A 144,179-nucleotide genomic window follows, 5' to 3' on the forward strand; every position below is an offset into this window, starting at 1 on the left:
CCAACCACCCAACACTCCCCCCAACCAGAGCAGACTATCTCCCTCAGCCACCCAACTACCTTACCAACCACCTGACTTCCCTACTAACCACTTGACTAATCCCTGACCTGACTACCCACTCACCTACCTCTGCCACCTACTTGTCTCATCCACCTTCCCACCTCACCCACCTTATCCACCTACCCACTCACCCTCCTTACCAATTCATTCATTTACTCACCCACCCATTCACTCACTCACTCATTAATCCACTCACCCATTCACCCACTCATCCATTCACTCACACACTGAAAAGTTTTAAGACCTTTAAAAACTTACATGAATATGGCAGTTGATGGCTTGAAATGGGGGCATGTTCTCTGCGCTGATCCTCTTTGCTGGTCTCTATATGGATTCCTGTGCTGAGGCATTTCTTCTGCACTGGGACTTTGGCCAGAAAAAATGTATCCCAAGTGGGCAGTTTTCTGTCTGATCAGCATCACGTGCAGCGGTTTCATGCTGATTAGAAGATTTATGCCATCCTCTTTGGTTATTTTGCTATTCCCCTTAAATCAGTGACTGCCAATGGGAACAATTTCTCCCTTATTCAGTCTAGACCCCTCATGATTTTGAACACCTCTATCAAATCTGCTCTCAATCTTTTCTTCTCTAATATTATGGTCCTGTTAGGATCTGTTAATAGTTAAAAAAGAAATCCGAACACCCGGCAATTAACTGAGCAAACTTGCCACAAGACATTTTAATGAAAACAAACTTTATTGCATATATAAAGGGAAATTAAACAAAGCAAGCAACACTGACTTAACACGATAGCTTATAATCTCCATTCTATTTTTACTCCCCACCCCACCCCGCCACCAAGAGTTCTCTTATGTTACAAAATCATGAAGGTTCATGCACTTTTCCTGTGACCAGACCAAAGATATGCCACAGCCCTCTGGAATTCATTTTAATTCTCAGTGTTCTAGCTATTCTCTGAGGTAAGATTCTATGGAAATCCTCCCACTAGTTTTTTGGCTACGCAACCCTCCATCTTTTCTTTTCGGGCCTCATGAAAGTGGGTGCCTCAGCTCCTTGTTTGGGTTGTGGGCAGATACTCAACTTCCATCCCACAGCTTTCCAAGCTAACTCTGCTGACTGCTTTCTGCCACAAGTCTCTGTGAGGACCACTGTAGATTTCTTCCACAAGCTGCAAGCTAGACCAAATCTTCAAGCTGCTTTTTCCTTACTAAACCCAAACTGAACTGCTTGCTTCTGTCAGAAAATACACACAGATAAATTTTAAAAAGAGCCTTCTAACCAAGGCGCCACCTGAATCACTATCTCTATGGCCATATAGAATGCTTTGGGATAGAAATACAAAAAAGTTTTTTCCTTCAACACACCTCTTTGAATAATTTATATTGCTAATGGAGTTCTATGACCCTTTCTCTAGACTCCCTAGTTCCATGACAAACTTAGAGATGGATCATTTATTGTTCAAGTTTTTTCATTATCAACTCTGACCTTGGAAGATAAACATAGATTATTTTTCAAGTGTAATAAATTCAGGCTTCCTTGAATTGCATTTACTTCTGAGTTATTTTTAGCTTCTCAATCAGATGGCCTCTTATCTTACATTTAACACTTTAACCTCCAACCTTAAAGTTATATTCCTGAAATTAGAAGTTATATCCTAAAACATATAAACCACAAACTAGATTTTTGCAACACTAAGGAGAGCAATTTCTAATTGAAATCCCTCATCCCTGGAACCATTCTCATAAATGCTTTCTTCATCCTCTCGAATGCCTTCATATCTTTTCTAAAGTGCAACACCCAGATTTTGATACAACACTCCTGTTGAGGATGAACCAATGTTTTATAAAGGTTCACTATAATTTCCTTGCTTTTGTACTTCCTGTCTCTATTTATAAAACTCAGGATCCCATATGCCTTATGAATCACTTTCTCAAACTGTCCTGCCAACTTCAACAATTTGTGCCCATATACCTCCAAATCTCTCTGCTCCTGCACCCTTTTTAGAATTATACCCTTTATTTTATATTGCCTCTCTCATTCTTTCTATAAAATGTATTACTTCACACTTCTCTGCATTAAATTTTATCTCCCATATGTCCACCTATTCCACCAGCCTGTCTATGTCCTCTTGAAATCTATCACTAACCTCCTCACTGTTCACAATACTTTCAACTATATCTGGCAGCAGCAACTTTTGAAGTGTACTCATCGTTGTATCTGCGAAATGCGAGACAATTTTGCACAGCAGATCTCACAAACAACAATGTGATAATGGCCTGAGTATCTGTTTTACTGAAGTTGATTGAGGTAAAATTATCAGCCAGGACACTCTGCTACTCTTCAAAATAGCAGCATGGTACCTGTTATAAGCTTCTGAGAAAGCAGGTGGGCCTTGGTTTAACACCTCAGCAAAGTCAGAACTCCGACTCTGCAGCACTTCCTGAGTACCTCAATGAAGCGTTAGCCTGGATTCTCGGTCCAATGCTGTGGTGTTGGAATTGAGACCACTGTATTTGTACTCAGAAGTGACAATGCTACCCCTGAGCCACAGCTGCCCACTGTTAATGGAACATCCAGTCTCTCTCTAGAATTTCAGCTTGGAGGGTGTTAGGTGGTCTCATGTTGATGAAGTCTGTGAAATCTGTGCTTGAATATCAAAATGTAATTATCCCTGCTTATTATCACTTTAAATTATGCATTGATTCAATTTTTTTTATTCTGCCAGCTTCTTGCAGTTTTCAATTGAACATTTTACCCAATTGTTTGACAAGTTAAACATTCAGGAAATCCAGCATGTTAATGTGCATCTCCATAGCGAAGTGCATCTTCCAACAACATGGTAGAATTCGATTCAAAGAAGTTCCATCAGTGGGGATTGACTTAGGCCAGGATTTTTCCCTTGTCAGGCGGGCTCAGCGGGGGAAGGTGGGAAGCCAACCGCTATCCACGATCAGGGCCGGACCACAGTTTCATGCTGGCGGGCCAATTAAGGCCTGTCCAGCGTGAAATGTGTGTGGCAGCGTTGTGTTGCCTGTGTGGGGAGGGGGAGGAGGGCAAGAGCGCAAGTTCGCGCTTGCGTGCTGGAAAAGCTCCCTGAGGCACAGAGCTGCCTCAGAGAGATGACGTGTTTAGAACATTAAAAAGAAAGATTTTTAAAATGTTATAAAACATGTCCCCGCTCATGTGACTCTGTCAGGGATACATTCTTAATGAAATGTTAAATTTTTTTATTTCATTTGTTATTGCTGTTGGAAACCTCATCCCCTCTGTAAGGTTGGACGGCAGCGAAAAATGACATTTAATTAAATCTTTAATGGCCTTAATAGCTACTGACTCCCGTGCGGGCTCGCTGACCAAAATATCGCACGAATGCGCGATGACATCTGGACGCTTGCCCAACGTCATTGTGCGTTATTTTACGCTCAGTCAGGTCAGATGTGCATCCGCCTGATGAGCACTATATTCTGGCCTTAAGTATATCAAATCCAATAATGTCCCTCTATTTGTTGGTAATTTTAAGGGTTATTGAATAGGAACTATTACCACTGTTATAAATTTGGAATTCTTTGCCACAGGAGGAGTAGAAAAGTTTTTTCTATAGTGAAGGATGCAGTTTTGTACTGTGAAGGCACTTATCACAATGATCCTTTAGCCAGGATCAGTTTCAACTTGTAGATACTTTAACAGATGTGACAATCTTGTTCATGGTTCAGAACTAGTAACCCAGAGGCTGTGAATTCAAATCCCACCATGGCGATTTGTGAAATTGATTTCAATGAATTAGGTAAATTCTGTGATGGCATCACAAGCTGCTACATTCTCATACAAACCATTACTGGCCACTTATGCCCTTCATGGAAGGAAACTTTCCACCCCTACCTTTTCTGGTCTAATATGACTCACTCCCACCTTATGTGTTGACTCTTAAGGTAGAAAGATTTAGAAATACAATTCTATAGTTTGAGTCTATGTCATCTGAAAGCGGGACTGACAACTGTGTGGAAAATGTATAGGAGCTGGAATCACTGTACTGGAGAGGAGGGAAGTGTTGTAGCAATATAGAAAGGTTACAGAGATGGGGAGGGGTGAGGCCATGAAGTGATATAAATGGAGAATGTGAATTTTAAATTTCAGGTGTTGAAGGACTGAAAGCCAACAAAGGTTATTGAGCACAGGGCTGATGGGCGTGCCAGATAACGTGTAGAATAGGACAGCAGAGTTTTGGATGAATTAAAGTTTACGGATAATGGAGGATGAGAGACCAGTTATTTATGAGCATTGGAATGTAAAGTGATCCATTGAATGAAGAAATTAAGGTATTAATTAAATTAATAGAAGTTGAGAAAATAAAATACACTGTGCTGCAAATGAACTAGTGTCAAGAAGCTAGTGAAAAATATTACACAGAAGCATGGGAACTCATAAGAACCCTGGATGCCTTACTGTTGGAAAACAGCTAAACACCTGTGACAGAAATTAGACGGTAAAAACAAAATGACCCTCAAAGGTTCACATAATGTCAGCTTAAATAAGACTTATTTTAAAAATTCTTTTTGTGGTCTACAATGGGCAATGCCAGCCTGTTTCAATGAGCCACAGAGACAAAATCCATGGCCTGAATTTTTCATAAGTCATGCGCACACGATCAGCGGGGCCAGAAGCGGAGACATTAAGCAATTGCAAGCCGGACACAAATTTCACGCTGGCTGGCCAATTAAGGGCCGGCCATTGTGAACCGCGGCCGGACATAGGCTCTGCGCTGCCAGCAGGGGTGGGAGCGTGTTGGATGCTGGGTCCAATGGGGACACGGAGGGGTCTTTAAGCGGAGCAGAAGACTCTGACGGCTGCCAGCGGGTGCAAAGAACCCTGAAAGAGCTGCCCAGGAAAGACCTGAAGACTTTGGTGTCACGACCTCAGCACCCGCTGGGCATGTCAGGCAGGAGGGAAATACCAGTGGGCACCCTGCCCCCGCATCTCAGTCGAGTGCCTGGGCATACTAGTGGAGGCAGTAAGTGTCAGGTGTGACATAGTCATGCCGCAGGAAGGCATGAGGAGGCCACCACACCAGATGAAGAAGGCATGGATGGAGGTGGCAGCCCGGGATGAGCAAGCGTGATGTTGTGTGGCGCACATGGATCCAGTGCTGCAAAAGGTTCAATGATCTTCTGCACTCTGCAAGGATTAGTACCAACTTGACATGGAACTATGTATGGATGTCTTGGAGCATGGCTGTTCACCGTGGCACTCAGGGGTGTAAGATTTAAAGTGCTAAATGGCACAGATACCTGTGCCAGCCAAGGCTGGGAAATCTGCCCACTAGCATTGGGTGCACAGAAGGGTGAGTTGTGACAATGTGATGGGCATCTCAAACTAGTTCTCTGGAGGGTAATGGGGGGGTGCAGGCTGATATGGTGTTGCATGTAGAGGGTGGGCTAATGAATGTAATTTTGTCCGTACAGGAGAAGAGAAGCCATAATGCTGAATGGATTGTGGGGTGGCCAACCTGCTCATACTCAGCAAGTTCAAGATGGATGCCCTGGAGTTGGAATGCGAGTGTGCAGCAAGGTCCACAGGTTACGGAGAGGCAGGGGTCTCGGAGGAAAGTAAGAGACTGGGGGAGAGTACACAAGAATTGTACATTCATTTCATCTGCAATGAGATGTTCAAACCAAGAGTCCCCATTGCTCATCCAATCACAATGCCTCAGTGAGGCAGTTGTCCCTGGTGCCAACAAACCACCTTGCATGCATAGTCACTTTGTGATGATGATACCTACTGACATATTGTCTTCCTCTCTCAGATGCGCCATACTCAAGATGCAGCAGAGGCCCTGAGGGTCCTCCATTGACACCCGAAGAGGAGCCATGGACAGGGGAACCCACGTCACATCTTCTCTCAGAACCCAGCACCGGCGCAGATACATGCATGTCAGCGGGCAATAGCGTGTCGGCTCCATTGCTAGTGCACATCAGTGAGGGCACTACACACTCGCTTGAGGAGTTGGCAGAGGCAGCAAGTGCCGAAAGCGCCAGCAGTCGGAGGACTGCTAGAGACCTGAACAATGCTGAGTCAGAGGCAGATTTTGAGCCTATGGAGTCATCCATCAGGTGGCAGATGCTCGATGCCCAGCGGGATGCATGGGAAGATCTGGCTTCTGGGAGATCCCTGAGGGTCTGCATGTCATTGACTTTGTCGTGGAGGAGTCCATGTGGAGCATGAGTTCTGCGTTGACCCTAAGTACCGAGCGCACTGCCTCCTCCATTGTGGGAGTGGCGACTCCCATGGAGAGGCAGCTCCAGGAATATTATCAGGGGTTTTGGGGACATCAGCAGGTCACTGCCAGTATGAGAGATGGGTGAGGCACCTAGTCACTCTGCTAGGTGCCAGTCCACCGGTGGTGAGCAGGGAGGTTCAAACCAACCTCATGCTGGCGGACAAGCTGCATGTCACATCTGAAGACTCCTCTCAGGGTGCTCCAGAGGAAGACAGCTCCTCCACCATTCTGCCAGTGGCTGTTGCATCTGATGAGGCCACAATGACTGAGAAGTGCCCAGCCCTGGCACTGGATGCTTCCTCCCAGGTGGTGCCTGCACAGGCTCCACCAGCCAGAGGACATCCGCCAAGGTCACCAGGGCCATCAGGGCATCACGGTCACCAGGCTGCCTCTAATGCTGCTGCCAATGAGGGGGGGGTGTGGGGGAGTGGAGTGTGGGCAGGTGGGGCACCAAGATGCAGCACTCGCAAGCAGAAGTTTACGGCACTGTAAACACAAGAGGGGTTGTGATATAAATTATGTTGATACGCATTCTATGTTCATATTGTGTAAGCACGACCTCCATTTAAAGATGTTGTGATGTGCCATGGTCTGAATGTGCTTTATGATTCTCTTATGTGTTGGGCATGGAAGTGACTTGTGACAGACAGGAAGGACTGCAAACTTCATTTCAGAGGTAGTTAGTAGACATAAGGGTGACAGGATGGCCTCATCAGGAACGTTCAGTAAGGTAGCGTCACCCTTGTCCTCACTTTCAAGCCATGCTTTGGATGCCTAGCTGAATGAACGGGAGAATCAAGGCCTCCCTGGTCTCCCTGCCTTCCACAAGGTTCATCACTTCTGCAACCATGTCCTTACCCTGGGCCTCCTCCGGCTCCTCCTCGGACCCATCAGTTGAGTCATCCTCTGTGGCCTGGGGAGCTGCCTCGCTGTCTTCATCCTCTAATAGGGTCTCCCTTGACAGAGCCTAATTGTGCAGAGCACAGCACACAATGACAATAAGTGAGATGTGCTCTGGAGGATATTGCAGTGCTCCCCCTGATCAGTCCAGGCAGTGGAACCTCATCTTATGCAGACCAAAGGTCCTCTCAATAACCACCCTTGTAGAGCCATGACTTCGATTGTACCTCTTCTCCACTTCAGTCCTTGGATGTCGGAGCAGTGTCATGAGCCACCTTTTTCATCATGGGAGCTGCCCGGATACCTGGCGCAGACCTGCAATGTCTGTGTCCTGTGGTCACAAACAATCTGGACGTTGATAGAATGGAAGCCCTTTCTGTTGATGAAGGCAGCCGGCTCATATGGGATATGGAGATCACAGTGTCCCTGGAGAGGCTGAGCTTCCTTCGGCACTGGACCTCCAACATGTCCAAGTAGCTGGAGTGCTGCCTGTAGACTCTTCCTGCAAGATAACGGCTTCTTCTGCTGGCCCTTCTGCCTTGGACTTGCTGCTGGCCCTGCACCCCATGTGGCTGTGCCTCTCCACAGGTTGCTCTCCGGGACGCTGCCTAGGGACACCCACCCACCTCCCCCTCCTGCCCCTTTCCTCCTCAGAGGAGGAGGTCCCTCCAGCAGAGTGGACAATCCCCATTTTCTGGAATACAGATGACACAGGATAGTGCCCTGTAGGGGGCTCTCGGCAGAAAGCCTCTAAGAAATCGTGTAAGTCAAAGAGACCTCTAGAAAACACAGGAAATGCAATGAACTGTCAGAACATACGAACATACGAAATAGGAGCAGAAGTAAGCCTTCAGCCCCTCGAGCATGCTCCGCCATTCAATAAGATCATGGTTGATCTGTTTGTGTTTCAAGTTCTACGTTCCCATCTACCACCTTTGATTCCATTGCCTAACAAGAATCTATATACCTCTGCCTTAAAAATATAATGTGACCCCGCTTTCACTGCCTTCAGAGGCAGAGAGTTCCAAGTTCGCACAACCCTCAGATAGAAAACATTTCCCCTCATCTCTGTCCTATAAGGGCGACCCTTAATTATAAAACAGTGCCCTCTAGTTCTGGACTCACTCACAAGAGGAAACATCCTCTCCACGTCCACCCACTTGAGACCATTTAGGATCTTATATACTTCAATCAAGTCACCCCTCACTCTGCTAAACACCAGTGTAAACAAGCCCAGCCTGTCCAACCTTTCCTCATAAGACAACCCGCTCATTCCAGGTATCAATCTAGTAAACCTCCTCTGAACCGCCTCCAATGCATTCACATCCTTCCTTAAATAAGGAGGCCAAAACTGCACTCTGTATTCGTGATGCAACTACAACCAACTATCACCTAAACTCCTGCCTCCTCACATTGCCTCAGCTCTGCTGCACTTTTATCCCGCCCTGGATTGAGTTTGCCTTAAAAACAGGATGGCTGCCTGCCCGTGTGCTCCATGTGCTGACGGCAAAATCACACAGGCCATGCAAAATTCGGGACCATTGCATGTTTAATGGGCTTAACGACCCTTTTAATTGTCAGTGGGCGCACTTCTGGTTCCCGCGCATACCTGCCAACGGTAATATTGCACGACGGCACCATGAGGTTGGGTCATGTGCCTGATGTTTTCTCATGCAAGCCTGGGTCAGCCGTGTGCCCGATCTGGCAGTGTAAAATTCTGGGCCACATCTTAGAAAGCCAACACACAAAACAGAGACATAGGTCAGCCACCTTTAGGACACAAAAGGGTTGAGTTTACCACCAACTCCCCTTAACGGTTGAGACAAAAGACACCCTAAAGAAATTATGCTGGATCGTGAATATGATCTTCTTCAAATCAATAACTGTTTGAATATTCAGCTATAATTGAGGTGGATTTAGATATTTTATTTAAATTTTAAATATAACAGTCATGTTATAAGCATCTTTGATTGACTATAGAAAACACATTATTAAGGAAATACAGCATTGAATATTTAGTTCTCTTAGAATAATCACTATAAGTGAAGTGATTGTCTTTTAGTATCTTATATTCTATGATATAGTATTCATTACTATAATGTAATCTATAATTGATTCTTATAATAAATATTCATAAGCAAGTATAAAAGAGTTGTAGTTTCATATTTAAATCCTCATAAGCCCACATATAGGTAACAATATCCTAGAATTTTTAAGTTAGAATTCTAAGTGCTGATATTGGTAAACTTAAAAAGAGTTATTTCTGCTATAATATACCTGTAGATATATTCTACCTCGAGATAATTTTTCTAGTTTGAAACCCCTAGGCGGGAGAACAATTCATTGTAGGACCCAGTCTATAACTGGTAAAGTTGACTAAATTCTTTTAATGATCTGAAATATCTCTTTGTAGAGGTTTTAAGTAAATAAGAAATTGGACCGTAGGTTTACCTCGCTGTGAGGTAAAGGTAGTGGAACCATTAACAGGAATAGTTGGACAAAATCTTCTCAAGCCATTGGAGGTGGGTTCGAAGATGAGCTGAGTAGAAAAGCCTTGGAAAATGATGTTGGGTTAGGATCCTGGTGTGATTCCTCCTTTTCCTGCTTTTTCTGGGTGGCATTGAAGACAAGTAAGGAATCTCTTTGGATCTTTTGGACATGTAATCAAGAGCTTGTTGAAGCTGCTATGGATTCAATTATGTAGTCCTTTAGACATGAATTCTGGATTTCCCAACCATGGAATCTGTCTCCTGTCCTGTCATCACCTTGCCAGGGTCACTGAGGTGAGTGCACAGTGACAGGAGCTTCTTCAGTCAAACTGACAGGCTGGGAAGGCTTTGATCAGTAAAACTGAAGAGCTCCAACCAAGGTGAGGGGCTGGTCAAAACACTTCTTCTCTCAGGGAGTATTACCACTGCTTGACAGGGGATTGTGAACTTCTTGGAAGACACCTCACTTTTGTAGCACTTCAATCACCTTCAGAAGAACTTCCCTGATGCCAGCCTTAAACATGGCGTGGGAGCAACTTATCCAGTCCCACCATCCACCTCTACTGAGGTCAAGAACAGAGGCTACACCACAGCAGCAGTAAAAGCAACACCAACAGCAGCACCAGCTGCTTTGTCCTCAGTTACATGGCCCTCCTCAGGGCAGATGGGATGGATGCTGAGATCCAGCTGGAAGGGGGTGAGACTCTTAACACAGGATCTGCAGACACAGGAGCAGCTCCATTGAAATGCCTGAGTAGGAGTGCTTCAGGAGGCTTAGGATCTCTTGGCAGGTCACTGCTGACATTTGCAGCCATCTGGAACAAGGCTTTCTTCCTAGCATACATTTGCAAATTGCTGCCAGGGTGCCTGTCATTGGAGGGTCCTATCCTCACCCTAACCTGGGTCTCTGCCTCCCATCAAATTGGCTGCTCTCTTCGGCAAAGTGAAAAAGCAGAGAGATGTGTGGATAAGAGGAAAGGACTCCATTTGTGAAGGGTAACTGTGAGGCACAGGTATGAGAGGGCAATTGGATGAGAATGAGTGAAAGTGTTGGCACTTCAGATGGGGATTGACACGATAGATTAATTGAAAAAATTGGAAAGGCGATCAAGAACCTGGTTGAATAAGTGCATTTTGAGAATAATTTTAAAGGCATTTTAAGAGATGGGAATTGAGATAAAGGGAAGCAAGTCCAAGACATTGCCAGGAGGAGGGTAGAGGTATAAGAAGCTAAAGTTAGAAATAACATAGGACTCGAGGATGGACTTTGTTGAATAGGTCACACAGGTATGGTGAAGCAAAGTCTTTGAGGGATTTGAAGATGTGAATTAAACTAGGAAAATAATGACCTTCCCCTCTCCGATGCTGAACGTTCAGTGCTCAGCAAAGGACTTAGTTTCATACCCTTATGTCCTCATCTCAATGAATTTCGGGCTCGGCACGATGCTGAACTCTTCTTCCGCCGTCTTCGTCTCCGTGCTCACTTCTTTGGACAGGAGTCCTCTCCCCGTTCAACGGATCCTTTTACCCACCTCCAATATTCTCCCTCCACCTGGACCCCTCCCTCTGGATTCTTACCTTCTCTTGATCTTTTCATTGAGAACTGTCGGCGTGACATTAGCCGTCTCAATTTCTCTGCTCCTCTCACCCATTCTAATCTGTCTCTCTGTGAACTTACTGCACTCCGTTCTCTCAGGTCCAACCCCAACATTGTCATCAAACCCGCTGACAAGGGTGGTGCTGTTGTTGTCTGGCGCACTGACCTCTCGCGGAGGCTGAGCGTCAACTCGCAGACACTTCCTCCTACCTCTCCCTGGACCATGACACCACCACTGAACATCAAGCCATTGTTTCCAGGACTGTCACTGACCTCATCTCCTCTGGAGATCTTCCTCCCACAGCTTCCAACCTGATAGTCGCCCAACCTCGGACGGCCCGCTTCTACCTCCTATCCAAAATCCACAAATAGAACTGTCCCGGCAGACCAATCGTGTCAGCCTGTTCCTGCCCCACGGAACTCATTTCTCATTATCTTGACTCCCTTCTCTCTCCTCTTGTCCAGTCCCTTCCCACCTACATCCGTGATTCCTCTGACACCTTACGTCACATCAACAATTTCCAGTTCCCTGGCCCCATCCGCTTCCTCTACACCTCCATCCCCCACCAGGATGGTCTGAGGGCCCTTAGCTTCTACCTTGAACAGAGGCCCGAACAATCCCCATCCACCACTACTCTCCTCTATCTGGCTGAACTTGTTCTCACACTGAACAATTTCTCCTTTAACTCCTCTCATTTCCTCCAAATAAAAGGTGTGGCTATGGGTACCCGCATGTGCCCCAGCTATGCCTGTCTCTTTATGGGGTATGTGGAACATTCCTTGTTCCAGTCCTACTCCAGCCCCCTCCCACAACTCTTTCTCCGGTACATCGATGATTACTTCGGTGCTGCTTCATGCTCTCGTCTGGACATGGAAAAATTTATTAATTTTGCTTCCAATCTCTACCCCTCCATCATTTTCACATGGTCCATCTCTGACACTTCCCTTCCCTTCCTTGACCTCTCTGTCTCAATTTCTGATGATAGACTGTCCACCAATATCCATTACAAGCCTACCGAATCCCACAGCTACCCCGACTACAGCTCACACCCCGCTTCCTGTAAGAACTCCATCCCATTCTCTCAGTTCCTTCGCCTCCGTTGCATCTGTTCTGATGACGCAACCTTCAAAAACAGTTCCTCTGACATGTCCTCCTTCTTCCTTAACCGAGGTTTTCCACCCACGGGTCGTTGACAGGGCCCTCAACCGTGTCCGGCCCATCTCCCGCGCATCCGCCCTCACGCCTTCTCCTCCCTCCCAGAAACATGATAGGGTCCCCCTTGTCCTCACTTATCACCTCATCAGCCTCCGCATTCAAAGGATCATCCTCCGCCATTTCCGCCAACTCCAGCATGATGCCACCACCAAACACATCTTCCCTTCACCCGCCCCTGCGGCATTCCGTAGGGATCGTTCCCTCCGGGACACCCTGGTCCACTCCCCCTACTCCTCAACCCCCACCTATGGCACCTCCCCATGCCCACGCAGAAGATGCAACACCTGCCCCTTCACTTCCTCTCTCCTCACTGTCCAAGGGCCCAAACACTCCTTTCAAGTGAAGCAGCATTTCACTTGCATTTCCCCTAACTTAGTCTACTGCATTCGTTGCTCCCAATGCGGTCTCCTCTACATTGGAGAGACCAAACGCAAACTGGGCGACCGCTTTGCAGAACACCTGCGGTCTGTCCGCAAGAAAGACCCAAACCTCCCTGTCGCTTGCCATTTTAACACTCCACCCTGCTCTCTTGCCCACATGTCTGTCCTTGGCTTGCTGCATTGTTCCAGTGAAGCGCAACGCAAACTGGAGGAACAGCACCTCATCTTCCGACTAGGCACTTTACAGCCTTCCGGGCTGAATATTGAATTCAACAACTTTAGATCTTAAACTCCCTCCCCCCATCCCCACCCCGTTTCTTCCCCCACCCTTTTGTTTTTTTCAATAATTTATATAGATTTTTCTTTTCCCACCTATTTCCATTATTTTTAAATCTACAACTGTAATACCTTGTCAGTCTTTCCACCCCACCCCCACTAGAGCTGTACCTTGAGTGTCCTGCCATCCATTCTTAATTAGCACATTTTCTTAGATAATATCACCACCTTCAACATCTCTTTGTTCCTTTTGTCTGTGACATCTTTTGATTATCTGTTCCTATCACTGCTTGCTTGTCCCTACAACCACCACCCCCCCCAACTTCTTTCCCCCACCCCGCCTTAAACCAGCTTATATTTCACCCCTCTCCTAACTATACTCAGTTCTGCTGAAGGGTCATGAGGACTCGAAACGTCAACTCTTTTCTTCTCCGCCGATGCTGCCAGACCTGCTGAGTTTTTCCAGGTAATTCTGTTTTTGTTTAGGAAAATAATATATGGGCTAACAAGGAAATTGGTAAGCAAGTGAGACAGGGATCAAGGCAATTTTGGTTGAGGATTAATTTACAGAGTGTAGATCTTGGCAGACAGTTGAGAAGGTAATCAGGAAATTGACTGACATTTTCTCATCCAGTGCTTTACCAAAGACTTTTTTTCTTCGTTTCAGGTGTCAGGTGTCAAGCTTCAGCAAATCACAGATCCCAATATCATTCTGGATTCTTTTGTCCCTTCACTTTCTTCTCACCCCATTTCTGCTTCAAATTTCAACTTTGCTGTGTTTTTTATTCTCCCCTTTACTTTCACCTTTCTAAGCTCTAAATGACTGCTTCTTAGCAAAGGCCTCAGCTTCATTCCATTACATCCCCACCTCAATGAATTTTGAGCTTGTCACTTCTTCCATCATCTTTGTCTGCATGCCTACTCCTTTGGCCAGAAGTCTTGCCCCACACTGTGGACACTCTCTCCCATCTTCAGGATTCTCCTTCCATGGGAATCCATCCCTCCTGCCTCTTACTCTTCCTGGTCTTTTCATTTTAGAGCTGTTTGCATGACACCGGCCATTTCAATTTCTCAACTTCCCTCATTCTGAACTTGCAGCACACCATTCTCTGAGGTGCAACCGTGACATTGGGCGGAATCGTCCCAGATTTGCACTAAGTGCGGTAGCATGCAGATAAAGGAAGGTTTTACCGGCTGGACACAATGGCGGCTTCTCACGCTGTATCGTCCCAAACCCGCCGCATTAATTACACATTCCTGGGAAACATGTCATTTCTACAGTGGGCGGGATTTCATTCGCCCACCATTACCTCGCCTCTTCATCATGCCGGGCGCCAAATTTAAAGTGCAGCTGCACGCACACCTCTCAGCGCTCCTAATCCAGGACTGCTATACGGATGACAGGATGGCCCCTAAAGGCAAAAAGACTGCAGCCCCCCACTTCAGTGACGTGCCCCTCGAGCGCCTTTTGAGCGCCATGAAGGTTCGCTGTGGTATCCTCTACCCCTGCTCTGGCCACAGGATGGGCAGCTGCATCACCAATCCAGCATGGGAGGCAGTGGCAGTGGTAGTCGGTGCCAATGCATAACAAAAGAGAACAGCCATCCAGCACTGCTACAGGATAAATGGTCTCATCTGTTCTGCCAGGGTAAGTCACTCTTCTGATCACTCATCTCACACACTCACAAACCCATCACACATCTGCGGGGATCTCACGCCTCAAGGGACAACACCACTAACTCTCACACACACCCTCACATCTCCATCAGGCTCATACCCTCTTGAACTTGTGTACTTATCCTTTCCATGGCTCCATTCACCACACAAACATTCCATGCAGAGTCATGTGTCCTGCTCACACTCTCCATCTGTTTTCATGCAGGAGAAGCTGGCTCACATCAGCAGGGAGAGGTCCCAGACCAGGCGTTAGGCCCCACACTCACTTTGAGGAGTGTGCCATCATGCTGACTGGTGAGGACTTGGACCATGCCTGCAGTGACGGTGAGGTCAGTGGCGAACACCCTTGTGAGGATTCTGCACCACATCATCTCTCTCTCAATGCAACTGAGTGCTTTCTCTCCTGCTTTTGACTGCGCTGCCATGCACTACTTATCTCTATTTTGATTCACAGGGAGCTCTGCCAAGCGACCGACACCTTCAGCCAGCCAGTCCCTCAGCTCCATCCAAGAGGCCACCTCCTCCATTGAAGAGCTGGAAATAAGCAGCCTGGAAGACCTGTCACAACGTGTACCCACACCCTGCACCAGCGTGAGATCTAGATCTAGAGCAGGTTCGGGTTCACAACGTGGTGGTCACCGCAAGGACATGTGACACAGCAAGGGGAGGCAAGTTCAGCCGAGCTCCCCGGCACTTGGAGGACTGCTGGGAAAGAGACACCTGTGAGGTCTAAGTCAGATGATGAATCTCTGGATTTGCCCTTCCAACTCATTGTCGAGAGTCAGCAGAAAGCGTGGGAACATCATGCAGAGTTGTTGGGAGCCCTCAACAGACTGGCACATGAGTCGGAGGAGTGTGTCTGCCTGTTCTCTGATGAAGTGGTGCTCACATGTGCATATGGAAGTCTCTACGGGGACAATGTTGGACGCCATGGTGTCCCCAGTCCAGCAGAATGCGGAGGTGTGTGCAGACCTGTAGTCTATCATGGGAGCCATGAGTGAGTTCCTGCAGTGGTAACACGAGAGGGAACTGGGGCACCTCGATGCTCCTCCAGGTGTTTCTTCTGACTTACATCTGTGGCCCCTCCAGAGCCTTCTATCACAGTTTCCTGTCCTTAACCTATGAATATCCAAGCCCTCTACATATCCAACCACGATTAAGACAGCATTAAGGGCATCAATTTCTCCCTTGAATGAGGCCCAACCTGTTCCCATCCACCAACACCCTCCTTCACCTTATTGAATTTATTTTAATGTCGAACAACATTTCCTTTGACTGCACTCAATTCCAGCAAATAAAATGGAGCTTTTATGTGGAATATTCTTTATCCAGTACTACTCGGTTTCTCTCCTTCATCTCTTTCTCTGGCCACTGATGCCTGTATTCGTGCCACATCCTGCTCTCACACCAAAATGGAAAATTTCATCAATTTTGTTTCCAATTTCAAAACTTCCCTTGCCTTCACAGGGTTCATCTCTGGCTCTTCCTTTCCTTGGCTGCTGTCTGTTTCTGGGGGATAGGCTGTCAAATAATATGTACTATCATTCCACTGACTTTCAGTTACTTTTGACTACCCTGCCATCCATCCAGCTTCCTGCATCTATTCTGACTATGCCACCTCACATAGCACCGTTTCTGATGTCTTCCTTTTTTCCCGCCCAAATCGAGGATTCCCCTCCAATGTGGTTAACAAGACCCTCAACCATTTCCATCCCATTTGCCACACTTCTGCTCACACTTCTCACTACTTCCAGCTTGATGTGATCATCAAACGCTGTGACTACTCCCTTTCACAATTCCAAAGAGACCACCCCTCAGCAAAACCCTGGTCCACTCTTCAATCACCCCCAACACTCACTCCCCTTTATGGCACCTCCCCATGCAAGAAGCAGATGCTGCAACGCCTACCCTTTCACCTTATCCCTTTCTACAATCTAGGGCCCCAACACTCCTTCCAGGTGAAGTACTTGTACTTCTTTTAATTATATTGTATTCGCTGCTCATGATGTAGGTCTCCTCTATGTGAAGATGGCCAAATTCAGATTGAATGATCACTCTGCTGAACACCATTTGGTGTAGCTTGAGGACAGTCAGGGAGGGAGATAGTGTTGATGCAAGGGGAGAATTTTTGGTTGGGGCCAAACACAATACCTTAGTTGTTCAATTGGAGAAAATTCTGGTTCAACACCATCATCAGGTTGCAAAGCTGGCAGAACAGAATTTAAAGAAGATAAAGGAGATTGAGGATAGAACTCTGGACTATACGGCGATATCCTGGAGGTAACTGTGTGGAGATGGGAGAAGCCAGCCTTATATATGTATTCTGATGAAGGTTTATTGACCCGAAATGTTAACTTAGTTTCTCTCCACAGACGCTGCCTAACCTGTTGAGCATTTCCAGCATTTTATGTTTTTATAATCGAGGTGTGATGGTTGCATTGATATAGATAGTAATGGCAACATTAAAATTCAGTCCTCTGATGGGGAACCATGGAAGAGTGTTGGAGGATGATGACCTGATTGACCATAACAAACTCTACAGTGTTATTGTTCTACAGGTGCAGTTAAGGATTTTTTTTTTTTGGGAGTCTACAGTTCTCAGATATGAAAGCCCAGAATACAGGAACTGTACCCAATGAAACATAAAGACAGCTTGATGGCTGAGGGCTCGGATGGCACAATCAAAACGTGTGGAGGTCATTGGTAGCAGTGTAGTCATCAGGGTGAAACCCATATGATTTGCAAGTTAACGCTTACTTATGAGACAGCTGAAGAAATATTGTTTTCCTGGGGATGGAGGGTAGGGGTAGTGGAGTGGAAGTAGACAACAAAATTTGAATGTTGAGGGAGCCATGGCTATGCCAGTAATTAGGATCTTGAAGATGTTGAGGTTATGCACTCAGTGTTACTTTGTCTCATTACTTTCCCACACAACTGCTGGCTTACAAAAATGCAAATTGGTTCTATACACAATATATTGTGGATTTGGCAGTCAGTGGCAAAGGAAGTGTTGACTCGCTGACAACTGACAGTGAGGAGACATGCTGCCTTTGTAAATCTGATCTGATCCAGTGTATCACCCTTTACTCAGATCTGTGGTGTCTGAGAGTCGGGCCAGGAACTATGAGGCTCTTCACCTGGGAGGCTGGGGGGTGGGGGGGGTGGGGAGAAATTTCTCAACTATGTTCAAAGGAGTTTTCTTGATCAATACATTTCCTGCCCAACATGGAAAGACACATTTCTGGATTTCAGCCTGTGAAATGAAATGGGTCAAGTGGAGAATTTCACAGCTGACAGCATCTTGGAAATAATGTTCATAGCATTAGCTTGAGATGAGTTATGGACAGGATAAGAAGCAATCTAGAATAAAAATATTTAACAGGAGGAGAGCTAAGTTCAGCGAATTAAGAAGCATTTACCCCGGGTAAATTGGAGTCAGAGACTAGCAGGCAGAAATGTAATGGAATAATGGATGGCCTTTAAAAAGATGGTTTGGGTACATTCCTACAAGGGGTAAAGGTTGGTGGGGGGATGCAGCCAAAGTCCATGAATAATGAAAGAGATAGAGAGAAGAATGAAGCAGAGAAAAGGTGCATATGGCAGATTTCAGCTTGATAATACAATTGAGAATCAGGCTGAATATAGAAAGTTCAGAAAAGTGAAAAAGGAAATAAAGAGGGGCAAAAACAGTACAAGAACAGATTGGTGGTCAACATAAAATGGAATCCAAACGTCTTCTATAGAAATATTAACAGTAAAAAAAAGTTAAGGGTAACTGGGACTGACTACAGACCAAATGGAGACTTAATGGTGGAGACAGAAGGCATGGTTGAGGTACTAAATATACAGAAAGATAAAGGGGAGGTGCTAGGAAGGCTGGAAGAATTTAAAAGTAGATATGTCACCCAGTCTGGCTGGGATGCACCCTAGGTTGCTGAGAGAAGTTATGAGAAAAAGTATGAGCCAGATGAGGCAAAACTATTTTTAACATAATGAGTGGTTAGGATTTGGAATGCACTACCTGATAAAAGTGATGAATATAGATTCAAAAGGAGCCTTCCAAAGGGAATTGGATAACTTCTTGAAGGAGGAAAAGTTGCAGGGATATTAGGAAAGAGTAACAGTGGGACAACCTGAATTGCTCTTTCTAAGAGCTGGTGCAGACTCCATGGGCTGAATCATCTCTTCCTGTGCTGTGCTTTTCTATAATTGTATGTGGGGACACTGGTTGCTGTTCCACTTACTTCAAAATAATGGTGAAAGCACTTAGCCTCACCATTATCATCATCAATGCAAAATCTGGGCCATTAAAATAAACTTCAGATTAAATCTCATTTTGTAACTTTTTATTGACAAACAATACGAGTAATAGTGTTGTAAATGTTTCTACAAAATTCTGTGCTACACAATGCTTGCACGAAAAAGGTTACATTCATAAAAAAATCAGATATGCCCCACATGCCTTGCACTGTGCATAAACAATTTGCAGTATTTTAGGGCCCCAAAATGGCTGAGTTACATAAGAAATGGATTAGAAAAATAAGAGGAATATTTCAAATGGTTAGTAAGAAAACTCACATCGAATTTATTAAACACAAACCTACAATTAAAACAGTTAAATTGTCTTTCTGAACAACCCTACCCAAAAGTATAACCAAAAAATAAGTAAAAAGCTATGCAAATGGTAAGAGAAAATAAAGCAACTGGTTAACTGCAAAACATCTTAACTGCAAGAAATTTGGTGGACACAGATGCCAACATTCAATTTGTTTGAAAAGTATATGGCACGTTATTGTATTTGCGAAGAAAACAAACCATTCTCTTACACCTCACAATTACAAAAGGTCAGAGGTCATGTCTGGCAGCCCTTGGAATATTGCAGAACCCATAAACCAAGGGGAAGAAAGAAAAATAAAATAGGAGTAACCTATTGCAAAAAAAGCTACCTACTTCACCAGGTTTACCACATACCTCTATATTCCTCAATGTTTCTTACTGCGAAATTTGCATTTAGTTTCTACCCCTATACATACCATATTCAAATTATGGCTGTAGAGGTCAAAGCAAGGAAACAGCTCAAATGCAGAGAGGACTTGTTTTTGCATTATTATTGCAATCAGTATTGAACCCTGCATTTTGGGAGTTTTGGCAGTTATCAAAAGGGGTGCAGCAGAGAGTATATAGATAATTGCCAACCTTTATTTTTGATGGCAATACACCAGCTTTTGGCAGCATGTAATTGAGGGTATATTGAAAATAACCACTTAATTTTTGGAAGCTAAACAATGAATGAGGATCAAAATTTTTACTCTAGTTCCTAAATAACACATCGCCTACAAACAGAAAAATCTTATTTTCATTATACCTGATCCTCTATATTGTTGCTTAATCATCCTTCACCTATACTCCCCAGAACCAAATCTGAAAATTTGCACTCTCAGAACAAAGCTTCGCATATATGGAACACTTATGGGAATTCAGGCCCAAAGGATCATCAGTTCATTCATTTTTATGGATAGAAGATTTTCCAAAACTTCCTGATCCCAGGGTGTGAATTCCTGATAAGTGCTTTTGGTGTGTAAAGCTCCATGGTGGGAAGATGCATTGTAAAACTGACACTCGTTCTCAGGATGGAATACTGCCATTTATACAGCATTGTGCAAGTCTGATCACAAATCTACTTATAATATTGAACATCAGTTTTGAAGTGCTGCACCTCAAAGAAAGGTGAATAATTGCATGAAAAGGATAGAAATGAAAAATTCCTTCTCAACTATGGAAATTCCAAGTTGTGAACCTGAATGTACCATCTTTTCCCTCGTGAGATTCATAGATGCATATCAAATGAAAAGACTGAGATGGCAAACCACACAGATTAAGGTGATATTGGTCTTATGAAGATCGTAAGCATTGGTCATCGCTCCTACAATGTGAAACCATTTTTTATACTATGCATTTTATATTACCAGTGATCCATTTTGAAAATAAAGCCTAGAGATTGGCGGTTATTAAACAGTGCTTAATGTGTTTATATGACATTCCTTTACCATTATTTTAATGGAAGTAGTAAGACATTGTCTTAAAGCCTGCATTAAAATAACAGACAAGAATAACACAAAAAAATAGTATGGTCGGTCAAAAAAATCAGTGCATTCTCTTATTAAATACATGGCCTTAATGATTCATTTTAGTTTGGTTTGAGCTTGGTGAGGTATAGTTCTCTTACATAAATCTACACGTATCAAAGTGTTTACATACATATATGCTCCAACATATTAGTAAATGCACTCAATAAAGTGCCAAAAATCAAAATTGAGGGGTGGGTGGTGGAGTCCCCAGTTCTCTTAGAATAAATCCTGTACATGATGCACATTGTACCCAAATCTAGAGTTCTCACTAAACTACTGCTGATCATGAAGATAAATGAGATCTTCTATTTTCATTATTTCAAACAATTTGGGACAGGGGTAGAACTTAATCTGAATGCTATTATCACTTCTTGAAGTGAAATTCAGACGCCAAGCAGCACACCTGAAAGCAAAGTAACATTTTTTAAAATGCAAGAGTTAGCCATCTACCCCAGTATTTCCCAAAATACATCGATCACTTTCTTAATCAGAGCTACCTTACTGAGTGTTAAGTTGGAAACATTTGAGAAAAACAGAATCTTAAAAAGCTGCTGACAATTTTTCAAATCACCATAATCCATTTTTAAGTCACCTGAGGTATACAAGTTTCCTATAGCTCACCTTGTTTCGTTTCTTTGTATTTATCACAAATGTAATTGTATCGTTGGAAAACACGTCTGCTTCCATTTCCCCCTTTCCATTCATCAACCAGTTAAGAATCGTTTTGGTATTTAGGTTTCTTAATGAGTCTTCTATAAAACAAGTTACTCATCATCATGCTTGGAGAATGCAGCAGCTCTTAGTATTTCCATACAGTTCACCAAAATAAGTACCCCTGCTAGATGTCTCCAATGTCTTGTAATTGGATTTTTCATTTTATCCAGTGCATTTTGCAATTCTTGCAGTACATCCCGGTAACCATCTCCAAACTTGATGCTCCATGTGTAAAGAAAATCATATGCTGGCTTCCACATGATCTATAAAAAGACAATTAAAATGTGAATGAAAAGAGTTCAAGAAACATGAAGAAAATGTTGAACAGCTGCACAATATACACTGTTGCACTGTCAAAGCAACATCCCACCTCTTGACTAATTTCACCACTTTTAGTTCTGTGAGGTGCTTCATATGCATCTATTTGATGCTTTGAGAGTTTGGATAGTTTATCCCCCAGCTCTCTCCAACGGGCACCGAGCTCCACAGCTGTTGAGAGCATAACAACATCTTGAACAAGACGAGCCACTGTTCCTTGGCAATCAAGTTTTAAGAGTCCCTACAAAACAAGAGTATCATTAAGAAAATGTTTTACAGGTTAGCATAACAAAGGTTCAGCCTATTATTTAGCGATCCCTTTAAGAGTTTACAATCAAGAATATTGTTGACTGCCACAACCAACCATAGTTGATTCACTACCCACGAGTAGACAAAAAAAAGACAGGTTTTCTTGGGAGAAAAACATCACAGTAATTAAGACTAGATTTTCACATCAATAAACTGAAATGGCTTTTGGTGAAGTACACAGTGGAATTGAAAGAGCTTGAAGAAACAAAGAAATTCTTTACTGGGTACTATTCAGTTATGTGCATATGAGTCATACTGTCTTTTTTCAATATACTACATAATTATAAAAGACATCCCCGTTAACGTTTTTTGTTTTGAGCTCATCAGGACAGATGCAAGAACGCAAAACTTCAAAGGGAGCAACAATTTATACTGAATGAGAAAAGGGGTGCTGATTGGTTGGCAACGACTCTAATTGGTCAAGGCTTTGCCGTGGAGAGTGCATCAGAGAACTATTATTCCCCATGCTTTTGTTTAATTCAATAAAGGCACAATGTATGAAATATGTAGCTCCTAGCAAGTGTAGGTGAGCCACATTGCGATTCCAACTGATAAATTGGTTTTTAGCCCACTCGGGATTGTTCAGTAAGTGTTATCCAATTGTGGAATCACATCTAACCTGCTTCCAGGAAGTAGGTCACTCAGTTAAATATCTTAATGAGGCTGTGTCTAAAATTTCTCTCTCTTTTCCAGTTCTAATGCTGGTCAACCTGGTTTTCAGCTCAGGAGCCTGGAAGCTAAAAGGGAGGTAGAAACTACTGCATGGAAGGGCTAAGCTCCTTTATAACATTGCTTGCGGGCCGAGAGGACCAGGAGTGCTTCCCCCAGGTTTCCCAAGCAAACCTGTTTTCCACTCCATGGTTGGACCCAGACCACTCCACCACAATCTTTCTTTGACCCCAGCACAATCAATTCTGACCCCATGCGCCATGTTGCATCCAACCATCGATGTGACCTCTACTCTAAGCAGGTGAACTACCTGCTCCTGGACTGTGGCCTCTTTGGCAGCATTTCCTACCTGACAGGGAGCTACACCCATCATTCATTTTGGTTGGATCCTGGCAGGAAGCTGTTATTTTAAACAAAAGCATTTGGGGTATGACCAGAACTCCCCCCCCCCCCCCTCCCCGCCATCAGTCACTTGGAAATCCCGCCACGGCAAACATTGGGGTCATTAACTCTTGTTTCTCTTTCCCCAAATACTGCATGACCTAGAGCATTTCTAGCATTTTAAATCTAAACGTTAATTAAAAAGAGAAATCATATATACAGAAGCTGCAAGTACATTTAAAAGACAATGTTAGACTGTACATTCAAGTCTTAAGTGTAGCATTTTCATTCACTGATGCAACATAGCAGGAATTCTATATACATTTTTGTGTACTGTGTTACCATAATAGTAATCGCAAATCTTGTGCTATGCAACAAATTGCAGTTACACTGCACTGTTAACATAGAAAAACATCCTAAGGCACATCACAGAAATGTCATCAAAAAATCTAAGTGAGTTATGTCCAGATTATAAGGGACACGTTCATCTAGGGATGGTCTAGTACTACCATGAAAAGCAAAATGGCGCCTTAAAAATGCTGAAATTTAAGAGCAAGCATTTATTTGAGGCTCAAGTTTGTCTTAAAGTATTAACATAGAATAGCTTCAGATTATACTCAAGCAAATAGTTTAATAAATTATTTTCATTTACAGAACATTTGGCATTTTTCTTGACTTTTGCTATTTTCTTAAATCAGTGCTTTCATACGAGTTTAGTTAGCATTACCTGTTTCGGTGACTGTATTTGTGGTTGTCAATGTAAGAACATCAGTGCTGGCAAACTAAGCACTTTCGGCACCCACGAGCATTATCAAGATCAGCTGGAATATGCCTGTTTGCTGTGTAAAGCTCAAAGTTATTTGGCTAAACAGGAAGCTGTAACAAACAATGATGAAGAGCATCCTGTGCAGCATATTTTGTCCGTCATGCATGAGTGCAAATTTCTGAGTTATTAAAAATGCAGCTAGGGGGCAATGAAACACTGTGGTGAAGTGATGGAAAGGGATGGCAGGCTGCTTACTCAATTTATAAATGAATTCCTCGTTGGTCAATCACAGTCTAGAGCACCCTGACTGAAGATGGCTGGTATTAATCAGCTACAGCGAAGAAAGATACATCACTTTCTACATGCATCAAAATTTCTCCTTTTCAATCAGGTACATATCTTCCAGAAGAATTAGTGGCCTTTGTCACACAGAATTTCACAAATGAGTCATCCTTTCTGAAGAATGATATTTCCAAACTTCACTAATTCTTTGTGACAACTCTAAATTTGTGTCCATCAATATATTTTGCTGACCAATGAAAATAATCTACTATTTAGCCCAATCTTAGAAAAAAAATCATTAAGGAGCGCAATGCTTCATTGACACAAGGTAAAAAAAAATTCACGAGCTCCCAAAGTTTCAGCTGGTGAGAAATAAAAATATGCATTTATAGATAAATAAAGAGATAGTTCTAAAAGTTCCTTGTTGAATACCTGTCATGATTGGTCCTATTATACATAAATAGCCACCAGGGCAAGGTACTATAGATATGTGCCCCAACCAGAGTCAGAAACTATAGGAAATGAAGGACAGTCTACCCTGTATGAGTCAAAATATACACAATTAATGCAAAATCTTCATTTCTCAGTTAGAAGTTTTTAACCAAACACCTCCCTGCCACCTGCACCTTTTCAGTACAAGATAGATTTCAAATATAAAGCCAGCTGTGAGAAATAGAACATAAATATTCATAATTCCAGTGTTATCTATTAAAAACAAGCTTGTCCAACCCACAGCCTGCAGGCTGCATTGTGGCCCACAAAGCCCTCCATGTGGCCCCAGCAGAATGATTGTTGAAATTGCCAGTAAGACGGCTCAGTTTGAAGATTTCTTCAGGGGCCTGCTCCGTCAATCACAGCCTGTTTTTCTCCTGTGTGTGCTGCTCATGGGCTCACTATTGAGCATATCAGCAAACAAAGGAGAGAAACAGGCTGTGATTAGAGGAGCAGCGGACACAGGCAACTGAGAGTATTTGAAGACAGAGAGAGAGAGAGAGAGAGAGAGACTTGAAGTGCAAGTTCACCATGCTTTGGCATGGCTGCCGGTGCTCTAGCCCAGCTACCCCTGCGTTTCCCCCAGCATCCAGCCATCCCCTCGCGGGCACCCACTTTTGGGCACCAGGCCTCTGGCCTCGCTCCAGGTCACACTGCACCTACCACCGCTCCTAAACCGATGGCTTGAGGGCGTGCGAGTGGGAGGACAAAGGTGCACACACGGGCAGGCCAGGCCAAGCCAGAGGCCAAGCAAGCAGGCAGGCCACAGAGAGCCAGAGGCCAAGCACGCAGGCAGGCCAGAGAGAGCCAGAGGCCAAGCACGCAGGCAGGCCAGAGAGAGCATAAGCACGTGCGCATGCACGCATCAGCTGATAGCCTATTTTATGCCCAGTTGATCCTGCAGATTTCAAAGGCCAAAAGGCTGTACCCAACTTTTAGCTCGATTAGAGCTTTCAGATACTCTAACCAACCTTGTCATTGAAGGCTAACTTTCTTTACTGGCCGTATTTAAATCATGAACTTTTTTATTAAACCAATTGATTTAAGGGTTGCAGTTGACATGTTGGTACTTTTTTGGATTTGTACTGAGGGGGAGAGCATGTGTCAAGCTCACTCCCAGTCACAGGGTTCTCATTCAAGCTTACCCCAACAGGGAGGGATGGAACGAGGAGAGAGTAAGCATGAGTGAGCACCCTGAGACTCGGGGTTAGCTGGATGCACACACTCCACCCTTTCACACTCGAATGGTTGGCTTTATTCATTACACATTTTTTAATTATTAATTTATTGTCGTGTTTTTTTTGCTCAGCAACTTTTTCCAATCATATGTCAATTTTTAAAAAAATAATTGCGTTTAAGGCTGCGCCAAACATTATCTTTCTGAAATTTGCTCATCAGTCCCAAGTGAAAGCAAAATTGGAATGTGGCCCCGCCACGGGAAAAGGTTGGTCAAGCCTGATTTAAAAAGATAAGCATCTTATTTAAAAAAAAACACATTTTTTTCTTGAGTTCTAATATTTTAACATTTCTCATCTATATTCACTTCAGGGAGATCGACCTTTCCAGTTCCACATAGTGTTAACAAGGTCATTGCTGAGGAATATAAGTAACTGTGCTCTCTCAGGGAATGTAAAGAGAAAATCTTGGATTTTGGTTTATTTATTTTGGTTGCTTCTTCTGACCATGCCCCTTATGGGACAAGGCTTAAAGATGCATATTTGCATAAGATATGTAGAAAGCTGCAAATAGAAAACTACATTTTTGAACTTGCATGTTTTCTTCTTTTTGCCATGACAAGGTGGATAACTATATGCAAAGAATGCACAATTTCTGAATATATTAGAATGCAGTCAGCTTCACCAATTCACACCAACCAGAAGTTATAGCCTTCCAGTCAAAGCTCAGTTGCAGCATTCAGCTTTTCCCAACTCAACAAGCAGGAAATGAGCTGTTTGGCCCCACATCAGAAATCCATTCGATAATGCATATATGCATGTTAGGAAATTTGCAATCTGTGTCTGAAAAAAATAAACAAGGAGCATTTCACAGGTATAGAAAACTGGAGGTCTTTGGTATAGCGAGTATGGCCCTCAATACACAATCCAAAAATGAGCCAGCATGCCAGCTGTAGCCCTCAAATCAATTGCCTGGGGTAATAAAAAGGTTCATGATTTAAAGGCGGCCAGTAAAGAGAGTTTGCCTTCAATGACAAGGCTGGGTAGAGTATCTGAAAACTCTAAATTGGGCCAAACGCTGTGCATAACTTTTTGGTCTTCAAAACCTGCAGGATCAACTGGGTATAAAATTGGCTATCAGCTGATGAACCCAGTAAATATATTCCCTATATTGGGTTACCCGTGACATTTTAAAGCACTTGAACTTCATCTAGAACAATTTTAAAAAAAACCAAGATTGCCTGCTTTACATGAAACACCAGTTTTTAAACCACCTGGACATAGAATGTTACAGCACAGAAATGAGCCACTTTGACCAATATATCTGGGGTTTATTTTTCTCTGAATTGAAATCTTTCTCATGCTCACTTCCTATACATGTCAACATTTCTCTTTTTCAATCAGGTACTTATCTTTCAGAAGAATTAGTGGACTTTGTGACACGGAGTATTACAAATGAGTCATTCTTTCTGAAGCATGATATTTCTAAACTTCACTAATTCTTTGAGATAGCCCTAAATTTATGTCCATCAATATCATTTTGCTGACCAATGAAAATAATCTTCTATTTATCTCAATCTTGAAGACCAGGTAATCTTTAATATTCTCAACTCTAGCAAAAAAAAAGAACAGTCTAATTTACTGTAGATATGCTGCACCTTCTCATTGCTTTTATGTGCTTCTTGGAACAGAGTATGCAAAACTGTATGCAATACTCCAACTGCAGCCCATGGTCTTATTGAAGGTACTTCCTTACTTTTATATCCAATGCATCTAGATACAAATACAGGGATTTTTTGCTTATTTTAAATGGGGGGCGGTTGCGTGGGGGTGGTTGGGTTTTAGAGGCTGTGGGTAGGGTCAAAGAGAGGTACAAAATTGACAGGGAGGGGTGCCTTCAATGGGCACAGAGGGTCCTGAAAAGGATGTACCCCATTCCTCCTAAAGCAGCCGAGCAGCCTGCATTGCCTCCATAATTGGCCACTTAAGGGCCTCAAGGATAGGCCCAAGGATGGAAGGGCTGCCTGACACCTTCCCTGCCTGCCACAGAATGGGAGACAGGTCAGGGAGGGTAGGAAGGCAGTGTGAAGACGTCCCATTTTATTTTACGAACTCTCCTGCCAGGCTATGAGACATGAGTTGGCCAAGATAAATTGGGGAATTACATGAAAAGACATGGTGGCAGGCAAGTAATGGCTAACATTTCAAGAATTAAATAATTTGCAACAAATACACATTCCTTTAAAGCGCAAAAGCCCCACAAAAAAGTGGTCTAGCCATGGCCAACAAGAGTTAAAGATAGTATCAGATAAAAGGAAGAAGCTTATAATATGGCAAGAGTAGTAAGCCTGAAGATTGGGAGAATTTTAGAATACCAAAGGATGACCAAGAAATTGATAAGGAAAGAGAAAAGACAATATGAGAATAGGCTAGCAAGAGTCATAAAAATAGATTGTAGACATTTCTATGAGTACGTAAATAGGGAGAAATTAGAGGAAGTAAACATGGGCCCATTAGGCACAAAGAGAGGTGAAATCATAATGGGGAATAAAGGAATAGCAGAGATATTTTTTAAAAAGCACTTTGTATCTGCCTTCATGGTAGAAGACAGAAAAACATTTTGAAATTGATGGGGAACCAAGGGTCGAGTGAGAATGAGGAACTTAAAAGAAATCAGTTTAATAAATAAATAGCATTGGAGAAATTAACAGAACCAAGTGGTGATAAACTCTGATCTGATGACCTACATCCTACATTTTTAAAAGAGGTAGCTGCAGAGATGGTGGATGCATTGGGTTTTGATCTTCCAAAATTCTTTAAGATTCTAGAAAGGTTCCCAAGGTAGCAAACATAGCCCAGCTATTTAAAAGAGAGGAGTGAAATAGGGAATGCTAGGCCCTTTAAGCCTTACATCAGTAGTAGGCAAAATGTTAGAATCTATTATTAAGGGCATGGTAACAGGGCATTTAGTAAATCATAATATGATTAAGCCAGGGTCAATATGGATTTATGAAACAGAAATCATGTTTGACAAATGTTAATTTTTTTGAGGATATAACTAATCGCATGGATAGGGGGGAAAACAGTGGATATAGTATATTTGGATTTTCAAAAAGCATTCCAAAAGATGCCACACAAGAGGTTATTACACAAGATTGGGAGTAATATATTAGCATGGATAGACGATTGGTTAATGGGCAGAAAACAATGGGAACAAAATAGGACATTTTCAGGTTGGCAGGCTATAATTAGCAAAGTGCTTCAAGGACTAATACTTAGGCCTCAGATATTCGTAATCTATATTAATGACTTATGTGAGGGAACTGAGTGAAAAGCATCTAAGTTTGCTGACAAGACAAAGTTAGGTGGGAAAATAAGCCGTGAAGAAGATGCTAAGAGGCTGCAGAGGGATATAATAGACAAGTTGGGTGAGTAGGCAGGAACACGTGGAATGCAATGTGGTGAAGCGTGAAGTTATCCATTTTGGCAGGAAAAATTAAAAAGCACCATATTTTTTGAATGGAGACTGAGAAATGTTTGCATTTGGAGGGACCTAGGTGTCCTTGTACATGAATTACAGAAAGTTAACAGGCAGGTAACAGCAAAAAATTAGGAAGGCAAATAGTATTTAGCCTTTGTTACAAAGTGATTGGAATACAAGAATAATGAAGCCTTACTACAATTATGCAGGGGATTGACGAGGCCACACTTGGAGTGCTGTGCATCATTTTATCTCCTTACCCAAGGAAACACATACTTGCCCTAAAGGGAGTGCAACAAAGATTCCTGGTTCCTGGGATGAGGGGAATGTATTATGAGGGGAGACTAAATAGACAAGGCCTGTGTTTCCTGGAGTTTGTATGAATGAGAGACGATCTAGTTGAAATATATAAAATTCTTAAGGGGCTTGGGAGGGTAGATGCTGAGAAAATGTTTCCCAACCGGAGAGTCGAGAACATGGGATCACAGTCTCAGAATAAAAGTGGCCAGAGATGAGGATAAATTTCTTCATTGATTGTTGCGAATCTTTGGAATTCTCTATGCCAGAGAGCTGTGGACACAGAGTATATTCAAGAGAGTACTCAAAAATCTATGAAGTTAAGGGAATTAAGAGATATGGGGATGGGTGGAGTTGATGTGGAAGACATAGTCTTATTGAATGGTGAAGCAGACTAGAGGGCCAAATGGCCTTCTCCAGCTCCTGTTCTTATGCTCTTTTGCAAAGGTATATGAGGCCCTAGACCCAAAAATGAAGGAGAGATAGAAATGGAAATGAGTCTCTCAAACCACCTCAAGCTCAGATTTCTGCATCTCTCCAATTCTGGCCTCATGCACCCACAATTTCCTTCGCTTCACTGTTTGGTGGTTATACCTTCAACTGCCTAGATCCCAAAGCTCTGGAATTTCCTCCCTAAGCCCCTCTGTCTCTTATGTCATTCCCGAATATTTACTCCTGAACAAGCTTTTGGCCACTTGTCCTAATCTCTGAGTTAATGTCTAATTTATCTGATAACGGGACATTTTACTGGTTAAAGGTGCCACACATAAATGCCAGTTGTTGTAGAAAGACATTTATAGTGAGTTGCTAGAACAGCAAAAAGATCTCCAGAGTGTTTACATCATTTACCGTATGATGGACAAGAGGTGGGTAAACATCGAGGGGCATCACTAAAATTAATACTCACTTCTCTGGCAATATATAATGTGCTAGACCAAGAAGCAATCATATTACAATACTCTGTGGAGGGAATATCAGTTAACAGGCATTTCAATGATTAAATGACAAAGCGCACATTGCTTGAAAATGCTGCACTTCTAAAGGATGCTTGCAGTCAGGACAGTTTAAACAGAAATTATAGTAAAGTATGAGGCAAGATTTCTTATATCTTAGGGATGGATTGTGATCTGTCCTAAGGCAGATGCTGACGACAGGGACATCATATGGATGGCCCAAATGCCTGGTGTTAGAACAGCCATGTCCCTATTATGAGTTTGGCCATTTATCACTTGAAGTATAACTCAAAGATGGAGTCTTCCATGCAAACACTTTGAGATAAACACACTAATATACATTAATTAGAGATTGTTGCTGATCCTCCAACATCCATTCAGGCCAGGACTCACTAATAGCACACGTACCAGAATAGCAACCAAGAGGGCACTCTACAACACAGCCACATGGTCACAGGATGAAAAACAATGCAAAGCTTTCAAGGAAGACTATAAACTACAAGTAGACACAGTTGGCACACAATAAATGTTCAAAAAATTTACATTGCCATCATCATGTGAAATTTTAACTTTTCCCTGTGTTTAGTGCATAAAAAACATAACTGTAGTCAATAAATAAGAGTAACTTTTTTGACAGCGCAACATTAACATGACTGGCAGATATGTACACTCTTTAGTCAGGCTTGACAAAGGAGAAACCATTACTGAAATAAGTATTACTCATATATTTCTTAATTTCCTATTTATCCTGCTCTTCCTTTAAAATGATGTTGATAGAAAACAGACAAAATACCATTTCTTACCACATTAGTGGGTTGGCTCAATTATTTGGTCTTGTTACACCAGTTTTAAGCTTGACTTGCAAATGGCTCCCCACCCCCCCACCTCCTCCGCCACTCCTGCAGCTTTGCATCTGGAGTCCTCCTTGGTTCCCCTCCTATTTCCTGTTTACTTGCTGCAACTCGGTGACATCATCTGAAAACAGTGTCAGGTTCCACATGTACACTGGAAACACCCAACTCTACCTTACCACCATCTTTCTGGATCCCTGCATTATCTGTGTGTGATGAATTGAAATTTACTCCAATTAACCATCAGGAAGACTGAAGCAATTGTCTTCTACCCTTGCCATGAACTTTGTTTCCTAGCCACTGATTTTATCCCTCACACTGGCCACAGTTTCAGGCTGAGTGTTGGTGATATTGGCATTCTAGTTGAATTGGACTTGATACCATACGCCTTCCATCACCATGACCCCCTAGTTAAAACTCTAATCTCACCTGTTTCCACTAAACCTTCATCCATGTTTATCTTATGCCCACCCCGCTTTCTGCCCAGTCTTGACTGCTTCAACGCTTTCCTGGCCGGCCATTCATCATCCACTTCCATTAACTTAAGCTCATTTGCTGTCCACATAATAACGCACACCAAGTCCCATTCTCTCACCATTCCCGTGTTCACTGACCTACAATAGTTCACAATCCACCAGTGCCTTGATTTTAAAATTTTCAGCCATGTGTTCAAATCTCTCCATGGCCTTCCTCCCCCCTATTGCTAATCTCTTCCAGTGCTCAGGGACCTCTGTGTTCCTCCAATTCTGGCCTCTTATGCATTCCCCACTTCCTTTGACCCACAATGGGAAATTGTGTTTCTGGGCCTTAAGATCTGGAATTTCCTCCTTAACCTTCTCCAAATCACTCTCTTCCTTTAATATTCTCCTTAAAACCTATCTTTTTGAACAAGCTATTGGTCACCTGACCTAAATGTGTCTATTGGCTCAGTATCGATGTTTGCCCAATTCTGCCCCTGTGAGGTGCTTAGGGATATTTTACTGCATTAAGGGCTTACATAAATGCAAGTTGCTGTTGTCATAATTGCCTGTGTACAAACAAATTCAGTATTTGGAAACAGCAATATGACTACGATCAGTCAGACCCACGGTCCATTAATTGCCTCCATTGCTGTATTTGAAATACTTTCCAAGGAATCATCTCCCCCATTGTAAATCCATGTTAAAAACTGAACCATCATCCAGAAAACAAGCTTTGTTGTTGCACATGTCATGTTGCTGTTCATGGACACTGCTGGAATCCTAACACTTGGAAACTCCGTGGTAACAAGTGCTACATTTACAGACGTGCAGTTTTAAAATTTGGCTTCTACACTCCAGTTTCTGTACTTATACAAAAATCTATCACCAGTTTTTCTAAGGAAATCCTGAAGGTATTGTGTTCTTGATTAATACCTGCAAGAGTTAGAATATTGACCACCTGCAATTTTTTCTATCCTGCATAAAACACTAATGCAATTTGAGGATTGTGTGAATAATAAATTAAATCACATTATTCCCTGGGACCTGAACTTGAATTGAGTCTAAACTGGTCAGATGATAAGATTGCCACTGAAGTTAAAGCCCTCAGCACAAAACGGTCCCTAATTTATTAATTGGCAATTTCATCTCAACAGTTACAAGATAGTGTTTCAAATGAAAAGGGTACACCTGTGCAACAGAAAGACCATCAAGTTTGGGGCAAAAGGCTTGCCTTGAGCCATAAGGCACCATTTCCCCATCCTGATCCTAACACTGGGAATCCAAGTATGAAAGTGCCCAATTCCCAACTCTAACATCTCTCACCTTAAAACACAAAACTTTACCATAAAAAAAAAGCTTCCACTAATAATTTACATGTTTTTCTTCAAGCAAGCTGAAGTAATGATTAGTGTCTCAGTATGTTGACAGAGAACTAAATAAATCTATAATGCTAGAGAAGAGTAATTCGAGGAGCTTTGTTGTTAAAACATTGAGGAACTAGTATCTTGTAAAATTCTGGAGGTTTGGCAAACACCATTGATATTTAACCCAGAGGCTGCACTCTCAAGAGTAATTTTCTGCATAGTCGATCTAATTGGAAGCATTGAATAGAAAGAAAAAAGTCTAAGTACAGAGAACAATGAACATTGGAGAACTGCCTGAAATAGTAATTATATATAAGAACATTGTTGTCATGATTTATAACATCCTCAAAACTCTTGATTACTGTTTTATTATTACCGTAATGGTTATTAAAATATATTTGATTTCTAAAACCCACTCCCCCACTCAGTTTTCAGGCCAGCAGTAGCTGCCATTTGACGTCAGGGCACTTCTATTAGAAAACTAAGTAACTGATGCAGGTACTTTGAAGGTTTAGTAGAAAATAATCTGCAACTGAATAGCAGTAAAACTTATGCTCAGTATGTATTATAAGCAACCTTATGACAAATGCTTTACAAAGTCAATATACTAAAAACAAAATCAATCACCAATTCTCCTTAGGAAAGTGGCAGTGAGCCACTTCTTGGAACCATTGCAACCCACGTGGTGTAGGCATACTCACAATGCTGTCAAGGAGAAAGTTCCAGGATCAACAGTGAAGGAATGGTAACATGGTTCCAAATCAGGATGATGAGAGATTTGGAAGGGGATTTGCAGGTGGTGTTTATATAAGAACATAAGAATCAGGAGTAGGTTCCCTTAAGACTGTTCCACTATTCAATAAGATCATGGTTGTTGTTATTTTGGCTTCAACTCCACTTTCCTGCCTAATCTCCATAGCTGTAGACTCCCCTATAATTCAAAAAACGGATTATACTTAAAGGTAGAGATTGACAATGACTCAGCCTCCTTTAGCAGAGAATTCCAAAAGATTCATGACCTGAGAGAGAAGAAATTTGTCCCCATTTCCATCTGAATTGGGTGACTACTTATTTGGGAACTAAGGGGCATAGTTTCAGCTACCCACTGAGGAAAACCATCCTCTCAGTATCTGCCCTGCCAAACTCTCTCAAGAGGATCAACTCAGTCTTGTAAACTGCAATGAGTATAGGCCCCCATCTGCTTAACTTTTCCTCAAATCAACCCCTTCATCTCAGGAACTGAACCTAGTGAATCTTCTTTCAACTGCCTCCAATGCAAGTACGTCTAAATAAGAACAACAAACACTACGCAGTCAAGCGTCTGCTGCCCTTGTCCTTCTAGTTGCTATAGGTCACTGGTATGGAAGGTATTGTTGAAGGAGCTTTAGCGAGTTGCAGAAGTGCTTACTGTAGATGGTACATTGTGCACCAGCAGTGGAGGAAGTGAATGTTTAAGGTAGTGGATGTGCTGGTGAGCAAGCAGGCTGCTTTTTCCTGATTGGTGTTGGCTTGTGTTGTTGAAGTCAACTCAAAGGCAAGTGGAGAGCATTCTATCAAACTCCTCCCTTGTGCATTGTAGATGGTGGACAGACTTTGGGGAGTCAGATGGTGAGCTACCCAGGCTCTGATCTGCACTTGTAGCCACAGAATTTATGTGGCTGGTCCAGTTAAGTTTCTGGTCAATGGTAACCCCCCAGGATGTTGATAGTGGGGGATTCAGCAATGGTAATTCTATTGGGCGTCAAAGGAATTGATTAAATTCTCTCTTGGAGATGGTCATTACCAGGAACTTAAGTGGCAAGTAATATTAGTGCCACATCTCAGTCCAAACCTGAATGTTCTTCAAGGTTGTTGCATTAAGGCACAGACTGCTTCAGCATCTGAGGAGTTGAGAGTGATACTGAACACTGCAGTTATAAGCAAGCATCCCCACTTCCCACCTTATGATGGAGGGAAGATCATTCATGAAGCAGCTGAAGGTTGTTGGCCTAGGACACTACACTGAGGAACTCCTGCAGCAGAGTCCTGGAGCCAAAATGATTGGCCCCCACCAACCACAACCATCTTCCTTTGCGCTCGGTATGACTCCAAAGGATTTCCCCCTCCCCCACAATTCCCCTGACTTAAATTTTGCTAGAGCTCCTTGATGCCATATTCAATCAAATGCTGCCTTGATGTCAAGGCTGGGGGAATTAGCTCAAATGGTAGAGCATTCGCTTAGCATGCGAGAGGAGAGGTATCGATGCCCACGTTCTCCACTTTGAGGATAAAAAAGTGCGAGGAGAGCAAAGACACAGGATAAAAGAGTGCGAGGAGAACGGTGGATTCACAGGATAAAAGAGTGCGAAGATATACCTTGTAGTTAAGAAGCATATAACCTTATTTGTCAGTGGTACTAGCATTCAATAGACACAGTAAATTGTAGCGTACATAGGAAGAAAGTAATAAAGTAAATTAAATAACATCAGTTAGAATGGTGGGACAGGTATTATGTTGCAGCTGTGAGATGTGGGAGCTTTTGGACGCTAAGGCGATCCATGACAAACACGCCTGCATGAAGTGTAAGCAGCTTGAGGAATTCTGGATCAGGATTATTGATCAGGAAACCAAAATGCAGACACTGCGCAACATAAAGGGGGGGTGAGAAATACCTGGATACTTTGTTCCAGAAGAGTCACACCTATTAGAATAGGGTCATCTGCTTTGGTCAGCAGTGAGGGACAGGAGGATGTGGCAGTTAGTGAGGCAGGTAATGGGACTGAACAGACAGTAGTGGAGGAGCCTCAGACTTTGCAACTGTCAAACAGGTTTGAGGTGCTCACAAACTGTGTGGATGAAAGCAAAATGTGCAAGGTGGATGAGCTGCCTGGCCATGGCACTGTGGTACAGGAAGCCATTCAAGTTGGGGGAGCAAAAAGGAATATAGTGGTAGTAGGGGATAGTAGAGTGAGCGGGATTGACATTGTTCTCTGAAGCAAGGAGCGAGAGTCTAGACTGCTATGTTGCCTGCCTGGTGCCAGGGCATCTGCTCAGGGCTGGAGAGGAGCTTGCAGTGGGAGGGGGAAGATCTAGTTGCCGTGGTCCATTTAGGTACCAATGACATAGGTAGGACTAGGAAAGAGGTTCTGCAAAGTCAGTATGAGGAGCTAGGTACCAAATTGAGAAGCAGAACCTGAAAGGTAATAATCTCTGGGTTATTACCTGAGCCACATGCAAATTGGCATAGGGCAAATAAGATTAGAGAGACAAATGCATGACTCAGAGGCTGGTGTGAGAGAAGTGGGTTCCGGTTTGTGGGGCACTGGCAACAGTACTGGGGAAAGTGGGGGCTGTATTGTTGGGACAGTTTACACCTGAACCATGCTGGGACGAGTGTCCTCGCAAACCGCATAACTAGGGAAGTAGTGAGGGCTTTAAACTAAACAAGGAGTGGTGAGGGATCAACTTTGGGTAGAAGTAGCAATTCAAGATGTAGAGCCAAGACAGGAGAGCAAAATAGTAAAATGAGAACTAAGGGTCGGAGAATGGCAGGAAGGGACAGAGAAAAAAAACCTAAGAATGCATCAACAGTCAAGACTAGATGTTACAAAGGTAACAAAAAGACAAAACTGAAGGCTCTCTATCTGAATGCATGTAGCATTCATAAAGTAAATGAATTGATGGTCCACATTGAAGTAAATAAATATGATCTGTTAGCAATTACGGAGATGTGGCTGTAGGAAAACAAAGATTGGATCCTTAATATTGAAGGGTAAATGACATCAAGAAGAATAGGAAGCTAGGTAAAGGTGGAGGAGTAGCACTGTTAATCAAAGAGGGCATTGGTGCAATAGTTAGAGATGACCTTGGTTCAGGAAATCTAGATGTAAAATCAATTTGGGTGGGGATGTGGAACAGTCAGGAGAAAAAGTCATTAGTGCGAGTAGTCTACAGTAGCCAGAGTGTAGGACAAAGTATTCAAGAGAAAATATTATGTGCTTGTGATAAAAGGGACAGCAATAATCATGGGTGATCTTAATCTACGCAAACTGGAAAAATCAGGCTGGCAATAGTAGCCTGGATGAGGGGTTCTTAGAATGCTTTTGAGATAGTTTCTTAGAGCAGCATGTTGTAGAACCAACCAGAGAGTAGGTTATATTAGACTTGGTATTGTGTAACATGACAGGATTAATTAATGACCTCAGGTCATTAGGTAGCAGTGATCACAATATGATCAAATTTTACATCCAGTTTGAAATGGAGAAGAGTGGGTCTAAGACTAGTATCTTAAACTTAAATAAGGGCAACTATGTGGGGATGAAAGCTGAGCTAGCTGAAGTGAACTGGGAAACTAGGCTAGAGGATAGATCAATAGAGAAGCAGTGGTAGACATTTAAGGGGATATTTCAGAGTATTCAGAATAAGTACATTCCTATTATAAAGAAAGATTCTGAGGGAGGACCCACCATCTGTGGTTAACTAAAGATGTTAAGGAAAGCATCAACCTTAAGGAAAAAGCATACGCACCCGCAAAGATGAGCGGCCATACAGATGATTGGACAGAGTATAAAGAATGGCAGAGAATGACTAAAAGGTTAATCAGGAGAAAGAGATTAGAGTATGAGAGGAAGTTAGCTAGAAACTAGGAAAGCAAGAGTTTCTACAGGTATTTAAAAAGGAAAAGAGTAAGTAAAGTGAGTGTTGGTCCTCTAGGGAGTGACAGTGAACAGTTAATATGGAAATGACGGAAGAAATGAGCAAATATTTTGCTTTTGTGTTCGCTATAGGGGATACAAAAAGCATTCCAGTAATAGCTGCAATTAGGTGAATGGGAAAAAGGAACTTAGTGAAATTGGAATCACTAGGGAAACGGTACTGAGCAAATTGATGGAGCTGCAGGCTGGCAAACCTCCGGGTCCCAATGGACTACATTCTAGGGTCTTAAAAGACATGGCTGAGATAATTAATGCGCTGGTGCTAATTTTCAAAAAGTCGCTAGATTTTGGAAAGGTTCCATCAGATTGGGAAGTAGCTATTCAAGAAGGGAGGGAGGCAGAAAACAGGAAACTATAGGTGAGTTAGCTTGACGTCTGTCATGGGGAAGTTATTAGAATTGATCATTAAGGAGGTTATAGCTGGGCACTTAGAAAAGCTCAAGGCAATACGGAAGAGTCAGCATGGTTTTGTGAAAGGAAAATCATGTTTAACCAATTTATTGGAGTTTTCTGAAGGAGGAACATGCACAGTGGATAAAGGGGGGCCTATAGACGTACTGTACTTGGATTTCCAGAAGGCATTTGATAAGGTGCCACATCAAAGATTATTACAGAAAATAAAAGCGCATAATTAGTGGGTAACATATTAGCATGAATAGAAGGTTGACTGGCCGGCAGAAAGCAGAGAGTATGCATAAATGGGTCTTTTTCTGATTGGCAGCATGTGATGAGTGGAGCCCCACAGGGGTCTGTACTGGGGCCCCAACTTTTTACGATTAACATCAATGACTTAGATGAGGGGAGTGACAACATGGTAGCTAAATTTGCACATGACACAAAGATAGGTTGGAAAGTATATTGTGAAGAGGACATGAGGAGGTTGCAGATGGATATAGATAGGTTGAGTGAGCGGGCAAAGATCTGGCAAATGGAGTTTAATGTGGAAAAATGTGAAGTTGTTCACTTTGGCAGGAAGAACAAACTGCAGAGTATTACTTAAATAGAGAACGGCTAGATAATTCTGAGGTGCAGCGGGATCTAGGTGTTCAGTACGAGTCACAAAAAGTTAGTATGCAGGTGCAGCAAATAATTAAGGCGGCTAATGGAATACTATGTTTTATTACGAGGGGGTCTGAACATAAAAGTAAGGATGTTATGTTTGAGTTATACACGGCAATGGTGAGACCACGCCTTGAATACCGTGTGCAGTTTTGGTCTCCTTATTTAAGGAGGGATGTAAATGCATTAGAGGCGGTTCAATGGAAGTTTATTAGATTGATACCTGGAATGAGCGGGTTGTCTTACGAGGAAAGGTTGGACAGACCGAGCTTGTTTCCAATGGAGTTTAAAAGAGTGAGGGGTGATTTGATTAAAGTATACAAGATCCTGAATGGCCTTGACAAGGTGGATGTGGAAAGGATGTTTCCTCTTGTGGGTGAGTCCAGAACTAGGGGGCACTGTTTTAAAATTAGGGGCCGCCCTTTTGGGACAGGGATGAGGAGAATTTTTTCTCTGAGGGTTGTGCAACTTTGGAATTCTCTGCCTCAGAAGGTGGTGGAGGCAGGGTCATTGAATATTTTTAAGGCAGAGGTAGATAGATTCTTGTAAGGCAAGGGAATGAGAGATTATCGGGGTTAGATGGGAATGTAGAAATTGAAACACAAGATGATCAGCCATGATCTTATAGAATGGCAGAGCAAGTTTGAGGGGCCGAATGGTCTACTACTGTTACTATTTCTTATGTTCTTATCTTCTAAGGCAATTCATACTCACTTCACCTCTGGAATTCAGCTATTTTGTCTATGTTTGGACCAAGGCTGTAATAAGGTCTGGAGTGGCCCTGGTGGAACCCAAATTCAGCATTGGTGAGCAGATTGCTGCTATGTAACTGCCACTTCCATAGCACTGTCAGTGACAACTTCCATCTTTTTGCTGATGACAGAGTAGACTAATGAGGCAGTAAGTGGCAAGATTGGATTTATCCTACTTTTTATTGGCAATACATACCTGGGAAATTTTGCACTTTGTTGTGTAGATGGTGTTGTAGCTGTAGAGGGGGCAGCTTGGCTGGGAGTGTGACTAGCTCTGCAGCACAAGTCTTAGGTACTACAGCCAGACTGTTGTCAGGGCCCATAACTTTTGCTGTATCCAGTACTTTCAGCTGTTATTTGGTATCACGTGGAGTGAATAGAATTGGTTGAAGACTGGAATCAGTGATGCTGGTGACCCCAGAGGAGGCAGGGATCATCCACTCAGCACGTCTGGCTGAAGATGGTTGTAAATGTTTCAGCCTTGACTTTTGCACTGATGGGCATGGTTCCCCCATCATTTGAGGATGGGAATGTTTGTGGAACCTCCTGCTCCTCCAGTTAGTTGTCAAATTGTCACCATCATTCATGACTGGAAGTGCCAGAATTACAGAGTTTTGATCTGATCCATTGGTTGTGGGATCATTTAGTTCCATCTATCACATGCTGCTTCCATTATTTAGCATGCATATAGTCCTATGATGTGACTTCACCAGGTTTGCACCCCATTTTAAGGTATGCTTGGTATTGTTCATGGCATGCTCTCCTACATTCCTCATCGAAACAGAGTTGATCCCCTGGCTGAATGGTAATGGAGTGAGGAATGTGCTGGTCCCATGAGGTTATATTGTGCTTGAATGCAATTCTGCTGATGGCCCACAGTGCCTCATGGATGCCCAGTCAGAGCTGCAAGATTTGTTTCGAATCTATTCCACTTCACAGGAATATACATAAAACTGGAAAAACATTTAAGTTCAATAGTGTACATCTCACCAACTTGCTCATGTCACAGGGCAGGGTTTTTTGGATGGCTGGGTTTCAAGGCTGCAAGAAGGATTAATTGGCCGGAGGCTTTACTTCCACACCAGAGTGCAGCCGGCCAATCAGATTAGCTGGCAGCTCTGTAGTCCAAGCAGTGGCCAGGACTAGAACTAAAGGAGTCCCCAAATTCTAAGTGCTGAAGTCCAGGAACTGGCTAGTGCAGGGTGTTTCACAATGAGGAGGGAAGTTGAGATCTGGGATATGGGCATTTTGATGAAGGGAGGCAAGGAGGGGGCAGAAGGAAATACCCGTAGTGGGGCAGGTCTTGGGGAGTGGTGGGTGCCCAGCGTGGAGAAGGGGCCATTGAGGGAAGCGTCCGCACCACACCCCCCAACCTTTCTGCCCGAAGCCTGAGCAGGGTTACCTGCTGAGCTTCCCTCATTCTGGCCGTGAACTCCGCCCACCAGCCTCAAAGTTGAAGCCGGGTGGGAAGCAGCCCTTAAGTGGTCAGGAATTAGCGACCTAAGGGTCTCAATTGGGTCGAGGGCGGGCCTAGGCCTCTCTTGCCCCATGTAAAATTTTGGACAAATGGGGGGGGCACATAAGCCTCCCAGGGAATCTTACAGGCCCCCTGCCTGCAGACAGGGGAACATAAAATTTTGCCCATAATTATTTCCTTTCTATCAAAAAGGCAAACTAGCATTGACGAGTACTCTCTCAGAAACATCACAATGCACTTAATATTGTTATGTCCAGTAAATGCATATCATATTATGAACTTTGTCAATATTTTAAAAATTGGACACAAACAAACTTTTAAGATGGCTGCTGCAAATTACGTGACTTTTTGGCACTTGGACTACAGACAGTATCAAGTCTCCAGTGAAAACCTAATTAAAAATGGACATAGTTGAGGTTACCTCACAGCCATTTGTAGAATTCACATATCCTGTTGTTTAAGGATGGGTCAGCAACTAAAGATTATGGAGTTTCCAGACTGCCTGTCTCCATGTTTCCTACTGGACAAAAGGGAAGATTGAAACTCAATAGCAACCATCAACCTCCCGTTGTATCATGATGACCTCCAATATCCAAACTAGACTGGATAGGCCTCAAAAATGTTAAACTAGAAGCTGTGCAATTGAAGCTGTTTACAGGGACTGCACCTTTATTGCCCCAGGACCCAGAAGATTGATCAGAACCATCAGTCATCAGCCAGTCTGAGAACCAGGCTCTGAAACTAGCTGCAAGTCATCAAGCAGCCAAAGTACTTATCCTGTTCCAGTTTCAAAGTTCACCTGTGAACCAACCTCGCTATATTTGATTACAAGAAACCTCACAACCTTCTGTGAACCCTTCGTTTTACAGGGCCCTCACTTTGATTTTAAATGATCAAATTCATTCAAGAAACCACGGGAGAGACCAGAAATTGTAAATCAGGGACTGAATTAACTAATCTGTAAAAGTGCACTATCCTTATCTGTATCCAAGCTTTGTGTGTGTGTGACAAAGTGTATGATGTAGCATTATTTCGGGGTAAGTGTGCGAGAATAAATAATCTCCTTTATTTTAAACTCATGAAAACTTGCTGCTGAATTGTTTTGTTGGAATGAACACTAAGGGTAAGAAAAGTCACCTCTTTCCAGACAAAACTTACTAATTACAGGCAGTAAGAGAGCACCTACATTCTATCCGAATGCAACAAAATATTTTAAGCAGGCACGGTTGCGTGGGTGAACGTAACTATAATTTTCCACTCTGAAGTCCCACAAGCCATAATGAGATACATGACCGGATAATGTGTTTTTGGCAAATTTGCTTTGGGAATAATTAAGACATTAGAAATTCTATGACAGGGAATTTTCCCAATGTAACCTGAACCAATGAACAGAAAGACGAATCTCAGTTTGAAATTACATCTAAAGAACGGCAGCCTTGGTCATGCAATATGCCACTATCATGCTGCATTGAAATGACAGCCTTATTAGGACTACTTACCAGAACAACTTCATAAAGAAACTTTTTTTTCATCTTATTGTCACCAGTGTGGCAGTCTTCTTTCAGCTTCTCTAATGTACATGCAACTCGTTCTGATTCACTTTCAACAGGTCTTCTGCAAATTTCATCCAGTGAGAGATTAGTGTATCCAAGCACTTCAGCAAATGCCTTCCAACTGGAAATATTCTCAGTGATGAGTGTACGGATAGACGAATACATATAAGTCAATTTCTTCAGAGGAATCGTCATTTGATTGATCAGTATCTTGGTTGTAACCGTTACATCTGAAAAGTCCATGACCTGTTCCTTAGAAATCACCTTCACATTTTTGCAGTGTACAAGGCCAATCTTTCCTCGTAAGAAACCAACATACCATTCTTTGATCCTTGTTTGACCAATTACTTTAACTTTGTCCATCCCAAGAAGTGCAATAGTGTCACCTTTGAAATATTCCAGTAAGTATTCAATCTTTGGTTGCCTCAGCACAGGCTTCATTGCCACTCCATATTTAAGAATATTTACTGGCCTCTCTCGGAATATAGGATATTTAACTGGTGATGTTTCACACGAAGGGGCAGCTGTTAGTGGTTCTTTCCATCTCTGAAAGCGCTTTTTCACATTTGATTTAGGTGTTGGGCTGGGTGTCAGGACACTGAATTGTGTTAGTACATCCTGATAGGCTCCTATAACTTGAATCCCAAGTTGAAATGAATTAATTTCGCCAGATTTGCACATAGACAAAGAAAATTGCTGTCGAATGGTTCTACCTAATTTTAGCAAGCTTCCTTCAATTTTTTCATTCTGATCGGCTTCTTGTACTTCATACCTCGAGTCAGTGGGAAAAATTGAAATTTCAAAATCTTGTGGCTGATCTAACTGAAACTGATGCTTTCCCCAAAGTTGAAGAACAACTGGTGGCAAATTTTTATTATTTTTCTTAACATTCGTAAATTTTTGTGGAACTTGATTGTGGCCAAAGATTATGCAAACTGCAGTAAAAACTGGATGAATATGTTTGGGGCCATAAACTCCAATGGTAATCATTTTGTTAAGATAGTCCCATACTGTCAATGCAGGAGGCTGAATGGTTTTAGCTTGAACTGCTGACACAATGTACATACAAGGACTCAAATTTTTCAGCTTTACTTGCATAACATCTTTGTATGTATATATGTCGTGCACCTTCTCAAAAGGGCCCTTTTCACTATCACTGCAGAGGCACACAATTTCAGTCATAACTTGACTCATAGGATCAGATTTCACTTCAGCTGTCATCTTCATTTCCAAAGAAATAAAACCTTTTGTATTGAAATTGCTCAGTTTTAGCTCTAGTAATGGACCAATAGTTGTACAAAGATCATTATTTAGTACCTGAGGTGGGTCAAGCAAGGACTTTATTGCCACTTCTTGAATTTCACCTGGTAGAACATGACCTTCAGGTATATGGACGCTTATGTCTGATTCAGGCAACTGAAGTGATCCCCCTTTATGGTCTATCTTACAAACAATGTGGGTTTCAATAGCCTGTGTCTGCCCCCAGCCAGGGTTTTGGCTTATCATATCCAAATCAAGACAGGATCTAGTCAGTTGCCTATGGCTCAACCATGCCATTTTGTAGGCTTCTCTGTCATTTTGAAGTGATTCCAAATTTGGAACCATAAATTGGCTCACTGGGCGATTATTCTGTGGAACCACTTCTTTGTTTGAAAAATCCAAAATATCAGAAGCACTTTTCCACCTTCCATGTTGCTTTGCAAATGGTTTTCCAATATAGATTAGGTGATCAATATCCAAATCATCAGTTGAAGAAGCAACAGATTCTGCAACTCTTGGGTTTTCAAACAGCAGCAGCGGGTCCTCCTTTAACGCAGATGCTGGGTTTGATAGCTCGTCACTCTTTTTGCTAATCTCATCTAAAAATGGGTTTGATCCTGACAAACCATTCCAAAATGGATTTGTGTTCTGAGAAACCACATGGCTAGGAGGATCAAGTAACAATTCATTCCAGTCTTTTAGTAAATCTGTCTCTTGCCCACGTGAAATTTCTCGACAGCTGCTGTTATCTGTTAGGAGATGAAAAAATTTTTTTAAAAAGTAGGTTAAAAATTCTGAAAGAATAAATCAGAAAACAAAAAAAACTTACAAGCCAGTGAATCAAAATAAGAAGAGGCTTCTCTCAATAATGGTCATTGCATATTTTGTACGTCAAGGTATAGAAGCTGCATAGTGCCGACCTGCCAGTTGGATCTGGTCTTAAAGAATGATCGCTGCATCAGAATAGATAGGCATGAGGGCTGATCAAAATTGGGCCTCATTTAAATTAGGTTTGTAGGTACCTACTACAAATCCCCATGTGGCTCGCCAGTGAAGCGAACACAAATTTTGGGCTGCTGCGGCACTAGCACTTACACTTGGATAGGTCATGGGGTGGGGATGGGGTGGCAGTGTTGAATGGGGGTGGAAGACAATCAGATGCAGGCTGTCCCACTGCTAATCTGGAATGCTTTGTGGCTGAAACACAAACACATGATATATTTTATTGCTAAATATTTAGTCAACCGCAAATTAACCTATCCACTAACAAAGTACGAATAGCCAGAAATAAGCCAGAACTGGAGCAATAATTTATTATATGAATATGAATTTTCAATACCTTTTAAAAATACATTATTTGTTGATGGGTTTTCATCCAGGTCAATCAATGTTCCTTCTGACCTGCTGCGGGCACGACGAGGAGTGTGCGTTCTAACAGCCATTTTGTTCTAGTTCTGTCAACAATAAAGACATATCACAAACACTATGATTTTATTATTAGATGATAATGGATATCAACTGCCTTAAAATCACTTCCGAATATTTATTTATTAGTGGGAGCAATTTGATTTTCTGTGCTAACATGTTTGCTGTATGGTTACATTCAAGCAAACAGCCAGATTCCAAACAATACTTATGCACTGGTTTCAAGAACTGTCAGCTTGAGATCACTTAAGTCACTCCACTTTTGTACTGCAATTCATCCCAATGCTCATTATCAATATGGTATTGATGTATATATGCAAGGTCGACAACTGGAACCAGGTGGTGTACCTACAGCGCATCCAGTTCAGATATTTTTACTCACAGATAACAAGAGGCCCAGGTCCACTCCACCTAGTTGTGCAACAGGACTGTAAGTGGTGGTGGATAGCTTGAATTAATGAGTTGGCAGTATTGGGGCAGCCGATCACCTTCTCACCCTTACACTCAGGAGTGTCAGACTAGAGTCACAACTTGAGCACAAACTGTCATTTAACGCATGGGTCCTGTTTGCTTAATATTTCAAATGACCAAAGGTACATCAGTCATGTGGGAATTCTTAAGAAAACATCCTAGCTTATTTTCATTTCTTTAAATTTACACATGTGCATCCTCAATATTTAAGATTCCATAACACAGACAGTTTCTGCTTCAGATTCAAATCATTCCCTTGTAAACACCCCATAAGATTAATAAAGTTATGTACTGAGTAACTCAACACAAGTGGTGAACCTCTGACTTGTAAGCAAGACACAAAAGGCTGGGGGTGGTTGGCAGTGCATCAAGAGCCTGGAAGTTTGAGCAACAGATTTCCCAGTGGTTTTTTAATGGAGTTATGACATTAGCATCCCACATCTGGGTTTCCTGAAAAATACCCTTTATATATTATATTTGTTCTCAGCAGATGGAGAAAAAAACCTGCCTCAGAGGACAAGCAGGCATGGCTGGAAATGGCAGAGGTGGTGAGCAGGAATATGGTCCCTCACTCCTGGATACAGTAGTGCAAGAGATTCAAATACATCATCAGGGAAGGAAAATTGAGTGGTAACACAATGTTCAATTACAAACCCCTCATTGACTTTTTTAGCCTTCTCCTGCACAACACTCCTCAGACAAACGCCTACCCGTTTCTATCATTTCAGGAACCTCCTCATACTCCCATCTGAACAGCCACCACTGCCAGTCCCCCTCTTTTTATTACCATAACACACCCACTCCTCATGAGTGACCCCTCACAAACGTATCCTTCAATCCTCTCAGCACATTCCATTTTTCACACTCTTAACCCTTCTTTCTTTCCTCACAGAAGTGACCACAGAATACAGGGTGAGGCAGAGAATTGGGAATAGCCCTCCAGTCATCATAACCCTGACCGCTGCACTGGAGATGTGCGGAGTCTAGACATTCATAGTCTTTGGCGATGGAGAGATGGAGATCACCCAGCAACCTGATGACAGTATTGGATATAAAGCCACATGACATGCATCACTCACTTATATTTACTCATCACTCAACCACAAAAATATTATGAAATGCACAAATGGCAACTTTGAGCCCTTTCAGTTCTAATTCATATCTTTCACTCCCCAAAGGTCCTGCAAGCATCCCTCAGGAATTTGTGTTGGAGGAATAGGACTCCTCAGATGAGATCGTGAACTCTGAGGAATCACCATCACATGATTCATACGCATCCCACCAGCTCAGATAGGCCACATGGGGGGGTACATATCACAAATGAGTAGGGCCAGATGGTGGAGGCAGCAAAGGAGAGTCCTGTCAGAGTGTGCAAGACCCTCCAAGTTCTGCTCAGCTGGAATCGGATGCTGAACTTCAGGGGTCATCGATAAAGTGGACTATTCTGAAGCAGCAGAGGAGGAGTGTTAGTTCTGACGACATTTCCAGAGGCACTGTGCACAAATGGAGAGGTATCTCTACCATGATGCCTCAGGTCTTAGCGCTGATGTTCACCTCCATCAAAAGAAGCATCAGATATGGCAGGCAATCGAGTGCATGTTTATTGTCACCAATGGCCCAAACATTCAGTCTGTCAGTATAAACAGGATGGACGAAAGTCTTGCCTTGGCTGTACAAAATGTTCTCCAGTTCTTGGCTAGTGGGGAAGTATGGGTGGGCCATGAGAGGAAAGGGTCAAAGTTCTGGAACTCCCTCCCTACCAGCACTCTGGGTGCACCCACACCACATGGTCTGCAGTGGGTCAAGAAGGCAGCTCACCACCACCTTCTCAAGGGCAATTAGGTATGGGCAATAAATGGTGGCCTAGCCAGCAATGCCCACATCCCATGAATGAATAAAAATGAAGAAAGGGGGCATTGAAGTGGGGACTGTGCTCAGAATGTTCCCATCCTCCACCTTTGTCCCCCACTCAGTCAGAGGCCCACATGCTGACTTCTGTTTCACCGGCCGAGTGTGCTCCTGGACAGGCGGGATAGCCTTTGGCAGGGTTCTCTCCAGGACTCCAAAACATAAAAGGACATCAGCCACAAGTAACTGAGCAGGGAACGAGCAGCCTGCCTCTAGCTCTCCTGAAGCCACAGGTGTAGTACCACATAGGAGTAATAAGAAGAGAAAGACTTTGCAGTTGCACAAGGATAATCACTTGGCTGTTTAATAATGTATTTAACAGGCACTTTAAATGTTCAATGTTTATGCACCATAAAAGGTTACTTCAAAGCTCCATTGTCCAGCCAATCCCATTGTTGCCTGTTATCTGTCAAGTACCTGACAGCCTTGAAGAAAAAGGTATGTCAAAAGTAGAAGATGAGCAATGGGTATCAGTGGGAGGAATGGATTGATGACTTTGGGGATACTTTGTGCTGGGGACTGGGGGTGGTGTTAGGAGAGGTTCAACATTGGCTGCAGTGCCTCAGATTAACTGAAGCATGCCTGAATGAGTTTGTCTTGGCATCCCTGGAAGCTAAGTGAATGGCTGCAGGTGCCTTCGCCACTTCAGGCTCCTCCTCTCTTGCCCCTTTTCTTCCTCTAGACTCGCACAATGATCATTATCTTCCTCCTCCTGTCGTGCCAATCCGCTGCTGTGCAAGGTGCAGCATGCCACTATCATTCTGGACACACTTGCTGGTGCACACTGAAGGGCACCCCAGATTGGTGTTCTTGTGTATTCAAGCATTTCCTATTAGGGGTTACTGGTAGCTGTCATCAGCAGGTTCAGGCTGATTCTTTCCTTCATAGCCCAGGACCACTGATCTCATTGAAGTCATAAGTGCAATCAGCTGTCATGCCAGTTGAGAGCAGCTAACTTGGCAAAGGCAAAAAGGCCGAATTTCAGGGAAAGTCTTTTGGGCAGAAGTGCATTATCATTGTCAGCTGTCCCTCAATTCAAGGAGGACGTCTGCTCAGGGTCACGAGATTCAGCCATGTGTCTTCATCTGACTGAACAGGCGGAACCTCGACCCACACATCTTTGGGCGCATGGGGCAGGATATCCCACAAGGTAGTGGGATCCAGAATACAGGATTTGCTTTTTCTTTCCTTCTCCACTGCTGCTCTGCCTCATCATTAAGGCATTAGGACTCAAAGCATGATGCAGCTTGATGAACAATTGGTATCAAACTCCTCCCGTTCATTAAGATCAATGCTGCTGAATTTCAAGGAGAGTTCCAGTGTCTTTGAAGCATTTCCTTTGTCCTCTGCTGGAATGTTGGCCTTTGAGTTGAGAAAACAGGACCCGGGGGATGGTTTTTAGCCATCCGGAAACAGAGTCCAGACCATTGAAGTTGATTTTGCAGGAGTTGTGCCTGAATGCTTGCGGAGCTGGCTTCAAGAAGTGTTTGTTCGATGTGAGAATCAAGCAGATTTCAAAATCTTTCAAGTATAAAGAGCTGAGGAAAGTATACATGTCATGTAATGGGTGTGATGGGGGCAGCAGGGGTTGAATTCACAGAGGTTGAGAAAAATGGGAATTTGGAATATTAATATAAACACTGAAAATAATTACGGCACTTTGTGCGGGAAAAGAATTTTAAAAAGTGAATAGAATGCTACGATATATAACATTTCCAGCATGTGAATGAATTTCAGTAAATAATTAACTGTGCAAAGTATATTTGAGGTGTTTTGCTATGATAACTTTGTTTAACAAATCCAAATCTATTAATCAATGGTAGCCAAAATAGTAGGCTGAGATGTACAATTGGTGACCTCTGAGCCTGGCAATCTAGATCAAAGTTAAGTAAGTCCTAATTTGCTCATTACTACTGACAAACTGACAAAAGGTCATTTACCTGAAATGTTAACTGTTTCACTTGCCACAGCTTCTGCCTGATCTACCATTTGAGCATTTTTGGTTTTGTTTCAGATTTTTTGCATCCACAGTATCTTGTTTTTGCACCTGCTTGCCTTGTTTGAACTTAGTGGGCCTGGCAGTTTGGAAAGGGATGTTCTCAGATTTGGCACCTCACTTGTGAATAAATCTGAAATCAGAACACTAGGTATCAATAACAGCATAGATTGTAACTTTATGTTCACTTTTTAAAAAATATTTCACAGGATGCAGGTGTTGCTGGCTAGGCCAGCATTTGCTGCCCATCCCCAATTATCCTTGGGAAGGTGGTGGTGAACCACCCTCTTGAATCACTGCAGTCCATGTGATGTAGTTACACCCACAGTGTTGTTAGGAAGAGAGTTCCAGCATTTTGACGCAGTGAAGGAACGACGATATAGTTCCAAGTCAGGAAGGGGTGTGGTTTGGAGGTGAACTTGCAGGTGGCGGTATTCCCAGGCACCACCTGCCCTTACCCTTCTAGATGGTAGTGGTCACAGGCTAGGCTCCATGGAATACACTATGCAACCTCCAAAAACAAATATATTGAGACCCGCAACACAGTACAGATCTGCAGGGGTTTTACAATGCATTGGTCATATTGCACTTGAATACAGTGCTCGTTTCTGGTCAGGTCACTACAACATATACAAGCACTGGAGTTGGTACAGAGAAGAGGAACAAGGCTGATCCTTACTGTAAAGTGGGAAGGGACAGTATTAGCAAAGCTCTGCAGTTCAGAAAGGAAGCAGTTAAGGGAGGATCTTACCAAGATACGTATAAGTATTAATTGGTATGGAGAAATTAAATGCAGAATATTTCAAATTAGATCATGGCACTAAGACCCAGGGACATTAAATTAAATTAGTGCAAAGTAAATTTTAAAGTGTACATTAGGAAGAACTTTTTCATACAGTGAGAATGTTTTTACTGGAGCAGAAAAGTCTCGAAGCTAGCCTCTATAAAGGAATAGTTAATAGAGGGTTGATTCCTGCTCTCAGTATTTCTTATGTTATTACTGTAAAGTGGAATGGACTGAACTATATGACATTTTTGAAAAATAACTGGAAAGCAAGTATTCAATTCTGAATTAGTCCAATAACAAGGTGGGCAGTTCATACATAGAAATCTTGCAAATAGAATAAGGGTGCAAAGTCCTTTCAATTTCAGCCCATGCCATTATCTGTCTCCACCTTTGTCTTTAACTGAATCACTGCAATTCTCTGCCTTTCATTTATGTGGTCTGTCGGTTTCTGGCTCTCAGATACCCCTCTTTAAAAAAATTCTAGATTAATCATTGAAAAATAATGACAGTGTACTTCATTGCTAGAATACAACTGACAGAATATTGCGTATAGCTACTACATTCATGTCCTACTGCACTTCCATTACAATGAACTTTCATATCTGATTCAAGAGTCCAACGGAAATGTGGAATCAAACCACTAAGCAGTAATAAAAATCCTGATGACTAAGGTAATGAAGGGGAATTTAACTTACTCAGTCTTGCGGAAGTTGTCTTAATATTAGACTTTTAATAACGGGCTGTTGTGCAGTTGCATGATTTTTTTGAAGCATCATTTTTTTTGGAACTCTCAGCTAATTTAAAATCTAGCATTATCACATTGGAGGCAGAGACTCACAATCACTAAGGTTTTATCCTTTAAATTTTTTTCAGTGCTGATTCACCACAATTTTAATTTCATTGTCTCCTTTTGCTTTTTTACACAACCTCATATTTTAATGTTGTATATTCATCTTCTGCCATTTACCCCATGGTCCTTCTGTTATAGCTTCTGAACATTAAATAAACCATCTCCAACAAAATACCCATGAAAGATATTGTAACTGTGGAAAGTGAATTGCAACTGAGCTATAGTGAACAATAAAACTGCTTCTGTAACAAATTTTGTTGCATGTGAGCTACACTATGTGCTATACAACCAATTTTTAAAAAAAAATTGATGATCAGTATTTCTCCCCGAGATTGAGGAAACAATTGTCAAAAGAAAAGTTATAACATCATATTACTCTTTAGGGTTGTCACTGTGTTCCTGCAATTAATCATTCTGGAAGTAAAGTTGGAAGTTAAAATCCACGCAAAAGTAATCAACAAATAGTTGTAATAAGCAGCTTTATAGTGTTTTCAGACTCAGGCGTTTACAGCACAGGAGGCAGCCATTCGGCCCATCGTATCTGCACCGGTCAGCAAAGATCTGACTACACTAATCCCATTTTCCAGCACTTGGCCCATAGCCCTGGAGGCTATGGCAACACAAGTGAATATCTAAGTAATTCTTAAATGTCATGAGAGTTTCTGACTCAACCACCCTTTCAGGCAGAGAGTTCCAGACTCCCACCAGCCTCTGGGTGAAAAAATTTCTCCTCAACTCCCCTCTTAGCCTTCTAGCTCTTACCTTAAATCTATGCCCCCTGGTTATTGACAAATCTATTAATGGAGAAAGCGCCTTCCTATCCAAAACAAAAACAGAATTACCTGGAAAAACTTAGCAGGCCTGGCAGCATTGGCAGAGAAGAAAAGAGTCGATGTTTCGAGTCTTCATGACCCTTCAGCAGAACTGAGTATAGTTAGGAGAGGGGTGAAATATAAGCTGGTTTAAGGTGGGGGGGGTGGGGGGGGAGAAGAGAAGTTGAGGTGGGGGGTGGTAGTAGGGACAAGCAAGCAGTGATAGGAGCAGATAATCAAAAGATGTCACAGACAAAAGGATCAAAGAGGTATTGAAGGTGGTGATATTATCTAAGAAAATGTGCTAATTAAGAATGGATGGCAGGACACTCAAGGTACAGCTCTAGTGGGGGTGGGGTGGAAAGACTGACAAGGTATTAGTTGTAGATTTTAAATTAATGGAAATAGGTGGGAAAAGAAAAATCTATATAAATTATTGAAAAAAACAAAAGGGAGGGGGAAGAAACGGGGTGGGGATGGGGGGGAGGGAGTTTAAGATCTAAAGTTGTTGAAGTCAATATTCAGCCCGGAAGGCTGTAAAGTGCCTAGTCGGAAGATGAGGTGCTGTTCCTCCAGTTTGCGTTGGGCTTCACTGGAGCAATGCAGAAAGCCAAGGACAGACATGTGGGCAAGAGAGCAGGGTGGAGTGTTAAAATGGCAAACGACAGGGAGGTTTGGGTCTCTCTTGCGGACAGACCGCAGGTGTTCTGCAAAGCGGTCGCCCAGTTTGCGTTTGGTCTCTCCAATGTAGAGGAGACCGCATTGGGAGCAACGAATGCAGTAGACTAAGTTAGGGGAAATGCAAGTGAAATGCTGCTTCACTTGAAAGGAGTGTTTAGGCCCTTGGACGGTGAGGAGAGAGGAAGTGAAGGGGCAGGTGTTGCATCTTCTGCGTGGGCATGGGCATACCTTCCTATCCACCCTATCTGTGCCCCTCAATCTTATACACCTCTATCAGGTCCCCTCTCAACCTTCGCTGCTCCAAGGAAAACAACTCCAGCCTATCCAATCTTTCCCCATAGCTCAGACCCTCCAAACCAGGCAGCATCCTGGTAAATCTCCTCTGCAACCTCTCCAGCGCAATCACATCCTCCCTATAATGTGGTGACCAGAACTGCACACAGTGCTCCAGTTGTGGCATAACCAGCATTTTATACAGTTCCAGCATAACCTCCCTGCTCTTGCCTTTATTAGCTGAGGCATAGGATACAAGGATCCCATATGCCTTCTTAACCATCTTATCTACCTGCCTTGCTACCTTCAGGGATCTGTAGGTATGCATACCAAGGTCCCTCTGACCTTCAGTACTTTCCAGGTTTCTACCATTCACAGTGTAATCCCTTGCCTTGTTAGCCCTCCCAAAGAGCATTACCTCACATTTTTCCGGGTTGAATTCCATTTGCCGCTGCACTGCCCACCTGACCAGTCCATTGATATCCTCCTGCAGTTTACAGCCATCTTCCTCACCACTTACCACCCTACCAATTTTCGTGTCATCTGTGAGCTTCTTGATCACACCCCCGATATTTAAGTCCAAATCATTTATAAACACCACAAACAGTAAGGGCCCCAGCCCTACAGAACCCCACTGGAAACAGGCTTCCAGTCACAGAAACATCCCTCTACCATCACCTTTTGCTTCCTACCTCTCAGTCAATTTTGGATCCAACTTGCCACTTTGCCTTGGATCCCATGGGCTCTTACTTCTTTGACCAGTCTGCCATGAGGGACCATATCAAAAGCCTTGCTAAAGTCCAAGTAGACCACATCAAATGCATTACTTTCATCAACACTCCTGGTTACCTTCTCGAGGTATTTGATCAAATTTGTCAAACATGACCTTCCCTTAACAAATCCTTGCTGACTATCCCTGATTAATCCGTGTCTCTTCAAGTGCAGATGTATTCTGTCCCTCAGAATTCTTTCTAGTAAGCTCCCCACCACCAAGGTTAGACTGATTGGCCTGTAATTTCCTGGTCTATCCCTTCCTCCCTTTTTCAATAATGGGACAATGTTAGCAGTCCTCCAGTCCTCTGGCGCCTCACCTGTGGCCAGGGAGGATTTGAAAATTACTGCAGGGCCCCTGATATCTCTTCCCTTACCTCCCTCAACAGCCTGGGATACATCGCATCCAGCCCTGTGGATTTATCCACTTTTAAGGCCGCTAAAACCGCTAGTACCTCCTCTCTCTGTGTTAATTTCCTTTAATATTTCACAGTCCTGCACAGATGTCTATACCTGCGTCATCCTTTTCCATTGTGAAGACCAACGCAAAGGGGTCACTGAGGAAGGTATCAAAGTCTTATAGGTCCATGCACAGGTTACCTCTATGGTCCTTAATTGGCCCTACTCTCTTCCTCGTTATTCTCTTGTTCTTCATATATTTAAAAAAACCCAATGGGCTTTCCTTTATTCTACCCACCAATGCTTTGTCATGCACTCTCTTAGCTTTCCTAATTTCCTTTTTAAAGTTCCCCTCTGCACTTTTTATACTCCTCTAGGGACTCTGCCATATTGAACCCTCGGTATCTGCCATAAACTTCTCTTTTTCTCTTAATCCTAACCTTTGTGTCCCTTGACATCCAGCATTTTCTGGACTTGGTCCCCCCCACCTTTGTCTTTATGGGAACATATTTGCCCTGTACTCTCACTATTTCTCCTTGAATGCCTCCCATTGCTCTGACACAGTTTTATCTGCAAGTAGCTGCTTCCATTCCACTTGGGCCAAATCACATCTCATCTTAGTAAAATTAGCCTTTCCCAAGTTTGGAACTTTTATTCCCAGCCCAACCTTATCCTTTTCCATAACTATCCTAAATCTAACTAACTGAGTATGGTCACTATCTCCAAAATGCTCCCCTATTGATATGCCTTCCACCTGCCTGGGCTCATTTCTGAATATTAGGTCCAGAACTGTCCCCTCCCTTGTTGCGCTTTCTACATACTGGGTAAGAAAGTTCTCCTGGATGCAACTTAAGAATTTTGCTCCCTCTCTACCTTGCACACTAAAACTATCCCAGTTAATATTTAGGTATTTAAAATCCCCTGCTATTACTGCCTTATTATTCTTACACTTCTCTGAAATTTAATTACATATTTGATCCTGTATCTCTCCCTAGCTGTTTGGGGGCCTATTGTACACACCCAACACCATGTTTGCCCCTTTTGTGTTTTTTACTTCTGCCCATACGGCCTCATTTGATGATTCTTCCAAGATATCATCTCTCCTCACTGCTATAATTGATTCCTTGATCAATATTACGACCCCCTCCTCCTCTTCTATCCCCCTCTCTATCTCGTCTGAATACCCTATAACCAGAAATGTTGAGCTGTCAGTCCCTCCCTTCTTTTAGCCCAATCTCGGTCATAGCCATGATATCATACTCCCACATGCCTGTGCCCTCAGCTCGTCTGTCTTATTCCTGAGGCTCCTTGATTAAAATATATTCCATTTAACCTTGCTAAACTCACTTCTTTCTTATCTAGCCTATGTTTCCTCTGCCTTCAAGACTCACTTACTAGCATTTTAACTTCTAATTCCATCTCAGCTTCTCTCTCCTCCGAGCTACTTTTCACGATCCCATCCCCCTCCCAGCTTCATGAAAAAGTTACAAAAACAATACCTCTCATGGTGTCCAAATTTTGCAAGCTCACTTGTGCAACCAATGAGTTAACTAAGCTTGAGGTCAGAAGATTGCTAACAGAAATCCCAGCTTTTGTAATATACAAATAAACTAATATTAATTTGCATTTTGCAACAAGCACTGTAAAGGGTTAACATCAAAAGCATACATGATGCGGATGTAATAACAATGTCAGTTTGCATGACTGCAAGACAGAGATATGGATGGAGAAGTTCTAACCTCAGAGGTCTTTTTATTTACAGCTATGCACATATTGAGTAATGTTTTAACAAACTATAGTCTAGAGCAGCTTACTTTGGGAGAATAGACAAGCCCCTCAGGACCCAATCTAGACATCTCAACAAAAAAACACAACTTTACTGATTTCATCATTGTCCATCCCTGCCAATAATTGCCCCACAATGTATTGTGCATTCATCTGTAAAATCCACTGAAACATCACGCATACAGAGAAAAATGTGCTGTGGGGCTGCTTTTAGAGACCGCAGAAAGATAACCAGGGCAGCATTGTGACAGTAGCATGAACAGAAAACCAAAATATTGATCATTGTTCAGAAAACAATGGCTAATATATTCTGAACACTATTCTAACTGTGCCAATACTATGCACTCGCAGCAATTGATAAGATATTTGATGCTATGTCACAAACATTGGCAAACTATTATTGTTCTGGATATCCATTAAAGTTCACAAAATGCACAGAGTTAATTGGGTATACACAACAAATGAAACCCAAAATTTGTCTGACAGTTTAAGAATTTCAGGTTACTTTTAAGTCATATTTACACTAAACATTTGCACAGGCCACATAATGACAATGTTGCTACAGAAGCAACATTTAATTTTGCAGTGGTTTATGTTAACAAACTTCACAGTATTTCTGATCTTAGCTATATTTAACTGGTTTCAATCTAATCATAAATGAAAAATGAGGCTTATCAACAATTATCATCCTTGCCTACATTTTTGCAGACTATTTGTTCATTCATGAAAACTTCCCTTGCCATCCACAACCTTATTATGCTAAATGCTCCCATTAGCTATAATTTCCACCACCTGTTCCATCTAAAACACAGTGCAATTCTCATCACGAAATCACACCTTGGTTGCTCCCTTACTCCTTTGATACCTTCACCTTTGAGAAACTTCTTCCAGCCTTGCCCCGCCTTTTAAAATTGCTCCCAACTACCGACCCCAACCCCAGCTTGAGTTTCTCCGAGGGATATGCTCCCTCCTTTCCTTATCTGCTGCATTGATGATTTCTATTTCAACTTACCTTATCCATCCTATTCTGAATTCACTACCCTCGTACATCCACCTCTGTACAAACTATCCTCCTCACATTCACTCCTACCCATTGTATCTTGTCTTCTCATGCAGTTCTTTTATTTCTGTGGTATCAATCACAGATGAGGACCACTTCTTGTATTCTTCACCATCCACAACTTCCTAGCTTCTTTCAACACCACTTTCTTTGGTGTTAACCTGGGGGAAAAATCTCAACTGCACTTGCTTGCTATCAACTGCTTAGGCTTTGGTCATGCATTTTCCCCAATTCTTCTGCAGCTGTTGACTATTTTAACTACTCCTTCACCTTCAATGTCAGTTTCCCCAGTAAAATCCTTATACTCTCCCATCCCGATAATGCCCCCTAGTATGCTCTCTCCCATCTTTGCACCAAAGGGTGAAAACTGGCACACAATTGAGTTAGCCAACCAAGATTTGGCTGGATCACATTAAGTGCTATTGGATCAAAATCACTCACGACACTTAATGTCAACACAACGAGCAAAGGTAACCCCAGCTTCTATTTTCAACTATCATCTGCTATGCTCCTTTCTCCTGATCCCTCCACTTAACCAAGAACAGGGAGCTCATGAACTTCACTTTCATTAAAATGAGGCCATTTGTTCTGCTGCACCTACTGCTTCCTCCTGTTCCCCACTAAGATGAATCTCCTCGGTTTCACCTCATAAGTAGCCCTGAACCAACACATTTTCTAGTTTCTCTCCAAACTCCCCAAGTTCATTCCTACCAAGTTACTGACCTTTCTGCTTCGCTTCTTGGCCTCCATGTTAGTTGACATTATAATTGGTGTTCGCTACTTAAAGGTTTTCTCGCTCCTACTCCAGCTGACATCAAATTGTGGATAATCTAGAACCTTCTCCAACTGAAGATCGAAAAATCGAAGCCATCTTATCCAACTCCAGCCAAAACACCAGACCTTTGGCTCAGGCTCCAATGTCACTCACTCAGGTTGAAACAGGTAGCACTTGCAACTTGGCTGTCCAGAGCCAGGCTTCAACTAACAATAACAACTGGTATTTATATAGCGACTTTAATATAATAAAACACCTCAAGGAACTTGATAGAGGCATTACAAATCAAAATGTGATACCGAGCCAAATAACGAAATATCAGCACGGCTGATCAATAGCTTGGTCAGAAAGGTATGCTTTAGGGGGTATCTTAAAAGGGGAAAGCAAGAGAAGCAGGAAGATTAGGGAGGGAATTACAGAACTTAAGACCTAGGCACAGCCCGGTTAAAGTTGGGAGGTGCTTGAGGGGCCAGAATTAGAGGACCGCAGATATCTTAACATTGTAGGGCTGGGGGAGATTACAGAGATAGAGAGGGGTGAGGACATGGAGCCATTTGAAAACAAGGATGAGAATGTTAAGATCATGGTGCTGTTTAAACAGGAGCCAATGTTGGTCAGTGAGTACAGGGGTGATAGGTGAATGGGTCTGGAGCGAGTTAGAATATGGGCAGAGATAACCTTGAGTTTATGGAGAGTAGAATATGCGAGACCAGTCAGAAGTGCATTTGAATAGTCAAGTCTGCAGGTAACAAAAGCATGGATGAGGGTTTCAGCAGATGAGTTGAGGTGCAACAGTTTCAGCCAAAGTGTGGCAATGGAAACAGGTCATCTTAGTGATGGAGCGGGTGTGGTTGCAAACTCACCTCAGGGTCCAATATGACACCAGGTTGCCAGGGAGAGGGATGGTGTAGGTGACAAGGGTGCGATGTTTGTAGCAGGGACCAAAGGCAATGGCTTCAGTCTTCCTCATATTTAAATGGGAGGAAATTTTGCTCATCCAGTACTGGATGATGTACAAGCAGTCTGATATTTTAGAGAAAGTTGAGGGGTCGAAAGAGGTGAGGGGAGATAAAGCTGGATGTTGTCAGCATACATGGGGAAACTGATATTGTGTTTTCAGATGATAGCACCAAGGATCAACATGTAGATGAGAACTAGGAGGGGAGCAAGAATAGTTCCTTGTGCAGTAGAGATAACTAAATGGGAAGAGAAACTATGATTCTCTGGCTACAATTAGATAGGCAAGAACAGAACCAGGTGAGAGTAATTCCACCCAACTGGACAATGGTGGAGAGGCATTCGACGGGATGGTGTGATCACCTGTGTCAAAAGTTGCAGTCAGGTTGAGAAGGACAAGGAAGCATAGCTTATCTTTTTCACTGTCACAGAGTCACAAATGAGATCCTATCTGATGGACACAGGGGACCTCAAAAGAGGTCCCCCTTTCTTGCCTGACACTGGCTTGCCTGGTAAAAGCTACCTGGCTACCCATCTGGCGTAGGTCTCCCCCTGCCTTAGGTAAAATAGCAGCAGGGTGGGATGAGGCATTTAAATGGCCATTAATTCACCACTTAAGGGCCTAAATAGTCCCAAGGGCGGGCTGGCTGCTCAACACCTCCACCACACCAACACACCAACCCACCAGCCCTCCCGCCCCCCTGTAAAATGGAACACAGTTCAGGGTGAGCAGGTAGAAAGTGGGAAGGCCACACATTGCATTTTACAAGTTCCCTTGCCTTCAAGTCCACTGGTGGGGTCTATAAAGATGCACCATTTGATACGATCCATTTCAGCACTGTGGCAGGAAAGTGATTAGACTGAATTCAAGAATGGAGTTTCAGGAAAGATGGGCATGGCTTTGGGAGGAGACAACATTGTGTCAAACGACTTTGGAGAGGGAAGGAAAGTTGGAGATGGAGAGATAGTTTGCAAGGACTGAGGGGTCAACTGTTGTTTTCTTTTTGAGGAGAGGGGTGATAATAGATTTGAAGGAAAGAGCAACAGAACCTGGAGGGGAGAGACCTGCTAACAATGTCAGCGAACATGTCTCACAATTCATTCATTCTTAAGACAGCACACTTCCATATGCATAACACTGCCTACCTTCATCCCACCTTGTACTCTAATTCCGCAGATGTCTGTGTCTACATCTTATTACCGAGACTCAAATCCTCAAACGCACTCCACCTTTCACAAACTAAACTTGTCAAGTACTCTGCCACTTTGCTGCTCGTTTTAATGCATCCATCACCCCATCCTTTTCGATCTCTAACTTTGTCTCTTAGCATTCTAAATTCAAAATGTTTGCCTTTATTGAAATACCACCATGGTCTCTACATCTCACTTTCTCAACCCCTCCTACATAGTCTGCTCATTCAGTTACCCTATGCATCCATCTAAATTGTAATTTAGACATGTTTTTACTGCAATGATCGATTACTGGGCTCTGTCCTGCGAAGTTAAATTGATCAGCATCGTGCAAGTTTTGAGATGCATTTCAGTACTTTTCTGTTGGAAACAATGCACTTATACATCCAAAACTGAAAAAAAAAACTGCTCGAGATCTGCAATGTAATGACCTAGAGTGATTTAAAAGTCCAGAGCCCTTTTAAATTGAAAGAAACTTTTATCATCTTACACTTAGAGAAAAAAATCCCCACCTTCTCCTGGACTGCTTTAATTGACATAATATCTGCAGTAGCTTAGCCTCTTTTTTACTATCTGGTTTTCAAGTTTCAAAAGATTTCCTTGTTTACATTATTATTACAGATCTGCCCATTATGAATGCTTGGCTGAGTTCCAGAAGCTCAAAATCACATCTCAGCAAGGGACTGTGTTCATGTTTTGATTGACAGTTTTAAGAGGTTATTTACAGATTATCTAACTTTGATCTGGTTAGTGAAATAGATGTGTTTGTTTTTACAACTGATTGACCACTTGAGGGAATTTACATTTTGTTCTGAATGGGGTTTCATGAATGAGAATTCTTTTGTGGAATTAAGTGTCTTTAACTGAGGGCTCCATTAGATTGTTAGAAGTTCATTTTTTTTTACATCTTCACATGGCTCCTGAGGTCTGTCCATCATAGATACTGGGTGAGTGGCTAAGGAGGATACATGGGAGGCATGGAGAATATGAGGGTACATGGGGGTTTATGGGAGGCATAGAAGACAAGAGATGAGAGTCTGAGGGACTGACATTCATTGTTAAAGCTGGATCGATGTCCCAGGAAATGAAGGAGGACATTCCAGACTGCCTGCTGTCTCCATTCTGCCCCTGCCTTCCTAAAACAAATATAATGATGGACAAGGGCCTTTTTAAAAAGGAGACAGGCCTGCGGGTCAGGGAGTCTCCCCAACTCGACCTTCATGCCTCCTCCACGAAAATCAAACCTTTTGAGTTGACATCCCTAAACCTCTGAGCTTCAATCCTCCTCACCCCATCTTTAAAATCCTCAACATCTTGGTTCTCAGTTGTACTTTTGATTATCTCTCCCAATGTTGCTCAAGTGTCTTGGAATGTTTTATTTCTACATTGTCTGAGATTCTCATTTTCAAGTTTTTCCATGAGCTCCCCTACATTACTTCTGCAATCTACTCCTGCACACATCCACCAGCACCATATTTTTCCTCATTCTCTGAGTTTTTTTTTCAGGTAAAGTCACCGTACCCATTGTCTCAAACTCCCTCCATCTCACACAATACTTGTTGCATTCAAAAGCCTTCTTCATCCTCCTCCCTGACCACACTTCCTTAATGTTTTTCACGTTTGCCTTTGCGCTTGCTATCCACTTCTTCCCCCTTGACCTGTAATGCACTGAGCTCTACATGCAAAGCATATTGAAATGTAACTGTTATAAATATCAGTAATTTAGAGACAGAGGCGGTGGTAATGGTAATGTTACTGGGCTAGTAATCCAGAGCCCCAAGGTAATTCTCTGCGGACCTAGGTTCAAATCCCAACACAGCAGCTGGAGGAGTTTAAATTCAGTTAATAAGTCTGGAATTAAAAAATAATGATGAAACCATTGTTGATTAGGGATGGGCAACAAAAGTGCTGGCCATGTCCCATGAAAAGGATAAATTAAAAACACATAAGTTGCCTGATAGGACCGAGCTTGTGTTCGATGCTGTAGAGCAGACAGAGTTTAGCATTTAAACAAAACACACAATGTGCAGCAGTCCAATCCAGTAGTTGCAAAATTAAAAGTTCACATGTTCTAATAATGGTTAAAAAGTTTGGGTAAAATGGGATCTGAATGACTAAAACCCACTTGGATTGAGAACCTCTCTTCCACTCTTGCATTTTAAGCACAAAGATACTCCTCTGGAAGTGTCAGTAGCCAGCTAAAAATGGAGTGTTGTCCTTTGCATCACACATCCCCAGTTTACTTGACTGCTGTCCTGTCAGCCAGCTGCACAACAACAAAAACAACATTTTTCTTCACTAAGCCTCTCTGCTTGTGGTGTTATGCCTCTCAATCTGGGACTGTGTGCTAAAAAGCGTAACTGACAGGTTCAAATTCAGAACAAATTCTCATGGTTCATGGCAGGATGGCACGAGTGACATCAATGGTGAAAGAAAACATGCGGACGAATGTTTTAATTTAATCTTTGAAATCTCTAAAGGTGGTAATGTTAATGGAAATATTGACATTAAAGGACATTAAAGTGAAACAACATTAAGTGAGTAATTATCATCATGTTTTACACATCACTTAGGCATAAGTTACAACAAAAAAATCCAAGCATAAAAACCCAAACTGAAATGTTAAAGCACCACAACATTAACTATAAATACAGTCACTGGGACTGAAACAAGGATTGTTGTCAAACTCAAGTCACACCTCCTTCGGTCGTAGGAAAATTTAAGGGGAAGCGGTAGTGGTAATGTTCTGGGGTTCAAATCCCACCACAGCAGCTGGTAGTATTCAAATTCAATTAATAAATTTCAAATTAAAAGCTAGTTACATCAGTGGTAAAAGAAAAAATACAATAGAATTATGGACTCAAACATTCAACAAAACATGCTGCTGTCACTTAACATCGCACAGCTTGATTATACACACTTGGAGGAAGCACCAAGGGTGGCTGGGGGACATATTTAAGGCCCCCACCTGAAGTACAATGTCGATCACCAAGAGTGGTTCGGTAGCACCACTACTGACTGAGTTGCTCGAGTCCTAAAGGACATAGCTGCTAGACTGGGTCTTCAGCAAGTGGTGACGGAACCAATAAAAAAGGGAAAAATATACTTGATCTCGTCCTCACCAATCTACCTGTCGCAGATGCATCTGTCCATTAAACTATTGATGGGAGTGGCCACTGCAAAGTCCTTGTGGAGGTGAAATCCCATCTTCACATTGAGAATACCCTACATGTTGTGTGGCACTACCACCATGCTAAATGGCAGAGAGTTCAAACAGGTCTAGCAACTCAAAATTGGGCATCCATGCATGGGCCATCAGCAGCATTGTATACAACCATGATCTGTAATCTCAAGGCCCAGCATATCCCCCACTCTACCATTACCATCAAGCTGTGGAATCAAAGAGTAATAGGAAGAATGCAGGAGGGCCTGCCAGGAGCACCATCAGGCATACCTATAAATGAGGTGAAGCTACAACACAGGATGACTTGCATGCCAACAGCAGAACTAGCATGCAATATACAGAGCTAAGTGATCTCATAACCAATGGATCAGATCTAAAGCTCTGCAGCCCTGCCACATCCAGTCAAGAATGATGATGAATAATTAAACAACTAACAGGAGGTGGTGACTCCACAAATAGCCCCATTCTCAATGATCGGGGAGCCCAACACATCAGAGCAAAAGATAAGGTTGAAGTATTTGCAACCATCTTCAGCTGAAAGTGCCAAGTGGATGGTGCACCTCAGCCTCCTCTGGAGGTACCCAGCATCACAGATGCCAGTCTTCAGCCACTTCGATTCACTCCACGTGATATCAAGAAATGCCTGTAGGCACTGGATAGTGCAAAGGCTATGGGCCCTGACAACATTCCGGCAATAGGACTGAAGGCTTGTGCATCAGAACTTGCCACGCCCCTAGCCAAGTTGTTCCAGTACAGCTCCAACTCTGGCATCTACCCAGCAATGTGGAAAATTGCCCAGGTATGCCCTGTCCACAAAAAGCAGGACAAATCCAACCCAGTCAATTACTGCCTCAGTCTACTCTTGATCATCGGCAAAGTGATGAAAGGGGTCATCGACAGTGCGATCAAGTAGCACTTACATGGAAATAATCTGTTCGCTGACACTCAGTTTTGGTTCTGCCAGGGTCACTCGGCTCATCACCTTGTTACAACCTTGGTTCAAACATGGACAAAAGAGCTGAACTCAGGTGAGGTGCGAGTGACTGCCCTTGACATCAAGGCAGCATTTGACCGAGTGTGGCATCAAGGAGCCCTAGCAAAGCTGAAGTCAATGGGAATCAGGGGAAAACTCTCCACTGGTTGGAATCATAGCTAGCTCAAAGGAAAATGGTTGTGGTTGTTGGAGGTCAGTCATCTCAGCTCCAGGACATCACTGCAGGAGTTCCTCAGGGTAGTGTCCTCGGCCCAGCCATCTTCAGCTGTTTCATCAATGACCTTCCCTCCATCCCAAAGTTAGAACCATTCGCAACTCCTCAGATACTGAAGCAGACTGTGTACATATGTAACAAGACCTGGACAATATCCAGACTTGGGTTGATAAGTGGCAGGTAACATTCAAGTGTCAGGCAATGACCATCTCCAACAAGAAAGAATCTAACCATCTCCCCATGACATTCAATGGCATTGCCATCACTGAAACCCCCACTATCAAAATCCTATGGATTACCATTGACCAGAAACCGAACAGGACCAGCCTTATAAAATGTGGCTACAACAGCAGGTCAGAGGCTTGGAATCCTATGGTGAATAACTCACCTCCTGACTCTCCAAAGCCTATCCACTGTCTACAAGGCACAAGTTAGGAATGTGATGGAATACTCCCCACTTGCCTGGATGAGTGCAGCTCCAACAACACTCGAGAAGCTCTGTAATAAATTGGGGTCTTTAATAAACGAGTATTTTCTCAATTTTAGGAGATAAGCTAAACAACATTGATTCTCTCTCTGGAAAGCGGATTTCTAAACACTGACTTCTAAGCAGTCTTAGTTCAGGCTGCCATGTTGGCATTCCTACCTTGGTAGGATGGCACCTTCTGTACCCCCTTATCTATGCAAATGTTTAGAAAGGGCCAGGATATGACCCTCAGCATGATGTAAACTAAAAGCTGACCTCAAGCAGGATGACAAACATGGGAGGTTGCAACCACTCTGATGTTTGGAGTACCTGTGTTGTAGCCATTGGTTAGAATAATTAGATGTGACACTGGGTAAGCTACTAGCCCTTCAAAAAGGATAGAGAGATAGAAATAATAGATAGAGAGATAGAAATAAAGAGAGATAGAAATAAAAAGAGAGATAGAAATAAAAAGAGAGATAGAAATAAAAAGAGAGATAGAAATAAAAAGAGAGATAGAAATAAAAAGAGAGATAGAAATAAAAAGAGAGATAGAAATAAAAAGAGAGATAGAAATAAAAAGAGAGATAGAAATAAAAAGAGAGATAGAAATAAAAAGAGAGATAGAAATAAAAAGAGATAGAAATAAAAAGAGATAGAAATAAAAAGAGAGATAGAAATAAAAAGAGAGATAGAAATAAAAAGAGAGATAGAAATAAAAAGAGAGATAGAAATAAAAAGAGAGATAGAAATAAAAAGAGAGATAGAAATAAAAAGAGAGATAGAAATAAAAAGAGAGATAGATAGAGAGAGAGATAGATATCTGTGTTATACTGGTAGAAGGGGGCTGAGGTGGTGAGGTGACAGTGCTCGTTGGGCAGCTGCCTTCTTCAGATGGAAGATGGACCAGAGGAGGGGGAGGAAGATGAAGGGAAGAGTTTCCTAACATCTCGACTAGAGAGCAGGATGCTGCTATCACAAGCTACTGAAAATCAACACATTCTGTGAACCATCCACTTGTCCTCCGGAATCAATAAGCTGCTCTCAACTGTCACAGGCTGTATACTTCTTCTGTCTAATTAGTGAATACATCAAACTGTTGTTTCTTAATAAACCATCCTAAAATTACGTATGGCTAGCCAATGCCTATTTAGATATCTGTGGGCCTGAATCCAAAAATCTTATAGTTCGACACCATCCAGGACAAAGAAGCCTGCTTGACTGGCACCCCATCCACCACTTTCAACAGTCACTACCCCCACCACTGATGCACAGTATCAGCAGTGTTTACCATCCACAAGATGCACTGCAGCAATTGACCAAGGTTCCTTCGACAGCATGTTCCAAACCCACGACTTCTACCAGCTAGAAGGACAAGGGCAGCAGATGCATGGGAACACGATCATCTGCAACTTCCCCTCCAAGCCAAACACCATCCCGGCTTGGAAGTATACCATCGTTCCTTCTCAGTCGCTGGGTCAAAATCTTGGCGGCAGCAAACCACTACCTTCTCAAGGGCAATTAGGGATGGGCAATAAATGCTAGTCTAGCCAGTGACGCCCACATCCCATGAACAAGTAAAATAACATTAAACCCTTCATATTCCAAAACTGACATTTTTAAACAATGCATTGGAGGCTGTAGCCAGTTATACCTAGACCCTTCCTTGATAATAAAATCCAGCATTTGCCCATAAAACCATTAGAAACAACAAACAGTTATTCAATTTACATAAGAGGACCTGGTTACCTAGTTATCATTTTTAAAATTATAAAATCATTTGCTAGTTCCCATATGTGTTCTTCCAATGTCCCACCAATAACTTTGGTGGTAAGCTGGAAGAAATAGCACAAGTAGTTGTTTATGTTGTTTTCCAGGACTTCTCGCTTGGAGAAGCAAGGGCTATTAAGCAACAGTCAGCATGGATTGGTTAAAGGGAAATTGTGTCTAAGTAACCTGATTAAGTTATTTTATGAAGTACCAGAGAGGGTTGAAGGTGCTGCAGTAGTTTTTGTACAAATTAACTTTTGAAAACCTAATAGACAAATAGAAGCATGAGGTATTAATGGAACAGTGGCAGTTTGGCTGTGTAATTAACTAAGAGATAGGGGACAGAGGGATTGATGAATGGATAGTTTTCTAACTAGAGAGGAGTGTGAAAAGTGGTCCGCCAGGATCAACGTTAGGACTATTGTCAAACGACCTGGATTTGGATATAGAGTGTGTACAATTTCAAAGTTTGCAAATGATACAAAACTTGGCAACATAATGAACAGTGAGCAGGATAGTAGCAGACTTCAGGAGCACATGAACTGGTGAAATGGGCAGGTGCATGGCATATGCAATTTAACATAGATAAGTGTGAAGCGATATTCTTTGGGATGAACACCACGAAGAGGCAGTATAATCTATATGGCATTGCATTAACTTGAATAAAAGAGCAGAGTGACCTGAGGTTCATATTCACAAATCTGATAGAGAGTTAAGAAAACACATGGCATACTTGACTTTATAAACAGGGCCAATGAATAGAAAAACCAAGGAAGTCATGCAATATCTTTATAAGTTACTGGTTAGGCCTCAGCTGGAGATGTGTGTAACTTCTAGGCAACACATTTTAAGAAGAATGTCAATGCCTTAGAGATTGTACAGAGGAGGTTTACCAGGGTGATCCCGGGGATAAGGGATTGCAATTATGTGGAGTGATTGGAGAAGCTGAGATTACCTTTCCCTGCTTGAAGGAAAACAAAGAGGCCTAGTAGAGATATTCAAAATTGAGGGGATTTGATAATTTCTCCCTAGTTACTGAGTTTCCACTGGTAATTGGATCTCTTTAAATCAGATGCTACAAATTTTAAAATAATTGGCAAGAGAACTAGAAAGCAAATGAGGAGAATTTTTTCAGAGAGTTATCAAGATCCAGAATGCATATTCCATAAAAGACTTCAAAAGCCAATTGAACATTATTACGGACAAGGATGAGAGGGAACTAAAACCTCAGTTCCCTTCCTTCCCTTCCTGTCTGTATACAATGAGATTTTTCAAACAAAAAGAGGTGTGTGTTTCTTAACCACTGCCAGCAGCAAGCTTTTTGTGGGTTTAAATAAAGAGGATTATTTGTTCACACATTCACCCTGAAAATATAGATAAAAAGAGAATAGTGCACTTTTACAAGTTACAAGCAAAATAGTAGTTCACAATTCACATGATTAGCTCATCTTGGAAACACTGTAGGCCTGACGAAGAAATTTTGCACCCCTGAAGTGTAGTTAGGTGAATTCAATAGCCAAAAAGTCGTATACCAGAATCATTGCAGGATTCTCTCGAAGAGATGGACTTTCTGCAGGTCACAGAGCCGGCTACTTGCAGTCTTGTTACAAGGAGATCAGTTTGCTGTAGTGGTGGACTTGAAAAGGAACAGGGTCTTGAAGTCTCCAGTTGTTAAGGAATAGCTGTTGCTGCCCTGTTACTGCTGTTTCTGCAGTTGTTGTTGTGTGCACCCAGCACTTAAAGATTTAAATAAGGCGACCAACATGGCTGCTTACCATGTGGTTTCTCATAAGCTCAACACCGTATTTGGAAGGAAGCTAAATTGATTAGCCACAACTTGGATTACTGTTTGCAGACATTCACCCTGGGGTTTGAGACAATCACGGTCTTGGTTTCAGAATGATGCACTCAAGTCAGAAAATACATTTCTGTATGTTTTCAGGAGATGCCACTAGTCTGGAATGTATCCTTTTGTCCTTTTGAGACAGTGTTACAGTTTTTGAATCCTCAGGCCAAGAGTCAGGTGACCCTTAGCAACCATCTTTTGCAGCCCATCATTGTCCATTTTAAAAAGAAAAGTCAGCTCCAGAAGACTCCACATCGAGTACAGTTCATGTTTTAATGGCATGCCTTTACTGGGCATGACAACACGGGCATAACAAACAGATGCATGACTAATTTTCAGCATTGTAGGGATAAAGTGGCATGTTGGACTAAAGTGGCAACTGTTTCAAAGCGCCCACACATTTATATTGGGTCCGATGGCCATTTTCTGTGCTGCAAGATTCATGATTAAAAACTGCTGATCTTCCAAAGTTAGAGCTGGAGTCTCGGGAGCCACAGCAGGAATCATGGCACTGTAGTTAACAGTGTAGAAAAGACACTCAACAGGGAGGTGTCTATTATAGCTATGCAATCAGAGTGATCCATCCAATTTGACTCGCTAGATTGTGAAATTTTCTGAGCTTGTACCAAGATAATTGTGCCATGTATAAATATTGCGATAACAGAGGCATACGGTTCCATATTGAGAAAGCCTTTTTCATACACCATACCCACTACACTAATGCTTCATAGTTTAGAATTTCATTTCTATTACAACTGTAGCTTGTTATTGTTAAATGGTTTCACTCCACACCTCCTTATTCTTCATAGGCAGTCCCCTGGGTCACAAATGACTAGCTTCCACTCCAGTTCGATAGGTTCTGAGATGAGGTGGTAAGCCAATGCAAAATCTGCAGACTCTTCCACATTCAGGGCAGATGATGCATGGAGGGTCAGGTTGATGAGTTGTTGGAAAATTTGTGCTCTGTCGCCTTGACTTTGCCTCTGCATGTTCCCAACAAAGTCTCTCGATGTGTTCGGTGCCTTCCTGAATGAACCTTCTTCATTTTGGTCAGTTACAAGCCAAAGACTTCCATGAGTTGGAGGGAATGTTAGATCTCTTCAGAGGTGATTTGAGGACATCCTTAAAGAGTTTCCACTGTCCTCCTCAGAGTCTCCTGCCACAACTGAGTTCTGAGTAGAGCAGTTGCTTCGGGATGTTTGTGTGCCTGACACCAGACACTCAAACCAGCTGCTCTACTCCACACCAATGCTAACATTGCAGTGTAAACTCAGCCTGAGAGGAATTAGACTTTCAAGAAGGCACCCAACAAAGGAATAAGTGCCAATTTAAGAATATAGGGTGTTCTGTTTCTGAAAGATGTTTTATGTGCCTACCGCAAATTTTTGAAGCAATACTCTCGTCTACCACTCATTCCACCCCTTGATATTTTACACATGGATTGTTCTTTCACTTCCTTGCAGAGCTTAGGATCTCCCAAATTATTTATGTAAGCAAGTCAGTTGGCAGTTTTCATTAAGTTTTTTTTAGTAGCAAAGTATTTCTGGAAATGTATTAGATATTCCACTGGTTTAAACATGTTGACTTTATAACTCAATACATCAAAATTTCAGAATGGAAATTAGTGGTTGTTTTTTGCACACAGGAAATAGAACTTCAAGCATTAAGTATGTGGTTTCACTTCAACTAGGGATTTTGTACACGAGGATGAATTTAAAGGGTACAGTGAAATGATTTAACTGTAAATAAAGGATAAAACAATTGGTCAAAAATAAACTGGATTAGATGTGAAACAATAGTTCAATGATAAGTATTCAATGTCTTGCTGTAAAGTTAAATGTACCATGAGCAATATGGCTCCCATTTCTTTTGTTCCAATGGAATTCTACCAAAATGACGCATTAACCTTGTCTGTTGCAGACAATTACAAGAATTTGAAAAATGTTGGTTCCAGAATAATGGCCGACTAAATCAATAAAGAGGTGTTCTAAGCTTGTTGTTTATCTTTCAGCTTTATTTCCCAGGCTAGGCAGTGTGGGACATGCATAGCATTCTATTATATTTAAATCATTGAACTATTGAGCTTAAAATTCTGACACAGAACTAACTTCCAGTAAAATGCAGAATTTGCCTGATAAGACATTTTATTTGTAAAGTAGGATGCCTATCTGCTACTGCTTCCAAATTTGAGTCACACACCAAAGCAAAAGTCATTCAACTAAAACTTCATAGAAAGGGTAGGCACTCTTATAAAATGCATTGCTATCACAGGTTTTAGTCATGAAGTGGCATTATAGCCAGCTGTGTTTTAAAAACAGACAATTAAGGAACATTATATGTTTCGGTTGGGACATTCATATTGAGCAAACATATAGCAGAAATGCAATTCCAAAATGCCAGATGATCCAGAATTGGGCTCTACAGATTGATCTTATCAACAATGTCCAGGGTGCACTGCAAGGGAAATATTTTGCCTACTGCGATATATAAATGATTCCCAGAAACTAAGATGAATCATGGCTGAATGGGGAACCCTTGCACGATTTTGATAAGTAGATAAAGAAAACAAGATAAAAGAATGGCCTGTCCAAAGGACATTGCCAAAGCTTACTGAAGGCTGCCATTGGCAGGTCTTAGGGATCATCAAGGTGCAGCCCTCCTCTCTGTTTTCTCTCCCTATCCCAATAATGTATGCCAAAGCTTTCCACCCTCAGATCAGAAATTTACAGGGAGCAGAATTCAATCTTGTACCCATTTCTGCTCCAAGGCAATGGCCTGTTAATACTGTAATACCAGTTAAGAGGTTCAAACATTGCTAGGTGCAGGACATGGGTTTGACTGAAGAATGCACATTGCTAACACTTTATGGACCCAAAACAAGTACCCCAAGAATCAAGTGATTTCTTTTCTACAAAATGCTGTGAGACCTGCATTTTATTTACAAGCACTTATTTCAAACCATATATTTTATTCCAAAAATAACGGTTGTTTTTAAAATATTTGTACTAAATGGCTAGTTGCTCTGTTGACTACATGAATCCTACTGTCCGGAAATTAAAGTCAATGGGGGTTCATTTCATAATTATTTAATAAACAGACAAGTAAAATGATGCCAAGACATATAGCAGCAGGGAGGAACAAAGGAAAAATATTCCTAAAGGGTCAGGTGGTACTAGTATATAGAAAAACGTAAAACAGATGACAGCTCAGGCAAAATGATTCCATCATCTGGGAAGTTCAGTAGGTGGTGGTTGTGGCATTGACAAATGTTGGGGGATAAAAAAAAAAGTGGGATTAAGACTCAAACTGTCTTGTAAACTAATGTTTTAAACACAACACATGATGCAACAGAGCCTACAAATACTTTGTGCATGCATCATGTGCACATGTGGCTTGCTCAACAATAAAAAACAACCAGGGTCCTGTTCTTGTTTACAGATAACCTCAACTACATTAAAGAGCTGGTGGGTAATCTAACTAAAAAAACTGGCTGAGCCAAAATCAGATATTAGGAGCAGTAACTAAAATCTTGGTCAGACAAGTAGGTTTTAAGCAAAGTCTTGCCAATGGTGGGGCAAAGGAAATGAGGGATACACAAGAGGCTAGAGTTGGAGGAGCAGGCAGTTCTGGGAAGCTTATAGGACTGGAGGGGGTTACAAAGATATGGAGGGCCAAAACCATGAAAGAACTTTAACGCAAGGGTAAGATTTCTAAAACTTGGAAAATGTGAAGGCTGGGAGGCAATGCTGGTCAGTGGTGACAGGTGAAAAGGACTTGGTGTGGGGGATGAGAATTCATGGCTGGTGGACAAGGGAAAGATTAGAGTGTAGCAGAAACAGCTGAGCCGAAGGTCTCAACCTTATTGACAAATAAATCTATGAGCTCCTCACACTTCTTGTTGGCGGGGAGGGTGGAGAGGGTTCTAAGGGTATGCTTGGTAATGGAGGAAAAAATGGCAGCTGCTGTAATTGCTCACCAAGATAATAGTGAAAAAGTTTGCAGATATAGCAGAGGATAGCAAGGCCTAATATTGCTTAATTCAGTCCAGCCGGATATGGCGCTGGATGTCTAATCCAATTATGCATCAGATACATTTAAAAACATAGAAACTAGGAGCAGGAGAAGGCCATTCGGCCCTTCGAGACTGCTCCGCCATTCATTATGATCATGGCTGATCATCCAGCTCATTAGCCTGCTCCCGCTTTCTCCCCATACCCTTTGATCCCTTTCGCCCCAAGAGCTATATCTAACTCCTTCTTGAAAGCATACAATGTTTTGGTCTCAACTACTTTCTGTGGTAACGAATTCCATAGGCTCACCACTCTCTGGGTGAAGAAATTTCTCCTCATCTCAGTTCTAAATGGTCTACCCCATATCCTCAGACTGTGACTCCTGGTTCTGGACTCACCCACCATCAGGAACATCCTCTCTGCATCTACCCTGTCTAGCCCTGTTAGAATTTTATCGGTTTCTATGAGATCCTCCCTCATTCTTCTGAACAACAGCGAATATAATCCTAATCGACTCAATCTCTCCTCATATGTCAGTCCCACCATCCCAGGAACCAGGCGGGTAAACCTTCGCTGCATTCCCTCTATAGCAAGTACATCCTTCCTCAGATAAAGAAGCCAAATCTGCACACAATATTCCAGGTGTGGTCTCACCAAGGCCCTGTACAATTGCAGCAAGACATTCCTGTTCCTGTCCTCGAATCCTCTGGCTATGAAGGCCAACAGACCATTTGCCTTCTTTACTGCCTGCTGCACCTGCATGCTTATCTTCAGCGACTGGTGTACAAGGACACCCAGGTCTCGTTGCACATTCCTCTCTCTCAATTTATAGCCATTCAGATAATAATCTGCCTTCCTGTTTTTGCTACCAAAATGGATAACCTCACATTTATCTACATTATACTGCATCTGCCATGCATTTGCCCACTCACTCAGCTTGTCCAAATCACCCTGAAGCATCTCTGCATCCTCCTCACAGCTCACCCTCCCACCCAGCTTTGTGTCATCTGCAAATTTGGAGATATTACATTTAGTTCCCTCATTTAAATTATTAATATATATTGTGAATAACTGGGGTCTCAGCACCGATCCCTGCGGTAACCCACTAGTCAAAAAGACCCATTTATTCCTACTCTTTGTTTCCTGTCTGCCAACCAGTTTTCTATCCATCTCAATACACTACCCCCAATCCCATGTGCTTTAATTTTACATGCCAACCTCTTATGTGGGACTTTGTCGAAAGCCTTCTGAAAGTCCAAATAAACCACATCCACTGGCTCCCCCTCATCAACGCTACTAGTTACATCCTCAAAAAATTCCAGTAGATTTGTCAAGCATGATTTCCCTTTCATAAATCCATGCTGACTCTGTCCGATTCTGCCACTCTTTTCCACGTGCTCAGCTATTAAATCTTTTATAATGGACTCTAGAAATTTCCCCACTACTGACGTCAGGCTGACTGGTCTATAATTCCCCATTTTCTCTCTGCCTCCCTTTTTAAATAGTGGGGTTACATTAGCTACCCTCCAACCTGTAGGAACTGTTCCAGAGTCTATAGAATCTTGGAAGATGACCACCAATGTATCCACTATTTCTAGGGCCATTTCCTTAAGTACTCTAGGATGTAGATTATCAGGCCCCGGGGATTTATCGGCCATCAATCCCATCAATTTCCCCAACATCATTTCCCTACTAATACTGATTTTTTTCAGTTCCTCCCTCTCACTAAACCCTGTGTCCCCCAACACTTCTGGTATGTTATTAGTGCCCTCCTTTGTGAAGACAGAGCCAAAGTATGTATTTAGCTGGTCAGCCATTTCTTTGTTCCCCATTATAAATTCCCGTTTCTGACTATAAGAGACCTACATTTGTCTTCACCAATCTTTTTCTCTTCACATACCTATAGAAACTTTTACAGTCAGTTTTTATGTTCCCTGCAAGCTTACTCTCGTACACTATTTTCCCCTTCTTAATCAATCCCTTGGTCCTCCTTTGCTGAATTCTAAACTGCTTCTAATCCTCAGGTCTGTTGTTTTTTTTCTGGCCAATTTCTATGCCTCTTCCTCGCATCTAATACTATCTCTAATTTCCCTTGTAAGCCATGGTTTGGCCACCTTTCCTGTTTTACTTTTGCGCCAGACAGGAATAAACAATTGTTGCAGTTCACCCATGCGCTCTTTGAATGTTTGCCATTGCCTATCCACCGTCATCCCTTGAAGTAACATTTCCCAATCCATCATAGCCAACTCGCGCCTCATACCATCGTAGTTTCCTTTATTAAGATTCAGGGCCCAAGTCTCAGAATCAACTACGTCACTCTTCATCTTGATGAAGAATTCTATCATATTATGGTCGCTCATCCCCAAGGGGCCTCGAACAACTAGATTGCCAATTATTCCTTTCTCATTACACAATACCCAGTCTAGGATGGCCTGTTCTCTACAAAAAGCTACTGCGGATGCTGGAAATCCAAAACAAGAACAGAATTACCTGGAAAAACTCAGCAGGTCTGGCAGCATCGGTGGAGAAGAAAAGAGTTGACGTTTCGAGTCCACATGACCCTTCAACAGAACTGAAGTATAGTTAGGAGAGGGGTGAAATATAAGCTGGTTTAAGGTGGGGGGCGGGAGGGAGAGAAGTTGAGGGTGGGGTGGTTGTAGGGACAAGCAAGCAGTGATAGGAGTAGATAATCAAAAGATGTCACAGACAAAAGGATCAAAAAGAGGAGTTGAAGGTGGTGATATTATCTAAGAAAAGTGCTAATTAAGAATGGATGGCAGGACACTCAAGGTACAGCTCTAGTGGGGTTGGGGTGGAAAGACTGACCAGGTATTAGTTGTAGATTTAAAAATAATGGAAATAGGTGGGAAAAGAAAAATCTATATAAATTATTGAAAACAAAAAAGAGGGGGGGGGAAGAAATGGGGTGGGGATGGGGGAGGGGGAGTTTAAGATCTAAAGTTGTTGAATTCAATATTCAGCCCGGAAGGCTGTAAAGTGCCTAGTCGGAAGATGAGGTGCTTGCTGCATTGTTCCAGTGAAGCCCAACGCAAACTGGAGGAACAGCACCTCATCTTCCGACTAGGCACTTTACAGCCTTCCGGGCTGAATATTGAATTCAACAACTTTAGATCTTAAACGCCCTCCCCCCCATCCCCACCCCGTTTCTTCCCCCTCCCTCTTTTTTTTTTCAATAATTTATATAGATTTTTCTTTTCCCACCTATTTCCATTATTTTTAAATCTACAACTAATACCTGGTCAGTCTTTCCACCCCACTCCCACTAGAGCTGTACCTTGAGTGTCCTGCCATCCATTCTTAATTAGCACTTTTCTTAGATAATATCACCACCTTCAACACCTCTTTGATCCTTTTGTCTGTGACATCTTTTGATTATCTGCTCCTATCATTGCTTGCTTGTCCCTACAACCACCCCACCCTCAACTTCTCTCCCCCCGCCCCCCACCTTAAACCAGCTTATATTTCACCCCTCTCCTAACTATACTTCAGTTCTGTTGAAGGGTCATGTGGACTCGAAACGTCAACTCTTTTCTTCTCCACCGATGCTGCCAGACCTGCTGAGCTTTTCCAGGTAATTCTGTTCTTGTTTTGGCCTGTTCTCTAGTTGGTTCCTCAATATATTGGTCTAGAAAAACATCCTGTATACACTCCAGGAATTCTTCCTCTACGGTATTGTTACTAATTTGATTTGCCCAATCTATATGCATATTAAAGTCACCCATAATTACAGATGTTCCTTTATTACATGCGTCTCTAATTTCCTGTTTAATGCCATTCCCAACATCACCACTACAGTTTGGGAGGTCTATATACAACCCCCACTAACGTTTTTTGCCCCTTAGTGTTTCTCAGCTCTACCCATACAGATTCCACATTGTCGGAGCTAATATCTTTCCTCACTGTTGCATTAATTTCCTCTTTAACCAGCAATGCAACTCCACTGACTTTTCCTTTTTGTCCGTCCTTCCTAAATACTGAATACCCCGGATGTTCAGTTCCTATACCTGGTCACCCTGCAGCCATGTCTCCGTAATCCCGACTATATTATACCTGTTTACATTTATTTGCGCGGTTAATATATCCACTTTATTGCGAATGCTCCACGCGTTAAGGCACAAAGCCTTAAGGCTTGTCTTTTTAACATTACTTGTCCCGTTCCCACTATTTTTCACGGAGGCCCTGTTTGATTCTTGCCCTTGATTTCGCTATCACTTTTCTTATTCCGCTTTCTGTCTTTTGTTCTTGTCTTTGATTCCCCCTCTTGACTCCTTGCATACGTTCCCATCCCCCCATCATTTCAGTTTACCCTCCCCAACCACTCTAGCAAATGTTCCCCCTGGGACATCAGTTCCGGTCCTGCCCAGGTGTAACCTGTCCAGTTGGTACTGGTCCCACCTCCCCCAGAACTGGTCCCAATGCCCCAGGAATCTGAAACCCTCCCCTTCACTCCATCTCTTCAGCCATGTATTCATTCCATATATCCTGCTATTTCTGCTCTGACTGGCATGTGGCACTAGTAGTAATCCTGAGATCACTACCTTTGAGGTCCTACTTTTCAACTTATTTACTAACTCCCTATATTCTGCTTTTAGGACCTCATCCCTTTTTTAACCTATGTCGTTTGTACCAATGTGTACCATGACCACTGGCTGTTCACCCTCCCCTTTCAGAATGCCCTTTAGCTGCTCTGAGACATCCTTGACCCTAGCACCAGGGAGGCAACATACCATCCTGGAGTCTAGTTTGCGGCCACAGAAATGCCTATCTACTCCCCTTACAATTGAATTTAATTTTATGCCTTTTAGACTTAAAAGGAGTCATGATGGGGACCATATTAGGGGAATTTGGCCAGGTTTGAGAAAGTAAAGGTTTTACTGGCTCCAAAAGCAAAGGTGCAGGTGCTGAAATGACTGAGCAGATTGACAACTGCAGAAGTATTGTGTCAAATGAAGAGAAAAGGCTAGTCAGTTGGAAGTTGCTTGGTGGAGTTTTACTAGGGTAAATGTTGAAGTAAGTGGAGTTGGAAGGCTATGACAGTTGTGAGGATCTTGAGGAAGCAATCAGAGATTACCTTCTTTCAGAAGAAATGATATCCAGGACACCTGCCTAGGTTGGGAAAATGATGCTAATTATTCACCATTTCCATATGCTTCAATTACAAAAGCACCTCTTAAAACCGTATTAAGAGCACCAGCTATTTTGGGCATTTCAAGCAGCTGTTTGCACAATTTCTGTTTAAGCGCACCTCTGACTACAAGTAGAGCTGCTTCCATTAATTAAAATATGAAACAGCTGCCCCGCCACCACTAGTCCCCTGGCACCTCCAGAATTCCTGAGAGTCCTCCTTTCAGCTTGTTGAGCTCCTCGTTGGTGCGAGAACCTGGGTCCCAATGCTTTCTTGGTTCCAGTCCCCGCCACATATAGCAAGCAAATTGTGTTGACACCATGCGGTAGGGACTGTACTGTCATTGTGGGCATGAACTGAAAGTTCAACTCAAATTGCTGCTATACTCTTCCCTCGAAAACCCCACCTCAGGTAGAGTTGTGCTGGTGACAATCAATTTGATGGTCATTTACTAAACTATAAGCCTTTTGGTTTTATTGAGAATTGACACAATTGAACTATACTTGTGGATTCTAAGAGACTTTAGTTGGGTGTTGAATATTTGGTGTTTCTGGAATTAAAATCAGTACCCAACATTGGAAAAACAACAACATTGAAAGCCTTTCATCAAATTCAATGATGAAATCAACAAGAGGACTTTAAAATAGTAAAACTACTCTGGGAGCAAGTTGAGCAAACTTCTCAAAGGATATGAAATGTATTTAATGTATAAAATCTGCCAACTGAATTTAATTTCTCAAGTTCTTAGAGAGGTACTAAAAACCAAAAATGGAAAATGTCAACCTATGTATGTATGGATTTTTTTTAGGTCCTTTCCTGTCTTTAAAAACTACATTAATACCGGAGTAAATTTCTAACCAAAAAAACTAAAGCCAATCGCTCTAATATTAATTGGGAGGTTGTGGGGGAGCACGGCAGCACAGGGAAAACGCGCAAAGGCCAGGACATGGAGGCCCTGGAAACATAACATGACTTTTTTTAAATAATCTCCTGCAGACTGCCGCCTGACAGCCGACTAAATCCCACTTGACCAGAAAGTGGGAGCACAAACAAATGGCAGAAGGATATGGGGACGGTCCCCAGCAGTCAGTAAAGTTGAATGCTCCAGGAACACGAGGTGGAGGGGTGGGTTTGGAGAGTGAGAAAAACAGATATGATTTGATCATCAAGGTGGTGGAGGTTGCGAGGAGGGGGATGCTGGCAGTCACACAGGCTGGGAAGGCCAAACACATACTAGTGAGGCCTGTGTGGAGCACTCCTGATCAAAAAGGAGCTGATCTTCAGCACTTACCTTGGCCTTTGATTCCTCCCGTCTCAGATCCGCTCCCAGAAGTTCACAAACATGAACTTCCCTCTCATTCACTATGAAGTTTAAGTAATGGCACTGATGATGCCATAGACCCTGACTTTATAATGTTATTAGGCCTTTTACTGGGAGCTTCGATGGACTGTTCCCTGTTTAACTTTTAGGCTCATGGGAATGGGACTAGGTTGCTCGATCCTGATGTTTTAACTTCCCTCCGAGCCTCTCCCATCCTTTGTGGGGAGTAAAATTGGATGCCATCAGCCAAGTCTATTTAAGATTTAGAGAGATAAACAGAGAACACTGGAAATGCTTAGCGGGTCAGGCAGCATCGCTGGAGAACAGTTTCTCTTTCTTCAATGGACACCGCTTGGCCTGCTGAGTATTTTAAGCGTTTTTTGCTTACATTTCAGATTTCCAGCATCTGTAATATTTTGCCTTTTGTATTAGGAAATGCGTATTAGCAGGGTGATTTAAGACCTCAGTGGCAAGTGGTCCCTGCCCATTTGAAAGTCGGCCCAGCCCAGGCAAGGTTCCCATGCTAAGAGCTACAAAGCAATGGCCAACGGCGGAACCGGTGAATTTGCGGTGGTGATGACAGAACAGCTAGAACCTCAAGGAACAATGGCTGCTTACAGGTGGAGCATCCTTCAGGGAGATGACTTATGTTTCCTCAAAGCACACGAAGGTGGCAACAGGAAAACACCTAATGTACTTTTTTCCTCAGACATATCATGCATTGAAGTTGAAAATGGGAAGCTTTTACAAGAAACCAAAGAGGAAAACACAGGAACACGGGGCAAGGAGAAATGAGAAGACCTGCCTTTGGGTAAACTACCACTACTATCATTAGTACATTAATGACCAAAGCAAGTTACCAATGTAGACACACAACAACTGTGTTATTTACAAACGCTTTTTCCTTCTAATTTTTTTTTAAGCTGTAGTTGTTCACAGTGTTGTCGAACTGGTTATTGTGACAGCCTATCCTAGCTGAAAGGTCATATACTGACGAGACTGTCAAATGCCCTGAATGCATTTATCTGTTGTCATTGGTCCAATTTTTTTTAAACTGGAGAATTTGTTATTCTGTCAGCTTGTCAAAGCTGATTGTGACAGCCCTGTTAGAACTGAGAGATCATATGTCGGTAGGTCTGACTTGTGTGATTATGGCTGTTTTCTAATTTTTCTTTGATATTACAGACAGGGAGCAACAAAGTGGTTTTGGTGAAATTTTACAGGTATTTCTGACAACGTATCCTAGTAGAGAGCTTATGACCATATACATATTAGGATAGACTGTATATACAGTAAATTCAGTAATTGAACATGCCAATAAATCTTGTTTAAAACTAGTATCAACTCCTTTTAATGGATATAAAATGATATGCATAACAAAACAAAAGGGAACTTGAAACAGTATAAGTTAGACTGATACCAGGGGCACAACTATTAGGTCCGATGGGAGCCACTGTCAAGGCAGAGGGCACAACAATTCACGCCACAGGCCATTGTGCAGGCTTGCTGACATCAGCTTGCCCCGGACCCTTTTTCCCAGAGGTGGAATTGGGGTGGGAGGGCAGTGGTAGAGGCCACAGGACTACCAACTCGCAAGAGGTGGGTAGCCAATTAAGGCTATTTAAAGCCAATTAAGGCCTATTGTCAGAGACAAACTGGAATTTTTCTAGTCAGCCTTCAGGCCTCCTGAGATGTTGGGGATTAGACCAGCTGCCTGTTGGTGGCCTGCAGGTGACAGGCCATGGGACCAGCACTCCAGGCAGGCCTTCCTGCCAGCCAAGCCTCAGCTGCAACCACAGGCCGCCCCTTGGGGTGGTTCTCCCTCATTGACAGTGGCCCGGTTGCGGAAACCTTTTTTAATTTAAATGTTTAAAAGTTGGAGAGAGGACCCCTCAAAATGGAGTGCATGTGTCTCTCTCTCTCTCTGACATATCAAACTGCAAGTTGCTGCTTCTTCAATGTGGAAGGGCTTCCTATTGACCCTCGAGCTTAAAGAGTCAACCTGCCTTCCTTAATTGGATGGCAGGCACCCCTCTGGCCACTAATTGGCAAATTTGGGGAAAATCACTGCTGGGTGTTTCCTACCCAGTGCAGGCTGCTGGCCTGCATTTGATCACGACATCAGGGTCCTGACCTGATGGATAAAATCCTGACCCAGGTATATAAATTAAAATTGGCTTTTTGCCCTCTAAATTAAATCAGCAAGGACAGGGGTGATGTATGAATGGAACCTGACAACAACTAACAAGCTAAATGTGGATTTTAATCCTTGCTGTGGCATAGTTAATAGCACCCTCACCAGAGACAGTAGGTTGTAGTTTCAAGTCCCACCCCAGGACTGAGCACAAAAACGAAGGCAGATAACCCAATGCAGTACTGAGGAAGTTAAATTGAGGCCTAGTCTGCCTTTTCAGATGGGCGTAGAAGATCCCGTGGCACTATTTAGAAGAGCAGCAGGGGAGTAAGCTTTAACTCTTTTAGAGTCAGCCAAATAAACTAAATTAACAAAATGAGGGATAAAGTAAACACAGCCCCTAAATTAGGATAGCTGTAAAACCAAAGACAAAGTTTAAAGAAAACTTACAAATATCAAACCAAAATGTGATTAACAGGGTCGATAAAGCAACCCAGTCCCCGTGGTGCCCACCGGGCATGGAAGGATGGTGCTGGCAGACACCGCATGCTTCCCTCTCCAGGGGCACCCAGCTGCGAACGTAGCCATGGGAGAGTTAGCTTTAGCATTATGGTCAATATTTATCCCTCAATCAGCATTACAAAACCAGATTATCTGGTCCTTATCACACTGTTGTTTGTGGGAGGTTGCTGTGCACACATTGGCTTGTAATGTAAGTTTCTACATTACAAGGGTGATTACACTTCAATAAGTATTTTATTGGCTGTAAAGTGCTTTGGGATGTCCTGTGGTTGTGAAAGGTGCTATAAAAATGCAAGTCTTTCTTTCTATCATTGGTTTGACTCTCCTTCACACAGCACATCAATACTCATGCTCCAAAATCACAACATTTATACTGCACCTTGAGCGTAGAAAATGTCCAACAGCAATTTGTGAAGGGAGTGTAAAAGGAAAAAAAAGGTAGATAAAAAGATCAAGGAATGAGTACCAAGCCAGGTTGAGAGTGTTGGGGACGTGACCTTAAGGTTGGTTAAAAGTGTAAGCTTGAGAAGGATTTTTTTTTAAAAAGGCGCAGAGAGAAGTGCAGAGGGGGACATTTATGCCAGAGGTCCCAGAAAGTAGGACCGAGATGGCTGGAGGTTTTGCCAATGATGTGTGAGAATGGATTTTTAAAAAATATTTTTGGGGAATATTGTGTTAGACAGCCTTCTTCACTGTGTGTATATGTGTGTGTGTGTGTGTGTGTGTGTGTGTGTGTGTGTGTTTATGTATGATTTAATTCAGCTGGGGAAAGGTTCCTAGAAGGCAGATTGTCTGGGGGTTTAAAACGTGGAAGGATAGAGGCATTTGGTTTGCACATTTATAATAAGGTATTATGAGGGATTTGAGGTAAAAGTGATTAGACTGAATCTAACATTTGCATTTTTAGGTGAGTTGAGAGTTTGTTTGAACATCAAAGGGAAGTCAGAGGTATCAAGAAACATGTTTGCATAGCTCCATAGGTAAACAGGTGAGGGTATATTACATTTTATTGACCTGAAAGCAGAAACAAAATAGAAACATGAAAGATTTTATATTTGGAAGGATTTGAGTTTGAAAGAGGTGTCAGAGCATTGAAGCCCGAGGTGAAAGGGAGAAAAAGGTATTTTAGAGTTACCGTGGAAAGTTTAGTGTAGCTGTGGGCTGTGAGCTGTTAGCTGTAGCTGTGGACTATTGGCTATGTGAGGAAGATCTCCTGGAAACAGCTCTAGGCTGAGAGAAGGTGCCATTTGAATCAGCCATCCACTCAAGCCAGAAATGTCTTGGGCTGCAAAAGCCAGTCTTGTTCTGAAGCTTTGGATTTCCACAGCAAAGTGGGAGAGAGTTTTAAGAGGTCACGTGGTATGTCTTTATTAAAGCTACAGCAGTTTGCCTTGTAATATTACTGAATTTTCATAGTTAAACATCTATGAGAGTGTTGCCTGGAAGGTGTTTACTTGTGGGCCTGACCAAGTAGGAAGTCTTTTGGGAAAATGTTTTGTAAGACTAATTTTAACAGTGCAACTGTAATCTTGTGTGCTGAAGTTTCCTTTTATTCTTGTTAAATAACTTTTTCATTTTTAAAAATCCCAGAAAAACATTACTGGACTTCTTGCTGCTGAGGTCAGTACATTTTCTTCTCATTTTCAGAATACAAACAAAAAGGTATGGCCCGTAAGTCAAGTTTCCCTCTGGGATTTGGTTTGCTCAGCAATTAACATATGCAGTGGTCATAACAGATGGGTTGTAGAGAAGGCCAATAGAAGGAGTGCCACAGGATGTATGTGGAACATAAGGTTGTGGGGGAGCAGGCAACAATGTGAAGCAAGCCCAGGAAGGAGACTGAAGACAATCACGTGGATGTAGGATTCAGTGTATTCAGAGAAAGTATCCAATGGAGGTCAATAAAGATGAGCAGAATTTAGGTCAGGACAGGATGCATTCAGCAAATTTGGACAAGATACAATTTATGGAGATAGGAGGTGGTAAAGCAGATACTAAAGAAATAACTCAAGACAAAAGGAATTCAAACAAGCAGCTTTAGGAGAGATAAGTATGGAACTGTGTGGCAATATCATGTCTGAGAACTTTAAAAAAGGAAAATTATAAAAGAGAAAACAAAGGAATGAGGAATATGTGATGTCAATCACAAACCTTAAAACCAGCTGAATGGCAATTACTATATTCTACAAAACATTCTGTACTAGTTAATGCCAGTGGATAAAGTTAGTATTGCAGTCTACTTGGTTCTGGGTGAAGTAAAAAATGTCCCGCATGCCAGCTTCAGCAGGGTATGTTTCACAAACTTGGTATTTTCCTGGCAAACTTCCAATGTCCTTCTTGTCTGAGTTCTCCTGCTACAGGAATACTGTCAATTATAGTCAAAAACATTGGTGCATTTTTATTAAAAATGGACAAATACAGACGGTAACTTACAGAATTATGTTGGGGAAGAGAATGGGCAATGGAAAAAATTGGAAAATATCCTACATGTAATAAAAATAGAATTTGACCAATTCATCATAGAACTAGAGGAAGCAAATATGCCATCATGTTTGCTAGAACAATTTATAATGAATCCCACTGCCCCACACTCTCTCCACATTGCTGTATTTTCACCTTCAATTAGTTATCAATTTTCCCTTACAAGCTGCAACAGTCTCTGCCTCAATCATTGTTTATGGAATGCTTTGCCTGTGACAATCAGCCTAAACATAAACAAACAGAATCATGGAGTGTTATTCCCAAAACATGAATTATAAATACAGAACTGCATTATTCATTTACCATAAAATAGTGGCCTAGTCATAGCTATGGATTGCATAGGGTTGGCCCAGGCACTAAAAGTTCGAATTCCAAAGGATTGGCAAGTTTAAGATTTAGCTTGACACAATTATTTGTAGCAAGCACCATAGGTTTTCAACAATTATTTTTACAAAATTTGAAGATAGACTCTGAAAGTGAGTTTGATCAGCCGGATTTTCGCAGAGTCAGGAAGACTCTGTGGATCTTTAAAAATGGTAGGCAGGACCCAGATGCGGAAGCCCAGCCCACATTTCCAGCCATCTAATTTTTCCTAGCATGGAGAAAGGGGCAGGGTGCGATTCACGTGGGCGGTAAACTAGAACTCAGCAGGATCATTTGAAAATATTGCTGAGTTCAAACAGATTCCATTTTGGCTGTTTCAAGGGCCTTAATCAACTGTGTGGGAGTCACAAATTGATGGGGTAGACAAACATTCTTGAAGGGTAAATAAGGTCTGTTTCAATGTCATGGTCTGAAGTATTTAAATCCCCTGCTCTTTGAAATTGGGGGAAAAAAAATAGGCTTATGCTGTCAGACACAGTTAAAAGAAACACTGAATCCTGGACTGCTTTGATGGACAGACCATCTAGTGTAGATTAGAAAAAATTACCATCTGTTTGTGTACTTTCAATAAAGCTCTTTGTTAATAATAATAATAATTATTATTATTTATCAGCTCTTTGTTAAAATGTCCCAATACCTATTATTATGTCATTATGAATGTTTGACTAAGATTCAAAAGCTACTATCATCTCAGCAGGGGGTCCTGAATTCAGTTTGATTGACAGTTAAATGAGGCCATTAAAAGGATTAGCTGTCTTTCATTTGGAGTCGGAATAAAAGTCTGTTTTTATGAGATTGAACACGGAGTTTTAAAAGCTTTGAATGGGTTTTTTTCGTAATCAAGTGTCTATGAGTGAGATTAGGTCATTAGAAGTATTACTTTCCATCTCCACATGTCTCCTTAGGTCTACCCATGGTGCATGCTGGGTGAGTGACAATGGAGGTGGCATGAGAGCATTTGGGGCCATGAGTTGGCATGAAGGGGCCATGGGGGGGGTGGGTGGAGCATGAAGGCTAGAGGGCCTAATAACATCTATCTAAAGAATTGGAGCAAAGTCCCAGAGAACTGGGACAGGCCTTGTAACCAATCTGCCTCAGCATTCACCCGCCTTTGTGGCCACCTAGGAAATGCTCCCAGGGTTGGCAGGCCCAATCTGATCCAACCCCCACCTCCCTGGAGTGAAAATTGGGTCTAACAAGGCCCTGTAAACCAAGGCAGGTCTGCCATTTCGAGAAGTTCCTGACTTGAGCTACCAGCCTTGAAAAAAATCAGGCCCATTGTATAGGTCTTAGGATACTTACTATTACAATTTAGCCTGGCTCAATTTAGTTCCTTCCACTTTAACCCCTCTATTTGGTATGCAGAGAGTTGTAAGTTTTTTGTCTTTGTATGTTGCTTATATGGTCCATGTTCCCATTATATTACATACATCCAACTTGCTGATATTAACGAATCTTGATTTCTAATTCCGTATTTAGCTATCAATTAGTCACCTACATTAATAGATCTTTCCAAAACCTTCAGTTCAGGAAATTCAAACAGAAAAAGCCTGTGAATGAGAAATGTATTTCCAACTGAACCGAGTTGCCTGGATTTTATGGGATGGATTGGCAAAGCTCAAGCTCTCATGTGAATGTTGTTTATATACACTGCTTTTTATGAGCAGATGCCTATATTTTTGTGTTGGAGTAGTTTGATGCATTGCAACACTGCTTTAGCTATATGATAAACTTTTCCGTTACATTGTTGAAAAAAATCCTTAAATACAAAATAAATAGAAAAATAAATTTACCATAAAATAAAGTACAGCCGATTTCCTCAGGACACAACATATCTTACATAGTTTGCAGCTTGATTTAAAAAATGTCAGTAAATGTGACCTTGGTAATCCAAATGTTTTTTAAATAAATGAAGTTTTGAAATAGATAAAGCACTTAATCAAAGTTAAGTTGAACAGTCTTAAAGGATTGAATTAGAATCTCATTTCAAATTAGAAACCATATTAAATTTTCAAAACCTTTGCAAAAATGGCAAATACATGCAGTTTCTTCAATATATGTTATCTGATATAAAGTAAGAATTTCTTCCTTAAAAATGTGGAGATCTAAAAATATTGTCCCCTAGCAACAATTACAACTTTCCCAAATGCAAGTGGTTAACAGAATTACAAATACATATTTTGCATTCTTCATAGTCTTTAACTTACAACAAAATATGATAGCAGGAACTATTTCATGATGTTACAAGCCTTATATGGTACTGGAGGCCAGCAGATTATTGACCAACTTTAGAATCAAACGCCAATGAAGTCATTCTATGATTGGCCTGAAATTACATTTTGTTCCTTTAAATGAATCACTGCAGATTTTTCTCAAAACCAATTCCAAAAGAGAAGCAATATTATTGGTCTTATGTACACATGTATTTTAAAGAAATAGGGTGGAGGGGGCGGCGGGAAGGGGGCTGAGTTTCTGCTTTGGGCACAATCATAAATTGCAGCCAAAATGCTTTGAAAATTACACTGGTGTGCTTACAGTCCAAGTTTTCATTTAAGGATATTTGTATGATCACAAACATAGAACCTTCAATGAACCATCACAGTCACAGAATGCAATTGTTTTCTTTCCATTACAAAGTACTTGTTGATATATTTAAGACAAGTACCTAGTTAATTACCTCATTAATCTAACTGAAAATGGGGTTATCAAAAAGAAGCATTTTTAGTAAATATATTCTATCCTCCACCTGAGTATCCCGATTCAAAACTGTTGAAAATGGTTTGAAAACTATAATGTACTGTTAAACAGTTTCATTAGTGCACATTCGTCAGTTTCTAAGAAATTGAATATTTTGTTTAAAACATAGGTACCTAGGCACAAGTAGATAAGGAAATCAGTACAAATCAAAGAGATTTCCCTAACCAGCACAATAAATAGAATCTTGCAATTTCAACCAGGGGGCTTGGTCAGTTGTGTGGGCGGATCCTGACGCGAACAAATTGAACCTTGAACCAGCATAAAGGCATGGAAAAAACACAAAAACAAGAGGTTTGGGGCATAACTCAGATACGGTTAAAATTCCCCAATTTTGTGTGCTGGTTTGGCTGATTCTGCAGATTGAGCCGATCTATCTACCAGAAACAAATGGAACTTTGACTACAGAATTTTTATGATCCATATAGATTGGCATTTTCACAATGTCATGGTACTATGCCCTGTGAAAGAAATTTATTAGCGCAGAGGCATTGAGGTTTGCAACCAACAAATTTTCAAACATTGGTAATACATTATACAATTAATAAATACCCCAAGGTTGCAGATTAAGCAGTGTTCATTTAAAATAAGTTTCTTCTCACCTCTTGAAGTTGTGACATGATGTTTACAGATAAGATTTTAAATTTGGCTGAACTTAAATTTTTGCAAAAATAACCAAAAGAGGCAAAATGTTTTGGACCAGTTCTAAAACCTGGGATATGTACTATTATATTTTTAAGCAAACTACAAAGTTCAAATGACGAGGCTATTTTCTTTTCCCTTTGAGGCCTGGCAAAAACGTTTCTGCATTCTATATATTTTTTGGCAAAGAGCTCTTATCATCCAATCATGGAAAAATGGTACAAATCATATACAACAGCAAGAACAAACCAAATTTTGCCCCAAGCTTAAAATTTTACCACCTTTAAGGTGACAGAGTAATGATCAGCAGGAACATCCAATACCTCATCCAAATGTAACTACTGGCAGACTACATGATAAAGAAAGCCATGACAATTCAGTTCACTCTAATTCAGTCTGTATCACTGGATGACAAGCAGAAACAAGAATCCCATCAACTGGCTATTAATTCCCAGTCAGGAATCAGGAACAAATGGTCAGAACTTGGGACACATGTCTAACAGTATCCTTGACACCCTGGATAAATTGTTGAGACGCTTCTTTGCAAGATGTTAGGCATGCCTCAGTGGTTGCACTTGAATCTCTTTGTAGCAAGGATCTGGGTTCAAATCGCACTGCTGAGCACAAAATCTAGGCTGACACCTCACTGCAATACTGTGGGGGCATTACACGATCAGACGTGTCAATTTTCAGATGGATATAAAGGTCCCAAAGACACTATTTCGAATAAATAAAGGAATTCCCCAATGTTCTGGTCAATATTTATCCCTCAATCGACATCACCAGAACAGTTTGTTTTAGTCATTATCACACTGCTGTTTGTGGAACCTTGCTATGCACAAATTGCCTGCCATTTTTTCTACATTGCAACTCTAACCAGTCTTCAAAAGTAGTTTGTTGGATGTAAAGGGCCTTGGGACTTCAAGGATGTGAAAGATGCTGTACAAGGGCAAGTTATTTCTTTTGTTACACTTTTTTAAAAATGTACTCTTTCATGGGATATGGGAATCGCTGGCAAGTTGCCTGTCCTGAATTGCCTTTGAACTGAGTGGCTTGCTAGACTATTTCAGAGGGCAGTTAAGAGTCAACCATATTGCAGTGGGTCTGGAGTCACAAGTAGGCCAGAGTGGGTAAGATTTCCTTTCCTAAAGGACATTAGTGAACCAGATGGGTTTTTACAACAGTCAATGATGGTTTCATGATCACCATCACCAATGCTACCTTTCAATTCCAGATTTTATTAAGTGGATTTAAATTCCACCTGCGGCTGTGGTGGGATTTGAACCCTTGTTCCCTGAGCATTAGCCTGGGCCTCTGGATTACTAGTCCAGTCAGACTACCACTACGCCACCATCTCTCCTCTTGGAAGCATAATTGAAATCCTAGTTTACTAGCAATTATTTCTCACTGAAAACTTTCTCTGGTGCTAAGATGACTTTGGAGCACTAACAAAATACTAAAAATCAATATTGTGTCTGTCTATCTGTGGTGATCATGTAGAGGTATCATCTGTCATGGAATAGTGAACAGTGAGTGCTGTGTGCACAAAAGCTGAAGATGTTAAGAGATCACAAACAATGGGAGTAGTGCAACAGAAACTAGAGTAATAAGTAGTTATTGTTTATATGAATTATCGCACATAACAAATAGTGTCTGCATACTTCTTTTCATTAGATTGAAAGTGTTTCAACATTGATAATGTGTTCTGAGCTCTGATGAATAATCCTCCAACTGGTTAAAGCATATTAGCAATACAACAAGTTCAATGGCTTTTTGTAGACCCTTAAGAATAGCCAAACGCAGTGCATTACATGGGCGTCCTGCTTTATTAAACCTCAAATAAACCCAGAGATCAACAGCTTTTTGCAAACATAAAATGGAGACAGCAAGGCTCAGAGGTCACAAGTCATTACTAGCACCATGTCTTGGCACTGCACTGATCATAAAACTTCATAACAATTTCAATATATTATTTATTCTAGTTCTCATTCCTCTTATTTCAAGGGGTTCCATATAAAATACTTCTGTTTATACAGTTTCCCTTTGTACCTTCTTTTTCTCTTCCACCACCACACCTCCATTTTATGGCTGAAGTTTAAAATGCTGGATTAACTTTATTTTAATAATCTTATGCACCTTTTAAAAAAAAATCACCTTTCAGCCACCTCCTTTTGTGTTGCAAAGCCCTGAATTCTCGAGTCTTTGCATGTAACCTAGACTATACCACATGGTATAGTATTGGAAATGCAGTCTGACTAGAGCACTAAAAAGTTTACCTCCTCTGACATATATTGTACTATTTTGGCTATGTGGTTCAATTGGCTGTTGCTCTCTTTGCTTTGCATTTTTAGTACCAAATCCATTAGGATTTTCAACACCATTCATGAAATACATGCAAATCTATTTTTCCTTTCTATGTGTAACGCTTTACAATTGTCTGCCATTGTTTTGCCCACTTATGCATTTTGTCCTACTCATTCTATAATTTTGAGTGGTTGTTTAAAATTCCACCATTTTCTTAGTTCAGTATCAGCTGTAAATCTGACCACCTTACAATGAAATTCTGAATCCAGGTCATTTATCTAAATCACAAATCATCTTGGTACCACTTTGAAGCACTCCAATCAGCACTTTGCTGCCACACCACCATAATTCCTCTGATGAACACTTGTTGTTTCCTACCCTTATTAATTTCCACGTTTATCGTGAATCCCCAAGGCTTTGAGTTTAATTAATTGCCTTCTACATGGAACTTTATCCTTTTGGGAAGTGATACAATGTCAAATTCCCTGGCCTCTTACTTCATAAAATTATGACACACAAATATGTTGTGGCACATTCTTCAGACACCATTGCCCTAAAGAATTTTCCATGAGCATACAGAGATTAGAACAAGATAACAGTAATAAACATGGGAAAGTGATGTAGAAACATGACTTTGACTTCTTATCCCCATACTTCATTTAACCAGATCCTAAATAAGTAAACACACCTTTCATCATTCCTGCATCTCTACAGCAGAAACACAAACATTGGGGAGAGGATGAAGCACATTTACCCATCCACCATCAAGACTGTGCATCTATCACTGCCCTTGCTCCAAATCACTGAAGATACACCTAAGAAATAGGGGAGTGGCCATTTGGCCCCTCAAAGCTGCTCCATCATTCAATAAAATCATGGCTTTCTGAACTTAACTTCACTTTCCTGACTACCCCCATAACCTTTGACTCCCCTGTAGATCAAAAATCTCTCTAACTTGAATATATTCAATGACCCAGCTCCACTGATCTCCGGAAGAGAATTTCAGAGACTAACGACCCTCAGAGAAGAAATTCCATCTTCATCTTAAATGGGAGACCCCTTATTTTTAAAAGGTGCCCCTTAGTTCTAGATTTCCTCATTAGGGGAAAAATCCTTCCAGCATCCACCCTATCAAGCCCCCTTAGAATATTTTATATTTCAATAAGATCACCTCTCATTCTTCTAAAAAAAGCAATGAGAATAGGCCCAAACTGCTGAACCTTTCGCCATAAGACAACCCTTTCATTTCAGGAATAAGCCTAATGAACCTTCTCTGAACTGCTTCCAATGCAAGTGTATCCCTAAGAGGACAACATTGTATATGGTACTCCAGGTGTGATCTCACCAATGCCCTGTCCAGGTTGTAACAAGGCTTCCCTGCTTTTATACTCTATCCCCTTACAATAAAGACCATAATGCCATTTGACTTCTTAATTACTTGTTGTACCTGCATACTAACATTTTTAGTCATGTACGAGGGCATCCAGATCCTCCTGTACCAGAGCAGTCTGCAGTCTCTCTATTCTATTCTCTCTGCTTTTCTAATCTTCCCACTTAAGTGGACTTCACATTTTGCCACATTATACTTCATCTGCCATTTTTTACCCACTCACTTAACCTAGCTACACCTCTTTGCAGACTCTTTGTGCCCTCCTAACAACTTGCTTTCCTACCTTTGCCTTGTCAGCAAATTTGGCTACAATACATGTGGTCCCTTCATCGAAATCATTAATATAGAATGCAAATAGTTGAGGCTCCAGTACAAATCCCTTTGGCACCCTACTTAGAGTTTGCCAACCTGAAAATGACACATTTATCCTGACTTTCTGTTTCCTGTTAGTTAGTCAATCCTCTATCCATGCCAATATATTACCCCCAGCACCATGAGCTGTGGCATCTTAATTTGGAAATCCAAACACACACCTACTGGTTCCCCTTTATCCACCCTGCTTGTTACATCCCCTGCCTTCTCACCTTATAAATCTTTATAAGAATATGCCTCTGATGTAGAGACTTCTAAAACCCAGACTGTCTCTTGGTTTAGAATGCCTTCCCGCACTACAAGGCTTTTTCTGTACATCAGCAAAGAAACAAAACAGGATTTCAAAAGGGAAGTATATCAATCTGGCTATGCAAAATCATAATGTTCCACAAAATCAAAGAACCCAGGAAACCATGAAGAAGTAGGCTTCTTTTTGAAATCAGGTTATTTTAAAATAAAAATTGCACTTCACATTGTTTAAAAACATTGCGTTTTTAAATGAGTCTGTGGTTCCAGGCAGAAAGAATGAGAAAAGTGTGGGAAATATGGTCTAAAGAAACTGCACAGGATTGAGGTTTCAAAGCTCTGAAATGCCCACGTTTACAACAAACCGCCTCGATATTATTTCAGCATTCATCAAAGTGAAATATACCGCATTTTATGCAGGACTATCAATGAAAGTTACGTCCACAAAAAAATTAGATAGCAATCATATTTAAGTGCATGAAGCGCCTCTTCATAAACAGTAAAATGCATCAAAATTGGTGGTAGTAAACCAATCATTCTCCGACATGACTGCTTTAGATACGATTTAAAACTCGTTTCCCCAGTAAACCAAATACCATTACCCACCCAATGCCTGTACACAATGGAGTGCGGAAGCTTCCCCACCCCCTCGGGAATGCTAACACCGCCCCACTTACCATGTTATTAACTTCAAACAGACACGATTCCTCGGAGTACATCAGTAATGTTTATATGGGTTAAAAAGTTGCTTCTTGTCCACGTCTCCTACTGTCCGCAAGAAACACTCCGAGCTCCAGGTAAACCTCCCAGCCGCTCCTCCCTCGCGGCGCCCCCCTACCTGCAGCAACTCCCCCACTGCAATGTGGGATTTGAAGTCCTCAGCCCGCACTCTCCAGGGTTAAAGAGCTGCTGCGAACTACAATCCCCACAGTCCCCAGCGCAACCTGACTGCTACACCTGAAAATGCAGAATCTTGGGATGGTCACCAGGGAAGTTTCGTTACGTGATCACGTCTCAGGGAACTATAAGCAACGAGAGCTTCCAGCTATTTACAGTGTATAGTGCAAACACTTGGGGGAACATGAGGGCCAAAACAAAAACAGAATTACCTGGAAAAACGCAGCAGGTCTGGCAGCATCGGTGGAGAAGAAATCAGTTAACGTTTCGAGTCCTCATGACCCTTCAAGGTCATGAAGACTCGAAACGTTAACTGATCTCTTCTCCACCGAGGTCATGAAGACTCGAAACGTTAACTGATTTCTTCTCCGCCGATGCTGCCGGACCTGCTGAGTTTTTCCAGGTAATTCTGTTTTTGTTTTGGATTTCCAGCATCCGCAGTAGCTTTTTGTTTTTATCATATGAGGGCCAAAACGTTGGGGAAAGGAGTAATCTAGGAAAAAGAACGCGACTGCTTGGGGAATGGTCCATATTTCGAGTCTCTGTTTACACAGTATATAGATAGATGGGCATAAGGGCGAGGTACCAGAGTGTTCACAAACTGCTGGGAAGTTGTAGCTCAGCGTGAGTCACCACTTTGAGGATAGGTGGAAGAAACGCAAGCACGAGTGACAGCAAATACACACAATATGATTAAGGAACGATTTTGGCCTATCTTAATTCACCCGTGGAGAGAAATCATCATCTCCCCCATTAAACCACCCAATTGCTTCTGAAATGCTCCCGGGCGTAAGTCTCCACTACGCTATCTGGAAGTTTATTATGTTGATCATTCTTTGTGTGGAGAAGAACTTGCTGATATAAATACAAAAATTATCTTTTGAATCCATTTGCTAGTTATACTCGAGGTTTAATTTAAAGTATTGTGATGGATTCACTTTTTTTTCTAAACCCTTAACAATCACACTTTAGGAAGGATGTAAAGGCATTAGAGAGGGGATCAAAGATTCTTCAGCGTGGTTCCAGGAACTTAAGTCATGTAGATAGATTGGAGAAGTTGGGACTTTTCTCTCGAGAAGAGAAGGTTGAAAGGAGATTTGATGGAGGTATTCAAAATCATGAGGGGTCTGGACAGTGTAGAAAGAGATAAACTGTCCATTGGTAGAAGAATCGAGAACCAGATTTAAGACAATTGGCGAAAGAAGCAATGGCGACCAGTGGCAAAACTGTTTCACTCAATGAGTGGTTAGGACCTGGAATGCACTGCCTGAGAATGTGGCGGAGGCAGATTCAGTCAAGGCATTCACAAGGGAATCAGATATTGGAAGAATGTGCAGGACTACAGGAAGAGAGTGAGGGAGTGGCACTTGATGAATTGCTCCTGCAGAGAGCCAGCACAAAGACAAAGGGCTGAATGAAATTCTGTACTGTAACAATTCTGTGATTCTGTGACCGTAAAGGTCACCTTTCAGATAGATTCCTGTTTTTCTCATCTCAAAAGCCCCAATTTCCTCAATCCAGAACCCCAAAATAAGAGATTAGTCTCGAAGTTCTTCACAATGTCTCCGGTGTCTGAATGTTTCCCATTTATTGGTAATCACAACTGGATGCAATCTTCAATGTGTGGTGTGACTAGAGCACTAAAGAGTTTGATTATTATCTCCTCTGGCTGTGCAGTTCAGCATCCTATTGGCTTTGTTGATTGTTGCTCTGCATTTATTCAAATTATTTAGTGTTGAGTCTACTAGAACACCTCGGCCTTTTTTTCAGCTTCAATCTGAGCTTTTTTGTCTCCATTTATAAAGTACGCATGCCACCTATATACTTTCTATTTTATCACATTACATTTTTCTGCATTGAATTTCCTCTGCCAATGTATATGTTTCTGTTCAATTTGTTCTGTAATTTCTGAACTGCCTCTTCCAATTCCACTGTCTCAATTCGCTTAGTATCATCTGAAAATTTGACCACTTTTCATTGAGATTCTGAATTCAGATCATTTATATAAATTAGAAACAGTTGTGATCCCACCAATAAGTCATGAAACAGGAACAACAGGAAAAGAGGAGGCAGTGGTCTAGTGGTATTATTACTGGACTAATGTTCCAGAGACTCAGGGTAATGCTTTGGGGACCTGGGTTTGAATCCCACCATGGCAGATGGTGAAATTTGAATTCATTAAAAGTCTGATGATGACCATGAAACCATTGCTGATTATTGTAAAAAAAAACACATCTGGCTCACTAAGGAAATCTGCTGTCCTCACCTGGTCTGGCCTACATGTGAATCCAGATTCACAGCAATGAACAAGGGCAATTATGGATGGCAATAAATTCTGGCTGGCTGAGGCAGTGACGCCCACATCCCAGCTAGCCTTCAGCTAGCTGCTTATCCATTACTAGTGTTTACTGAATTCCCCCACAGATAATTAATAGCCTTTCATGTGCAACCTTATCAAGAGCCTTTTGGAAGTTGAATGGAGCACATCATAAGAAATGAAAGAAAGACTTGCATTTATATAGTGTTTACTCAGACCTCTGCACACCCCAGAACACCTTTCAGCTAATTAAATACTGTTTAAGTGTAGTTACTAATGTAGGAAACATAACAGCCAATTTGTGCACAATAATGCCTCAATGAGCATTGTGATGAAGACCAGATCTGATTTTCGTTGAGGCATAAAATATTGATCAAGGCACTAAGGAGAATTCTCTTGTTCTTCAGAATTGTGACATGGAGTCTTTTATGTCCACCTGAGAGGACAGATGGTGCCTTCATTTAACATCTCCGACAGTGAAGCATGTCTTCTGTACTGCATTGGAATATCAGTCTAGATTATAAGGCTTACCACAGTATTCTTGGGTTGCCACTTCCTCAAAGGTGAGAAAGTTAATCAAACAGGATCTTTCCTTCTGAATCTGCTCTGACTGCTTTTAACTAAGTTATTGGTGTACATATGACTAAGTTTATTCCTAATAATAGTAATATATATGATTAATCTACAAAGGCTGCTGTAATTGGGTTGTCCAGCCTGTTTTCCAGAATAACACAGGTTTCTGCTAAGGTAGCAGGAGTAATTTTAACTATTATTCCTGTGTGACAAAAGGGTGATAGTGATTTGGCAGCATGTTTTATACCTTGCCTGATTTTTGCACTCCAAAGTTCATCTTGACACCCTCCTTTTCCTTATTGACCAGCTGCCCCTGGAGACGTTATCCACAGTCATGGTCAATTTTCATATTTTTTAATACCCAAGTTTATCTCTACCACTAGCCTCAATTTCACAGCAACCCCTATGTTAGACCGCCTATTGCACATAAAGTATGAATCAACCATAAATGTCTCTAGCCGAACACTCAGCAAATCTAACTCATGTGACTTTTCTCCCTTGAAGAATGCAGCACCATTGCTCCTGACTCCATATCCTCTCCCCTCTGTTGTTTCAGGTGGATTCAGATAATGTGCAACCTAATTTTCTGTTAATCTTGAGTTTCAAATCCCACATCCTATCCATCACTGAAACCTTTATAACAGCACAGGGACAGGAGTAAGTCATTCAACCCATACAGCCTGCTGTGCTATTCATTAAGATCATGGTTGATCTGCATCCTAACTTATCCTGAGGACACTGACCTGATTGAAGACAGCAGCCAGAGAGGATAAATAAGAGAACAGGAGAAGCCTGAAGACCTGGTTGGAGACAGCAGCACCAGAGGATAAGAGAGAGAGAGAGAGAGCAGGGGAGGATCTGGCTAGAGAGAGCAGTGGCAGCTGGGGATAAAAGAGAGAGAGAGAGAGAGAGAGAGCAGGACAAGAGTGAGGATCTGATTAGAGCCAGGAGCAACTGGAGATGAAAGAGGGGGAAGAGTGAAGATCAGATTGGAGGACCAGGGTCCAGAGCCTCATTGGAATTTGAACAGGTAAGAGAAGAGAAGGCAAACTGTGACATCGCAGAAAGGCTGTGAGTTGATTGGCTAGTGATTTTTTTTTAAATAATGGATGTGGGTTTTGCTGTCTAGGCCAGCATTTATTGGCCATCTCTAATTGCCCTTGTGAAGGTGATGGTGAGTTGCCTTCTTGAACCCCTGAAGTTCCTGTGGTGTAGGTACACCCACACTGCTGTTAGGAAGGGAGTTCCAGGATTTTGACCCAACAACAATGAAGGAATGATGATATAGTTCCAAGTCAGGATGGTGAGTGGCTTAGAGGGGAACTTCCAGGTGGTGGTGTTTCTATGTGCCTGCTGCCCTTATTCTTCTAGATGGTAGCGACTGTGAGTTTGGTAGGTGCTGTCTAAGGAGCCTAGGTGAGTTTCTGCAGTGCAGCTTGTAGATGGCACACACTGCTGCTACTGTGTGTCGGTGTGGTGGGAGTGAATGTTCATGGAAGGGGCGCCAATCAAGCGGGCTGCTTTGACCTGGGCAGTGTCAAGCTTCTTAAGTGTTATTGAAGCTGCACTCATCCAGGCAGGTGGAGAGTATTCCATCACAATCCTGAATTGTGCCTTGAAGATGATGGACAGGCTTTGGGGAGTCAGGGGGTGAGTTACTTATTGCAGGATTCCTAACCCCTGACCTGCTCTTGTAGCCACAGTATTTATATGGCTAATCCAGTTCAGTTTCTGGTCAATGGTAACCCCCAGAATGTTGATAGTGGGGGAGTCAGCGATGGTAATGCCATTGAATGTTAAGAAGCGATGGTTAGATTCTCTCTTGTTGGAGATGGTCATTGCCTGACACTTGTGTGGCGTGAATGCTACTTGCCACTTGTCAGCCCTAGCCTGGATATTGTCCAGCGCTTGCTGCAGTTGGACATGGACTGCTTCAGTATCTGAGAAGTCGCGAATGGTGCTGAACATTGTGCAATCATCAGTGAACGTCCCCACTTCTGACCTTATGATGGTAGGAAGTTCATTGATGAAACAGCTGAAGATGGTTCACCCTAGGACACAACCCTGAGGAGCTCTTGAACCCATGTCCTGGAAATGAGGTGATTAACCTCTAACAACCACAGCCGTCTTCCTTTGTGCTAGGTATGACTCTAACCAGTGGAGAGTTTTCTTGTGATTCCCATTGACTCCAATTTTGCTAGGGCACTTTGATGCCACACTTGGTCAAATGCAGCCTTGATATCAAGGGCACTCAATCTCACCTTACCTCTGGAGTTCAGCTCTTTTGTCCATGTTTGTACCATGGCTGAGTATTGTAGCTTTGATTCCCTTTAGCACTGTATTAAATTTATAGTGTAACTAGTTAAACTCCATAAAATTGCTAAGTAACATTTGATAGCTCGAGAACTAATTACTTAGATAAAACAAAGTAAAGATGGTGGAGCAGGTGATGTTTTGTAGCTGTTGCATGTGGGTCTGGTGGATACCCGTGTGATCCACAGCAACCACATCTGCAGTCGATGTCTGCAGCTCGAGTAAATTCAGCTCAGAGTTGATGAGCCGGAGTCCAAGATTTGGATGCTGAGTGTTACTTCATAGAGTGAGCTGCTAGGAGTTTGGGGTGAGTGAAGGAATCTTAAGTATTAATCTGTTTCTAAAAATCTAATTTTGTTGCATTTAGTATTTAACTAAAAATTACTGTTTAAGTTAAGTTTAAATTTCTTCCAGTCTTAAGCAGGGATAAGCAAGCTCTCTACTGGAGAGCAGCTTTATTTAGTTAATTAGGTAGCTAGCTTAATCTGGTTTTTGTAGCTGTAGCAAAGCTGACTCATCTGAGTCTCAGCGAGTATAAATACAGGGATTTCAGTGCGACGTGCACCTAGTATGACTTCACAGAGTGAGAAGCTGGGAGTTTCGTGAGTAAGGGAGATCAGTGAAGAGGGGGAGGAGGTGCTCCCTTATTTTTCTACCTTTTTCAGTCTCATGCATTTGGTTTATACTTTGGTGCAGGGGAAGAAGTTAATTGGTGAGTAACTGGTAAGTTATTCTCCTTAATCTACTTATAATAAATAGTTTGTAAAGTTATGGTATGACAGGGCAGCTCACCCAAGTGGAATGTTTATCATTTAGCATGTGGGAAGTTGTGGATGCACCAAGTATCCTTGACAAATGCATTTGCAGGAAGTGTCACCGACTGCAGAAGCTTGACCACCAGACATCGGAACTCAAACGGCAGCTGGCGTCACTGTTGTGCATCCATGAGGAAGATAGCTATGTGGATATCATGTTTAGGGAGGTGGTCACACCATAGGTTAGGAGCATGCAGACAGAGAGGGAATGGGTGACCGCCAGGCAGTCTAAGAGAACAAGGCAGGAAGTGCAGGAGTCCCCTGAATCAATCTTGCTCACTAAACAGTTTTCCATTTTGGATACTGGTGAGGGCAATGGTTCCTCAGAGGCAAGAGCCAAGTCTGTGGCACCACGGGTGATTCAGCTGCACAGGATGGGAGAAAGAAGAGTGGAAAGGTAATAGTGATAGGGGATAGGTTAGTTAGGGAAACAGTCAGGAATTTCTGTAGTCGTAGACATGACTCCAGGATGGTATGTTGCCTCCCTGGTGCCAGGGTCAAAGATGTCACAGAGCGGCTGCAGGACATTCTTCTGGAGGAGAGTGAACAGCCAGAGGTCGTAGTCAACATTGGTACCAACAACATAGGTAGGAAGATGGATGAGGTTGTGAAAGCAGATTTTAGGGAGTTAGGAAAGAAATTAAAAAGCAGGACCTCAAAAGCAGTAATCTCAGGATTACTCCCAGTGCCATGTGCTAGTGAGTATAGGAATGGGACAATTGAGCAATTGAACACGTAGCTGGAGAATTGGTATAGGAGGGAAGACATCAGATTTTCGAGGCATTGGAACTGGTTTTGGGACAGGTGTGATATGTACAAGGTGGACAGTTTGCACCCTAGCAGGACCAGTGGGCGGGACTGAAATCGGTTTCACGCCGACGTGAAATCACAGCGGGATCATCCAATGGTTTCTGCCATGGTGCATCACGAATCCTGCTGGAGGCCAGCGAGAAACCGATTTGCATCCCGCTAATTGGATGCAAAGTAAAGCCCTATCAGAATCGTTGTGTAGTAGGGAATGGTGAGTGTGAGAGGCAGCCGGTAGGGTGAGGGTGCATCGGTACTGGTAGAAGGGGCAGCGAGAGTGGTTGGTGGGGACACCAATGCAAACACCAACCCTGGGGGTGGGAAGGAGGAGGTCAGGGAGGTCAGTGTGGATGGGAGTGGGATTTTCACAAAGGTAGGGAGCATGCATGTTCCTGGACATTCCTGAAGGAGGAGGATGTGTGCTGTAGGGTAATGGTGGGGAGGTGGAAAGTGATGCCGGGGTAAGGAGGGGGGTCCACAGTGATGGCGGAAAGGGCATAGATGGCTGGGGGAGGGGTAAGGATGGGGGACTTTACCAGAAACTTAACAACTACCATATCGCTCAAATCGAAAGTGAGCGGAGCTTTGTGTTGGACGGGCACAGGTGCTGCATAGGAGTAAAATCAGTGGGCGGGTAGAGATGCAGGTCAGCTCAGATGGACAACTGAATGAGAACCTTGGCAGACAGCATCTTAAATGCTCAAGACAGTAAGCTGAGTGTGATGGATGAAGGCTCCGTGTCCGTGGGAGAGTACTCCCATGAGGTTCCAAAAGGCCCTGCTACACACATACTTCGCCCTCCAGACTCATTCCTGGTCCAGCTGCATGCAGCTGAACTACTAGTGGGGGGGAGGGGGTGCAGTGGGAGGACTTGCAAAGCCTGGAAATTAAGTTGAAAGACAACATTACACATTCAGTGAAAGTGAATATATTTTCACATTATAAAGTAACAAAATGTGCTCACCTGTGCAACCATTTGCGATCAGAAATTCTTGACTTTTCTAGGCCTATCACTTCTTCTAGGTGCTGACATCCACAGCAGGGATGGAGACAGCCTGTGCAAGGGTTGGCCCTGTTGCTTCTGATGACTTCAACATGCGTCCTCTGGAGAGCCGAGGCCTGGAGGACCCCAGCTTGCTTTGGCTGTCCTCCTGTGGGCCAGCTGCTCCCTCTGCAGTGACAGAGGACGAGGTTGAGGGGGTCACAGGCAGAGGGCACCTGGAGGGAGCGGACAGCCTCGGAGATTCCTGACCAGGGGTGTCTAGCTACTGCATCTCCTCCCTTCAGGTGCCTGAGGGCCCGGCCTGACTCCTTGAGGGGAAGGAGCACCTGGAGGGACTTTGAGGTGCCCCGTTTCTCCCTCGCATTTCCACTGCAGGAACTCACTCATGGCTATCACGATGGAGTGTAGCTCTGCGCACATCTTTGCATTCTGCTGGATCAGGGTCTCCATGGCGCCTGCCACCCTTCCCATGGCAACCTCATTGCATACACATGTGGGCACCACTTCATCAGAAGGCAGACGGACACACCCCTCCGACTTACATGCCACTCTTTTGAGGGCTTCCAACAGCTTGTGTGATGTACCCCACCTCCTGCTGACTCTTCACAATGAATTGGAAGGTCGAATCCAGAGGCTCATCATCTGACTTGCACCTCACAAATGCCTGATTGCCAGCAGTCATCCAAGTGCCGGGGAGCTCGGGTGAGCCTGCCTCCTCCTGCTGTAGACATTTGTCCATGCGGTGACCACCAGATTGTGAACCTAAACCTGTTCTAGATCTCGTTCGCACCGGGGCGAGTATATCTACACTGGTGGAGGGTGTGGGTTAAGCGGTGTGATGGGTCTTCCAGGCTGCTTATTTCTAGCTCTTCAATGAAGGAGGTGGCCTCTTTGCTGGAGGTGGGGACCTGAATGGAGCTGAGGGACTGGCTGGCTGGTCACTTGGCCAAGTTCCTTGTGAAGCAAAGTAGAGATAAGATAATAGAGTCAAAAACAGGAGAGAGCACTCACAGTTGTGTTGAGAGAGGGAGTGCATAGGGACTTGGGAGTCCTAGTCCAGGATTCTCTTAAGGTTAACTTGCAGGTTGAGTCGGTAGTTAGGAAGGCAAATGCAATGTTGGCATTTATTTCGAGAGGACTAGAATATAAAAACAGGGATGTGCTGCTGAGGCTTTATAAGGCTCTGGTCAGACCACATTTAGAATATTGTGAGCAATTTTGGGCCCCGTATCTCAGGAATGATGTGCTGGCCCTGGAGAGGGTCCAGAGGAGGTTCACGAGAATGATCCCAGGAATGAAAGGCTTAACATATGAGGAATGTTTGAGGACTCAATGGAGTTTAGAAGGATGAGGGGGGATCTGATTGAAACTTACAGAATACTGAAAGGCCTGGATAGAGTGGACACGGGGAAGATGTTTCCATTAGTAGGAGAGACTAGGACCCGAGGGCACAGCCTCAGAGTAAAGGGAAGACCTTTTAGAACAGAGATGAGGAAAAACTTCTTTAGCCAGAGAGTGGTGAATCTATGGAATTCATTGCCACAGAAGGCTGTGGAGGCCAGGTCATTGAGTGTATTTAAGACTGAGATAGATAGGTTCTTGATTGGTAAGGGGATCAAAGGTTATGGGGAGAAGGCGGGAGAATGGGGTTGGGAAACTTATCAGCCATGATTGAATGGTGGAGCAGACTCGATGGGCCGAATGGCCTAATTTCTGCTCCTATGTCTTATGGTCTCTTATGTTGTGTAGGATCCTCACGTGGGTGTTCACTACTGACCACTGTCGCCTCAGGAACAGTCCATGTCCTCACCAGTCAGCACTCCTCAAAGTGAGTGAGGGACCTGATATCGGCCACTCCACCCCCCAGTCTGGGACCTCTCCCTCATGTTGTGAGCTAGCTTCTCCTGCATGCAAACATATGGAGAGAGTGTGAGCAGGACGCATGCCACGGCAGATGATAAGGATGCGTGGAATGTGTGGTGAGTGGGAAGAGGACGCAAGCTCCAGAGGATATGAGCCTGATAGAGGTGTGAGGACGTGTGTGAGAGTCAGTGGTGTTGTGCCTTGAGGTGTGGATGTGTGATGGGTTGGGAATGTGTATTGAGAGTGATGATGTGGTTGACTTACCCTGGCAGAATGGATGAGATCATTCATCCTCTTCCTGCACTGGATGGCTGACCATCTCTGTGCTCCATTGGCACTGATTGCCACTGCCATCGCCTCCCAGGCCAGATAGGTGACTCTGGCGGACCTTTTTGCTTCCAGAACTGGGGTAGAGGACATCACAGCAGGCTTCAACAGCATCCAAAAGGCACTCCAGTGAGGCATCACTACATTTGGGGGTTGCCGTCTTCCAGGCTTTCGGGTCCATTTGTCACCTGGTGCAGTCCTGGTCTGTAGACATGAGGTAAGCTATGCTCTGGTACACATTAAATATGGCACCCAGAGTTCAGAAGCACTGAGGTGACAGCGTGGCAGGCAAATCGAAGGCGGCCCACCAGCGATCTGACGGTTTTCCTGTGCATGCATTATTAATGAGGCGGGATACACTGAGAACCAGACGATACGGTGCAAAAACCCACCATTGCAGCTGGCAGGGAAAACATCGTTTTTCGCGCCTGCTATCATGCTTAGCGCAATTCAGGGAAAATTCTGCCCATTGAATCAGTTTGGGCGGAGCTAATAAACAGCAAGGGGCAACAAACATTGGTGGGAAACAAAAACAGAAATACCTGGAAAAACTCAGCAGGTCTGGCAGCATCGGCGGAGAAGAGCAAAGTTGACGTTTCAAGTCCTCATGACCCTTCAACAGATGCTGCCAGACCTGCTGAGTTTTTCCAGGTATTTCTGTTTTTGTTTTGGATTTCCAGCATCCGCAGTTTTTTGTTTTTATCTCTAAACATTGGTGGGAGTTGTATATAGACAACCAAACTGTAGTGGTAACGTTAGGCACCGTATAAATGAGGAAATTAGAGCTGCATGTAACATGGGTAATACATTAATAATGGATGACTTCAATTTATATATAGTATGGGTAAACCTAATTAGCACTGATGCTGTGGAGGATGAATTCATTGAATGTGTACAAGATGGGTTTCTGGAGCAGCATGTTGAAGAACCAACTAGGGGTCAGGCTATTTTAGATTTTGTATTATGTAATGAGAAAGGACTAATTAATAATCTTGCTGTGAAGGAACCTTTAGGAAATACTGATCATAATATGATAGAATTTTACATTAAGTTTGAAAGTGATGTAGTTCATTCTGAAACTAGTGTCTTAAATCTGAATAAAGAAAACTTTAAGTTGGTTATGGTGGATTGGAAAAATATATTTAAACATTTGACAGTAGACAGGCAATGGCTAATATTTCAAGAAATATTACATGATCTGCAACAGGTATACATTCCTGTAAAACGCAAAAACCCAGCAGGAAAGGTGAATCAATCGTGCCTAACAAAATAAGTTAAAGATTGCATTAAATCAAAGGAAGTGGCTTATAAGGTTGCCAGAAAAAGTGGTAAGCCTGAGGATTGGGAGCAATTTAGAATCCGGCAAAGGAGGACAAAGAAACTGATAAAGAAAGGGAAAAGAGAATATGAATGTAAGCTAGCAAGAAACATAAAAGCGGACTGTAAAAGTTTCTTTAGGTATGTGAAAAGACAAAGATTAGCAAGGACAAATGTTGGTCCATTACAGATGGAGACAGGAGAATTTATAATGGAGAATAGGGAAATGGCGGAGAAACTAAACACTTACTTTGCATCTGCCTTCATGGAGGAAGATACAGAAAATCTTCCAAAACTACTAGGCAACCAACAGGTTTGTGAAAATGAGGAACTAAAAGAAGTTAGCATTAATAAAGAGGTAGTACTCGAAAAATTAATTGGATTGAAGGTTGATAAATCCCCTGGATCTGATGTGCTACATTCCAGAGTGTTGAAGGAGGTGGCTACAGAGATAGTGGATGCATTGGTGATTAGCTTTCAAAAAAAAGGGACCTCCCGTTTAAGATAAAGATGAGGAATTTCTTCTCTCAGAGGGTTGTTAGCCTTTGAAAAACTCTTACACAGAGAGCAGTAGGGGCTAGGTCATTGAATATACTCAACACTGAGCTAAACAGATTTTTAATCAACAAGGGAGTTAAGAGTTATGGGGGGCTAGCAGAAGAGTGGAGGTAAGGCCACAATCAGTTCAACAGATCTTATTGAATAGCAGAGCAGACTCGATGGGCCAAATGGCTTCTTACTGCTCCTGTTTCTTCTGATCTTTTGATCTTACCATCTTAGCTCCATCCACCCACCTTTGCTCCACACTCCTTAATTATCTTGGTTATCAAAAATCTATTGATTTTCTATGTAAAATGATTAATTGAGCTAGCATCTACTGCTTTTTATGGGGGAGAGTTCCACAATACGACCATCCTTTGTATAAAGAGGCGTTTCGTACTTCTCTCCTAAACGGCCTTGGTAACAGACCTTTCATCATTAATGATGTCAAATTACAATCAAGGAACAGCCAACAAACAAACATTATTTAAGATTATAAGGAATATTTGTTCAATTTATGCAAAGTCACTGCAGAGTCACTATTTTTACTGCATAAAACATCTTTGAATGCAATGATTTCAAAAACAAAGATATATGTTATTCAGAAAATATAGTTAAATATTTTACGGCTCCTAAAAAGGAATACATTTGAATTTTTTTTTAAAAAGCCACAAAAACAACTAATTAGTGAACTCATCCCAAGACTGATGCATTAGAAACATTTCTAAGTACTTTCTGACCTATCCACCCCAAGTGCAACCCAAAATTACCTGCCCATTTTTAGTTTGTATTGAAGGTTTTGTGGCTTGACCTGTCCATCACTAACTGCTTCTCAGTCTGCTAGTATGCCCACCTGCTTTCCGTCTACCTGTTTATTCACCTTCTCAGCCCATGTTGTTCCTGGTGCTTGTTAATCAATTTTTTGCCAATTCACCTTCCCACATATCTTGAATGCTTCCAGACCTACTTATTCTCTCGCTCATCCAGCCCAAATACTTCCCTGCCTGCTTGCCTTAAGTCCTATAACTTCCTTGTGCCTGAGTGGTTTTTTATTCCTTGCCAACTGAAACATGAAAATAAGACAGAGGGCTAAATTTAATGGCTGTAGCGATGGCCGTTTCTGGGAGCCTCAAGTGGACTGACTTTCACTCATGCAGTTAAGTGCCTGCCAGCAAAGTTCCTGTGACTTTAAATGCCCATATCCCATCTCCCAGAGCTGCTGACCAATCACAGGGCCAGCAGCCCTTCAGTCCCAGCAGTGTCACTGGGAACGGTGGCTACTGCTGGGATTGCAAGAGGCCCTAAAAGCAGCAGCATCAATGCAGGCGCCAGAAGAGAGGTGAATGGGTGGGTTTCCCTGAGTCGGCCTGGCAGAGAGAGGCTGTGGAGGACATGGGGGCTTTTCCACTGGGGGTGTCATTACATTGCTGGGTGCATTCTATAGGTCACCAACAAATGGGAAAGATTAAAAGGAACAAATTTGCAAGGAAATTACAGAGAGGTCCAGAATTATAGAGTGGTTATAATGGGGAACTTAAATTATCCTAATATAGAATAGATTGTAATAGTGCAAAAAGTATAGAGATGGGCAAGAGTTTCTAGAATATGTTCAGAAGAATTTTCTACCGGTATGTTTCCAGTCCATTGAGGAAGGAGGTATTGTTAAATTTCATTCTATGGAAAAATGGATCAAATTAATCAAGTGTCAGAAGGGGATCATGTAGTGGCCAATGTTCATAGTATCATAAGATTTAGGTTAGCTAATGAAAAGGACAAGAAGCAATCCAGAGTAAAAATGATTAATTTGGATGGGCCAACTATAATGGGGTGAGAACGGATCTGGCCCAGATAAATTAGAATCAAAGATAGGCAGGCAAAACTGTCAGGGAAGAATGACCTGCCTTTAAAGAGGAGGTAGCTCAGTTACAGTCGAGGTACATTCTCACAAGGGGGAAAGGTGAGGCAAACAAATCCAGAGCTCCTTGGATAATGAAATAGCTAAAGAGTTAAGATGAAGCAGAAAACGGATGCATATGACAGATGTCACATGAATAACACAATTGGGAAACAAACTGAGTATATAAGGTTCAGCAGGATAATGGAAAAAAAAGCAAGAAAAGTAAAGAGAGAGTATAAGAGACTGGCAGCTCACGTGAAAGGGAATCCAAAAATCATCAGTAAGCATATTAATAGTAAAAGAGTGATAAAAGGGTGCATCTTTGGGACTTAAAAGGAGATTTATGCATGGAGGCTGGGGAGCATGGCTGAGGTACTAAATGGGTACCAAAGAAGAAGATGCTGCCCCAAGTCATAGCGGAAGAGGAGGTAGTCGAGATACTGGATGGGCCAAATATACAAAAAGAGGAGGTATTGGATAGGCTGGCAGTAGTTAAAGTTAATAAGTCACCAGGACCAAATGAAATGCATTCAAGAATACGGAGAGAAGTAAGAGTGGAAATTTCGGAGGCACAGGCCACAACTTTTCAATCCTCCTTGGAAACAAGGGTGGTGCCAGAGGACTAGAGAATTGCAAATGTCACACCTTTTTTCAAAAAAATGGTATAAGGATTTGCCTAGCAACTCAGGCCTATCAGTCTAACTTCAGTGGTGGGGAAACTTTTAGAAATGATAATTCAAGACAAAACTAATAGTCATTTGGGCAAATATGGATTAATTAATGAAACCTAGCATGGATTTGTTAAGGGCAAGTGACATTTAAGTGACACTTGAGTTTTTTGAGGATTTAGCAGAGAGAGTTAATGAGGGTAATGGACTTCCAAAAGGCATTTGATAAAGGGCCACATAACAGGCTTCTGAGCAAAGTTAGAGCTCATGGCATAAAGGGACAGTCTCATCATGGATCAGAAATTGGCTGAGTGTCAGGAAACAGAGCGTGGTGGTGAACGGTTGTTTTTCGACTTAGAGGAAGGTATTTAGTGGGGTTCACCAGGGATCAGTGTTATGATGCGTGCTTTTTTGATATATATTAATGACCTGGACTTGCGTATGCAGGGCACAATTGCAAAGTTTGCGGATAACATAAAATTTGTAAGTATTGTGAACTGTGAGATGAATAGAGTTAAACTTCAAAAGGACATGAATAAGTTGGTGGAATGTACTAAAAAAAGGCAGATGAATTTTAATGCAGAGAAGTGTGAAGTGATTTATTTTGGTAGAACGGAGGAGGAGAAACAGTATAAAATAAAGGATACAATTCTAAATGGGATGCAGGAGCAGAGGAACCTGGATGCAAATATTCTCAAAGCATTGAAAATGGCAGAGCAGATTGAGAAAGTGGTTAATAAAGTACACAGGATCCTGGTCTTTATATGTAGGGGCATAGAGTACAAAAGCAAGGAAGTTATGATAAACCTATGATAAAAGAAGAACAAAAAATGCTGAGAAACTCAGCAGGTCAGGCAGCATCTGTGGAGAGAAACACTTTTGTATAAAGCACTGGCCTCAACTGAACTATTGTGTTCATATCTGTGCATCACACTTTAGGAAGAATGTGATGGTATTAGAAAGGGTGCAGAAAAGATTCATGAGAATGGTTGCAGGGCTGAGGAACTTTAGTTATGTGGATAGATTGGAGATGCTGGGGCTGTTCTCCATGGAGAAGAGAAGAGTAATGGGAGATTTGATAGAGGTGTTCAAAATTATGAAGAATCTGGACAGTGTGGAATAGAAAAAAATATTTCCATAGGCAGAGGAATCGAGAACCAGAGAAGCATTAGCAATGAGGAAAACGTTTTGACACAGTGAGTGTTGAGGATCTGGAATGCAATGTCTAGGAGTGTGGTGGGGGAAGATTGAATCAGGAGTGGATGATCCATCTCGACCTCCTCCGGAGATCCCCAGCATCACAGATGCCAGTCTTCAGCCAATTCGATTCACTGCACATGATATCAAGAAATGGCTGAAGGCACTGGATACTGCAAAGGCTGTGGGCCCTGACAATATTCTGGCAATAATACTGAAGACTTGTGCTCCAGAACTTGCGCCCCTAGCCAAGCTGTTCCAGTACAGCTACAACACTGGCACCTACCCAGCTATGTGGAAAATTGCCCAGATATATCCTGCACACAAAAAACAAGACAAATCCAACCCAGCCAATTACCTCTCGATCATCAGTAAAGTAATGGGAGGGGTCATCAACAGTGCTACCACTTGCTTAGCAACAACCTGCTCACTGATGCCCAGTTTGGGTTCCACCATGGCCACTCAGCTCCAACCTCATTACAGCCTTGGTTCAAACATGGACAAAAGAGCTGAACTCCCGAGGTGAGGTGAGAGTAACTGCTCTTGACATCAAGGCAGCATTTGACAGAGTGTGGCATCAAGGAGCCCTAGCAAAACTGGCGTCAATGGGAATCGAGGGGAAAACTCACCACTGGTTGGAGTCATACCTAGTACAAAGGAAGATGGTTGTGGCTGTTGGAGGTCAGTCATCTCAGCTCCAGGACTTCACTGCAGGTACGGCTCAGAGTAGTGTCCTTGCCCGACCATCTTCAGTTGCTTCATTAATGATCTTCTTTCCATCATAAAGTCAGAAGTAGAGATGCTCGTTGATGATTGCACAACAAAGAACAAAGAAAAGTACAGCACAGGAACAGGCCCTTCGGCCCTCCAAGCCTGCGCCGATCATATTGCCTGTCAAACTAAAACATTTTGCACTTCCGGGGTCCGTATCCCTCTATTCCCATCCTATTCATGTATTTGTCAAGCTGCCTTTTAAACACCACTATTGTACCTGCTTCCAACACCTCCTCTGGCAGCGAATTCCAGACATTCATTACCCACTGTGTAAAAAACTTGCCCTGCACATCTCCTCTAAAGTTTTCTCCTCTCACCTTAAATCTATGTCCCATAGTAATTGACTCTTCCACCCTGGGAAAAAGTTTCTGACTATCTACTCTGTCCATGCCACTCATAATTTTGTAAACTTCTATCAAGTCGCCCCTCAATCTCTGTCGCTCTAGTGAGAACAATCCGAGTTTCTCCAACCTCTCCTCATAGCTAATAACTCCAGACCAGGCAGCATCCTGGTAAATCTCCTCTGCACCCTCTCCAAAGCCTCCATATCCTTCTGGTAATGTGGCAACCAGAATTGCATGCAATATTCCAAGTGTGGCCTAACCAAGGTTCTATACAGCTGCAGCATGACTTCCTAGCTTTTATACTCAATAGCCCTGCCAATGAAGGCAAGCATACCATATGCCTTCCTGACTACCTTATCCACCTGCGTTGCTATTTTCAGTGACCTGTGGACCTGTACACCCAGATTCCTCTGCCCGTCGATGCACTTAAGGGTTCTGCCATTTACTGTATAATTCCTGCCTGTATTAGACCTTCCAAAATGCATTACCTCGCATTTGTCCAGATTAAACTCCATCTGCCATTTCTCTGCCCAAGTCTCCAACTGATCTATATCCCGTTGTATCCTTTGACAATCCTCTTCATATCTGCAACTCCTCCAACCTTAGTGTTGTCTGCAAACTTACTAATTAGCCCAGTTACGTTTTCCTCCAAATCATTTACGTATACTACAAACAGCAAAGGTCCCAGCACTGATCCCTGCAGAACACCACTAGTCACAGCTCTCCATTCAGAAAAGCACCCTTCCACTGCTACCCTCTGTCTTCTATGACCAAGCCAATTCTGTATCCAACATTCAGCACCATCCGCGATTCCTCCGATACTGAAGCAGTCCATGTCCAAATGCAGCAAGACCTGGACAATATCCAGGCTTGGGCTGAGAAGTGGCAAGTAACATTCGCAAGTGTCAGGCAATGACCATCTCCAACAAGAGAGAAATCAACCATTGCCCCTTGATGTTCAATGGCATTACCATCACTGAATCCCCCACTATCAACATCCTGGGGGTTACCATTGACCAGAAGCTGAACTGGGCCATCCATATAAATAATGTGGCTACAAAAGCAGGCCAGAGGCTTGGAATCGTGTGACAAGTAAGTCACCTCCTGACTCTCCAAAGCCTGTCCACCTTCCACAAGGCACAAATCAGGAGTATGATGGAATACTCCCCATTTGCCTGGATGAGTGCAGCTCCCACAACACTCAAGAAACTTGACACCATCCAAGACAAAGCAGCCTGCTTGATTGGCACCACATTCACAAACATTCACTCCCTCCACCACCGACGCACAGTAGCAGCAGTGTGTTCCATCTACAAGATGCACTGCAGGAATTCACCAAGGCTCCTTCGACAGCACCTTCTAAACCCATGACCACTACCATCTAGAAGGTCAATGGCAGCAGATAGATGGGAATACCACCCAGCTAGAAGTTCCCTCCAAGTCACACACCATCCTGACTTGGAAATATATCAGCGTTCCTTCACTGTTGCTGGGTCAAAATCCTGGAACTTCCTTCCTAACAGCACTGTGGGTGTACCTACATCACATGGACTGCAACGGTTCAAGAAGGTAACTCACCACCACCTTCTTAAGGGCAAGTAGGGATGGGCAATAAATGCTGGCCTAGCCAGCGAAGCCCACATCCCGTGACTGAATAAAAAAAAGTAGTTCACCGAATCTCATGCCGGGGTGGGTAAGAATTCACCATTCTCGTCACTGCCTCATGGGGTTGAAGGTTTGGGTGCCATACTTAAAGGGCATCCAGACAGGCTGCACTTTCCCTTCCACTTTTGCCTAGCAACTACCCCACCCTTCCCCGCTAATGCTTCCTTGGTCATCCTCCATGCAAATTGCCCTGCCACCACCCCGTCTCAAGCATACGTTAGCATTTACAGACCCTCTCCAAAGAGGACAATGCAGTGGCAACTTATTGGTGATCGTGGAAGAAGTCTACTTCGCCAGGTGCACGCTGCTTATGTGCAGTTGTAAATGTGAACATTCTAATTTAGCCCTGATGGGAAACTTAATTTCGGGGGGGAAACCTAATTCCACCGAGGTGGCCCTTTAATGAGAATGCATGACATGCTATTGCATGTAAAAGGCCTTTCTGACATTCTTCGTCAGGAAGCTCAACCCACTCTTAACCTACCCTTAAAATACCGAGAACTTAATTGGGAAAGCTCATTCCGCCGTCGCAAAACTGATTTTTGGCCCCCTGCCAAATTAAGTTCCCCTGCCTGCCAAACTGCTGGCAGGACAGGAATATTCCACCCGCTGAATCTGACAGACAAGCGTCTTGCTCAGATCATGCAAACTACACAATCAAGCGCTGCAGGAAGTTGTGATGAAAGGATGACCTGAAACTATCAAGGACACACCTGTTGCTATAAGAGATTATTGGGCATACAAAGGTTAAGTGATCGCCCAAGATGGCATCTTGTACAAAAGAACTACAGTCATTGGCCCAAATTTTCCGGTCCCCAGATCATTGGAGATTGGGAGATCCACAGGGTCCTGGTGCATAGGTCCAGATGCACAGGCATACCCCCGCCACCCCCCCAACCCCCACCCCACCCCACCCCAACCACCTGACTACTCCCCTGATCTGGCTAGCTCCTGACCACCCAGCTACACCCTCGACCTGAACCAACTACCCCACAACCATCCAACTACCGCACCCCCCGCCCCCAACATGACTACCCACCTATCTACCCACCCACCTCACCTATTCACTAATCTACCTCCTTCATTAAAGGATTTGCCTTAATGCGGCAGCTGGTTTGGTATAAAGTGGGTGTGTCCTCTCTTTCCCCTGACTCTACTATGCTCATTGGATTTACCCTGGAGATGCTGTGCTGCCCATTCCTGCTTCATCTGGAATCAGAAGATCCTGGAAGAAATGGCAGTGCGTCGGGTCAGAGAAAATTTTGTGGCCAGGGCAATGTGCCTAGCATTGCTGCTGACAGAAGATCTAGGCCTTCATCCCTAAATGAGAGAAGAGATACTGAAGCACATCCCTGAAAGCCATCAAGGATTTGAATCCAGTCTGAGGAAGGCAAGTGAGGTGCTCTCCTGGCCAAACATGAGCAATGAGATTAAGGGCCAGATCTTCCAGTGCAGTGCTTGTAATGAACATCAAGCTAAGCAAACTAAAGAGCTGCTCATGACTCATGACATCCCACTTCTGACACCATGTTCCATCTAATGTGTAAAATAGCTGCTGCCCAAAAGTTTTATTCACATAAAATGACATCAGGGATCACATGTGTGACAAGCTATGATAAGATATTTATTCAAACAAAAGGGATATATAAATGCAAGTTGTTATTGTTCAGTGCAATTGCTTCCACCACAATGCTCCTACTCCCCATTTCCTCCATTCACTCAAAGTACACAACAGTCTGCTGAATCTTTCCAATCTTTGCAGCTCCCCTTGAGTGCTTTCCTGACCCCACCACTCCAACCCCACAAGCATTCCTAAGCACAGCATGTGGGGCCAGACCAGTTATATTTCGTTTCATTACATGGGATTTTAAAACTGTTATCATGTTTTGTGGACTTTCTTCAGTTGGGACTGTTTTGTACAAAACAACCCAATGACTTTGCCTATACTATACCAAGCGAATAGTTATAATGAGAATGCAGTCATGGCTTGAATTAGATGTAACTTAAGCAATATCTAATACTCCATGACCTGCATTGCAGGAAAAACTAACAGACAGAAAAATGTATTTTTTTTTGTGGTGGCGAGTTTAGAAATGCCTGAAATGCGATGTGAACATTGAAAGTATGAGATTTGTTCCCTTGGATCATCTTCAAAAAATGCATTCATAAAATCTTGTTTTTGATACTTAGTTTTATTACATTTTCCAGCAGTGTAAAATCTACTGAAATTATTCCTTTCAAATTGAAAATGACTTATTCTGGATGGGTCGCAAATACTATAAATGTTAGAACAATGTAGTTCTAACAATTTTAATGGAATCTTGATTTGTATACTTTCAAAAGGTAACACATAGGGATGGATTTAATGGAGGTGATGGGGGGCTCGCCAGTAGCTACAGAGCTAGTGGGAGCCCTGCATCTCCTTTTTTTCGGGAAGGCCCAGCGAATTAAGTGCCACTCAGGCACTTAACTGTTCGACAGTGGGCCTTCCCCAGGATCAGGGGGCGGAAAGTCTATCCACCGAAGCTGCTGGCCAATCAGAGGTCGGCAGCGCCATCAGGAAGACAGTGGCTGCTGCTGGTAGGACACCCACTTGAGGCCTGGTATCATCGCCAGATCTCAGGCCACAGGTGAGTGATGGCAGGGTGGGGTGCATGGGGCGGGGTTGCAGGGGAGGGGGTGTCAGCAGGGAGGGCAGGGTTGCTGTCAGCAAGCAGCCCCCTTCCCAATTCCAGTTCCCTCGATCACCGAGTGCTTTTTAATGAGGGACTCTGGAGAACCCACAAGAAACCACGCATGGGTTTGCTTGCCGTGTTCCATGCACGGCGAGCCCACTGCTGGGTTAATTCTAGTAGCGGTGGGATGAGGCCCTTAAGTGGGCATTAATTGCTTACTAAAGGACCTCAATTGGCGGTGGGGTGGGAAGGCTGTCCACTGGCCTCCCAGCCATGGACTTAATCGAGGTGAGGTGGGAAGATGGCGGGGTCCACAGCAGCCAACCTCCCGCCTGATTAAATGCGCCCTGCCACCAAGCTCGCCACATAAGAGGGTATTAAATTCTTCCCAGTGACAATAATATAACTAGCTACATATATGTGTGCCCACAGTTGAATGATATAATAATATGAATAATAAATGACTGTGGTTTTATTTATATGGTATAATAAAATTAGTTACATAAATAAAATGCTTTGAATGCAAATAAAATATTAACATAAAGAACTAGGATTTCTGAAGTGTTATTCTCCCAAGAAGTTATCTTATAAAGTTCTTTTTACATTAAGGAGGTAAAAATGCACAGCAAGTAGCCAAAAGAATTATGGCATCGAACAAATATGTACACTTTTGAAAGCATTTGACAATCCACTATAGCATCTCAATAAGTTTGGTAAATGTTTACCATCACAATGCTTTATTACTTACCTAATTTAAAAAAAAAATCTAAACAACATTTGACACAAACAATAATTTAAAGGCTAGCTGAAACTAAGCCCCAGAATTCTTAGCAGCCATTGCACAACAGGAGATTCAGCAATGCAGGACTTTTGTCTGCCAGTGTTGACTGACAATGGTCTCTCACCAAATCCTGGAGATGGGGTAATTTACCTTTCCAGCACTTTTTGGCCTTCTGTGCCCTCAGCAAGTTAACTGTTCCAACTAAGAAGGCAATTTAGGTTTAAAAATTGCCAGCTTCGCCATCAATTTTGTGTTGAAAAACAGTACTCAAGACCACACTTAACTTTATGCAGCGAGGACACCTACAACAGCACAACTAGCAGGATTACTGATGGGATACGTCATGCCACCAGTTCTGCCATTTTTCAGAATTTTGGATTGTTGGCTGAAAGGGGCAGAGACCCGACAGAACTCAATTTAGCCTCAAATTTCTGTCCCTCAACCAGACCTTATGACTTTTACATTCCATAATCAGTCATAATTCTACAAGGTAACAAAGTTTAGTTTTTATATTCAGTTTTGCTGGTTATCTTCCTTTTTTGACCACAGTGCAGTAATCTTTTGTTATCATCTTTCCTCCCCTCAGTATTTCCTTGAATGGTAGAAGGTTTTATCGCTTACATCATTGTTTCCGAGTGTATGTCTCACAAAATTTCCTTTCAACATTTCCTTTCAACAACTATAGATATCTGTGGAACTGTGTGTTCTCCAACAGAGCAACTAAGTTGGAAGTTTGCTATCCTTCTTATAATTTATGCAATGTTTCTGTGTCACAAGGGAACTGAATCTAGCCACTATTTTGAACTTACAATGATATCTTTTGAAAAAGATGTTATTTTAAATGAAGTTTAGAACAAAATAAATTGAAATGTATTATCAAATAATCTGCATCTTTGCTGCATCTCATAACAGCTTTATGGGGTGGAAAGCAGTAGGATCTTTGCACTTTAGTTTAGAGAAATTACTTTCAGCTGAACGCTCTTATAATTTGAATGTAATGTGAAAACTATGAATGATATATTTTTCAATGTGCTTTCCTGTTGTTTCTTTGTGTATTGCACACTTTGCACTTCATACCCAATATAACCAGAATCTAACACTGCTAGATGCTGAGCTGTATAAAACTATATAAAGATTAAAATGCAGTGTATGAAGATTTAATGAACCATTTTCAGGCCATTTCTGCAGCCTTTTTCCCCAGGAACCTTTCTCTGCTTTTTCTCTTCCAACTCCGTTTGTGCCACCAGTGGATTTTCAAATGTGAAGAAGAGGCCAGGCCAGTGAGATTAAACTATAGCTAATCTTCACCTAACTTGGTGTCTTCACATCTGCAACAGGACATATACGAAGAACTTGAAGAGTGACACTGTGAACTATAGAAGGAGATTGGTTAATAGTTGAATGTTAACACATGCCTGCATCAAACAGGTGACGGATGCACACTTTGTCATCCCCATTCAATATGAAAGCCACAGGGCAGGTATTCAGGGCTCTGGGCTATGTCAAGACTGCAGGCTTCCCCCAAGCACGGAACACCATTGATAACTGCACACACACGGGATTATTTTTGCCAAAGAGTGTGGCATCAAGCAGCCCTAGCAAAATTGAAGTCAATGGGAATCAGGGAGAAAATTCTTCACTGGTTGGAGTCATACCTAGCACAAAGGAAGATGGTTGTAGTTATTGGAGGTCTTTTCAGCCCCAGGACATAACTGAAGGAGTTCCTTAGGGTAGTGTCCTAGGCCCAACCATCTTCAACTGCTTCATCAATAACCTTCCTTCCAGCATTAGATCAGAAGTAGGCATGTTTGCTGATGATTGCACTGTGTTCAGTACATTTCACAACTCCTCAGATACTGAAGCAGTCCATGCCAGCATGTAGCAAGGCCTGGCCAAGATTCAGGCTTGGGCTGATAAGTGGCAAGTAACATTCATGCCACATAGTATCAGGCAATGACCATCTCCAGCAAGACAGAATCTAACCATTTCCTCTTGATGTTCGACAGTGTTACCATTGCTAAATCCCCCACCACCAACACCCTGAAGGTTACCATTGACCAGAAACATAAGTGAACCCTCCACATAAATACTGTGGATACAAAAGCAAGTCAGAGGCTGGGAATTCTGTGGAGATTAACTCACTTCCTGATTCCCCAAAGATTATCCATCATATACAAGGTTCAATCAGGATTGTGATGGAATACTCTCCACTTGTCTGGATGTGTGCAGCTCCAACAACACTCAAGAAGCTTGGCACCATCCAGGACAAAGCAGTCAGCTTAATTGGCACCCCATCCACCACACAGTGGCAGCAGTTTGTACCATCTACACGATGCACTGTAGCAACTCACCAAGCCTCCTTCGACAGGATCTTCCAAACCTGTGATCTCTGCCACCTAGAAAGACAAGGGCAGCAGACACATGGGAACTCCGCCACCTACAAGTACTTCTCCAAGCCACACAACATCCTGATTTTGAAATTATATCGCCGTTCCTTCATTGTGATGAACATCATTGTGGGTGTACATTCACCATATGGACTGCAGTGGTTCAAGAAGGCAGCTCACCACCACCTTCTCAAGGGCAATTGAGGATGGGTAATAAATGCTGGCCTAGCAAGTGATACTCACATTCCATGAAAGAATTAAAAGTAAGAACATTTGAGATTCTGGTGGAGGAAATCAAGAGGAGGAAGAGATGTTCTCTATGGCAAGGAGTAAGGAGGCGACAAAGACAGCTGATGCAGTGCATGTGGGAGGAGATCACCCAAGAGATCACAGCTAGAAGCTGTGGCTGAGAATGTGGCTCCGAAGCCACCAGAAGTTCAATGATTTGACACAATTGGTCAAGGCTTCAATCCCATCTCACAACACTCTACTAAATAACTGCACCACCACCAGCATCACGGTCAACTAATGCCCCTTTAAGCTGCATGGATTCATTAATGTGCAGCAATTGGAAATGTGCCATGCGTGGAACAAACAGACCATGTACAAGGTGCGTGTATGCACTGCCATGTGTCAATCTTAAAAGGATCGCGCAGAGCTTCAAGCTGGCCACGCACAGCGAAGGGAAATTAGTGGGAACTTCGATCACAACTTAAGCACACTTCATCCACCATCTAACTAATATTCATACACACCACACTGTCACATCCCTCATAGGCACTACTCACATTTCAGATATACCTCACAGCCTTTCAACCACGACGCATCTCACACCCACACAAACACACGGACACGGACACCTGTCAATATATTCATTAACAGTCACCATTCTTTGTCTTCCAGGAAAGAAAAGTACAAACAGGCAGTAACAGGACCAAACCATGGGAGGAGCTCACCCTAACCTTTTGAGGGTTAATGTTGGAGAAAGATCCAATATTCAAACTCGCCCCACCCAGAGCAAGTGCAAGTCACTGCAGCTTGCTTGTAATAACTACTGCAATGGAAGCTCAGGCAGTTGCCATGGGGAATCTGAGCTTCTTGGTTGATAAGGGCTTGTAGAATGTCTTTGGTGTTAGATAGCTGTCCTGCGCCAGATCACCTGGCAGGCTGAACAGAGGCCAAAGTAATGGTATGAAAATCATGGAGCAGCAATCTACTGTTTCTCTCCAATGTCACAATTGCTGCTTCCTCCCTCGCTACTGTATCTTGGCTCTTGACATTGCCTGTCAATCAGGTGGCCCAGACTGATGCATCCCTTGCTGAAATGGTGTAGTCTGAGACGGGGCTTCTCAACAATATTGCCAGAGGACATCTGAACTACCTTCTTCAGATTCTCAACAGCCACCCACCTTGCTTGCTACTGCCACTCATGGTTCACTTCATAGAAAAAATAGATTATGCAAAAGCCCTTATAAATAGCCACTAAGGGCAAGCATCAGGGTGAATGGTTTAATATTTGTAAGCCCTGTGGGTTGTAACATGTTTCTATTGCTTCATTTTGATGTATAATGGATTTTGATCCAGCAACAGCGAAGGAACGCCGATATATTTCCAAGTCAGGATGGTGTGTGACTTGGAGGGAATTTCTAGCTGGGTGGTATTTCCATCTATCTGCTGCCCTTATCCTTCTAGATGGTAGTGATCGTGGGTTTGGAAGGGGCTGTCAGGAAGCCTTGGTGAATTCCTGCAGTGCATCTTGTAGATGGTACACACTGCTGCTACTGTGCGTCGGTGGTGGAGGGAGTGAATGTTTGTGGATGTGGTGCCAATCAAGCGGATTGCTTTGTTCTGGATGGTGTCCAGCTTCTTGAATGTTGTGGGAGCTGCACTCATTCAGGCAAATGGGGAGTATTCCATCACACTCCTGACTTGTGCCTTGTACATGGTGGACAGGCTTTGGGGAGTCAGGAGGTGAGTTACCCATTGCACAATTCCTAGACTCTGACCTGGTCTAGTAGCCACAGTATTTATATGGCTAGTCCAGTTCAGTTTCTGGTCAATGGTAACCCCCAGGATGTTGATAGTGGGGGATTCAGTGATGGTAATACCATTGAACAAATCAAGGGGCGATGGTTGGATTCTCTCTTGTTGAAGATGGTCATTGCCTGACACTTGTGTGGCGTGAATGTTACTTGCCAATTGTCAGCCCAAGCCTGGATATTGTCCAGGTCTTGCTGCATTTGGACATGGATTGCTTCAGTATCTGAGGAGTTGCCAATGGTGCTGAACATTGTGCAATCATCAGTGAATATCCCCACTTCTGACCTTATGATGGAAGGAAGGTCATTGATGAAGCAGCTGAAGATTGTTGGGCCGAGGACACTACCCTGAGGAACTTCTGCAGTGATGTCCTGGAGCTGTGTAGACTGACCTCCAACAACCACAACCATCTTCCATTGTGCCAGGTATGACTCCAACCAGTGGAGAGTTTTCCCCCTGATTTCCATTGATTCCAGTTTTGCTAGGACTCCTTGATGCCACACTCTGTCAAATGCTGCCTTGATGTCAAGGGCAGTCACTCTCACCTCACCTCGGGAGTTCAGCTCTTATGTCCATGTTTGAACCAAGGCTGTAATGAGGTCAGAAGCTGAGTGGCCCTGGCGGAACCCCAACTAAGCGTCAGTGAGCAGATTATTGCTAAGCAAGTGCCGCTTGATAGTACTGTTGATGACCCCTTCCATTACTTTACTGATGATGGAGAGTAGACTGATGGGGCGGTAATTGGCCGGGTTGGATTTGTCCTGCTTTTTGTGTACAGGACATACCTGGGAGATTTTCCACATAGTCAGGTAGATGCCAGTGTTGTAGCTGTACTGGAACAGCTTGGCTAGGGGCACAGCAAGTTCTGGAGCACAAGTCTTCAGTACTATTGCCAGAATATTGTCAGAGCCCATAGCCTTTGCAGTATCCATTGCCTTCAGCCATTTCTTGATATCACATGGAGTGAATCGAATTGGCTGGAGATTGGCATCTGTGATTCTGAGGACCTCCAGAGCAGGCCAAGATGGATCATACATTGGCACTTATTGCTGAGGATTGTAGCAAATGCTTCAGCCTTATCTTTTGCAATGATATGCTGGACTCCCCAACATTGAGGATGGGGATATTTGTGGAACCCCATCCTCCAGTGAGTTATTTAATTGTCCACCACCATTCACGACTGGATGTGGCAGGAATGTAGAGCCTAGATCTGCTCAGTTGGTTGTGGGATCGCTTGGCTCTGTCTATCACTTGCTGCTTATGCTGTTTGGCATGCAAGTAGTCCCGTATTATTAAAGCTTCACCAGGTTGACACCTCATTTTTAGGTATGCCTGGTGCTGCTCCTGGCATGCCTTCCTGCACGCTTTATTGAACCAGGTTTATTCCCCTGGCTTGATGGTAATGGTAGAGTGGGGGATATGCTGGGCCATGAGGTTAGAGATTGTGTTCAAGTACAATCCTGCTGCTGCTGATGGCCCACAGCGCCTCATGGATGCCTAGTCTTGAGCTGCTAGATCTGTTCGAAATCTATCCTATTTAGCACGGTGGTAGTGCCACACAACACGATAGAGGGTATCCTTAATGTGAAGGCGGGATTTCGTCTCCACAACGACTGTGCGGTGATCACTCCTACCGATATTGCCATGTACAGATGCATCTGCGGCAGGCAGGTTGGTGAGGATGATGTCAAGTATGTTTTTCCCACTTGTTGGTTCCCTCGCCACCTGCCACAGACCCAGTTTAGCAGCTACGTCATTTAGGATTCGGCCAGCTCGGTCAATAGTGGTGCTACTGAGCCACTCTTGGTGATGGACATTGAAGACCTCCACCCAGAGTACATTCTGCGCCCTTGCCACCCTCAATGCTCCTCCAAATGGTGTTCAACATGGAGGATCACTGATTCATCAGCTGAGGGAAGGGTGGTACGTGGTAATCAGCAAGAGGTTTCCTTGCCCTGAACTGATGCCATGAGACTTCATGGGGTCCGGAGTCAATATTGAGGACACCCAGGGCAACTCCCTCCCAACTGTATACCACTGTGCCGCCACCTCTGGTGGTGATGATGTTGTCTGGAATATTTTCTGTAAGGTATGATTCCGTGAAGATGACTATGTCAGGATGTTGCTTGACTAGCTGTGAGACAGCTCTCCCAATTTTGGCACTAGCCCCCAGATGTTAGTTAGGAAGACTTTGCAGGGTTGACAGGGCTGAGATTGCCATTGTTGTTTCCGGTGCCTAGGTCAAAGCCCAGGTGGTCCATCCAGTTTCATTCCTTTTTTGTGTCCTTGTAGCGGTTTGTCACAACTGAGCGGCTTGCTAGGCCATTTCTGAGGGCATTTTAAGAGTCAACCACATTGCTGTGAGTCTGGACTCACGTGTAGGCCAGACCAAGTAAGGACGACAGATTTACTTCCCTAAAGGGCATTACTGAACCAGATGAGTTCTTACAACAATCGACATCATCAACATCAGGATTTGAACCCTCAGTCTCTGGATTACTAGTCCAGCGACAATACCACTACACCATTGCCTCGCCTTTATTTAAGGCCATTAAATGGAGTGTTACCCACCAAAGTAGTATGCAGCTTTTTTACTCAGCACTATAGGCAATATAATTGTCAATCATCCCCTTTAGAATCCTCTGGGCTGCCATTCCTCATGCATGCTTTGATTCCTTTACTAAGATGATGTCTTGTCTAAACAAAGGCTAAACAGCCATTGCAGCTTAAGGTTGCATGTTGGTCAGTTAATTATTGGCACATTAACTTGTGTGCTCCAACACAGCTGCCGGGCTTTTGTGCGAACATGAAGGGCCTTCATTCACCCAACGTGTATGTGTTATGTGATGACTTGCAGCTCAATAAGTCTGTGCCAACAGTCCTTCCCAACATCCGTCCATTTCACTCCACTATCCTTAGAACAACACTCAAGCCAAACACCAGCATCAGTCTTTCAGTCAAATCACATTGCCTGCTCAATAAATACTCTCCAAGCACTTGCAACCAAAAGGCAAGAAAAGACTAATTGATCAAGAACATTAACATATACAGAAATCAATGAACACCCTGGCACCAGGCAGACTTTAGTGCTTTCCTACCAATAATTGACCGCGAAGCACATCTCGATATCAGTTAAGGGGTCACCCCTGTGAAACTTGGGACGTATTACTGTTTACCCCCAGTGGTGGGTTGAGCAGTCCTGACTTCTGTTTCCTGCCCCTGCTGCAAAACTCCAGTCCCTTAGATCTAAGGAACTTTTAGTTGCTGTGCAATTAATCAGATTGGATGTTCAAGGGTAGATATAATCAACTGCTTATCTTGCTTACAAAAATATCTCAAATGGCTGAGGAAGTCCAATTCACTTTCTTACTGCCATAGTTGCACAGTACTTGAAGTGAGAAGAGCTATTTAGTATAAATTTTAATTGGCTCAAATGGTTGCAGAAGAATAATTCCCATGCAGTATCAAATAACTGCCTACACCCAATTTTGTTACCGACTGTTTTTGTGAAGGAAGTTTCATTTTGTCTATTCAAGAAAGGGTTGCTATTTGGTTATTTACAAAAAAGTACACAAATCCTCATTTAAAAACAAATAAACAGTGAAGTTATCTATAATCAGGAAGTGGATGCTTCAAAGATCATGACATTGTGTTGCAATATTGGAAGCAAATGACTTTTTAAAAATTTCAATGTTGAACACAAAGATTTTTTTTAAAAAATCTGTTTCAAATGAAGTAAATATGGTGGGTGAGATTTGAACTTAAATCACAAGAGATACATTCATTACTGAGAATCTGCTGCCCATTATATACCCAACCAGTCATACTTAAATGGAAAGGAAAATCAGGCATCTAATCTCCTATGCTGGACTTACTGCCCAAAGGAAAAGTTAAAATCTACATCAACATGGTTAGTCATCGAAAAAACAGGATTTATAATAGTGAAAACATAAGTTACCAGAAACTTTCTGCAGAGACAATTTATGAAAATACTGAACTGCTGGAGTTTCTGGCTGGGTGTTTTTAAAAATTTTAAGCTTTGAAAAATTGGAATTTTTATGACTTTCACATCATTAAAATATATTTGGGGAAAGTCTGTTGTGCATATTTTTGGGAATTACTCCAGTCAATTTTTTTCAGTAATTTGTTGACTTGTTTTTTTGAAGCAAGATGTGTATTCAACTTCAGAGAGTTAACCTTATAAATTAATTAAATCTTCAAATCTGAGTGCTGAAAGTTATTGGAGGCATTCAAACAATACTTCTAGAACTGCAGGACATCTGTAGAGTCATATAGTTCATAGCTGAACTCAGGCTCCACATGATCTATTGACATTGGTCTTTTGTGTAAGAACTGATGTCATGAAAAGTATCATTAAGTCCAAATAAGGTTATGGTCATTTTGCCAAGGGAAGAACATGGGCCACAAACAGGAAATCCATTTATCAGGAAATAAAATGAATTGTAAAATTGGTTTTGTAGAAAATATTTGTAAAGTGGGAGTCCTTATCTAATTTAACCATTTTCACAAAATCATAGAATTGGTTACAGCACAGAAGGAGGCCATTCGGATTGTCATGGCTGTGCCGGCTCTCTGTAGGAGCAAGTTACCTAGTGCCACACCCCACCTTCTCTCCATAGCCCTGCACATTCTTCCCGTTCAGATAACAATCCACCTCAATGCCTTGATTGAACCTGCCTTTGCCACACTCTCAGGCTGTGCATTCCTGATCCTAACCACTCGCTACATGAAAAAGTTTTTCCTCATGTCGCTATTGCTTCTTTTACCTTATATTGGTGCCCTTGTGTTCTCATCCTCCCAACAATGGGAACAGTTCTTCCCTATCTATTCTATCCAGGCCCTTCATGATTTTGAATACCTCCATCAAATCTCCTTTCAAACTTCTCTTTTCCGATGAAAACAGTTCCAACTTCCCATATCTGTCTAAGTAAATGAAGTTCCTAATCCCTGAGACCATTCTTATGAATCTTTTCTGCACTCTCTCTAATGCCTTCGCCTCCTTCCTAAAGTGTGGCACCCACAAGTGGATGCAATACACCAGTTGAGGCCAAACCAGTGTTCTATACAAATTTAACATAATTCCCTTGCTTATACTCTATGCCCCTATTAATAAAGCCAAGGATGCTGTCTGCTTTATTAATTGCGCTCTCAAACTATCCCGCCACCTCCTTTGATTCATATACATAAACACCCAGGTATTTCTGCTCCTGCACCCATTTTAGAATTGTACCCTTTATTTTGTATTGTTTCTCCTTGATTGTCCTACAAAATGAATCATTTCACACTTTTTTCTCCATTAAATTTCATCTGCCACTTGTTCACCCATTACACCAAAGTGTCTATGTCCTTTTGAAGTTCTAAACTCTCCTCCTCATGGTTCACAATCCTTCCAAGTTTCGTATCACCCACAAATTTTGAAATTGTACCCTGTACACCAAGGTCTAGATCACTAATATATATTCATTAATATATATCAGGAAGAGCAAGGTTCCCAACACTGACCCCTGGGGAATTCCACCACAAACCTTCCTCCAGTCTGAAAAACATCCATTAACCATTAGTCTTTGTTTCCTGTCACTCAGCCAATTTCATATCCATGTGGCTACTGTCCCTTTTATTCCATGAGCTATAACTTTGTCCAGAAGTCTGTTGTGAGGCATTTTATCAACTGCCTTTTGGAAGTTCATGTACAACACAACAACAGAATTACCCTCATCAACCCTCTCTGTTACCGCATCAAAAAACTCCAACAAGTTAGTGAAACAAGATTTTCCCTTAACAAATCCATGCAGACTTTCCTTGATTAACCTCCCTTTGTCCAAGTGACAATTGGTTTTGGTACAAATTATTGCTTTTGGATGCTTCCACACCAATGAGGTTAAACTGCCTGGCCTGCAGTTGCTGGTCTTATCTTTACACCTGTTTTTGAACAATGGTGTAATATTTGCAAATCTTTAGTCTTCTGGCGCCACACCTGAGCCTAAGGAAGATTGGAAAATTAAGGCCAGTTCCTTTGCAATTCCCATACTTGGATGGAATGTATCCAAGTATCCTTGGATGCATCCCATCTGGTCCAGGTGTCTTATTAGCTCTTTAGTACAGATAGCCTATCCAATACTTCCTGCTCATCAATTTTAAATCCTTCAAGTGTCTGGTTTACCTCCTTTTTCACCATGTGCATAACATCTTGTTCCTTGATAAAGACAGAAGCAAAGTATTAATTTAATACCTCAGCCATGCCCTTGACTCCACGCATAGATTACATTTTTGGTTCCTAATTGGTTCCACTCCTTATTTTGCCACCCTTTTACTATTTAAATTCCTATAGCAGAATTTGTATACCCATTTATATTTGCTGCCACTCTCTTCTCATGCTCTTATATGCTTTTTCACTTCCAATTTCATGGATTCCAGAGGATAAGTTAAAATCAATTTATTTTCATTTTAAAATGTTAATCTAATGTATCAAAACAGGAAAAAGTACAAATATTTACTTACATTCTACTTTCTGTCTATGATTTGAGAAAAGTAGGCTGTCCCTCGATTTGAGGATGGCGTCTACTCAGGTTCACGTGGTTCTGCCATGGGTCTTCCTGTGACTGAATAGGTTGATTCTCAATACACAGAACTTTGGACACATGAGGTAGCTGATCTGGTGTTGGATCTCCTCCAGTTTGGTGGCCTTTAGAGAGAGGTGGCTGTCAAAGTATAGGAAGTACTTAACATATTTCAGAATCTCTCTTCCAAAAGGTAGTGGGACCCAGAGTAAAGGATTTGCTTCCTTTTCTTTCCTTCTCTGCCGCTGCTCTGATGACTACAGTGTCATTGCCTATTCTGCACCAGATGCTGTTGCTCTGCCTCTTCATGAAGACGTTTTGACTCAAAGAGTGATGCAGCTTGATGAACAAATTGTCATCATTCTGGATGATTGATAGCAAGCTCCTCCCAGCCTTTAAGGTCAGTGTTGCCACGTTTCAAGGAAAGCTTCAGAATGTCTCTGAAGCGTCTTCTTTGCCCTCCCTGGAACAATGACCATTTGAAAGTTGAGAAAACAGGTCCCAGCAGGGGAGACAGTCTTCGGCCATCCGGACACTGTGTCCAGTCCATCTAAGTTGACTTTTGCAGGAGTTTTGCCTGAATGCTTGTGGAGCTGGCTTCAAGAAGGACACATGTCTGTTTGACAGTCCTCCTATTGAATTCAGAGGATGCAGTGGTGGCATTGCTGATGGAATTTCTCTAGCACTATTATGAGTCACTGATCTACAGTCCAGGTCTCACTGCAATACAGGAGTGTGGTGACAACAACTGCTCTGTACACTAGGACTTTTGTTGACTTGTGGAGTTCTTTATTGAAAAACACTCACTGCCGTTGTTTGTAGAAGGCTGAGCTGGCATAACTGATCCAGTGTTGGATCTCCTCATCAATGGTGGCCTTTTGATAGCATTGCTGCCAAGGTATGGGGAGTGCTCAACTTATTCCAGAGTCTCTCCTTCAACATACATGGGAGGTGGAATACTTGGCTGACGAGGTGTGGATTGATATGAGTTTTTTTTTGGCAACGTTAAAGGACGGGCTGAGTTTCTTGTATGCAGAATTGAAGAGATCGAGAGTGGCTTGCAAATCTGGTGCAGAATAGGCAATGGCACTGCAGTCATGCACAAACTGTAGATCATGTACGCCTGTGGTGGTCAGTTTAGTTTTGGCATGGAGGCAACTGAGGTTAAAGAGACTTCTAGCTATGTAGCATTTAATACTGACACCAGAGGTTGATATTGATGAGGTGAATAGCCACTGTCAGATTGGAAATAGTATGGAGGTTATCACAGAGCCCTGCCTGACCCTAGTCCATGTTTTGAAGATGTCTGTTTCAGATCTCTCACACAACACAGTTGCAGTCATGTCATCATGAATCAATATCGCAAGTCAAGAAGGCAGCATTCCACCAGCTCAAGGCTGACACCCAAAGACAAATTTGGCAGATAAAGGGCTTATGGTGGGAAAAGAAAGCTCAAGAGATCCAATGATACACCGACCATCATGACATGCAAAGCTTTTTTGAAGTCACCAGGGCCACCTATAGACTAAAGTCAAGTGGACAAAATCCCCTTTGCTCACAGGATGATGCGTATCTTCTCAAGGATAACAATGCCATCCATCATAGCTGAAAAAAACATTTTCAACAACTCCTCAACCATGAATCCACAGTGGCAGCTGATACTCTCCAAGCTATCCCTCAGCACCTTGTGGTAGAATCCATGGGGGCACCACAATCCTAAGGAGAACTGTGGCAAGCAATCAAACGCATAAAAACAACGAATCCTGTGGCTCTGATGGTATTCCTGCTGAAATCTTTAAAGCTGGCAGACTGTTACTCACACCAAGACTCCATTCGCTCATCCCATGGACGTGGGAGGAAAATTAACTCTCCCTACGCCATCCGCCCCCATCCCCGCAGACTTCAGGAATGCGACAACTCTAACTACCTTCAAGGAGGGAGATAAATCTTGCTGTGGAAACTATCAAGATATTTCCCCCTTGCCCAGAGCAGTGAAAATCCTAACATGCATTCTCCTGAATCGCCTACTTCCTGTGGCTGAGGAAATCTTCCCAGAGACACAGTGTTGCTTTAGACCTTCCAGAGGAATCTCTGAAATGGTCTTTGTTGCCAGACAAATCCAAGAAAAATGTCAAGAACAACACCAGGAACTCTTCATTGCATTCATCGATCTGCCCAAAGTATTTGACTCAGTAAATTGCAAAGCTTTGTGGTTTGTGCTCCAAAGATTTGGATGTCCAGGAAATGTCATCACAATCCTGCAATTGCTTCATGATGATATGACTGCAACTGTCCTAGAAAAAGTAGGATATGTATTTATAAGCTGGAGCACAGAGGCAGGCCTTCTGCCAAGCCCGCCTCCGCACCTGGCAGCCACCACACTCATTCTGGGAGTGGCGAGCATGCCTTCTAATCCAGCCTGCCCCCTGAATGAAAGTTGGAACTGTGGGCAGCTATTTTTTATAGGTCGGGTTTGCAGAGCCGGGAATTTGCCCGTCTCCAGGCACTCGACCCAGGAGAGAAAATCTGGGCCGAAATATTACCATACAATTTAGTCATTATATTTTCAAATTTTTGTAAATGAATTTGTGTTCGAGAAATAACTGCTGGGAGCATGACAGCCCAAATGGTGTTCTTGCCTTCCACCCTTGATCCTACTGACCGTAGGGACTTCTAGGAGAGGGATGATGGTAGTCCCTGGGGCAGTATTCTTGCAAATGCTGTCTTCAGAACAAGAGGGTCCAATATTGGGCACTTCTCCTTCTCCTCAGGCTCTAACAACTTGCTTTCTTTTAGGCCTCTGGGCAGTACAAGGAGTAAAATAAAAAAATCAATTTTTGCTTCTTTGAAGCTTTTAACTGGTCCCCTCTTCTTTTGTGGCACAGGTGTCCTTGGCAGATATTTTCCTCATTGTGCTCCCTAGGTACTGACTCCATCCCTCTCCCTGGCAGCAGCCTGAGATTAAGTCAGTCTGTTCGCAAACTTGGTGTCACATTTGATCCTCAGATGAGCTCCCAACCTTGTATTCACATCATTACACAAGATCATCTATTCATGTCTCAGCTCATTTCTGTCTCAGCTCATCTGCCGCTGAAATCCTCGTTCATGTCCTTGTTTCCTCTAGACTGGGCTATTTCAATGCACACCTGGCTGACTGGCATTCTCACATTTTTACCCTCCGTAAACTTGAGGTAATCTAAAACACTGCTGCCCTTGTCTTAACTCACAGCAAGTCCCATTCCCTATCACTCCTTTGCTCACTGACCGACTTAGACTCCTGGTCAAACTCAGCAGGTCTGGCAGCATCGGCGGAGAAGAAAAGAGTTGACGTTTCGAGTCCTCATGTTTCTGTTTTTGTTTTGGATTTCCAGCATCCGCAGTAGTTTTTTGTTTTTAGACTCCTGGTCAATTGTTTTAAAAATTCTCATCCTTGTTTTCAAATCCCTCCATGCTTGCACCTCCCTATCTCTGTAATTTCCAACAACCCTACTACCTTCTGAGATATCTACACTCCTCTAATTCGGGCTTCTTGTTTTATTCGTCCATGGGATCTGGGCGTCGCTGGCTAGGCCAGCATTTATTGCCTTGCTCTGAGGGCATTTAAGAGTCAACCACATTGCTGTGGGTTTGGAGTCACATGTAGGCAAGACCAGGTAAGGAAATTGCCTTCCCTAAAGGATATTAGTGAACCAGATGGGGTTTTTACAACAATGGTTTCATATTTTCCAAATTTTTATTGAATTCAAATTTCGCCAACTGCAATGGCAGGATTTGAACCCAGGTCCCCGGACTATCACCCTGGGTCTCTTTAACCCTACTCCAGTGACAATACCACTATGCCAGTGCCTTCCCTTCATGTACATTCCCAATTATAATTGCCCCACCATTGGCGGCTGTGCTTTCAGTAACTAGGCCCCAAGCTCTGGAATTCCTTCCCTACGCCTCAACACCTCTCTACCTGGCTTTTCTCCTTTAAGATACTTCTTAAAACAAACCTCCTTGAACAAGCTTTGGGTCAGCTGACCTAATATCACCTAATGTGGCTTGGTGTCATATTTTGTTTTAGAATGCTTTGTGACGTACCTTGGGATGTTCGTTATAATGCAAAGTGCTATACAAGTACAAGCTGTTATTAGTAGCAGCAGGTTCCCTCAGTCACAGCCACCCATTCGGGAACCCTGCCCTTCATAATTTATGATCCCTGACCCAGGAAGATATGCATGAATCATTGCAAGGTTGGGATTGGGGAAGCAGGTGGATGTTCTACCATAATCTTCCTCCAATGAGAGGAAGGAAACCATGACTCAATGGATTAATTAAGTAGTTTATTACAATGGGTACATTTCCTCTCACTCTATTCCCCACTTCAAAAATAAACATTGTGTAAACGATTCTGTTGTGTTTATTCTCTGACCTAGAGCGCCATCTTACAGTTAGAAATGTCATTAACTTTTCTTAACAGCCTACCTATCGCCTTTTATAGACACTACCTTGTTATGCTTAATTTGGTATACTTTTATCATCATAATAGCAGTGTTGCTAAAATTATTTTTATTGACATGTTTATCCAGTCAATATTTCCTAACACTGAAGTTGGGTTAGAATGGAAAATTAATTTTCTCTCTTTAATCATGCCAGTTGTGAATTCTGCTTTGGCAGCTGTTTCAAATTAAAAAACATTGTCTATCTGTGCGACTGTGTCAGCTGTGGCTCAGTTCATAGCACCCTCGCCTTTGAATCAGAGGGTTGTGTGTTCATGTCCCACTCCCAGAAACCAAGCACTGTGATTGTACTCGAAAAAGAGTTGCAATCTGTGACTGTTGATAACTCGAAAGAGTTTCAACATCTGATGCATTTATGTTTGCTTAACAGATGGTGACTTGACACCAGTTTGAAGCATTAGACTGTTATTGGCCATTAAAAGAGGGAATATCCTTGGTACACTCAAAAGCCTAAGGGTCATATAAACATTTACATGCAAACAAAATGCTTCTCATCAAATTTCAAGAATTTACCACAGTCCTTGGGGATCATAACAGGACAAAAGTTGGCACTGAGTTCCAATTTTATGCTCCCAGATGATGACTTCTCTGATCTTGAAGATTAAACATAGAATAATTCATATCTGGGGAGTTTTCCACTGCATGTACTTGAATTTCACCACTGAGCATTTGATCAATGCTGGCATGTAATTATAGGATTTTCTAATATATGCTTATCACTGATACAGTTGAACTGTATTCTGATAATTGACATGGGGAGGCACATGAGCTTAACTACAGATGTATGATTTAAAGCTTAGGAATCAAAGTTACAATGTAGATGAAGAGTGAGAAATTGATGTGACAAGAGACTTGGTCAGAACCCATCTGGACTATTGTGTTCAGTTTTGGGTAGAAAACCCCAAGAACGCTATTTTGGCCTTGAAAGGGATGGAGCGAAGATTCACCAGAATGCACCAGGACTTGAAGGGTAAAATTATGAGCACAGTGTTTCTTACTTTTTGAAGTGTAGTCACAGTTGTTATGTATTTAATTTGTTGTACGGTGCTTTGAGACATCCGCTGGTCGTGAGTAGGACTATATAAATGTGAGTCTTTTTTTAACAGGTTGGAAAAACTTAGCTTGTATTCCCCTGAGTTTATTAGCTGATCTAATTGATGTATTTAAAGTAATTCAATATTTCAGTAGGGTAGAAACTATTTCCTCAGGTTGGAGAATGGGTATAATATTAAAATTAGAGCTAGACTGCTTAGCCATGAAATCAGGAGGCACTATTTTTTAACACAAAGTGTCATGGATGCTTGAAACTTTTTCCCCCAAAAGGCTATGGATGTGGGGTCAATTGAGATTGATGGATTCTCGATTGGTAAGAGTATCAAGGGGAAACAAAGACAGGTAAATGAAGTTAATATACCAATCAATCATGATCAAACTGAATGATGGACCAAGTCTGAGGGGTGCATATCTTAGTCTGGTTTATGTGTTCTTTTAGGAATGTGTCACTCTGCCTCTATAAGAGGAAATATGCATAGCCAGAACACATGCCTAAGGAGTTGAAACCACTGAAGTGGAGAACGTTTCAAAGTAACAGCAAGTTCCTGAATGTATATTTATTTATTTAAATATAAAAACAAAATGGTGTAGTGGAAAGAACTTTTCACTTTTGATCTGAGTTTTGTGGAAATCTTAAGGAAAAGCCCAAACTTGTATTAATTCTCACGTAACATAGTCAAAACTTTCCATTATTACTTAAATACTAGCGATTTGCAAACAAACAGCATATTTGGTACTTGACATTATGGAGAAATATATTTGAACTTTGCATTTGAATTCAGATCCAGATCTTCTAATCCAATGTTTGAATACTGAGATTCATGCACAGGCAGAAAAAAAACACTGTAGATCCTCAATAATTTGGAAACAACAATCCACAAGGCCATCAAGAGTCAGATATAATTTTTTTGTAAGATGAAAATTGGTGCCATTGAAACGTCAATACAACTGTTGTTAAACAAGAGCACTGTGGGAGGCCCAAGGAACATAAATACAGCTCAGGCGCAGGAGAGCAACAGAGAGCACAGTGGGAGGCCCAAAGAACTTAAATACAGCTGATGTGCCTGGGATCCTTTCTTTGGCCCTTCTCCCCTTTCAAAAACATCAAATAGGGGAAATTTCCATTGAGAAACCTATTTGTGCCAATAATGGCGCTGACAGCAAAACAAAATTTACATCAATTGGCACTAAGGCTATCTGATAAAAGACCAAAATATGAAAAATGAAGTATAAAAATTAAAAATAAACTAATAGAATTAACATTCTTACGAGACTGTTTAAAATTACTTCCATATGCAGCTTGGTGTCTGACAGCACCGAGGCTTATATGAGTTTATTTTGGAAATGGCATGGGCCCAACATAAATGGTGTAAAAACATGCGGAAGGTGTGATTATGCGATATTAATGCCCCAGCCTGCCAGAAATGCACATCATGTGCATAAGGTGTTGAGATCTGCTGCATCACATTTGAGGCCCTCTTTTATGGTCTTAATGCCCCATCTATGTGAGTGGACAGGTATTGCTGTCCATGAGAATTGGCTGTCCCAGCTTTCTAAAAGAAGTACCACACATTTAAGCTTTCCTTTCATACAAGATGGAGAACAAAGCTTGCTAAAGCTTAATTGTTTGGCACTCCAATCTCTGAATAAACCTGGCCAATCAAGGAGATTTGTGATAAGTGTCAATGGTTGTAAATCATTTGCCATCCACTTTTTCATATGGATATTACATTACATATTCTCAGAAAAAAAGAGATGTCACAAAAATTGATCTGCTCTAAATTTGGGGGTGGTATTGGTCATTGTAATGGGAATTTATTACAAATAATATCTAGTATAATTGTTGTAATTGGCAATGAGTTTACCGTTACTATTTGTGAAGGCCTACAGGCATTTCCGCAAGGCCAACAGTGTTCCCCTAGATTCAATCAGCTAGCCCAGTATAGCGCTCCATCAGGTCCCAACACAGACTGCAGGTTTCTGTCAGGGCTGGCTGAGGCAGAACCTCTAACCATCCCAAATCTGGCCTTTGATGTCCTGGGGCTAATTAAGGGAATTCCCCTGGTTCCAGCCTCTCCAACATCCAGTGATCTATATGATGTATTGCTTGTTGGAGCAGTGAAGTGGAGCCCATATGTGGGTTCAGATCTGGGTCCAATCTTGGACCCTACATCAGAAATATTGGTTCTCATGTAAAGGGGTCTAATTGGGTAACCATTATACCCTGGCAACATCCATCTTGAGAAAACCATTCCCATCTCTCTGCCACAATATTCATCATTGTTATGTAAATGAGATGACCTCCGCCTTACTCCAAGGGTCTGGAGTGGAGCTCACCAGTACCTGCACCACTGCACTCTGTCAATGAAGTGGGCCCATGGATTTTTGCCCCTACTATTCTGGTCATAATGGGTGACAATTACTATTTAAGTATGACGGCTAAATTTATTGCAACCCAGAATCTTAGTTTACCACCAAAGGGCAGATTTTCTTTCTGCACCTGGGCCAGAAGTTTACGTCCCGCGGGTGGGCATGTGACCGAAATAGCACGAGATGACATCGGACGAGCATCCTGATGTCATCACGCACTCAAGTGATATTTTGCTTGGCGGGCACATGCAGCAGTCAGAAGCGCACCCACCAAAAATTACATGGGCAATTAAGCCCATGAATGATGCAATTAACAGCGATTTTACATGGCCCGTTCACATTTACGGTTGGCGGATGGGCCATTCTCCCAGCCAGCATTCACATTTTTCTCAAACCATGACCCAGGACGGGGTGAAATTTCTATGGGGGAAATAAAATTTTTAAAAATGTCTGGGGACTGGTTTTATATGAGGTATGCTTTCAGGTGCTTGATTGTGCTGCATGGACATATTTTGCAGCATTTTTGTTATTTCCATTACTCTGTGGAGGTCTGGAGCTCCCTAGGGTAGCTGTCTGCCTTCAGGGAGCTCACTAGAAGCGCTCACCCGCACCCTCAGTTGGGTCTGTGCCAACCCTCTTCCCGCTCCCACCCCGGCAGTGCTGAGCATTTCCCAGCACATGTTTCAATGACGGTGAGGTCGGTGGTGCACACTCAAGTGAGGACCCTGCACCAGCTGATCCTTCAGACAGCGAGACTGAATGCAATGTTATGCCTTGGAGTCTGTTGCCATGCGCTAATTATCTCTACTCTCTTTCATACGCACCACAGCCAAGTGCCCCAGGGACACCAGGAGCCAGCCCTTCATATCCAGTCCCAAAGATACCTCGGATCAAGATTTTGAGGACCCACTTGTGGAAGACCCGCCACAGCCCTCATCCACACCTCCAGCAGTGCAGAGAGACACACTGTGGTGGAACTGAGATCAAGAGCTGGCTCGGTGTCACAAGCTGGTGAGCACAGCACAGATTCAGGTCCAGAGCAGGCGCAGGCAGAGACATCCAAGGTCACCGAAACTCAGAGGACTGCTGGAGGCCAGGATTCTACTGAGTCCCAGTCAGATGACAAGCCTGTGGACTCAGTCTTAACACAGATGTTGGAACTGCAGCAATAGACATGAGACTATCAGGCAAGGTTGTCAGCTGCATTCCACAGATTGCAACGTACGGTAGAGGAGACTGTCTGCATTCAGTCTGAGGTAATAGCACCGGCATACCAGTGCACTGAGGTCAACACTGGTAGGATTGTGGCCGCCATGGAGACCTTGGTCCAGAACATAGCACTTGGGCTGCTGCAGGAATTGTACTCCATCACTGTAGGCACTGATGACATCCACCAATGGCTACGCGAGAGGGGACCAAGGCATCTAGACCTCACTCCAGGTGCCCCTTTTCCTGAAGGAGTCAGCCAGGGGCCCTTGGGAATGAGGACTAGCAGCTGGACACCCAGGCCATCCACCCAGGTGACTCTGGGAGTGTCCAGCTGATCATAATCCCCCCTCCCTGTGACCCCATCACCTCCAGCTTCACAGGCTGAGAAGGGAACACCTGCCCCACAGCAGAAGACCCAAAGCAATCAGATAGATTTGACCAGGCGCCTGGATGTCCTGCATTTATTCGAGGTGATAAGTTACTCATTCAGTAGACTTTATGACTACATCCTTTGGACTACACATGAGAGCACATGCTTTGTGAGGGGATAAGATTGTTTTTGGGGGCTTGGGAGTTACCATCTCTGAACCTGGAAGCTGCAGGGGTCTGAAGTGGGGTTTTCAAGAGGCTTCTCCTGTTTGTCCAGGTGCCCACTTGTTTTTGCAGTCATTATCACACTGGGGAATGACCATGGTTGGTACAATGGGAAATCAATGATTCGAAGGCATCAGAATTAATCTCGCATGACTGTGCTATTGCATTAAAGGTTCTAGATTGCCAATAGAGTTATTGAGATGCTCCTAGCATGTCTAAGCTGTGCATTGCTGCTCATGTGGTAATACAGATTCCAGATGGGTGTGCCTTTGATCGGCCACCCAGTGCTGTGACCGACTCCTCTCAAAAGCCAAAACAGCCCTCCCCAGGATCATTTTTCTTAGTTTCACTTGAGGTTCCAAGATGATGGTCCTCAGGTTTTATTTCCAGATCAGCTTTGACCCTCCTTGTGACAGTGGAAATCCCTCCCATTGTCCTGGAGGAGCATAACGTTCAGGTTTCCCTCCCTCCTATTACTCCAGTCCTCCACCTTTAATCCTCGATTCCATTGTAATTGATATCCCTGTGTTATCCCTGAATCATTTGAGGTGAATGTGCCTATGCTGCACCCTTCCCATCTTAAGGCCTACTGTATCGTCACATATTGGAGCCTCCCACCCCCACCATGAGACCATCGAGTGCCTGCCCTTACACTACGTGTTCTTGATCTACAGGAGGCAGATGCATCCCCTGACTGTGACTGTATCATCTGCAACCGAGTACTATGTCAGAAACTGCCCCCCCGGACAATGGTGTGCGAGGTGATGACCACATCATAAGACCATAAGACATAGCAGCAGCAATTAGGCCATTTGGCCCATCGAGTCTGCTCCGCCATTCAATCATGGCTGATAAGTTTCTCAACCCCATTCTCTCGCCTTCTCCCCGTAACCTTTGATCCCCTTACCAATCAAGAACCTATCTATCTCGGTCTTAAATACACTCAATGACCTGACCTCCACAGCCTTCTGTAGCAATGAATTCCATAGATTCACCACTCTCTGACTAAAGAAGTTTCTCCTCATCTCCGTTCTAAAAGGTCTTCCCTTTACTCTTGAGGCTGTGCTCTCGGGTCCTAGTCTCTCCTACTAATGGAAACATCTTCCCCACGTCCACTCTATCCAGGCCTTTCAGCATTCTGTAAGTTACAATCAGTTCCCCCCTCATCCTTCTCAACAATTGAGTATAGACCCAGAGTCCTCAAACGTTCCTCATATGTTAAGCCTTTCATTCCTGGGATCATTCTCGAACCTCATCTGAACCCTCTCCAGGGCCAGCACATCCTTCCTGAGATATGGGGCCCAAAATTGCTCACAATATTCTAAATGTGGTCTGACCAGAGCCTTATAAAGCCTCAGCAGCACATCCCTGCTTTTATATTCTAGTCCTCTCGAAATAAATGCCAACATTGCATTTGCCTTCCTAACTACCGACTCAACCTGCAAGTTAACCTTAAGAGAATCGTGGACTAGGACTCCCAAGTCCCTTTGCACTCCAGATTTCTGAATTCTATCCCCATTTAGAAAATAGTCTATGCCTCTATTCTTCCTACCAAAGTGCATGACCTCACACTTCCCCACGTTGTATTCCATCTGCCACTTCTTTGCCCATTCTCCTAACCTGTCCAAATCCTTCTGCAGCCTCCCTGCCTCCTCAATACTACCTGTCGCTCCACCTATCTTTATATCATCTGCAAATTTAGCCAGGATGCCCTCAGTTCCTTCATTTAGATCATTAATGTATAAAGTGAAAAGTTGTGGTCCCAACACTGACCCCTGCGGAACTCCACTAGTCATCGGCCGCCATCCTGAGAAGGACCCCCTTATCCCCACTCTCTGCCTCCTGCCAGACAGCCAATCTTCTATCCATGCTAGTACCTTGCCTCTAACACCATGGGCTCTTATCTTACTGAGCAGCCTCCTGTGCGGCACCTTGTCAAAGGCCTTCTGGAAGTCCAAGGAGATAACATCCATTGGCTCTCCTTTGTCTAACCTACTCGTTACCTCCTCAAAGAATTCTAACAGATTTGTCAGGCATGACCTCCCCTTGATGAAACCATGCTGACTTTGCCCGATTTTACCATGAACTTCCAAGTATTCTGAAATCTCATCCTTAATAATGGACTCTAAAATCTTACCAACGACCGAGGTCAGGCTAATCGGCCTGTAGATTCCCGTCTTTTGCCTCACTCCCTTCTTAAACAGGGGGGTTACATTAGCGATTTTCCAGTCCTCTGGGACCCTCCCTGACTCCAGTGATTCCTGAAAGATCGCCACTAACGCCTCCACTATCTCTTCAGCGATCTCCTTCAGAACTCTGGGGTGTAATCCATCTGGTCCATGTGATTTATCCACCTTCAGACCTTTCAGTTTTCCTAGCACCTTCTCCTTGGTAATGGCCACCATACTCACCTCTTCCCCCTGACTCTCTTGAACTTTGGGGATGTCACTCGTGTCTTCCACTGTGAAGACTGATGCAAAGTACCTATTCAGTTCCTCCGCCATTTCTTTGTTCGCCACTACTACTTCTCCAGCATCATTTTCCAGCAGCCCAATGTCCACTTTTGCCTCTCTCTTACCTTTTATATATCTAAAAAAACTCTTGCAATCTTCCTTTATATTACTGGCTAGTTTACCCTCATATTTAATCTTCTCCCTCCTTATTTCTTTTTTAGTTGTCCTCTGTTGGTCTTTGTAGGCTTCCCAATCCCCTGACTTCCCACTGCTCTTTGTCGCATTGTATGCTTTCTCTTTAGCTTTTATGCTGTCCCTAACTTCCCTTGTCAGCCATGGTTGCCTCGTCCCCTCTTTAGTATGCTTCTTCTTCCTAGGGATGAATTTTTGCTGTGTCTCCCAAATTACTCCCAGAAACTCCTGCCATTGATGTTCCACTGTCTTTCCTGCTAGGCTTATCTCCCAGTTAATTCTGGCCAGCTCCTCCCTCATGCCTCTGTAGTTGCCTTTATTCAACTGTAATACCATTACATCTGATTCCAGCTTTTTCTTCTCAAATTGCAGGGTAAATTCTATCTTATTATGGTCACTTCCTCCTAAGGGTTCCTTCACCTTAAGCTCCCTTATCAAATCTGCCTCATTACACATCACTAAATCTAGAATTGCCTGTTCCCTAGTGGGCTCCACCACAAGCTGCTCCAAAAAGCCATCTCATAAACATTCCACAAATTCCTTTTCTTGGTATCCACTACCAACCTGATTTTCCCAGTCTACCTGCATATTGAAATCCCCCATGATCACTGTAACCTTGACTTTCTTACACACCTTTTCTATCTCCTGGTGTATCTTGTGCCCCACATCCTGACTACTGTTCGGAGGCCTGTACATAACTCCCATTATGGTTTTTTTACCTTTGCGGTTCCTCAACTCTACCCACACAGATTCTACATCATCTGACCCTACATCATTTCTTGCTATCGATTTAATTTCATTTCTTAGTAACAAAGCAACCCCACCCCCTCTGCCAACCTGCCTATCTTTTCGATAGGATGTATATCCTTGGATATTTAGCTCCCAGTCCTGATCCCCTTGCAGCCATGTCTCCGTAATGCCCACCACATCATACCTGCCAATTTCAATCTGCGCCACAAGATCATTTACCTTATTTCGTATACTGCGTGCATTCAGAAACAACACCTTCAGCCCTGTATTTCCCGTCCCCTTTCTCATTGTCGTCCCTTTATCTGATGTGCTTGAAGTTAGATTCCTAGCCCTTTCCAAACACTCTGTCCTATTTTGTGTTCTGGAGACTTTAATAGCCTCCCCTGGGCTCTCCTTTCTTTTCAGTTTTTTCATAATTTTCCATGAAGTTGAATCCACCCCCCCACACGCTAACCTGCTGCTTTGTTTCCCATTAGTCATATTTCTTGGAGTTTTACCCTTCTCTCCCCCCCCCCCCCCACTTTCTAGTTTAAAGTCCTGTTGACCACCCTATTTACCCTTTTCGCTAGAACATTGGTCCCAGATCGGTTCAGGTGGAGACCGTCCCAACGGTACAGATCCCTCCTGTTCCAATACTGATGCCAGTGCCCCACGAAATGGAACCCCTCTTTCCCGCACCACTCCTTTAGCCACATGTTTACTTCCCTTATTCTCGCGTCCCTATGCCAATTTGCACGTGGCTCTGGTAGTAATCCGGAGATTATAACTCTTGAGGACCTGTTCTTTAATTTAGTTCCTAGTTCCTGATAATCCCCAAACAGGTCCTCTTTCCTAGTCTTACCTATGTTATTTGTCCCGACGTGGACCACAACAACTCGATCCTCCCCCTCCCTCTCCAATATCCTTTCAAGCCGGTCAGAGATGTCCCTCACCTGGGCACCGGGCAGGCAACATACCATGCAGGACTCTCGATCCTGCTTACAAAGGAAGCTATCAATTCCCCTAATTATAGAATCCCCTACAACTACCACTTGTCTTTTTGCTCCCCCCTCTTGAATGGCCTCCTGTGCCACAGTGCCGTGGTCAGCTGGCTCATCCTCCCTACAGCCCTCTTCCTCATCCACACAGGGAGCAAGTACCTCGTACCTGTTGGACAAGGTCAAGAGCTGAGGCTCCTCTGTTCCTGAACACAGGATCCCTCTACCTGCCTCACTTGCAGTCACACCCTGCTGACCCTGACCACAATGACTTCTCCCAGAATGCTTCAGTCACTTCTCACCAGCGTCCTCTGTTGGATGCCCTTCCTCCTGTTGAGTGCAAGAGTCCGTCTCCTCGATTCCCTCCTGAGTCATGGTGACTGTGATAACTTCCCCCAGAATGCTTCAGTCACTTCTCACCAGGGCACACTATGCTGGGCACGGCTGACAGTGGACGGACATGCCCTCCCCCTCCCTGGACAGTCTTTGGAAGCTTAGAAATGTAAGCTGAAGTGCTCCTTCACCCTGCAATCCTCCCACTCTGGCCCAACATGCTTACGTCCTTCTGTAAGAGCCTCTCTCCCAATTCTGGTATAGGGTATTTCCCCACACACACCCCCCACCCCCACCTGATGTCATGTCTGAATGCAACCTTTCCCAGTCTTTCTCCTCTCCCCTTCCCTTGCCTATGTATTGTCTTTCCTTCACTCTCCCAGTCAAGCCCTTAGCCTGCAGCACATTACAATCCACCTCCACCATACCGCTGGTCTGGTACATAGAGCCTTGCCTCTGTAACCTCCCTTGAAAGCGAAGTGGTGCTGCCTGTGAAGCTGGCACAGTCCAAGATGCTGCAAGCGCTGTGCGATGCAAGGTAGGCAAACCTCGAAGTCATGAATGAATTGCAGGTCGCCAGTCACACGTCGTTTATATATGGATGTGAATCATGCTGGTCTAATTAGACACCGGCATGGCCTTCAGATCCAGCATGGGGGTATAATTCTGGTGAGCTGCCTTGATAATGAGCATTTGTAATATTCTAACGTATTCAAATGGCGCTCCCGACATGGAGCGGTGGGAAAAGCATGCTGCCATCGAGGGCGAGAGCGGACAATTACAATCTGTTTTTATGCCGACAGAAAACTGACTCCATGATATTTTCCACTCCTGCCCGGCATTATACCCGCCACAGGTGGGACCGGAAAAATCATGGCTGTTGTTTGCCATGCATCAACAGAGGTGTATGATTTCACCACAGCTAACACACAGGCAAAATATTCTTCCAGAAATTAGGGTTCAAAATGGTGTCTCACCACCTTCTGAAGGGCAGCTGGATACAAACATCGAATGTGATCTTACCTGTCTCACTCATATCATAAGAACAAAAAAAAACATCCTTTTGAGCCAACAAGCTACATGTTTTACCATTTTGCTTTTCTATCTCATAGCCTCTGTATCTATCAATGGCCTTGTCTTCCCTATCCTTGTAACCTCCCCCAGCCCCACAACCATCCAGGGACTATGTATTTTTTCCAATTCTGTCCTCTTATGCATCTCTAATTTCCTTTTCATTACCATTGGTTCTACCTCTCAACTTCCCTCCCTGAACTTCTCTGCCTCTCTCTTCTTTTAAGATGCTTCTTAAAACCTACCTCTGACCAGTTACTTGTCCTAATATTGTCTTATGAAGATCTTAAAGGCGAACTCAGCAAAGTCCTGACAAATCAGGTTGACTGGCTGCTCAGTATTTCCTTAAAACATGTCTGCTTTCCCTTCATAACTACATTCAGATCTGCCCTTATTTGGGGAACTTTAATTCATGTAATATAGGCATGTGTCAGGCATGTGAAACATTTATGATTGGTAGGATTAATTTCTGGTGACACTGTAGGATTCTAAGTTACAGTGACCAGTGGCTGAAACCTTTTACCAGGCTAACTGAAATTACTCTCCAGGATCACATTTTCTGGCTGATCTTAACCTTGGCGGTAACATCATTGCTGGCTATGGGAAATATTGGGTTCTGTTTTTAATATTTCTGACTAAGAAATATAGATGAAACTATAAATAAATTATTTTTTGAAACCGTGTTTAAAGTTGGAAAGTACTTTTGGTTAAAAGAGGAAGCTGTAATCTGGGTTTCATTTATAGAATATAGCCCGGATTTTGTGGAGTCACGGAGACTTCGTGGACCTTTAGAAATGGCAGGCAGGAGCTGGATCCGGTAGTCCCTCTATAATATTTGCCAGTAGGGGAAAAGGGATGCGGCATGATTCACACAGGAGGGAAACCCAACTCAGCAGGGCCGTTTTAACTCAGTGTTGAGTTCAAACAGACTGCATTTTTGCTGTGGCAAGGGTTTTAACCCACAGTATGGGAGTTATGAATTTTTAAGGTAATCATAAATGCTCTTGAAGGGTGGATAAGATCTGTAGAACAGTCCAGGTATCAAATTATTTAAATCACCAGCATTTTTAAAAAAAAGCTTGCCTGTGCCAGTGAGAGGTTAAGAAAAACAATTATGCTGTGAAGTTATTTAAATGCCCAGCCCAAGCCAGTGAAAGGTAAAAATAAGTCGAGCTTTTTATCTCAATATAATTCAAGTCATTTAAAGACCTAGCCCTTTATTTTTTGTTTTGAATAGGCTACCTGTGTCATTGAGAGTTGAAAAAAAATCTGTTCCAACTGTTACTATGGCTGTTTGTTGACATTTCCCAAAGGTCATAATGTCAACATTATGTCACCATTTGCTTTCCACAACCTAGAATTATCTCAGTAGGGATCCTAAGTTCATAGTTTGATTGAAAGCTCAAAGAGGTTATTAACTGAATGGCTGTCTTTGATATATATTATGAAAAGAAGTTTGTTTTTATAAGGATTATGTAGTTGAGAGGATTTAAATGTTTTGATGGGTTTTCATGAATGGGGAGTTTTCTTTATATTAAAGGCTATAATAGGTATTTAGACCTTTATTTTATTTCATCTCAACATGACCCCTGAGCCCTTCCCATGGTGGATACTGGGTGAGTGTGTATGCAGGGTGTAAGGGCAAAGGATGGTGGGTGAGTTGGCATGAGGGGCATTAGCTTGGCATGGGAGCCATAAGGGGTCATGGGGGTAGGCAGCATGAGTTGGGATGGATGGGGCATGGGGGTTGGTTGGGGAGGATTGATAGGGTGTCTTGGATGTGGGTTAGAAGGCCTAATGTTGAACTAAAACAACAGGGATGAAGTCCAGAGAACCAAAATGGGCCTTTTAAACAGCCTACCTAGGCACTCAGCAGCCCGTAGCCTGTGTCAGATTCCAACTGCACATGGGTGCAGCAGGCCTGACCCCATCCTGCAACTCCCCCCCTCCCCCACTTGGAGCAAAAGACGCAGCCTTTGGGGCACTTATCCCCAAGGCGGGTGAAATTTCCCAACTCGAGCTACGCACCTCAGGAGTGAAAATCCGGCCCAAAATATCAGATATATCTGAATTTTATATGTAACCTCCGTGACTTTTGGTTTCTTGAGAAATTTCCTATTTTCTTCAACAGCCTGCTATTTAATTTTGTTATTGTTAGTGAAAGCATGGCTTAACTAAAGCATTTTTATGGCTACTCAAAAGTAGTTCTTTTATTCCCAGCCAGCTGATTTCTATTATTAATTGTGAAAATATGTACACGAGACAGGCAATGTGCTTAAAAAATGCTGCAAAAAGCAAAACAGAGCATCC

The 144,179-nt window shown here is 42.8% G+C and overlaps 1 protein-coding gene across 1 annotated transcript; it reads right to left on the reverse strand.

Annotated features, from left to right (window-relative positions):
• Positions 1-19,161: 19,161 nt before the first annotated feature.
• On the reverse strand, positions 19,162-93,407 carry macc1 (MET transcriptional regulator MACC1). Its single transcript, XM_078538861.1, has 5 exons — positions 93,265-93,407; positions 45,606-45,720; positions 42,953-45,015; positions 22,043-22,231; positions 19,162-21,935 (listed from the first exon to the last, which is right to left on the reverse strand). The coding sequence occupies exons 2-5, from the start codon at positions 45,706-45,708 to the stop codon at positions 21,723-21,725; spliced, it is 2,568 nt and encodes an 855-aa protein (XP_078394987.1). The 5' UTR covers positions 45,709-45,720; positions 93,265-93,407; the 3' UTR covers positions 19,162-21,722.
• Between the last annotated feature and the right edge of the window lie 50,772 nt (positions 93,408-144,179).

This window comes from Cetorhinus maximus, chromosome 3 (genome assembly GCF_964194155.1).
Source record: "Cetorhinus maximus chromosome 3, sCetMax3.hap1.1, whole genome shotgun sequence".
In the NCBI taxonomy this organism is placed as follows: Eukaryota; Metazoa; Chordata; class Chondrichthyes; order Lamniformes; family Cetorhinidae; genus Cetorhinus; species Cetorhinus maximus.

What these genes read in the sequence shown, in the direction of transcription:
- macc1 (XM_078538861.1), bottom strand. Translation starts at nt 45,708, where the DNA reads ATGGCTGTTAGAACGCACACTCCTCGTCGTGCCCGCAGCAGGTCAGAA. An exon ending in AAATAATGTATTTTTAAAAG is followed by an intron (nt 45,016 to 45,605) that starts GTATTGAAAATT and finishes ATCTCCTAACAG; the next exon opens with ATAACAGCAGCTGTCGAGAA. An exon ending in GTGGTGAAATTAGTCAAGAG is followed by an intron (nt 21,936 to 22,042) that starts GTGGGATGTTGC and finishes GTCTTTTTATAG; the next exon opens with ATCATGTGGAAGCCAGCATA.